Below are 120,501 nucleotides of genomic sequence, written 5' to 3'. Positions count from 1 at the left end.
TGAGGTAACGGTGATCCGCTCTCCTCAGACCCAGCCTGTGAGGTAACAGTGATCCAGTGCGGCGCTGACGGAAGGAGGCGGCTCAGGAGGGTTCGTCAGCTACAGCCAACAGAAGCGGTGGCAGAACCACAGCTCAGCCAGTACTTCCCATCAGACCAGTACATCTCATATTCACTGGAAATGTTTAGGTCCCAAATACTTTCACGCAAAGTATGGGCACCACTGAGGCAAAATAGGGCTTCCCCGCCTCTGAATTCTCCCAGTGACCTCAGCCTTGGCATGCCAGCCTCCCGGGGCCGGCGAACACAGTGGCATCACCGAACTACCAAATGTCCTGCCAAGCTCTCTAAACCAGCTGGGTCTCTCTTTAAACTTCTTGGAATCGTTCTTCTTCCTAAGGGAAAGGGTTGTGGGTGTTTTGTCCTTTGGGGTTTCTCTCTCTGTGTGTGTGTGTGTGTGTGTGTGTGTGTGTGTGTGTGTGTGTGTGTGTTGCCTTCGGTTTTTATTCTGGCATTCTTTTGTGAGCATGGAACTGATTACTAAATAGGGTCCAACAGCTTGAGCTGGGCTTCCTGTGAGAACGGGAACGGTGCTGACTTCCAGCTTTCCGTCTGATACGTTATCTGCGGCGGCCGCGGCCGGCGCTCAACTTCCCGATGGCTTCCTTCCACCTCCTGGACCGCTAGAGCCGTGCGTGTGTGCACGTGCGCACGCGGGCGGCGTCTCGGCGCGGGTCTGCCCGTGCATTTCGTGAGGGGTTTTCAGTTAGCCGTGGAGAGGCGCCTTTCCGTGGAGAGAATGCAGGTAGCCTCAGTGCAGTCGCCCGCGAAGGAGTGAGTTCTCAGGCCCCGCTCGGCTTCCAGCCTTGAAGTTGTGTTAACTCCGAGTTCTACTCGCGGCCACGCTTCCTAACGCCCCACGCTGTGTTGGTTTTGAAGCATTCCGTTTTCTTCTTTCTGACTCACATTCCGTGTGTTCTTTGTCTTCTTTCCTTACCCCCTTTTTAATGCCTACATTGTAGCCCCTTATATTTAAATTCTTCTAGAAATGGTCCTCCTTCACCAGCTCTTGTTATCCAGCTCCCATTGTCCCCAAAATAGTATTAGGATGGCGGGCTTTTTCTTAGAAAGGGATCCGGAATGTGCTTGCTTCCTGTTCTGTGAGGGGGTTGGAGGTTGGCTTCTGTCTGGATCCTCCCTCTCCCTATAGTATGGGCTGGAGTTGCTGTGCTGACAGCCATTTCTCCAGCTCTGCTCTATCTTTATCAGATTCCGTTAGATTGAAGTAGGCAGGATAATGGCAAACTTAATTCATCTGCTTTCATGTCCGAGTATGAACATTTAAAATGGACCCAGGACGGTAAACTTGCCTGTTTTCCACCAGCTTGGGCTCCCCCCTCACTCTGTGGCTTCCCCAGATCCTCCGTGAGTGGGTTTGGCGCCATCTAGTGGTGCGATGGGCGAAAGCTTCGCTGTCCCGTACCTACAACGCTTGACGAAAACCTGTTCACCCTGAACAGGCGAGCAGGGATTTAAACAAAATACTGGGAACGTTCGCAGCAGATCACTTAGTATGCCCAGAGTTCAAATTTGTTATTAACCATGCAAATGTGTGTAAGTTACAGAATCCCTGGGACCGTGCACAGCGAAGATTTATGGGTGTGTTCGCTTCACATGAGTCCTGTTGAGTTTTAAACTTTTCAGTGAGGTTTTTGTATGCTTAGTGTGGGATTCAAATGTTGGGTGTTGGTAATTTATGCTCCTGTGAAAAACAGGGGCAAATGGCTTAATTTTTCTCAGCCTCAGTTTCTCTTTTTGTTATCTGCAAAAGATAATTTCTAAGGACCTTTCCAGTCCTTAAAAAATGTCAACCACTACAAATATTGCTGTTCCGTGATTCACCCTAGTGACTGTACATACTTCAGATCCGTGATTTTTTTTTCCATCTTCCAAGAGTTTAATGTTAACAGGTGGTGTAGAAATAATACCGATAATTATCATTTTTTTAAAAAATATTTATTTATTTGAGAGAGAGATAGAGGACAAGCGGGAGGGGCAGAGGGAGAGGGAGAGAGAGAATCTAAAGCAGACTCCTTGCTGAGCAGGGAGCCCAACTTGGGGCTTGACCCCATGACCCTGAGATCATGACCTGAGCCGAAACCAAGAGTCTGATTCTTAAATGACTGAGCCACCCAAGTGCCCCATAGTTGTCTTGTCATTTACTGAGTCCTGCTATATCTCTGGTATTGTTTTAGGCATTTTACACATGTTCGCTTTGTTATTTGATCTTTCAAAAATTATGGCTGACCAAAATCTGCAAGATAAATATTATTATGCTTACTTTACAGGTTAGGAATCTAAGTCTACCCCACCCTACTCTTCATGTTTACAAATAAGGAAAGAAGAGAAAAGAGAAACAAGTGAAAAATATGGCATTGTCATTGTAATTCATCATCCCACGATTCACGGTGCAGAGCACAGTGCAATTTGCCAGGTTACAACAATAGCAAATGTATTCAGGCCACATAAGAGGAGCTATTTCTCTGTTTTTAACATACTCAGTAAGCTGCTGTCATCCGGTGATTGTTAGAGAAGTAGTTAAAAATATATACATTTTCCAAGGATTCAGGGGGAAACGCACATTTATTAAGCTCTAATATGGTGTCCATCCTCTTCCCTGTGATGTGAGCAATGAGGAGAGGTGGAGAATCAGGTCCTCAGAGGTAACTGCCACGTCCCCGCTGCTGATCCGAAGATGGCAGGTGGCCGGGGCCCATCAGCACTGTTGCAGGAACAGCTGTGGGGTGCCCCGACATGGCACAATAACAGCGGTCTATTGTTTTTGTTGATTGGTTTGTTAGAGTCTTCCTTCTGAAAGCTAGAGAGCCTTTCCCAAAGTGTGCTGCATAGGGTGTTTATACATTTTATGTGGAAAACAGAGCTTCCGGGGTCAGTAGTATGGGACCCACTGGGCTAAATAAAGTTAAATGGGTTTTTGTCTCTAGCAGAGGACTTCTTGAAGTGTTTTGTATGTCAATGTGTACTTTTTATTTAATTTATAAATTGAATGTATTTTAACATATAAAATCAAATAACCCCCACTAGGTAGAGATAAGGCAGAGAGTAATTCCTGTCCCTCTACTAGAAACCCTGTCACCTAGTCACTGTTGATTTTTGTGTGTGTAAATTTCCAAGAACATTGGGGCACCTGGGTGGCTCAGTTGGTTGAGCCTCTGACTCTTGATGTCGGCTCAGGTCTTGATCTCAGGGGCATGAGTTTAAGCCCCATGTTGGTCTCCATGCTGGGCGTGGAGCCTACTTAAAAAAAAATTTTTTTTTTTTAATTTCCAAGAACATTGTAGTAGCATCATTTTGCTTATGTGGGATAGCACATTAATTCAATGAATGTTGAAAAAAATGCTCTGTAGCTGTCACCTGGCAACCCTGAGCTGTAGTCCTACAGAGCAACTGTGAGCCCAGGAGCTGCTGCCCCCTATGGAGGCGGGGTTACACGGTCCACCTTGCAAGCTCCTCCCAGCGTCCTGCCCTTAGGTTACCCACCTAGTTCCTGTAGGCATCCGTCTTTGCTATCAACGGTTTTGATTAATGAGTGCAACTCTTGATCTCAGGGTTGTGGGTTCAAGCCCCATATTGGGTGTCAAGATTTCTTAAAAAAAAAAAAAGTCTGTTAAGGATTCCTATGGTTGCTAAACACTTTTTGGGAAATCCTATATCCTGATTCATGGAATCTTACCATTTTAATAATAACAGCTTTTCTATGTGCTGGGCACTTAACATATGCTAATTTGACTAGCCCTTCAGCAGCCCCATAACGGAAGGTGCATGCAACATCTATGATTTATAGAAGAGGAATTGAACCAAAGATTGGTTAAGCACCTTTCATCCCTAGACTACAACTTCCAGAATCTCTTAGCACCTCCTACTGTCTCCCTGCATTGGTCTCTGATACCCTGTAGGACCTCTGCTTCTTAGAACTTCAACTGATCAGGACAGAGAGTTGTTGAGCATTTCCTAGCCCACAACTTTGCCTCCTTCCACCAGCTCTCCCTTCCCACTCCCACCCCCAGCTCACTGCTCTGAGCATGACACACACAAAGAGTTTCAGTGTCAGACTCTGCAAGATGTTTCTATATTAAGATATGAAGTGAAAGAAACAAAGAGTAGACTTTCATGTACACTCCGACTTGAGTATGGGAAAAGTGCACAGAAAAGAAGACTAGAAGGAAAGATGGTGATTGTGTTAGAGTTGCAGGGTAATGGATTTTTTTTTCTTTTGTATTACTTTTCTGAAGTATGGTTCTATGCATTATTAAATGGGAGCAATTTACCTTTTTCATGCATTTATAAATGTCTTTCCAAAAACTGAAAGACATCTATCAATGCAGATGGTTACCATAGAATACCATGAAATAGTCTTTACAGTAGTTACTATTTATCGATTGATTAATAATTGCTATTTACCTTACATATAAAAGTTTGAATTCCCATAAAAACTCATCAAAGAAGCTATTATTGTGCTTTTTTGAAATTAAGGACACCAAGGTAAAGAGAAAACCAGTGATTTTTCTAAGACCACATTGCTGGAAGTAGAAGTCACTATTGTCAGGCTCACAAGACTTCAGAGTGCCGTCTCAGATAAACAGATGTCTACAATGCCTGGATTTCTGTGGGCTGTTTTCACATAAATCAGTCATTTTATCAGTCTATCATCATCATTCATCTGGTGGAAACAGTTATTATCTAAGATCCCTATTTTCATGGTACCCCCAAATTTTGTTACTGTATGAGGATCACGTGAAGAGTGGCAAACACATAATAAGGACCTACAGCTTCGACAGTGCTCCTACGTCCAGCTTCTGACATTAATTCCTTAGCAGGTGAGTTGGCCTGTCTCCAAGATGGCCCCCAATGAGCCCAGCCTCCCGGATTCATGCTCTTGTGTAGTCCCCTCCCATGTCATAGCAGAGTTGTCCTGGGAGACCAAATGAACACAGCAGAGGTGATGGTCTGTCACTTCTGAGACTGGGTCATAAAAAACATCATGGCTTCTATCTTGCTTGCTCACTCTTGGATCACTTACCTTGGGGAAAGCTAACTGCCATGTCACAAGGACATTTAAACAGTCTATGGAGAGGTCCACATGGTGAGAAACTGAGGCCTCCAGCCAACGGCTCTGTCACTGAGTGATCTTAGAAGCAGTTCCTCCAGCCTCCTCAAGCCTCCAGGTGACTCAGCCCCAGCTGATACCTTGACTGAATCGTCCTGAAAGACACTGACTCAGACCCACCCAGCAAAACCACTTCTGAATTGCTGACCCACCAAAACTGAGAAGGTAAATGTTTGTTGCTTTAATAAGTTGTCGGGTAACTTGCTACATAGTGATGAATAACTAATAGATATTTCAGTTAATGTGTTTAGTTCACAGGACCTCCAACAGAGAGGAACTGTACTTGAAGAGCTGCGCGTCAGGAGAATTAACCTGCACTGGGACCTGATTTAAATGGTGACATTCTGGATTTTGAGCTAATGCCATACAGGGGTGAGACTTTCGGGCAGCATTGGGAGGAATAAGAGTATTTTGCCTATGGGAGGAATATGATGGTTCAAAGTATGTCTACAGATTCTTCAACATTCCTTTAAAAAGGCGGAGCCTCATTCCCCTATACTTAAGGGTGGACTGGACTTAGCAACTCACTTCTAGTAAATAGATCAAGCTGAAGCGACAGTGTGACTTCAAAGACCAGCTCATAAAAGTCACTGTATCTTCCCTTTGCTCTTCCTCTCAGAGGGCCCACTCCAGGGAAAGTCGTGAGCAGTGTTATAGAGAAGGCCATGTGACACTGAGACCTTCTGCCAACAACCGTTTGAGCGAAACTTATGGGAAGTGGCTCCTCCAGCCCTGGTCAAGCCTTCGGATGACAGCAGCCCCAGCCAGCGTCCTGACTGCAACCTCACGGGAGACCCAGAACCAGTCAGCTAAGTCACTCTCAGAACCTACTCCTCAGAAACCGAGTGAGAAAATAAATGTTGCCTTAAGTTACTAAGTTTGGGGGTAATTTGTTCACAAGAGATCATTAATGTACCAGTGGTGAAAATTACCTGGTAAAATTTTCATATTTGGATTAGAAAGAAAGTTTTGAATAAATCTAAGCAAATTTTCTTCCTACTCAGGTCACGGAAATTTCAAATGCTCTGCAATTATTCTTACTCCTGGCCTTCCAACATATGCTCAAAAGTTTCTTTTGTCTCTGTTATCTAATTTTTACCCAAACTTTCTCAGTCTTTAGTAGCTCTCAAAGACCTAGAAGGAGAGAGAGACAGACCACATAAACATTGGATGGATAGAAACAATAGTATACAAAGGCAGCTGGTTTGTATATACTGTATTTCATTATATACATATACAGTTGAGGTCAAGTACAAATAATTCTAAGAATATACAGAGATACAAAACCGTCTTTAACTTTAGGTTCAAGTTAAATATTGCACCCTTGAAATTCAGCCCTGCTGTCTGGATTTTAAACTGGCTCCTCTAGCTTATTCACTTCCCATTGTCCTCAGCCCCTCCAGGGAGAAGGGCATGGAGGAGGGCCGACTGGGAGTCCAGGAGGCCTGAGTGTGGGACTGGTTCTTTCCTGATGGTGGAAGACCTCTCCCCTTGGGCCTGTTCTCTCTTCCAACCCCTCCCTGGCCCGCCCTTCCCTTCTCTCTTTCCCCCTTTCTTCTTGCCTGCACCTCAGGTTTTCAGCCCATTAGTGCTGTTGTTGTGATGCTCTATGTGTGAGACTATAGTGTGTGTGTGTGTGTGTGTGTGTGTGTGTGTGTGTGTACCCAGGAAGGGGGCAGTGACGAGGTAGTGGGGTGATATCTGCCACACAAATAGATAATTGCAATATTCTGTGATGAATGTGTTGCCTGTCAACTGTCTAAAAGGCCACCAGAAAAACTTGATTTAAGAAAGCTAAGTTTCTTAGATCTCCTGCAAGGACAGAGAACATCATCACCCAGATTGTCTCAGGCTCATCTCAGAAAAGGAAATTAGAGCAGAGTATTCATCTGGCTTCAGGGCCTGGGCTGGGCGATTTTAAGGTGAGACTTGCAAGCTGGAATCGATCGGGACTGGGCAGAGTTCTGCCTTCATAGCTTTGTCTGGATGGCTGGGCACAGACAAGGGGTTTGAGGCTACTCTTTTTTTTTTTTTTTTTTAATTTTTTTATTGTTATGTTAATCCCCATACATTACATCATTAGTTTTAGATATAGTGTTCCATGATTCATTGTTTGTGCATAACACCCAGTGCTCCATGCAGAACGTGCCCTCCTCAATACCCATCACCAGGCTAACCCATCCTCCCACCCCCCTCCCCTCTAGAACCCTCAGTTTGTTTTTCAGAGTCCATCGTCTCTCATGGTTCTTCTCCCCCTCCGATTTCCCCCCCTTCATTCTTCCCCTCCTGCTACATTCTTCTTCTTTTTTTCTTTCTTAACATATATTGCATTATTTGTTTCAGAGGTACAGATCTGAGATTCAACAGTCTTGCACAATTCACAGCGCTTACCAGAACACATACCCTCCCCAGTGTCCATCACCCAGTCACCCCATCCCTCCCACCCCACCCCCCACTCCAGCAACCCTCAGTTTGTTTCCTGAGATTAAGAATTCCTCATATCAGTGAGGTCATATGATACATGTCTTTCTCTGTTTGACTTATTTCGCTCAGCATAATACCCTCCAGTTTTGAGGCTACTCTTGATGCACAAGCTGTGAGTCTTGTAAGCAAACTGTTTAGTTGGTTCACAGCCTTTTCTTCTAGGAACTTGTATTTCCTGAAGTGACTAGCTAGGTGGTTTTTGTTTGATCCTAATATTGTGTAACACAGGTGCAGGGAACTGTTGGTGTCAGCTCTCAGGGGCTGCGAAAGGAGGGACGAATTCATTCCTTCCAGGGGACAGCTGGGAGCAAAGAGGGTGAGGTTGGGAAAGTCTTGGGCGGAGAGGAGCGACTTGAGCTAGGGATCCTAGGGATGAAAGCGTGAGTGTGGATTCTCCAGGGGTGCAAGCCAGGAAAGCATCTAGAGTGTTTCTCAAATTTTAATGTTTGTATACATCAGCTGGGATCTTGCTGCAATATGGATTCTGCTTCTGTGGCTTTGGATTCCCAGACAGGGTTGATGCTCCCCGTCTGGGGACACACCGAGGAGTTAGGCCCTAGACCCATGGAAGGATGTGGAAAACCCTCGGGGCATGAAATGGTGACGTGCATTCAGGGAACACCAGCAGGGTGTTGGCATGGGTGTGGGGGGAGGGTGGAGAGGGCTGAGGTGGGAGAGAGCACCCCGACAGGAGGCCTTGTGTGCTGGGAGAAGAGCCAGGGGCTTTGTAAGCCAGGCTGCCCAACCCCACTGCGCACTGGCCTGGGCCTGCATTAGTGGTTCTGGGTGGGTCTTGTTAACTAGTGTGTTCTAAAACCTCCAGACGTGTTTCTCATCCACAACCAGGCTGAGAACCACTTCTGTGAGCTAGGAGTGCCCCAGGAAGGTCCTTAAAGCCGGTTTGCATCTGAGGTGACCGAGAGCAGCATAGAGCTGCAGTGGGTGAAGCAGCATACGGAGAGGCCTAGTTCCCAGGGAGGGGAGCTTCGCAGATGTCCCCAAACTCTTGAATTGACGTGTATGAGGAGCTGTGCCTGGGGGAGCGAAATGGCCTGGTTTGGTGAGGAGAGAGCCCAACTTCTGGAAATCTGCTACTCTAGGCTTGAGATGTTTCCAGGGGAGCGATGGCCTAGAGCCCACTTCCAGTCTCTGGGCCTGGAGGAATGGCACAGGACTACCGATGCCAGCCAGCTGTGGACACAGAGGAGCCCCAGTGGGCACAGTGGGCGCGGGGGTGGGGTGAGCACAGTGAAAATCTGTGGAGACATTTCCCAGGTTTGCCTAAGCCTGGCCCTGACCTGGCCCTGACCGCGTCCTAACACCACCCAGCAATTCCTACTCAGATATGTTATCAGAAAAATGCCTTTGTGCAAATTAGAAATTTGGAATTTGACCTGTTGATGGTACAGATGCTTGCTTCCTAGATTTCTTCCAATTTTAAGTTTGTCTTTTTCCTAACCAATAGAGAACTATGTTTTTTGCTTTATAATTAGAAGGGGAAAGGACAAATGTGGTAATTTCATTACCCCCCAGTTATCTTGTCCTGTAAGTCCCTTACAACAAATGTCCATACCACACATTTGGTCAGTATATTACATTTTCCCCTGTGCTAGTGGCCTTCCTTGCTAGCTCTTTCCTTTCCTGACACTTTGAAACTCAAAACTCCAGTTATATCTTATTCAATTTGCCAGGGACTGTTATCATTAACCTGATTTTACAGCTGGAGACACTGTACAGATCAGAAAATTGATGCTCAGGGGGGTCAAGCAATTGGTCAAGGCAGTCAGTCCTACCAGCAAGAGAGCGCCAAGGAAGAGGGAGTAACAAAGAAGGGAAGCCATTAGCTTCCTTTATCTCCTCCTGGTCCAAGCTCACCATGCTCTCTATGGTGTTCACTTGGTCCCTGAGGACTTTCTCCTCAGTCAGTCATGGGGAACCACATTCAGCTGTTGAGAAACAGGTCCCTTCAAAACCTAAAAGCCAAGGCAGTCAGTTCTTGGTTTTTCAACTCTAAAACTCCTGTCCAGGTGCAAGGCAACATTTTTTTCTCATCCCCACGCTAGATTCCCCAGTCTGGGAGGAAGGGCATTGGTCATTAAAGGCTGCAGAGAGTCCCCTGGGCTTACCCCCCAGCCCGGTCACCCCAAGGCTGACCATGTGGTCTCCATGTGGGTGAACACTAGATATTGCAGATCCAAGAACCAACTGTAAGCCATCAAATATTTATTGAGTGTTTGCCTTATGCTGAGCACTGTTCTCGGTGGGGAGATAGAGCAGTGGACAAGATGACAAAACAAAATGCCTGTTCTCTCGGAGCTCTATATCTTGGGGATGGATGGAGCAGATAACATATACAAGTAAAATGTAATATTTGAAGATGATAAGGGCCATGGAGAAAAATGAAACATGGAAGGGGAATAGGGAATGTGTATATGTGTGTGTGTGTGGTGGGGGAAGTGTTGGGGAGGAATGTGGTGTGCAATTTTAGATAGGTTGATCAAAGGATAACTTTGATCACATGACATCTGAGCCAAGCCTGGAAGGAAGTGAGGGGAACATTGCTTATACTTCAGGGAACAGCATTCCAGTAGAAGGAACAGCGAGTGCAAAGTACCTGAGCCACCTGAGTCCTGAAATGTTGGAGGAATGGGAAGGAAATAGTAAGTCTAGAGCAGAGGGAACAAAGGAAGCCAAGTAAGGTAGTTGGGCCAGTGCTGTAGGTCCTAGAAGGCCACTGTCAATTCTCTTCTTATGACTCCCAGGCCAGACCCGCCATGCTATCATCCACCATTCTGGGACTGCCCTGCCATTTGGCTCTCCCCGTGCACACAGCCCCTTTCAATGGCCCAGGCCAGGCAGATGCCCCGGGAGTGGATGTGGAAGTTAGGGGGTTGGGCGGGGAGGCAGACCCCTCGCTGGGGGGTGGGGCATAGGTTGTGAGGGAAGCCCCCCATTTGGTCCTGTTTTCTTCTCCTGCCCTTATCTTTACCAGATTCCACATGCCATATTTTTAAGTTGTTCGAACCATCCACATTTCAACAGTTGATAGCCTGAGGTATTCCACTGTAGCATTAGCAGCTGAAGACCCATCGTGATTTCAGTCTTTTAATGCTTCTTTTTTTTTTTTAAGATTTTATTTATTTATTTGAGAGAGAGAGAATGAGAAACAGAGAGCACGAGAGGGAAGAGGGTCAGAGGGAGAAGCAGACCCCCCGCCGAGCAGGGAGCCCGATGTGGGACTCGATCCCGGGACTCCAGGATCATAACCTGAGCCGAAGGCAGTCGCTTAACCAACTGAGCCACCCAGGCGCCCCAGTCTTTTAATGCTTCTAAACATATTTAATATTCCCAAAAGATCGGCCTTCTTTTTCCCTCCACAGATAAATACTGTCTACTTTCAGTCAAGTACACATCTCTTCGGTCGTCCAACTGCTTCCACATCTGGAATGGTGTGCGTGTTGGAAGATGTAACAATTTGCTTTGAGAGCCTTCTGTTTGTTGTCTCTGCACGAGCAGATTGGTCTGAATCACTCCCTGGTTAGCAAGTTGTTAAGTTACCAGGTGTTTGAAAGACCCGCTAGCGTCCACTTGGGGGCCTCAGCTGGTTCTGTGGAGACCTGAGGGACCCGCCATGCCGACGGCTTCCTTCTCCAGAAGAGGGCAACCGAGGGCCACGCTGAGTGTGGAGCCCTCCGGGCAGGGTCTGTCTGAGGCCTCTCACAGCCGCCAAGCAGCCAGGAGGAAGCAAGGGAGCCATGTTCCCCTTTCCTTCTCCAGGCTCTCTAGTCAGATTCTAGTTCATTCTTAGTTTTGCATGTCTCTTTTCATTTCTCAGCCTCCTGTCCCAGCTCCTGGCTGTGTCTCCTCTACCTGCCCCAGACTCCTCCCAATCTCAGTCCCCCTCCCCACCCACACCTTTGCTGGTTTCCAGAGTCATCTTTTTGAAGCACCTGCTCACAAACCTTCAAGAGCCCCATAACATTATAGGTTCAAGTTTAAAGCCCTCAGCCTGGCATTCGGGCCCTGAAAACTCAAACCACAACTTGCTTCTGCAGTTTTCTCTGCCTTTTACCCCCCTCACAAAAGCCCTCCCCCCTCTCCCATGTGGAGTGAGTAGAACAGGGGAGTTTGCACGGACAGTCCAAGTTAAGGGCCTTCACCCTTCCCAGCAGCGTGACTTTGGCAAGGAGCCTGACCTCTTTGGGCCCTACTTTCTACACCTATACACGGGGCTCAGTAATGCCTTCCCCTCGGGTTGGTGTAACAAGTAAAGGACACTAAATGTGAAGTTCTTTGCATGCAGCGCCCACAAGACAAATGTCATTATTGTCCATCGTCTGTTCACTCTGAGCTTCCCTCCCTCTTTGCCATTGTCCAAATTCCCTGACCTCTTTACCTCTCAACATTCCACCCTCAGAGGTCCTGCCTCCCTTCTGCCAACCCTCCTCTCCCTCAGGGCCCCATGGTCTCTGTAACTTCCTTGGAGCGCCCCTCGTGCCCAGAGCCAGGCAACAATAAACTCTCCTCCTGAGCACTCCCTACCCAGCCAGCACGCTGCTAGGCACGGTAGGGTCCTGCAGTGAGAGGGGCAGACCAGGTCCTGGCCCTTGTGATATGTATACTCTGGTAGACAAAGGAAATGCTAAGGAAATAAAAGTGTGAGATGAATTTCAAAAAGGAGACTACACATGGCTCTGGGACCATAACTTCTATCTGGTCTGGGTTAGGACAGGGACACCAAAGGCCTTCCTGAGAGAGACGCATTTAACCTGAGGTGGAAACATGATTAAATTGGGCCAAATGGAGAGTAGAAGAATATTCCAGAAAGAGAGAACTGTGCACATCTATTCTGCTCACTTTTAAGTCTGCAGGACCAGGGACTGTATCTTATTCCCATAAAGTCTCCAACAGTACCGAGAAAACCCCTTGCCCAGAGGTATTGTTCAAAAGTAGTTTAACACAAAATACCAAGGAATGAAGAGTTTTAAAATCACCATCTTCAAAATGATGGAAAAACAAGCATTTTCTGTTCCCATGGTTTCAGTACCTTTCTTGGGTTGGTTCTTTTGAATCAGTTACCAATATTACAGTAATAAAAAAAAAAGACCTAGATCACCTGCTTTTGAGGGCCGGGGCCTCACAAGATGTTATGGTGAGTTTCTTCAGGATGGCTGTGCATCACGCCCAGGAGCGAGAGAGCGCTACCTGTGTGCGGGTGTGCAAGTCTCTTCAGCTCACACACTGAACTCCTCCCTTCAGTAGACTGTGGGATTGGATCAGGACACCCTAACAAGCAACTTCAAGACAAGAGTCTTCTCGTTTCGTTGAAATGTGAGGGTCCAACTACATTTCTTTTGATGAGAAATTTTCAGTTGCCCCTGATGCGGAGGACCACAGGGAGCTTGCCACCTTCCCCGGCTCCAGGATGGGCACCCCGGTCCCGCGTACTGCACAGGAACAAGGTCGACAGAAGAGACCCACCGTACGAAATACGAAAGTGGCAGCTCCACGCACTTCGTGCCAAGCCTGGCCATAGGGATCTTTGCCAAGGTCCCCAAAGCTGGGGCCAGTCCTCAGGCTGTGGTACACGTGGGGCTATCCCCAGTCATGTTCCTTCCACTCCCAGGGGAAGTGTCGGGGGCCCAGCTCACTGCCCCAACTGGCTCCCCCTCCAGCCTCCCTCTCAATCAATATAGCATCTCCACTGATAAACCCTTGGGGGGTTCTGGCCTCTCAAAGGCACGGATGGGGTTGACTTCATGGTCTTGTTCTCCTCTGGAGCAAGACAGCTCTGAACATGGAGGTCTGCCTGCCCTAATTTTTCAGGGGTGGCATGTGGGAAGGAAGGGATTTCCCTTTGTATCTCAAAATATCATGCCCATTTTACACTTAGCCAAATACTGTGGCCCCTTTCTTTTCAAGAGAAAGAGCGAGCTAGTAACTGATGGTTAAATATTGGTTACTGGTGATTTCATTTTAACCCTTGATCAGTTCACGCTGGGAACCAAGTACACATCATCGGTTCCATCTGTACTCAGATACAGCGGCCCCCTTTTCCGCGGTTTCAGTTACCCGCGATCAACCTCGGGCGGAAGCAGGTGCTGCTTCTTCTGATCTTAACGCTGCGTCACAAAACCTACGTCATTAACCTCACTTCAATTCATCATGATGGCGTCTTATCAACTCACCTCGTCACAAGAAGGGTGAGTGCAGTATTTTGATAAATAGATTTTGAGAGACCACTTTCACATAACTTTTATTACAGTATATTGTTATAGTTCTATTTGTTATTAGTTATTGTTGTTAATCTCTTACTGTGTCTAATGTATAAATTAAACTTTATCACGGGTATGCATGTATAGGAAAAAACATAGTATACGGAGGGTTTGGTACGATCCACGGTTTCAGGCGTCCACCGAGGGTCTCAGAACATATTCCTAGCAGATAAGGGGGGACTATAGTAAAAATCTTGAGTAAATGAACCCTTTACACCTGGGAGTCTTAGAGGACCATGAGAGAAGGAACTTAGACCTACAGGATCAAAGAGGAGAGGTTATCTTGGCAGAAGACAAAATAAAATCAAGACATGTCCCTCCATAGCCAGCTGATCCCAGGAACTGAATTCCATCAGCCAGAGCTGGACTCTTCCTCCCCAGAATGCTGAAGACAGGCTGGGAGTCAGTGGGAGGTGGGAGAGCTCCTTTAAACCCACTTGCAGCAGGCCCTTTTTTTTTTTTTTTTTTTAAGATTTTCTTTATTTGACAGAGACACAGCGAGAGAGGGAACACAAGCAGGGGGAGCGGGAGAAGCAGGCTTCCCGCGGAGCAGAGAGCCCGATGTAGGGCTCGATCCCAGGACGCTGGGATCATGACCTGAGCCGAAGGCAGACGCTTAACGGACTGAACCACCCAGGCGCCCCGCAGCAGGCCCTTTAAAGGGGCAAATGTGACTTTGTTCCTGGAGCTCGGGGCCGGGGCTGACACGGAGGACAAAGATACCAGGTAGAAATGTGGCTGGAGCTGGAAAGGTCTTAGTCAACTCCCCCAACCCTGCCTTTTTTTTTTTTTTTTTTAAGTTGGAGAGACATAAGGGGAAAAAACTACGGGTGATTCAGGAAGGTTTTTGTCTTTTTTAAGATTTATTTATTTATTTATTTGAGAGAGAGAGGCCCGAGGTGGGGCCCCAAGAAGGTTTTTAATTGCTAAAGGTGAATATGGCGAGTAGTGCCATAAAATACCCTGAATGGAAAGAACTATAGTTGCTGAACAAGAACATCAACCTGGAGCAGTGAGTTCAGGCAATTCTGAAAATGGGACCTGGGCTGGGGTCTGCAGTATGACAAAGATCTGGAAGGAAGTAAACTAACACAAGGAGTGCAAACAATGTGGTGTCTTGGGGGAAATGCAGGTCTTCTTCTTGGCTTGGGCAAATCCCTCCTTCTTAGAGTCAGTGACAAGGAAGGTCCCTGGTGGGTCAAACACCTGGCAGTTTTCCACCGGCTGAGGCTGCTCAGCATTGCTGCTTTCACGGGGACTGTTTCCTATGCCCTGTCTCTGGGGAGTGACTGTACAGTAAAGAGCAGGTACATGAACTTGATGATTTCCTTCTGATCCAACCATTGAGAAAACTGTAAAACCGGCTAACAAATCTGTTGAGGATATAAGTCTTCATCTGAATCTATGCTTAGATATTTCAGAAAATGGCGGATGAGCACAAAGATGGAAGAAGTGATGGGTTTCTAAGGACAAACAACTAGCAATGTTTTAAACCCTAGAGATTTCTGCCCAAGAGTACAAGGCACGCACGACCGAGGTTTCATTGATACTGGCCGAAAGATTGGCACGGAGTGTATTTTGTTATCAGTACTTTTCATGTTTGCCTCCTGAGCAGCCACCACGAGGGGCAGACAGACGCTCAGGGAGATGTGCTGGCTGCTTCCATCACAGAGAATGGGAGGTGGTCAGGGTGGTGCCAGGCCAGGGCACCATCTGCTGCCCGAACGCACTCCCGCTGAGCTGAGTTGGGCACAACGCCTCTCCCTTCACACCCCCCCTCCCTTCACACCCCCCCTTCACACCCCCCTCCATTCACACCCCCCTCCCTTCACACCCCCCCACAGCCCCTCTCCCCCCACACCCCCATTCTGCTAAGGAGCTGACAACCTGTGGATGCAGTGGGTCCGGAAAGGTGCTTGCATTCCAAGAACGTGAAAAATGGTGTTCTTTCAATATCAGTACTGTATTTCCACACACACTTTTGGATAGTCTCATACATTTTTATTCACCTTAAAAGATTGTTTTTTTAGTCAATAATATTCTTTTACTAAACCTTTAAAGACAACCTATTATTAAATGGTGAGTTTGGTTTCCTTTAGACAAAGATAATAGAATTCAATTACGAATTTGCCTGGTTTGAAGTATCAGGAGAGGTGGCTGTCTGAATGGATGGAGGTTAAGAACAATATCTGTCCTATCACACTCAGAGTGGAGATAAAAGGCATAATTTTGTTCACCTAATAACATTTTTTTAAAAGTACTTATACACACAATTTAAATAAACTACCTAATGTATATCATAGGCATAGGAATTACACCATTTTAAACAATACTGATTACAAAAAGATTCTCAACATCATTGGTTAATGCAAATGAAAGGTCTTCAGATTATTACAACGGTCAAGACATTTTACATCAATTTGTGCTTTTAAAACTATTGCTAGCCGCTTCTGGGAAAGGCAGAAGTAACTATATACTGTAGAAAAAAAGTTTTTGCACTTTTGATACCAATAGACATGTCAACCTCAGAAGAAGCACAACCATATTTAACAACTATTTTTCAATTTCCCTGAAACAAAAAAAAATCTATTAATGAAATACATTTCTATGGTAATTGATAACTTAAGGTTTTGACAAGTACATTGAGGACTACTTTTTCTTGATCACTCATAACAACAAATACTTGATGTCTAGAAATATATATATATATATATTTACAGAATACATATTTAAGAGAACATCTAAAGAAAATGGGACAGTTTTCACATCCATATTTAAAGTTTCTCAGAAATTCCACCAGGGTCCACATTAGTGAGCCTTCCCAATTGCCAGTCCTTCCCTAACGAAGTCCCTCCACATACGTTAATAGAAAATCTGATGGAAGAGTTATGATTCGCTCATTACAGAAATGCCTGACATTCAACCAAATTCCCTGCAAAGTGAGGATAAATATGAATATAACTTTTACAGGGAACTCAGCATTCAGTTATCCTGGCTACAGATCAATGGTAGTGACCCACGGTCTTCTCCATGAGGAGATACTATCCAGAGGAAAACAAATGTTCCATGTGGAGAAAATATGTTGTTTCATATGGATTAATTAGTAATTGGGTTGAGGTAAGCTTTATTTTTCCCAGCTGTAGTTGAAGAAGAGACGAAATATATATTTATTTGCCAAACGAGGGATCCAGTTTGACCATCAGTTCTCACAGGTGGCCCATCAGATGGGTCAGATGGATGGCATGCTAATGCTACTCCATCCAGAGAGGGCCATTGCTGGAGCCTGATCAACAGAGGAAGGCCTGCATCCAGAGGGGGGCAGAATGTGACAGGATTCTTGTTCCTGTGAATGCATCCCTTCCTGTGGGACCGGTGGGGAATCAAAAATAGGACAAATCACAGTCAGTATTTTCTCTGTGATTAGTTCTTAGGTTTTGTGTGTTTTCCGTGCCACACAGAATGCTTTCTATTTGCATTACAGTTCTGGTTCTTGGTTGGTGAGAGTTTTTTAAAAATATTCCTGCTCCAGATTGGTGGACAATTGATACAGAGGTTTTGTGATTAAACCAATAATCATAATGTTGTGTCGGGGCCGGGAAAAGAGGAGTGGAGCATTCTTGGTTGGGGCTCTAGGGAAGTCTCTGTAATGCGCTTCACTCCCATGGTTTTTCCATCTGCTGGACGGGTGTGTGATAATGCTTACCTCATATGCCCTTTGCATTGGCGGGATGAAGCGTGCGCCATGCATTTTTCTTTGGAGAAGGATTACAATTATGGCATTCAAAATCTAAGTTTATATCTAGGGGTTGTGGTAATTGCTTGTCACTCTGTAATTTCTAATAAAAGCGTTGTTTAAAACAGCAGATTGCAGAACAGAAAAAAAAAAAAATTGGGTGCAATTGCAGGGGATGAGCCTGAAAAATAGACAATTTATGAAGAGCCTGAGTGCCACCCTAGGGGGTTTGCAGTTTATTCTGTCGGACGCATCATTTTCTTAAATATGCTTGTCAGAATGCTTGTGCTGGAGGATGTTTATGTGTCGAGGGCAAGCTCGGTTACATTAAGTCCAGACTTACTTTAGGGTAGGCCTTCAACAGGCTAATATGCACAGCAATCCTCTAAGAGGGCGTTTTGTAGATTATGTCAAGTACAACGAGGTGGTAGGTATACAATGGCATGGCTCCTTCGAGTCAGTTAATTTTAATATTCTGTGTATGTTCAACATACCTGAGGTTCATTGCTTCATATCCTATGTATCTGGCACAGAGCAGGGTTCAGTCAACAAACAAAATGAGTGAAATATCTGAATAGCCCTCAAATTTCTCACCCATAAAAAGGAAACACAGTAATAACAATGTTTCAAGGGTTGAAGAGTTGGAGCATTTTGTGACAAAGACTATTTTTCTTATTAAAATCAAATTGAAACAGGGTTACAAGTGAAAAAGATAGGTGTAAAAGATGTAAGGGATTACTATCCAATTATTGTGTAACTGTGACATCTTTGCTTAACTTTGCTGAAGTTCACTTGTAAAGGGGATGATCCCACTTACCTTGAATGGCTCTTATAATCGGCCGAGCACCGTGACTGCGTGTATCATACGGTGTTGTGGTTGAGAGCAGAGGATGGGAGCCAGCCTGCCCACATTTGAATCTCAACCTCGCCCCTTACTATATGTGGGATACTTGCTATGTGTGTGATATTAGGCAATTTAATTCATTTCTTTCTGCCTCAGTTTTCCTAGAAAACAATAAGTATATTTATATACTTATATTTATATTGTGATGAGGATTACAGATAGAATAATTAATGTTAGATATTAAGGAAAGTTTTTTTTTTTTTTAAAGAGTTTATTTATTTGACAGAGAGCAGGAGAGACAGCGAGAGAGAGAGCACAAGCAGGGGGAGAGGCAGAGGGAGAAGCAGGAGAGGCAGAGGGCTCCCGCTGAACAGGGAGCCCAATGTGGGACTCGATCCCAGGACCCTGGGATCATGACCTGAGCCGAAGGCAGACGCTTAACGACTGAGCCACCCAGGCACCCCTAGATATTAAGGAAAGTTAGCTGCTCTTATTATTTCACATTTTCTATATAATAGCAGGGAAGAGCTCAGGCGTGCCCTAATTTTTTTTTTTTTTTCCCTAGGCTGCAGCTGCTTAGACCCCATTTCCTCCACCCCTCCCAAACTGAGCTCCGTTTTAAGGAATACCTTCCCCGACCAAGTTCCACAACTCTTGGGTTAGCCCCTCTGTCCTCCTCCAAACCCATTTAGTTTTATAAAAAATTCAGCAGTGCTTATTTTTTGTGTGGCTATTAATGTACAGTTACATTAATGTTCCTGGATGATTTGGATTTGGATCGCTTTCTCTCTGGATTACCTCCAGTATTTGCCCGTTCAATTGATGGTCAGCTAAAACATAGAGGAATTCTTGATATCTAGAATTTGGAAGAACATAGAAGGGCAAACTAGAAATAAGAATCCTATACCATCCTGCATCGGACAGTATGGTAAGAGAGGAGGATGAGACTGACGTGATAACCTGAGACAGTTGTCACAGGGTTTGTTAGTTACATGACATGCTGGTGTCACTTCATCACCTTAGTGACAGTTTAAAAAAAAAATAATTTAAATAGAGCACGTGCATGGTTGCCAATGTGGTATTATTTTGATTGCATCCTTTCCCGCACGTTAATGCAGTTTACCCCAAATCATTGGACTGTGTGTCTTCCTTAAATTAATGGCCAGTGAGGCATCAGTAAGTCAGCAAGAGCTTTCTTTTTTTAAAGATTTTTTTTTTTTTTTTTTTATGGGGCGCCTGGGTGGCTCAGTCGTTAAGTGTCTGCCTTCAGGTCAGGTCATGATCCCAGCATCCTGGGATAGAGCCCTGCATCGGGCTCCCTGCTCCACAGGAAGTCTGCTTCTCCCCTCTTCCACTCCCCCTGCTTGTGTTCCCTCTCTCGCTGTGTCTCTCTCTGTCAAATAAATAAATAAAACCTTTTTAAAAGAAAAAAAAGGGTTGCTTTTTTTTCCTTAAAAAAACTTTTTTTAAAATCTATTTTGAAAGAGAGAGCGCACATGCATGAGCAGGGCAGAGGGAGAGGGAGAGAGAGAATCCTCAAGCAGACTTGCTGCTGAGCGCAGAGCCCGAAGCAGGGCTGGATCCCAGGGCCTGGAGATCATGACCTGAGCCAAAATCAAGAGTCAGACACTTAACTGACTCAGCCACCCAGGTGCCCTGGCCAGCAAAGGTTTTTAAGGAAGAACCTTCCAGTAATCTCCTAAACACTTCCTGCTACTTCAGATAGTGGGACTCTGCAGGGATGCCAGCAAGGAACAGAGAAGGAACAGGGAAGACACTCTTTGATCCAGTATTAATAATGGAGTCCAAGTTTTCATATTACTTCAGATCAGCAAAATCTATAGGTAAGCAAGTTAAGGCAGACTGAACACTCATAAGTAACCTGTGTATGCTTAAACTCGCTTATGATTTGTATTTCCTTTTGAGGACAGTCCTAAAGATGAGCAAGATTTTTAAATGATTAAGATATTTACATTAGCGTGGCTCTTTCAATGACATATATATATAATCTCCAAAGGTGGAAGTTAGAGTTAAGAGTGCTTTTCATGTGAATATACTAAAACGAGGTTATCAACCATGGAGTGTTCAATATTCACACACAAAAAATATCTGGTGCATAGAATTCTTGCGCTCAGCAGATGAAGAGCAAAAGACTGCTATTATTGGTGGCTTCTTATTTACAGCCTTGTCAAAATTATGTGAAAATCTTTCTCAAGAACCAATCTAGAGAATCATCTTATGTAAAGTAGAGTGTGTGCCTAGGTCGCTCACACAGGTTAGGGCACAGCTATTTTGGTGCAGCCAGCCTAATATGTGGGGTTCCATGTAACTGGTACGCTCCCACCAGAAAGAGACGTCTTCAAGCAGATTTCTAGCAGCAAGGTTGGCATTTAAGATACATGTGACAACAAACTTCAAGGAGAGGACAAATCCACTCGTAATAAAAAGGCCATCAAGACTTAACTGTAAGAACTTCTCCAACTCAGAGAATATTTTCTTTCTACTAAGAAAACCACTTATACTCAGGTTTAATGTCCTAATTTAAGAAATGAAACCCTATGATCCAGCAATTGCCCTACTAGGTATTTACCCAAAGGATACAAAAATACAGAATCGAAGGGGTATAGTAACCCCAATGTTTATAGCAGCATTATCAACAATAGCCAAACTATGGAGAGAGCCCAAATGTCCATCGACTGATGAATGGATAAAGAAGATATATAGATATATAGATATATAGATATATAGATAGATAGATAGATATAGATAGATACAGATATATATATCTATATATATAGATATATATAAATACACACACACACACATACATACACACAATGGAATATTACTCACCCATCAAAAAGAAAGAAATCTTGCCATTTGCAATGATGTGGATGGAGCTAGAGTGTATTACACTAAGTGAAATAAGTCAGAAAGACAAATACTGTATGATCTCACTCATATGTGGAATTTAAGAAAGAAAACAGATGAACATATGGCAAAGGAGTGGGGGAAAGGAGAGGGAAACAAACCGTAAGTGACTCTTAATGGTAGAGAACAAACAGGGTTAATGGAGGGAGGGAGGTGGGGGATGGGCTAGATGCGTGATGGGGATTAAGGAGGGCATTTGTTGTGATGAGTACTGGGTGTTGTATGTTAGTGATGAATCACTGGATTCTACTCCTGAAACCAGTATTGCACTGTATGTTAACTAAAATTTAAAACAAAGAAATGGAAGACACTAAATTAATCTTTAATTTATATTCCACTTCTAGGTCTGTTTTCATTGTCCCTCTAATGCAAACTGTGTACCAAACACTACAAATCCTATATCTCATATATTGTCCACCAGACAATCTCACCAACCAAAAAGGTGATGATGGGATCTCATTTTGAAGCCAAAAGAGATAAACACATCAGTCATTTTCAGATAAGCATTAAAAATAATCCTTTAGGTTTCTCTGAAAATAGCAACATTATCTTAAGACAGAGCACAGTCACGGAGGGGATAAAGAACCCAAAACAAATGAAATCTTATACAAAACAAGAATTGAGTTTTTGTCCAGGATTACAGTGGTCCATAAATTAAAAAGACTTCTGTCAAATGTCAATTCCTAATTATATCTGTCTCCTGACCCATGACGTAGATTTAAACAGACCCATGGTTAATCTAAACAGATGCAGTGACCATACAACACCCAGTCTATTCATTTGCCTACAAAGTGGCAGAAACTCAACCTTGAATTAATAGGACTTAATTCTGCCTAAATCCCTAGTATAACTAATAAAATGCCACTTTCGATAAGATAAATGCCCAGATTTTTTTTTTAAAAACAATCCAACAATAGATCCTCTATCAAGGACAGATATCTTGCCCCTTAACAGTGTATTTATAATGAGAGCCAAAATAAAACGGTGCTTCAACCAGATTCTCATTTCCTAAATACCCCTTCAGTTCATAAGAAAAGCGTCATTCTAGATGAAAACTCCTCATTAGTCAACCTTGGTCTTATCTTAACCAGACATTCCTGCTTCGAATGAGGTCGTGAAGATACCACCCAGGTACTTGTCACGGCGTCTAGTACCCACACCTACCACTCTCTACAGGCTCACAATGCCTTTAAAAACCTTCCGTGCAACATTGAAAACCTTGTTATTTGTGTATTTGGAAGCAAGTCTGCTTATCATTCAGAAAAGTCCTTGTAACACTTCTTGTCTCTCTCCACCATCTCTCACTTTTTGAAAGACTTCAAGTAAGAGCAAGGCCTTGGCAACAAATTAATGTATCGCGTGATTCCATTTACATCTGTGCAGTGGAGTTTACCTGGTATCTTGCATATGGATCTAAAGTGTAGCCTGAGAAGCAGAACTCACCCACCCTCTTCATTATAAAAATAAAAACAGAATCTTGTATGGAATTGTCAAATCACTATGTTGTACACCTGAAACTAATATAACATCGTATGTTGACTCTACTTCAATAGTAATAAAAAAAAGTAAACACCTAGAATCTGCTAAAATCAGCATCTAATACTGACAAATGATATACATGTATCTTCATAATAATTTCACCTTGCAGGGAAAAGAAGATCCCAACAATACTGAAGTTCACTTCCTATTGCTCCTTCAGTTCTCTTATATTAATAATTTACAAATACCCTTTGTCAAATGCTTTACGTGCCAGGCTCTGGGTTCATCCAAAGATTTAAAAGATGACCAACTCATCATCTTTACAAACCAAAGCATACATGGATTAAAAATAATAAAATTGGACACAAATTCAGGTAACCATAACTAAACCCAGTGAAAAGAACATGGTCCACCTTTTGGAGGAATTGTCTAAAATGCCCCAGTCAGTGACAATTGTCCTTCTTCTCAGCAATGATACACCAGTTGCCATGATCATTCCCAGAGCTGAGAACATGCAGCTCTGCCACGTGCTCCTTCAGCAGGCCATAGAGCTCGCCTTCTCGAAACACATGGTAGTAGCGCATAAAGGCTCTGGAATCCAAAACGTTGGGCTGTTGGTCTTCGACAGAAATTGTCTCCTCTGGGTTCGAATCTGTGGAGTCAAGTGCAGAAATCCTTCTCAGGATTCTACTAGCAGAAGGGGGACCTTCTTCCACATCACCTGCATTCATGCCATTCTCACTAGTATTGGCGCCTTCCAGAAAATTCCCATCTCCATTTCTCCTAACTTCTCCTTGTTGGTCCCCACATAGATGTTTCATTGTGGCTGGTGCTCTCGGCCACTCCAGTTGCTTTTGAGACGTCTCCACAAACACATCTTCGTCTAAATTTTGCTCCCTTGTTGAAAATGGTTCTTGGGGACCTGAGTCTAAACTGGCGTGTGGGGAAGGCTGGATGGATATAGTGCTATGGGCCCAACCTTCTGTATTTTTCAAGGGTCTCACCCTTTCAATTTGTTTCCTCAGAGTTGATTCGTCCAAAGACCTAGAGAAAAACCAGGAGCGAAAAGATTTTCCTAACGTGTTAGAGAATCCATTTTCTTCCTCCCCTCCCTTAGAAATATCTGCACAACACATTCTAGCCATCAGTGGCTCATAGTCCAGGCTGTGGGATCGTTGTGAATGACACTGCTCTTGAAAACAAACAGAACAGCTACAGACAGGGCAGGGAGGATGGTAGGGATGGCTTCTTTCTGAATGTGCACACGGCTGCTTTCTCCCAGGTTGGCTGGAGTCTGCGAAAAGCCGGGAGCATAAGGCCCTGTTCCACGGAACAAGCACATCTTGCTTCTCAAAGTGCCGGTTCTTTTGTTCCATGGCCCACACATAAATCATCAGCTGGCCTCCGGGAACTAAGACCCTGGCCATTTCTTTTATTGCTCTGATTCTTCTTTGTTTTGTAGAAAAATGATGTATGACTGAAAAAGAAGAAACTAGATCTCAGTGTGTATACATATACGTAAACCGATGCACTCAGACATTAGTATATTCCATACAATAACGATGCAATTTCAACATGCAGGAAAGCCTCCTTATTTCCTACATGGCAGGATAGATGGTGGGAACAGCACAGCCTTGCTTTAGGGGAGACATAATTTTTGTCTCTGGCTCCTGTACTTTTTAGACAATTTGGGGCAATTATTTAACTTCTTTAGATTTCAGATTTCTTTGCCTATAATAAGACACTTAAATAATGTGTCCGTTCCAAATCCTCTTAATTCCCAAATCCTATGAAATTTGTTAACTAGAAGGATGATCAGTGTGAATTAATGAAATTTTCCTGGGAGCACTATGTTAGGTAAGTATTCCCTAGTAGAAAAACTATGAAATAATTCCTTGCTTTAATGAATGATTGGTACTTCTAAAGCACCAAAAGGTTAACACCACTAATCAATGTTAACAAAATTAATAAAGCAAATAGAAGTGGAGAAGAATGTTAAAGATTGTTTTTCTATTTAGATAATGCAACAAAGATAAGCCAGCCAAGCCCAAGTCCAAATAATTGCATATAATTTTTTAAAAAGTTAATATAAATATAATATTTAATATTTAATTTAATACAGAAGGTTGGGCTCATAGCACTATATCCATCCAGCCTTCCCCACATGCCAGTTTAGACTTAGGTCCCCAAGAACCATTTTCAGCAAGGGAGCAAAATTTAGACAAAGATGTGTTTGTGGAGACGTCTCAAAATTTAATATTAATATAAAGTGGTTGTGTATGTATTCTCAAAAAATCAACATATAAATCATTGTTTTACTTCTAATCCCTGCAAAGTTAAAGTGAGATTCAAGTAGGACTGCCTTTATCCAGCCTTAAGTGTGTTATTAGGCATATTTTAATCAAATAATATGTGGAAAGCGCCAGTCTATTAGTTCCGAGAGGAGTTTGATCACAGTTCTGTGTCAAGAGAAACTATCAGATCTCTTTCCACATGCAGGGGTAAGGCCCACCCCATGTCTCAGGTAGGAAATTGGTTCTAAGGGGAGTCTGGACACTACTGCTCAGGTATGAGTAGTGAGAGGAGAGATGGAGGGGAGGCTAGGACAGTTCCTATAACCCTCACCACAATCCAGCTGGTAGTGGTGTGTTAAGCAGATAAATCTCTAGTTTACCTGCCACAGAGACATAGCAAATATCTAACATGAGATTATTATGGAGATAAAGCTGTCAAAGGAAGATCATTCAACAGGCACATTTGGTCTTGTTCCCAATCAGGTTTTTGTTCCTATCAGCAGCACACACACCCTGGTGTCTCTTGCCCCGCCATGCAGCAGTGTGAGAAGCCAGAGAGGTATGATGAGGCTAAAATGGGTTTGAAGAACAGGAGCCCCATGTATTTTATCCTAGATCTGTTAGTAACTCACCTTGTGATCTTTGACCAATCACTTGACTTCACGTGGCCTCAGACTATTCCCCACTCCTATCCCCATAGGGCCCTTTATAATGGTCCATTTGAAAGCTTACATGTCTAGAGACAGAGTCTTGAGCTAAAAGGAGGCACAGAGGTCAGGAGGACAAAGACTTAAGATGATGCTAATGTTCATATCTAGGACTATTCATGGTTGTTCATATCTCCCATGACTTGCACCTAATTCACGCCAGAACTTCTGTGGGTGTATCTTGCAAATATGGTCAATCCTTATTATCTGTGAATACTGTATTTGCAAATTTTGCTACTTGCCAAAATATATTTGTACCCCCCCCAAAATAGCACTCTCCGTGTTTTTGTTGTCATTTGTTGACATGCACATGGTGGCAAAAAACTCCCATCATGCATGTTCCCAGCTGAGATCGAACCAGGTGACCCCTGCTTCCTTGGTTTGGCTTACCTCCTGTCAACAAGTGTCCTTTCATGGTCTATTTAGTGCCACGTTTTTTGCATTTTGTGCTTTTCGTGTGTGATTTTGCTGTTTAAAATGATCCCTGAGCATAGCGCCCAAGGGTTCCTAAGCGTAAGAAGGCTGGGCTATGTCTCAGAGAGAAAATAGATGTGTTACAGAAGCTTCGTTTGGGCTATTGGCATGAGCTCAAAATAAGTTTTCTTTAGGGGCACCTGAGTGGCTCAGTCAGTTGAGCATCTGACTCTTGATTTCTGCTCAGGTCATGATCTCGGGATTGTGGGATGGAGCCCTGCCTCAGGCTCTGTGCTGGGCCTGGAGTTTGCCTGGGATTCTCTCTCTCCCTCTGTCCCTCCCCCTCTCCCCCACGCTCTGAAAAAAAAAAAAATACATAAAAATTAAAAAATAAGTTGTCTTTAAACAGAGACACGGGCGCCCGGGTGGCTCAGATGGTTAAGCGTCTGCCTTTGGCTCAGGTCATGATCCCAGGATCCTGGGATCGAGTCCCGCTTTGGGCTCTCTGCTCCGCGGGAAGCCTACTTCTTCCTCTGCTTCTCTCTCTCTCTCTCTCTCTCTCTCTGTCTGTCTCTCATGAATAAATAAAATCTTTAAAAAAAAATAAATAGAAACACATGTAAAACAAGGCTGTGTATTAGCCAGTTGACAAAAACGCTGCAACCAGAGGCTCAGGGAAACCTAGTCCTGTAGTTCCCCTGGGAGCAATGGCTCCGTATTCACTAATGAAGTGTTCAAGAGACTTAATACAGTATAATTACTGTGAATAATGAGAGTTGACTATGTTCCTTTTGGGGGGCCAAAAAGGAAAAAAGCATCATTAAAACCAGACTAATACAATAATCTCTTTTTAGCAGATTCATAAGTCTTCAACATTCCAGGATTCTGGGCTTCAAAAGAAGTCTTTTTTAAAAGGAGGAAAGTCTTTATATGTATTTGTTAAACATTTGTTCTGTGATGATTCATTTTTAATAGCATAATATCACCCAAGAAATATCTCAATCTTTTATATTGCTGCTGCTGTTTTTTTTTTTTTTTTAAGATTTTATTTATTTATGTGCGAGAGAGAGCACTAGCAGGGGGAAAGGAAGAGGGCCAGGCAGACTCCTCACTGAGCAGGGAGCCCGCCAGGAGGCTAGATCCCAGGACCCCAAGGTCATGACCTGAGCTAACGTCAGACGCTTAGCCAACTGAGCCACCCAGGCACCCCTGTATTGTTTTATGTTTATATTTAACATGTAATACTAAGTAACCTTTAGGCCATATTTTTTGGGAAAAGTTTACAAATGAAGATTTCTTCATTATATAAAAAATGTATTTTAAAACATTCTAAATGGAGCCAAAATGGGATACGAAGATACATTTACATGAATTATCAATGTCAGGAAACTATATTGAATCTTTAAAGGATAAAAAAAAAATCCCCTTTTGTTTAAAAATCATAATCACAACCTAAAGGCAAAAATAGTACAATATAGGGATTCTATAGCAATGTATTCCTACTGAGACCCCAGAAAATAGGGAGGTTGAATTCAATTACTGGATTCTAGAACTAGATGGGAAGTTACACAAGATCTTTTTTTTTTTTTTAAGATTTTATTTATTTATTTGACAGAGAGAGACACAGCAAGAGAGGGAACACAAGCAGGGGGAGTGGGAGAGGGAGAAGCAGGCTTCCCGCAGAGCAGGGAGCCCGATGTGGGGCTCGATCCCAGGACCCTGGGATCATGACCTGAGCCGAAGGCAGACACTTAATGACTGAGCCCCCCAGGCGCCCCATCACAAGATCATCTTTAAAGTCCTGCTATATCTTGATATTTTATGATATATTGTTATGTAACTTTTCCAGTGTATAGGTCTCAAATCTCTATCTAAAAGCATTCAGAATCCATAGGTTTAGCATAAAGCAGAGCATTCCAACCTCAGCACTCCTGATATTTCGGACTAGATAATTCTTTGTTGTAGGGGGCCACCCACTAGGTGATAGTCGGTTGTACATTCACACATCCAGTTCAGCCAGCTGAAAATGTCTCCGGACAAGGACAAGTGTCCCCTAAGGCTGGCGGGGGCAACAACATAAACCCAAGCTGAGAACCATTGGCATAAAATAAATAGTTGATTGGCACTGTTTTAATATATTGCTAAATTTTCATAGAACTGTCAAGCTATTCCAAAAGTAAGTGGAAAGAGTGTTTCTTTTTCCAATCTGCCAGCAAAACATAATGAATGTATCATTAGGTATGATGCTTACCTTTCAAAGTATTATTATTAAGAGACATGGAAAAGCAAAAACTATATATTTCTTCATGTGAAGATTAGCAAAAAGTGTCAACATACAGATTTCTAAACAGGGAAGTAAATATAAATGGACCTAGGAGAGACAGACTATCAGAATTTTTCATAATATGGTTCTAAATGTGAAACCTAGCTGAAATGACCACATCACATTAATTTATAGTTACAGTTCCTAAAAATACACGGTGTGTTTCCACCTAAGGAAGCATTTTTCTTCAGAAGATGGCAACCAGGTGTGTTGCATTTCTTCTGCCGACAAGGCGTGAGACTTCTGTTGAAAGCCGAGAGAGACTTAGAGCATTTCCCAGGCGCAGGAAAGCCGGGCAGTCTCCCCCTGCCCCCAGTGGTGCCCCAGAGGCACAGCCTGGACGTGGGGAGCCTTGCAGACTCTAAAACTGATGTCAACGAACAAAAAGAGCAAAGAATACACTTCTCTGACCTCTCCGCGATTTCTCGTTCTTTCGGTAGAATGACCAACCCCGAAACTTTCTTTCCACTCAAGATTCAAAGCATTGTAATGAGTTGCTTGGTGTAACAGGAATCCCTCCTCTTCATGTTGAGGCCCCAAATGGACTTAACAGTTTCGACTGCAAATAAGTGGGGCTGTCGTAGAGCAGGTTTCCGTGGCAACCGTCTCCTGCCAGTCCCAAGGACTTTCACGGCTGTGGCATCGGGCCTACATCCCCTCGCTAAGCAGAGATATAGTCCCCATCTAAGGTCAAACAGATCGAGTCCTCATTTCCTTCAGGAGAGAGCAAATAGTCTTACTCTGTATTTTTATCTGACAATCAGTTTTGTATCTAGTCAATTTTATGTAGGATCCCCTTGCTTTGACGAAGCTCACTGGAGTCAAATAGATTAATCTTTTAAGTGTATTGGAGCAAATGATTTGCTGTGCAGAAGATTTTCCTCTTTGCGGAAAATTGCTGCAAGATTCCCTAGCGTATTTAAATAGGACTAACGGACTCGGTTTCAGAATTACGTGCATTGCGTAAGAGAGCCTTACCTGTGTCTATTTCAGGCATGGGGTTTTGTTTTTCTTTTCATTTGTGGCCTGTGTGTTTGTATGGGCACACTTGCTGGGAAAATAGCAACATAATCCCTAGACTTCAGAACAATCTTTGGCATTAAGAGAGCTGAGTGGCATGGCATTATAAAAACAACGCAGTCTGGGACCAGGTGGGGCCATCTTCCCTGGTGCCTTATGCATCAGTGAGCTGTAGGCTGCATGACACAGCCTGCCAGGTGACATTCAGTGCATCAGTTTTATAATGTCCTGCTAATAAAGGAACACTCGCCACCTAAAGCAAGTAATATGACTTCTAAAGTTCTACTTCACATTGGAAAAATCTGGCTTCATTTCAATATAACCAAGTAGAAAATATTCCAATGAGTAAAATTCCCTTAATGCTTTCTTACTCATAAGTAAAAGAACTGGGAATGAGTCATCGGAGAGAATACAATACCAACTGGAAGGCTTGACTAGTTATCACAATCCCAGGTACCACCACCAAGTACCTTTGAGATTAGTTCAGTAATCCAGTTGAAATATTTTTAATAAAAATTAGATCACATGAATCACATAGACATTTCTACAAAGAATGCACGTTGAGTTGTGAGAAGGGCCTCCACCATGTAATGTCATTCTCAAGGTGAAGAGCGAATGTGTGGCCAGAGGCTGCCTTACCTCCTATGGAGATGATAGCATCCAAGCCCTGGTCCCTAAAGGGGAGCTGAAGGTTGTCACATACCATGACTTCACATCCTCTGCTCCGGGCAATCTCTACCAACGGCCCACAGTAGTCACAGCCCAGGGTATACACCTGGCTGTTCACTTTAAGATACTTTCCAGTCCCACAACCTGTAAGAGAAAAACCTGTGTTACGCGCCGTCCTTTCTGGGAAAGTAGAACGCACAGTTTTTCTTATAACAAGCAATAGAAATAACTTTGTATTAACGAACTGAGACCAATGACAGCATGGCATGAAGGTATTCACAAAAGCCAAAGAAAAACCTCCAGAGGGCACTTACAGATTTTCACTTATAGGAGGAGAGGGAGAGGGATCGGGAAAAAGAAATTATATTTATCAAACATTTAATGAGGTCATGCCTGTAGGGGTGAGCACGCAAGCACCACCAGAGACTGTTAGCTGGCTCACGGCAGGAGAGGGGGGTTTCCTAGACCCCAGGAGTGATGCTCAGTCCTTTATAAAAGCTACCTTCACATACATATTTCATTATGCGAAGGTCTGTATGTGATGGCATTTATTCTCATATTATCTCTCCAGACATTTTTTAAAAGATTTTATTTATTTATTTGACAAGGAGAGAGAGAGCACAAGCAGGGGGAGTGGCCAGGCAGAGGCAGAGGGAGAAGCAGGCTCCCCGCAGAGCAGGGAGCCCAATGTAGGACTCGATCCCAGGACCCTGAGATCATGACCTGAGCCAAAGGCAGACACTTAACTGACTGAGCCACCAGGCGCCCCTCTCCCCAGACATTCTTACCACTCACTGGCTGTGTGAAACAAACTACTGCCCACCATTTTTCATTGGATATAAATAAATGAATGTATACAATAAAACATGCTTTTCAAAAATGTTGAATTTGAATGAAAAGGGAATTTCGGTATCTTTTCATCCAATCTATTGTCAGTTCTAGGTTTTAAATGATCTCTGTTGACTCAGTATGCAACTCTTCGAATTACTTTTTTCTTAAACAGACCATTTTTGACATTCATTTTCTGGTGGCAGAGACCCAAAGAATTCAATATTTACACAACCCAAAGATCTAGATCAATCGGATCTGATACTACAATGAAGAAGGAAGTAATAGGAGTGAGTAACCATCTTGAAACAAAGCCTTCTAGGATCTGGTACCTAGTATTATATTTGCACAGACATAGCAGCTAATTCCTTTTCCAGAAATATTTAAAGATATCATTAGAGCTGATATTTGTGCCTACTGGCATTAGCTCTAGATTTTTCTCCCTGAAAAAAAAATCTACCACTAATCAAGGACGTTTAGTTGGTTGCTTCGGAAATACGTCACAATGTTCTAATAACTCCCTCTTGATAGGCCATTCAAAATTATATGAGACACTAAAAGCATAATTAAAGTTCATCGATGCCAGCTGAGACAGTGGCGAGCCTGTGAATAAAAAAATAAGATTTCCAGTGTGATTATTTCAATGTAAATGATTGGGGTCTTAGAAATATTTTAGATCTCACAGCCATGGTTCCCAAGAATGCTTACGAGAAAAAGAAACCAATATTTGAGGGGAGTTATGGGGAAAATAGGAATCACAAAGTATTTAAAAATGGCAGTCCTGAGTATTTCAAAGATGATGGTCATAGTTGAAGAAAAAATAGTCTTGCAAATCCACTTGCTTTTTTAATTTTAATTGGCTCAGGGGATACATTTAAAAAAATGGAAAATTACCATAGAGAGACGAATAAGAACAGGTTCGTCATAGACTGCTGGTTATCGGTGGGGGGCGGGGGGTGGTGAAACAGGCAAAGGGGATCCAGAGCACACTTATCGTGATGAGCACTGAGCAATGTACAGAATGGTTGAATCACTACATTGTGCACCTGAAACTAATATAACACTGTCCATTAATGATGCTGGAATTTAAAAAGTAAAAAACAAGAAAGAAGAACAGGTTTGTGGACCATTCGAGCTAGAGGGAGGTGTTCAGAGGGCATCTGGCAGTACTGAAACCACTCGGGCCTTTTCAAATCTCAGCATCTCCTGAAAGGCTTCCAAGGCCCATGGCACCCTTGATTTATCCCATATTCATTATTTTTAAGCTTTTATTTATTTGTCAGAGAGAGAGCACAAGCAGGGGGAGGGGCAGAGGGAGAGGGAGAAGCAGACTCCCTGCTGAGCAGGGAGCTGGACATGGGGCTCAATCCCAGGACACTGAGATCCTGACCTGAGCCGGAGGCAGACGCTTAACCGACTGAGCCACCCAGGTGCGTCCCAATCCCATATTCATTTCTGATGACATTCAGTTTCAAGGATAGTGGTGGATCTCCCAAGTATGATGCCATTATTTATTTTCCAACTGCATACACTGAGATGCTAAAGAGGGGCAGATTCTATCCTAATGAGATGGGGAACACTGCCAAGCCTAGTGACCCCATTATCTTAAATGTGCAAGAAGCCTATCAGAACATTTTTGATATTGCAGCAAGCTCCAGCACACAACACTCATGCTGCTTTACAAAATCTCATTAAAGGATAACCTCTCGTAGTACTGAAGTGAGCAAACAGAAAGTGCCTGTAGGCTTCCATTCCCTCTTTTTTCCATTCTGCACCACACTCAGAGAAGAAAATAGATACTTGCCCCAATTCCACAAAATGTTTTGGTGCATGGTGGGCAAATGTTTGCTAGAAATAATTAATCTGTTTCCCCTTAAGTTTGTAGGAATTACATTTTTTAAATTAAGTTTTTGTTTTGTTGCTAAGACCGTTATCTGAAAGAGAATTCTCTTTTCCCATGGGAAAGAGAAGACTGTATAGCCTATTTATTTCCCATTTTATATACATTTCTTGAAACCAGAGATGAAGGGATATGTTTTATTCTGTAGGCATATTATGTGCCTACCACAAAGCAGAGGTTCTACATTTCCATTGACTCAGTGCAGGAATGGTAAATAGAGAATGACTTAGCAAATCAAATCTGACCACAGAGACTGGGAATAAGTACATACAGTGAAGAGGCAAAGGGAATCTTAATTATTGCAAAGTTCATTTTTATTATGTACACAAAAATGCAATTTTCAATACTACTGGGACAGACGGTTGTCTCTGATGTCGGGTAAAAAGGTAACCTTGCCCAAAAAGAATCGGGCTCTGGTCTTTTTCCTGCTTTCTAAACTAATCTAAATAAAGCTCTCAAACCCCAGAACACCCTCCATGCCGCATCTAATGTCCTTAGTGACAAGCCCATTTTAGGTAACGGCATTGCCATGACTGCACAGAGCCTAGCCTTTCCTGAGAGACTTGGGATTTCTGCTGTCTTTGAATCATGCAAGTTCTTTTCACTTAGGCTATAGTTCCTGCTCACTTAATTCTTGATACCTGCCCTGAAGACTTAGTTGTCATCAGGAACCCTTCACCCACACCTCAGCAAATCAGCTCAGCTGGGGAATGGGGTGAGGTGGTTAATAAAATTTTAATCAAATGAAAGTTGCACCACTTAAATAGTGAAAACAGCCTAGGAAATTACTGTATGGGCAACTGGAACCCGATTACCTCCAGATGTTTATTACTTATGCAAAGTTTTACTCATAATTAACTATAAATTGCTAATCTAATAACTAGTCAAGTTGCCAACATAACAATTGATTTTAGCGAAGTGGAAAAACTGGAAAGAAAAAATATTTCCTTTTGGAGATAGTCGTATTATCCTACTTTTTTTTTTTTTTTTAAGATTTTATTTATTTATTTGTTGGAGAGAGAGAGCACAAGCAGGGGAAGCTGCAGGCAGAGGGAGAAGAAGGATCCCCACTGAGCAGGGAGCCCGATGTGGGGCTCCATCCCAGGACCTTGGGATCATGACCTGAGCCGAAGGCAGCTGCTTAACTGACTGAGCCACCCAGGCATCCCTATCCTACTTTCTTTTCTTCTAATCTCCTTGGGCTTCTTTCTTTTCTTTTCATTTATTTTTTCTTTAACTTCATTTTTATTTTAAAATCTATCTCTAAGGATGCCTGGGTGGCTTAGTCAGTTGAGCATCCAACTCTTGGTTTCAGCTCAGCTCATGATCTCAGGGGATCGAGCCCCCCATTGGGCTCCATGCTGGGCTTGGAGTCTGCTTGGGATTCTATCTCTGCCCTTCTCCCTGCTCTCAATCTCTTTCTCCCTATACTGTCTCTCTCTCTAAAATAAATAAAATATTTTTAAAAACCCTATCTCTCATTGTGTAATCAAAATAGTACCATTCATTTATTGAGTAGTTAAAAAAATGTAAAAGCACAAAATTCGAAAGATACAAATGGGTAAAAAAAAATATTTACTAGATAAAGCTATGGAGTTGCACAGGGGCATCTAAAGAATATTATTTGCACCATAATTTGTAGGAGCGAGATAGAGCAGACAAAATGTATCTGTTAATAGGGTGCTATTATCAGAGAATGCCATGCAGGTTTTAATGTGAGGCAGCTGTGTAAGTACAAACATGGGATGATCACAATATATGAAAGGAAACAAAAGCTAGGTTTGTATAACATACCACCATTTGTGTAATCAAAAAAGGACAATCCACCCATATGCACACATATGTAAATGCTTATACTTGAAATATCTCAAGATTATACAAAAAGCTCATTGCCTCTGGCATGGGTTACTTGGTGCCGCAGGACGGGGATGGCATATTTTTCACTGTATACCCTTTGGTACCTTTGTTACTGAGCCACGTAAGTACATCAGCCAGCAAAACAATTTTAAGCAAGTGGTACTCCTCCTTTTTTTTATTTTTTGTTCGTATCCTTTCCTCATTTTTTTTTTTTTGAAATTTTGGTCCTATTGTTTTGTACTGACTTTAAAGAATACCCTGTAGATTCACTAAATTATCCAGTTTTCTATCAGATAAATTGCAGATATTTTTAACTTAATTTTTGTTTTTTGACTTCATTTATATATGTCTAGATTTTTGCCTTGTAGAACTTTTAACTTTTTACATGGCCAAAGATATCCATATAGTCGATCTTCTTTACTCACAGGTTCCATATTTGCACGTTCACCTATGTGATAAAATCTGTGACCCCCAAGTCAATACTCAAGCACTTGCACGGTGGTTCACTGACAAGCTTGTTTATAGAGCAGCAAAAATTTGGAAAAATTTGAGTTGCCTGAAGTGTCTGGCCAGTGTCTTGTTTTGATTCTCATCCTACCAACAAGTGCTCTTCCTGTGGTCTATTTAGTGCCACATTTTTGTGCTTTGTTCCAGTGACTTCATGGTTTAGGATGGTCCCTGAGCATAGAGTTAAAGTGCTGTGAAGGGTTCCTAAGCCCAAGATGGCTATGACGAGCCTTATGACGAAATATATGTGTTCAGTAAATTATGTTCAGGCATGAGTTATATAGTGTGTTGGCCTTGAGTTTAATGTTAAAGAATCCATACTATATTGTCATAATGTGTCTTCAAATACACAGAAGCATGAAACAAGGTTGGGTATTGATCAGTTGACCAAAATGTTGTGACCAGAGGCTCACAGGAACCTGATCCTACATTTCCCCTCGGGGCAGTAATTCAGTATTCACGAAGTCAGTGTTCATGGCAATTTTATCAACTTAACGTAGGTACTGTAAATAATGACAACTGTATTGTCTTTTATGATTTCTGACTTTCCTTGGTGTTACACATAGAAGGGGCTTTTGCCTCTGAGGATATTTTTAACAATAATCTAGTTGTCAATCATCTAGTCCTTTAACCAATTTAATTTTCTCATATTTATATCTTTGCTTCATTTGGAATTTTGGGGTAAGGTATGAGAAAGTAGCATATAATTATACTTATAATTATACATATAATTAGCATATAGTAGCATATAATATACTTATAAGTATACATATAATTATATCCCAAAGCCACTTATGGAATGGTTCCTTTTCTTCCTAACTGATTTTAAGATTCTGGCACTTTGCTGACATCAAGGGTGGTAAGAGTTCCAAACTCACTGTATCTTCTGAAACCACAGTTAATTTTTAAAAGTTGACATGATAGAGGTAGTTTTCAAAGTCTCTCCGTTTCTATATGGCGTGCACCCCTTTCCCAGATTCCACCCTGCTCATACCACCTTTAATATGCTAAAAGCCATGGATACAGGTCTGTTTCTCTTACTAATATTTAGAGTAAACGTTTAGAGTAAATGTCAAATCAGATGGAATTGGTAACTGCAGATTTATGACTCTCCTGGGCACAGTCTGCACGCGGTTGCTGGAAAGCAGTTTTAGGTGGGCATGCCTCAAGTGGGAATCCTACCATGTCTTAAACCTTAGTCTTAGATCTGCTGGGTTGTGGTTTACCACTTCTTGATTCAGAAAGATACTGAGCCAAAGTCCTCCAGGCAAATCAGTGATTACGAAGATATGATCTAATTAAAGGAAGGCTCTAATAATGAAAGACCTATGGAATAGTTAAGGGAAAAGGATCTATGAGACTAATAAGAGGTTACGGGACCTCTTGTGTAATCCCACAATTCTGGCTCTTCTGTGGAAGGCAAGAGAGCCAGTCAAGGTGAGCCACCAAATGTTATTTACAAATGTGAATGTTTCCAAGTTTTAAATGGTCAATTTCACCCGCAGTCATTTCAGTCATGATTTATTCATTCAATGCCAGGTCGATTTTGTTGGAGGACATGCGCAGAGGCTCTCGAAAAGGTCACCATTGTGTGAATGTAGATTTCAAAAAGTTTCCTACTTTCTGACTTGATGAATTTCTGCTATAAGGTTGAATAGTCTAGGTACTGGCAGGCCAAGGACACAATTTCAGACTTCTGGTCAGAACAGAAATGTGAGATGCATCTGAAAAGGAAAGGCACAAGAGAATATATTTCAGACTACGGGGCACAAGCCCGGGTTACCTATGTCAGCAATGAGGCTGCCGGGCTTCTGCTCCTGGAGGAACTGGCGGACGCGAGGCCAGGCTTTGCTCTGCAGGTCACTGAAGTAAGGTGCCGTGCTCTCATACACATCATGCACGTGTTGCTTCTCCAGCTGGGCAGCTTCATGATCCATCCTGGGAATGGGGCCACCCCAAGAAATGCAGGTCAGAGTACGCACCAGAGATAACTGATGGAGGATGCGGATTTCCTAAAATCGGGGACCTACAACCGTCAAGGTTGTACTGTCCTTACACTCTCTTTTGCACTGCGAAGGACAAAACCTGCAGTGTGACCCCACCATAATTGTCCAAAGGCTAGCAAATGCATAGTTTTTACCTGCAGATCTTTGGAAAATAATGGTTTGGAAATGAGCCAGCCACCCTACGTTCCTGTGCAAGATCAATTCTTCATTTTGGAAGCATATATAAAAGGCTTACCAAATGGTTCATTCTGGATAAAATTATCTAATGCTAAATACGTTTTTAAAATTTTATAACAGGTAGCTCATCACTCCAATCCAATCACAAAGCCCTATTGAATCTACCTTTTTTTTTTTTTTTTTTTTTTACAGGTCTTTGAAATTTATTGTAGTCACATAGGGAAAAAGTCAAGTTTAATGTTTTTGGATTCCAACCATTTCTCTATTTCCATACTAATTCTGCTTTAGAAAAGGTGCTCATCTCCTGCCTGAATTACTTCCAGTCTGTTAACAGGTTTTTTGTTTGTTTTTGTCTTTTGCCCCTCTCAACCCCTTTCCTTCACTTATGCCACAACTATTTTTCTAAAACATAAATCCAGTTGTGTTGCTTTCCATCTCAGACTTCTTCAGAGGCATTTTATACCTTGTTCAATCAAGTTCAGGTGTCTTAGTGGGGCTTCCAAGGCTCTTTCTGATCTGGCCTTAACTTACCTCTTGAAGCCATTTCTCACCACCCTTCCCCAGCATCAGATGAGCTGTATTACTCAGTGAACCATGGTTTCTCAGATGCGACACATTCTCTCCCTGATCCAGGGGCCTGAACAGATGCTGTGCTTTACCTGGCTAACTTCCATTCATTGTTGACACGCTCATCACCTCTTCCAGAAAAGCCTTGTCTGACCTTTCATGCAGGATTAGGCAATCAGGAGTGGAAAAATGTAAGAGCAGTCTTAGAGGCCTCTGCTGTGTTGGGTTTAATCTTTTAATTATTCTCTTGAGGCATGTGAGTGAAGAGTATCCCAGGGAAGTGGCCAGGGGCTCAGCTTGTGGCTTTTTACCAATCAATATCAAGGTATTTTCAATCATTTGAGAGCCCTACTGGTGCGCATCAGCTAGTTTGGTGCTGCCCTTTGTACGCCTGTGCATCCCATGCATACCTCTACACATACAAAGGGCTATAATAGTTTATTTGATATTTTCCTCTAGTGCTGGCTGGAAAATCCTAGAGGTCAAGGGCTTGTCTTATTTAACGCTGAATCCCCTGGAGTTTGCACACAGCAGACCGTCAATAAAGGAACAAACAAACATAACCGGAATGGAATCTAACCATGACCACAGAAGGTGGCATTGGCTTTGGGAGAAGAGGGAGTGACCATGGGGCATGTGGGAAGAAAGGAACCTACACTCACAAGCTTGCAGATGAGAGAGCGACAGGAGAAGGGCCCAGTCTCTAGACGGCCCCTGCATCCCGCTCCCCACCCTCCATCCTCTTACACCCCCACCCTGGGAAGTAGGAAGCACTTGAATAAGATGGTGTCTCATTAGGAACTACAAAGTACCTTCCCTTCTTACTCCCCTTTGCATTTAAGAAATATCTTGTGGAGAGATACTTTGAGACTACATAAATATCCTGTTTTTCAGAGTCTCATCAGCCAGTTTCAGCGTCCTACCCATGGGTGATTCTTGCCCAAAACAGTTAGTACCATAATCATCACCAAATGATGATATTCTAATTCCATCATTCCTTCTATTGCAAGGAAGAGCTTCTCAGGATTTACTCTTAAGAAAACAAATTAGCAGTAGACTCTCCTTAATTACCATGGACCTGCCCACAGCCCCTGCAAAAAAATCTGGCAAACTCCTAACACAGTACAAATCTCATCTGTGAGGTCTGACAAAACTTCCACCCAAACTGAAACAGCTTATGTTGCACCCTCAACTGGAATTTACAAAGTAAACAGATGGCTGCCTGTAACTTCCTACACACCAGAAAAGCCCAAACGCCCAGTGCTTTTCTTTTTAATCAAAATCTCCGTAGACTTAAGTCTCTTTAACACTTTTTCCCCCTCAAGGAATCAAATCAGGCAATGCAATTTTGAGGAACCCTAGAACAAATACATTTTACTTTCTTGTACTTGCACATGTCAAGTGGCAATCAGCATAAACTCGATTATCTTCAATCTGGCTCCAACTACAAGCTCAGAATTTGTAGTATCTGAACAGTACCCCTTGCAGACCTTCCTCTAAGTCCTCTCCCAAATTGCTTGGCCTCTACTGTAAACAAAGACCTATTTTAAAGTGTGTGAACAACAGAAATCCACTTTGTTTTTATTGCATTTTAAGTTAAGATTATATACTGCAGAATAAAGAGCTGACTGTGAACCTGATTTGTAGAGTTGGGGCTCTCCGATGTGACATTTTTTTTTTTTTTTAAAGATTTTATTTATTTATTTGACAGAGACAGACACAGTGAGAGAGGGAGCACAAGCAGTGGGAGTGAGAGAGGGAGAAGCAGGCTTCCTGCGGAGCATGGAGCCTGATGTGGGGCTCGATCCCAGGACCCTGGGATCATGACCTGAGCTGAAGGCAGACGCTTAACGACTGAGCCACCCAGGCGCCCCTCCGATGTGACATTTTTAACACTGGAGTTAAATTTCCTGCAATATTTTCCAGATGAATGTTATACATATAGGTAAATTCCTTGTGAATTAGGTAATGTGATTAACCTAGTGAGATTAGTACTAAAATAAGAGCACAGGGTTCAAGGTGAGGCTAGGGAGATGGGGTTTGGTTTAGCCAGACTTCTTAACCTGTGTGCTGTCAAATTCTAGGCCCTTGTAGCTAGCTGATGCCTTGTTGGTGAGTCATGAGAGAAGGTAAAATAATCTGGAAGGTAAGGAGAAGTCAGAAGAAGTAGTGCACTGAAAATTCAAAGAACTAATTTGGGTTTTACTTTAAGTGCAATTGAAAGTAGAAAGTAGTTTTCAGTTGGTAGATGGGTTGGGGGGGTGGGTAACATGATTGGACTTACAATTTTAAAAGATCGCCCTAGGCATATCTAATTCTTTTTTTTTTTTTTTTTTTAAGATTTTATTTATTTATTTGACAGAGAGAGAGAGCACAAGCAGGGGGAGTGGGAGAGGGAGAAGCAGGCTTCCCGCCGAGCAGGGAGCCCGATGCGGGGCTCGATCCCAGGACCCTGGGATCATGACCTGAGCTGAAGGCAGACGCTTAACGACTGAGCCACCCAGGCGCCCCTAATTCTAATTAGACTAGAATAGCTATTGTTTTTATTTGTCCCACCAAGTTCACCATCCCTCTTGTTCCGATAATTTGTATCTTGTCCTCCCTGGAGGGGCATGTGACCCAGGCCTGGCCAATCATGGTATCGTATTCCGGATACAATCATTGGTCCAAGGTGGGCAGGTGATACCAGGTGAGCCAATTAGAGTCCTTCCTGGAGAGATCTCTGTGTGGAACTAAAGAACCAGTGGCCTTGGGGCACCTGGGCGACTCCATCGGTTAAGCATCCAGCTCTTGATTTCAGCTCAGGTCATGATCTCAGGGTCTGGAGATCGAGCCCCCAGTGTGAAGCCTACTTAAGATTCTCTCTCTGGGGCACCTGGGTGGCTTAGTCGTTAAGCATCTGCCTTCAGCTCAGGTCATGATCCCAGGGTCCTGGGATCGAGCCCCGCATCAGGCTTCCTGCTCGGTGGGAAGCCTGCTTCTCCCTCTCCCACTCCCCCTGCTTGTGTTCCCTCTCTCGCTGTCTCTGTCAAATAAATAAAATCTTTAAAAAAGAAAGCTTCTCTCTCTTTCTCTGCCCCTCCCTGCTCCACCTCACTCACACACACACACACTCTCTCTCTCTCTCAAAATAAATAAATAAAAATTTTTTAAAAATTAAAAAAAAAAAAGAACCAGTGGTCTTGTCCCTGGCATCACAGAGCTAGAGAGATGTGAAGGTCAGGCTGCCAGTGACTATGTTTCCCCCACATGGAAAAGAGCTGTCTTCAGGTAGAAGAGAATGACGTCAGGCAAAGCAAACAGATGAGAGACAACCGCAGAGAGAAGAAACATGGGAAGCATAACGTCCTGGTTCTACTCCCTGAGACTTTGGTTCTTGCAGTTCTGGGGGCTACTCCTTATCCTACCCACCTCGGAGTCCGTCAGTTCCCCTTTGTACTTACACTTGTTGGGTTTCTGACCTGACCGCCACAAGAGTCCTCTCTAATCCAGCCTTACTTCTTATACTAAGAACTTTGGGTTTTGTTCTATGGCTAGCCTATATTCCTTGGAAAATGGAAGCGAGGAGAGAAAGTGATAGGAAACTAACAGGAGAGGTCAGTGGCTTGATGTGTTTCCCAGGGAGAGAGGAACAAAAAGAAGGATATCAGCAATTCTTCTAGCAACTGGGTCCTCAGTAAGAAGTCACAAATACTTGGTTGTCCTGTTCTGAGCATGTGATTAGGATAACACTTCTCCACCCAACTTCATTCAGGCAAAGCCTGGATTGTGACCATTAAATAAGATCAGAAAAGACGGGAATTATGTCTGGGCAGAAGCTTTAGGAGCCAGCATGTAGCTCCAGCACTGTTTTCCATGTCTCTGCAAAATCATGGAAGCAGCAGCGTAGCTCCCTGATGCACAGACAGCATGGGGGGTTTAAGCCAAAAGGAATAAACAGCTCACCTGAGAAATGTGGAATAGGTAATGAAAAAGTAAAAACTATCAGTTATATTCTATTGGAAGCTACCCTGTTACTATGTGAGTGTGTCTAAATTTTTTCCTTCATAAATATTAACATTATCCTTTTTACTACAGATGTAACAAAATTGGGGAGAAAACTGAATACAGTACTGTATCCCATCTTTTAAAACTTAATATTGTGAGCCAAGAAGTGACTCTTGCCTGTGGTTTTCTCCAAACTTCTCAAATACATGTAATTTCCTTCATCCCTAAATTCCACAGGACCTGAAATGTTTCATAGTCTACAAAGTATTATAATAACTTAAGTAATTCTACCAGATTCTGAACTCTGAAGAAGCAACATTCAATATACATCTTTGGTGAGCCCATGGTATCTAGCACTGGTCTTAAACAGGTCTAACCATGTTTAATGAATAAATGAAAAATGAAACTCCAGGCAAATAAACCATATTTTTAAATTATTTTAGTTTTAACAGTTTAGGTATAACTGATGTATAACAAACTGCACATTTGTAATGTGCGCAATTTGATAAGGTTTATACATATGCACGTGGGGAACCACAAGACAATTAAAGAATGTAGCCATCACCTGCGAAGTTTCCTTATGTCCCTCTGTGAGCCATCCCTCTCACCTTGCAGTCTTTCTTAATGCTGTGTTTCTGGACAAAGAAACAGGGATAGATGGGTGCACGCTGAGACATGCCCAACACCCACAATTTCAAATGCAACTTTGAAATTTGGAATGAGTATAAAAAAATGAATTACTTTTAATGATCATTGTAAAACTATGCCTACCACACACATGTATAAATAGTAAAAACATTCAGAGGAGCTGAAAAGGTTTCCCAAGAAAAGATTTTCCTAGTATCTCATCAAGGAGATGAGACACTGAACTTGACCCACAGAGAACACAGAGAACTCTGAGAGGCCTTGTTTTGTCCCCTGGAGTGGCTCCTTGTCCCCAGGGAGAAGTCACCATAGCTGCATATTCTCAGGACAGTTCCTTTCATAACCAGTCCTAGAAAGGCAGCTCAGAAACTGGGATAATAGGCTCGAAGCTCATGGCCCAGTCACCAGGAGGGATTTGTCTTTTGTTTGTGATGGGAACTTCTGTTATATTTTATCCTGAGTTTCTTTCTGCACCATTATTCTCTCTACAGTCAGTCCTCCCCGTTTTGGCTCAATGGAAAACATACTCATTTGTTTTCTTATTTAATTCTGTCTCCAGGTACCTACCTACCAATGACATTTCTAAATTAAACTCTCTTGCTATGAGGTAAAACAATAGAGCTTTTAGAGGGAAAAAGACAGCTTCTATATAACCTTGAGGTTGGTTAGGATTTCTTCAACAGGTCCTAGAAAGAACTAACCATAAAAGGGCAAATAAGTAAATTAGACTATATTAAAATTAAGACATCACAGGGCACCTGGGTGGCTCAGTCGGTTAAGCATCTGACTTGTGGTTTTGGCTTAGGTCATGATGTCAGGGTCACGAGATCGAGCCCTGCATCAGGCTCTGTGCTGGGTGTAGATCCTGCTTAAGATTCTCTCTCTCCCTCTCCCTCTACCCCTCCCGTCACCTCCCTCCCCCACCCCCCCTGCTTACACTCCTCTCTCTCTCATTCTCTCAAATAAATACATAAATAAAATCTTTAAAAATAAAAAAATTAAATTAAGACATCAGTAGGAGAGTGAAAATTCAACCCATAGGATGTAAAAAGATAGTCACAGTACATACATCTGACTAAGGGTTTGTATCCAGAATATAAAGAATTCTTCTATATCATTAAGCAAGAGACAAATAACCCAATATAAAAATGGGCAAAAAACCCACAGAACTTCACCGTGGGCAGGAGATGAACAGGAAACACATGAAAAGGTGCCCATCTTCATTCATATCAGGCAACTGCAGATTAAAACCACAGTGTGATGCCACCACCCACGTGAGAGAACAGCTAACAGGAAAAAGACAGAAGATACCAGGTGTTGGTGAGAACATGGAGCTGCCAGAATTAGAATATGCTGCTAGTAGAAGTGTAAATTGCATCAGCCTGTTTGGAAGACTTTTGGCAAGTGACAACTAAAGCCAAACATATGCATATCCTGTGGCCCAGAAATTCTGCTCTTTATGTATGTGTATATGTATCCAAAAGAAATGCTCACATAAATTCACCAAAAGACAGTCTAGAATTTCCACAGTAGCATTCTGCAAAACAGCACAAACCTGGAAGCCATGCATTATGTCTGTCATCAATAGAAGAATCAAAGAAATTGCCGTGGATTCATACAACGAAATACTGTAGAGTAATAAGAATCAAAAGTCGGCGACTATATGCAATGAGATGGCTCAGTCTCCTAAATATAATGTGAAAAGAGAAAGACACAAAAGAATACAGAGTATAGGATTCCATTTATGTAAAGTGCAAAAACAGGTAAATCTATGCCATTAGAAGTGGAATCATGGCTACCTCGGGGTGTAGGAATTGCAAAGGAGCGGGGGGGGCCACTGTCCTGGGGTGTGGGTAATATTCTATTTCTTTTTTTTTTTTTTTAAAGATTTTATTTATTTGACAGAGAGAGACACAGCGAGAGAGGGAACACAAGCGGGGGAGTGGGAAAGGGAGAAGCAGGCTTCCCGCGGAGCAGGGAGCCCGATGTGGGGCTCGATCCCAGGACCCTGGGACCATGACCTGAGCCGAAGGCAGACGCTTAACGACTGAGCCACCCAGGCGCCCCGGTAATATTCTATTTCTTGATCTGGGTTCTGGTTACACAACTGTGCTTATTTTGTGAAAATTCATCTAAGTGTACACATATATACTTCCCTATATATTTCAATGTAAGAAAATCCTTTCACTTTCAGACAATTGTCTTACTATGAACTTTAAAGGATTTTTAAAACTCAAAGCTGAGCAGAATATCCTTTCTCAGCCATGTCCTGCCATTGCCAGGATGAATGAATGTCATTCATTTAGTGCCTTCTAGGGGACACCTAGAAACTGGAGATCACTAGGGTCAAAGATGAGTTAGGGTACCATGTTGATGCAATATTCCCATGAAATTAGATTATGTAATAATATATACAGAAACTGTTGAGAGAGTTTTTAGCTCAGATGAAATTTAACTGAGGATTTCCTCTCCTCTTTTTTCTTGGAATAGAACTATAAGACTTTTTAAAGAACATAAAAACGACCTGAACAAATAGAGATAAACCCAATGCTTGGGATGTGGACCCAACCACTGTGACTTCAACAACCACACACTTGACAATTCTGATTCACAAATAACCCTTAAGGACATGGTCTAGGGAAATTAACTGAGGATTTCTTACTAATTTAAATAAGATAATGTCTCATGCCAGATTATCCAGTAACCAGTGAAGAATAAAGTCCATTTGCTCTCAGTAAAGATGTCCTATCAGGGCAGTGTCTAATTGGTCTGCTGCAAGAAAAGAAACTCATTTTACCGACCCTAGATTCATGTGTTTATTAAATACTGAATAGCTTTACCTAAATATCCAATGTGAAATTAAGGATGAATTATGTTAGCTCCGGCCTCCAAGTAGCACAGCTACAATGATATATGAGGATTATGGATCTCAGTAAATGGATGGGAACAGAAATTATGTAAAGAATCCAGGAGAGATGCTGCCTTATCCTTAGCTTTCTAACAGCATGTGGATCCAATTCTTACCATCATTCTCTCACTACCTCGTTGTTCTATCGTTACTGTTACTCATTAAGACAATTCTCAGACACTTCAGTGCCTTGTTAGAAATGATTGGACAAAATGAAATTTCCTGATTTATTACTGCTAGGTTGATCAGCTGGAATGTTTAGTCAGCTGTTTATGTGGCTCTCTACAAGAGCACTTACTGGAAAAACCTGCTGAGTTTATGGGAGAATAAAAACTTTCGGAATGATTTCACGATATTTATAAGCCATAGAACCAAGGAAACAGCAATTTGGAGCCTAATTAATAGGGCAGTTAATCACCTGAACAACACAGATGTAATAGAAGAAACAGGGCTCCCCAAAAAACAAAGAAGGAGCCAAAAATATGTGCCAATACAGTTTTTCTTTTCTTTTTAAGATTTACTTAATTATTTGAGAGAGAGAGAGACAGCAGGGGGAGGAGCAGAGGGAGAGGGACAAGCAGACTCCACGCTGAGCATGGAGCCTGACGCAGGGCTCGATCTCATGACCCTGCGATCATGACCTGAGCTGAAATCAAGAGTCAGATGCTTAACCGACTGAGCCACCTAGGTGTCCCTACAGTTTTTCTTTTTAAAGGTGTAAAATGGAATGATAAAGAAAAGGGGAAAGGCACTAGGGGAAGAGAAAAGGAGAAGAAAAAGGAAAACAAATATATATTGAATGATTATCACGTGCTTCTTATATGTCAATGCAAAAGAAGCAAGACATGGGAAGTGGGAAAAGTAGATAAAGATCTAAGAGTCCCAATTTCATAGGGATAAAAATAAGAAAGAAGAGATAAAATATATAATTTTATGTTTTTATTAATTTTATATCTATTCCAATTAGGGCTCAGAACTAGATATTTACATTCTAATTTCATTGTTCATAGAATGTACTACTATTAATCAATCATTAATGGAAATCAGACTCTAACAACTTGTAACTACAAGAGAGATTCGCTTGAACTTTTGTATTAAAAAATTAAAATTCAAAATAATGCCAAAAAGCCTAAAAACTCTTGCTCTAGAAGTCTAGAATTGTAGTATGCTGGAGTTTAATGTATTATGTTCATTTCCAGTGAAATTGGAAATTGTTAAAAAGGAAATTGTCTGTGAGCCCTGCTTGTATGTAAAATAGCACATCTCCAAATGAATGCATGAGAAATTGGGATCATCACCTTAGAACTCAATTAAATTGCATTTATAAGAAGTATCTATTCAAAGACTGACCAAAGCTGGGTAAGCCACTGTGTTTCTTAAAGCCCTTTGGGGGCGCCTGGGTGGCGCAGTCGGTTAAGCAACCAAATCTTGGTTTTGGCTCAGGTTGTGATCTCAGGGTTGTGATCTCAGGGTCATGAGATCGAGTCCCACATTTGGCTCTGCACTCAGTGCAGAATCTGCTTGAGATTCTCTCTCTCTCTCTGCCCTCCTGCTTGTGCTCGTGCTCTCTCTCTCTCTCAAATAAATAAATCTTTTTTTTTTTTTTTTAAGCCCTATTAACCTGCCTTTCAGGGAGAGTAGCAAACTTAGAAATTCTATCACAGCTAAGGCATAGAAATCAAATAAATCACTTCAGGTCACCCGATGTGTTTGAAGATCTGACTGCTACAAAAGGAAGGGAAGGAGAGAGGGAGGGAGAAAAGACACTAATGTGTGGACCCCAAAGCATGAAGGCATGAAGGTATTGCTGGGGGTAATTTCTGGTTCATATCTGTTTGTTTGTTTTAAACCATAAGACTTTAGTTTGAAAGAGAAGAGGGTCTGCCAAAGGTAGTTGTGAAAAAATTATTTTGGAAACCTGAGATTCTGCAAAATATCTGATCTCTCCCCAAGCCTAAGGCCATACACTTATGACCATTATCTGTATTCCCAGACATTTTAGAAATTAAATACTATTTATTTATTTATTTGCGAGAGAGCGTGTGCGTGTGGGGGACGGGGAGGGAAAGAGAGAATCCCAAGCAGACTCCCTCCTCAGCATGGAGCCCCACATGGGGCTTGATCCCAGGTCCCTGACATCGTGACCTCAGCTGAAATCATGAGTCAGATGCTTAAATGACTGCGCCACCCAAGCGCCCCAGAGATTAAATACTTTTTTAAAATTTCTGCTTATCCGCTCTTCGTTTGAGGAACTGCCCCTGTCTCAGACTCCAAGTGATGCTGGGGCCTGCTAGTCACGTAGGCCAAGGGGTGGGCACATGATCCAATCGAGGACAGTCTCTCTCCCCTGGGAAACTGGTAAGAGGTAGTTGGAACCCAGTCACTAATGGCACAACCCTAAAGGAAAGATCCCCAGGTTTCTTCCAAGTGTTGCCTTTCCTGAGGTTTGGTTCATAGCTCTTCTGTCAGCTCCTTAGTACACTCCCAACAACTCCGTCCTTCATGCCCGACGAAGAGTCTGTTTTGATGTTTGCTGCCAACGGACTTTATTACAGACTTGGATGGGTCTTCGCAACCACGGCACTCACCTCAGGGGGTGCCACGGTGGACGAGTCGCACTGTGGCTGCCACAGTTCCCCAACAGGACTTGCCACAAATAGACGAAAGGACCCTCGTTGGAGCCCAGTGGCACTAGAGCATGCTGGGATGGCAGCATCATGTGGGAACCAGCGCTAGCCTAAGAGATCAGAGTTGTGGTACTTCCACCGCCATCTTTGCTGTCTCTCCGCCTTTCTTTTTGCACTGCCACAACCTAGTATCTGAGCTGCTTCTGCAGCCTTCCAGTCTCTCTGTCCCCCTTGCCTTCCTCCCACTCCCCACATCTCATATCCGTAAGGCCAGGAGTTTGCACCACCCCTCCTCCTTTAATCATGGCTTGCTGGAGACATTGTACATTTCCGTGGTAAAAAGTGACTGCAGGGACCACACAGTATACGTGTTACTCCTGGCTTGAAGGCTGCAACTTGTCATTTTCCCTCCAGGAACCCAAGAAAAGCAATTTAGAATCTCTGTTTCATGTCAATTCTGGATAATTTTCCAGATAATGGATAAGGGCCATTTAATAGGGTTGAAAGCCCTTCAGGGGTCTCTATTCTCTGCGGGAAGAAGCTTGTACTCCTCGGCCTGGCATTCAAAGCCCTCCACAACCTGGTCCCAGTCTGTCTTCCCAGACTTCTATCCTGGAGCCACCATATCTCAAATTCTCAGCTTCCACCTGAAGACCTCTCCTCACCCTTCCCTGAGTGGGTCTCGTACAGCTCCTCATTCAGGGCTTCACTAAAGCCAATGGACTGTCCTCTGTCACCTGAAATGCTCTATCACCTTCCCCTTCCAAAATCTCACCTGGCCTTCGAAGTCTAGCAAGCTTTGTCCTCCTCCATAAAGACTTCACGGAGAGCCATAGATATCAACCAGCCTTCCCACTCTTTCTGTGTTCGGCATATTTATTATTTCTATCACTCTTGGGACATTTCTCCTGATCCCATCTTGAATTCTCAACTTTGTATATGTGCCTAATGAGACTAGAAGCTCCTGGAGGGCAGGAACTGGACTAGGACCTTTCTTTGTCTTAGGATAGTGCTGAACACAGAGCAGTCACTCAATATTTAACCATAGAACCAAGGCATCAATGAGCCCTTTCCTTAGCTCCTTCTGCAGGACAACAGAACTTTACTCCAGACAAACTGGTCCTCAAGTCTTTGGTCAGAAATCATAAATGCCCTGCTGGGGACCAACAGGAAACAGGGCTAGGACTGAGCTTTTTCCCAGTTGTGTTTTCTATTTCATGATTTCCTGCCCTGGCAGAGGCTGTTTCACACATGGACCCTAGGCATGCAGAAGTCATATTTTTGTAACTAAAAGCAAATATAAGCATTGTAAATTGTTCTCCCATTATAAATGCCACAGAAGACACAATATTAAAAAAGAGAACATAAAACTCTGCTTTAAGTTTTAAAGACCTACTCAAATTGCAATTCTAACATAACAATACAAGTTGGTCATGATAGTTCAAAGACTTAATTATAAAATACCTAGGTTTTTGGTTTTTTTGCCTTTTAATCTATGATCCTTCAAACTTAACATCTACATATTATTTTCAAGTCCAGATGATACTGCAAACTTTTGTAGGATAACAGCTATCATTTAACAATGCTCTTTACTAGAAAAGCATTTTGTTCTCTAAAAAATACTAAGTACATTCTTGTAATTTTCACTTACCCTATACAACTATTTTCAAATTCTTTTTACTGCCTTGTACAAAAATAAACTCCAACTTACTTTATATCACATTATCATAATTTAAAATTACAGCAATTGGGACTAATGAGGTTTGCTCAGTGCCCCAACACCCTCATGTTATTTGAATTGCTGTAAGAGTTATAAAGGTACTAACCTGAGTCATCTTGTGATTACAGGAAAATTACTTCTTGCCTTTGTGAAGCGTGGCAGTTTCTACTCTCAGAGAGTGACAGTTTTGGCTCATGACTTTGTCAGTGTGTAACGTAAATGAAAAGCAGTCGAGTGAAATCAAACAGCGAGGTCCTTCACGCGATGAAGCACTTTGCATGAGTCTCTGAAGGGAACACAGGCTCTATTCGGAAAAACACAAATACTGAATGTCATTTTACAAAATACAAATATTGAACCAGAGACAGCCCAGGTTGACCTCTTGACCCATGCATAAATTACCCAGAGAAGAAGGGATTAGAAAGAACTGGGACTATGTGGACAATGCCAGAACTGTAAGGTGTTTCTGAATTAATTCCTAAGCTTTCTTTTTTTTTTTTTCCAAAGATTTTATTTTTATATTTGACAGAGAGAGCGAGAGAGGGAACACAAGCAGGGGGAGTGGGAGAGGGAGAAACAGGCTTCCTGCGGAGCAGGGAGCCCAACGCGGGGCTCGATCCCAGGACCCCCGGATCATGACCTGAACCAAAGGCAGACGCTTAACGACTGAGCCACCCAGGTGCCCCTAATTCCTAAGCTTTCTATAAAATATACAGTACTTTCTCCCAAAATTACATTGAATGATCTCATCTTGTTCGTAGAAAGATTACAAGCATTGAGAGTCAACTCTGAATCCCATGGCCTAAGGAAATGTATACTATTTAAGACAATGTTACCAAACTGCATTAAATCATTCCAGTACAATTTAACTACTCAGTATTTGCACATCACTTTGAGAAGTACTCCTACTTATTCTTCATTGTTCACATTTTCTTTTCTCATCATACAGTGGGTCTGTCAGGAAACCCATCAGAAGACTCTTAGTTACTTTAAAAAAAAAAAAAAAAAGATGGGCCTTGCATGCCAAAAAGCACTTTGTAATGTAGAAGTCTTGGGGTATAAAATGAGGTCTGGAGGGATGCCTGGTGTGGTAGGAAAAGCCAATTCTGTAATACACTGGGACCTGATTCCTTCTCTGTAAATGAAGCAAATGGACCTTAATCTAGATCACAGTTCTCAACCATGTTCCCCAGTCTTCATTTTCTTTGTATGTACACCTCACTGCCAAAATATAGACAGTGATTCTCAGGATGGTGGGGCGGCATGCATGTGGCTTCCCCCAACTTCCCCCTGTGCTCCACACCACCCCAGTCTTGGTCCCTATCTAAGAATCACTGATCTGGGGGTGCTTTGGAAAGCTTTATTTTGGGTCCTCAGAATATGCCTATACATTTAAACCTCAGTCATCTCTCAATCGTATGAGGTATATGATCTGCACCACTGAGAGCCCCAAGGGGTGACTTTTTAGGAAAAACATTTAAGAAGGGTCTTGAAAGAGCTATTTGTCAAAGGATCTCATCTTTACTCATGCAATTTTAGAGCCTGCCTTTATCATAAAGGAGATGATGTTTGTTTACTGAACCCTCACGCTAGCCCCGAAAAGAAATGCTCTCTACTTGGATCCACGCTTGCATGCCCTGACCTAGGCACTCAAAGGAGTGCCAACTTGGCTATGTACCTTTCCTTCAGGTGTTAGTGCCTAAATGTATTAACCTTCTCCAGTATGCCCCTGAAGATGAGTCCGTAATAGCAGCCAATGAAAGGAATCGTAGAGAGTGCTGAAGGCATCTGTGAGCTACTTGGATGGGAGCAGGGGTGGGGAAGCTTTTCTGTACGCCAAAATCATACCTTCAACACCTATACATATAATTGACTTTCCTTATGTTTACTAACTTATGATCCAAATTTGTCCCCATTGAAAATGTGTGAATCATTTTATCTTCTCCAAGAAACTGTTGGGCAAAGACAAAAGAGGATAGTATCTATCCTTTAAAATTGTTGAATTCAGATGAGTCCTTTTACCATATTAGCCCTATATCTCTGGAATAGTTAGTAGTAAAAAATGTATTTTCTGCACAGCAAAGAAAACAGTCAACAAAACTAAAAGGCAACCTATGGAATGGGAGGAGATATTTGCAAATGGCATATCCAATAAAGAGTTAGTATCCAAAATATATGAAGAACTTACACAACTCAACACCCCAGAAACAAATAGTCCAATTAAAAATGGGCTAAAGACATGAACAGACACTTCTCCAAAGAAGACACACAGATAGCCAACAGACACATGAAAAGATGCTCAACGTCCACTCATCATCAGGGAAATGCAAATCAAAACTACAATGAGCTATCACCTCACACCTGTCAGAATGGCTAAAATCAACAACACAGGAAACAACAGGTGTTGAGGATGATGTGGAGAAGAAGGAACCTTCTTACACTGTTGGTGGGAATCCAAACTGGTGCAGCCACTATGGAAAAGAGTAGGGAGGTTCCTCAAAAAGCGAAAAATAGAGCTACCCTGTGTTCCAATAATCGCACTACTGGCTATTTACAAAAAACAAAAACAAAACAAAAAACCAAAAAAAAACACACTAATTCAAAGGGATACATGCACCCCAATGTTTATAACAGCATTACCTACAATAGCCAAGATATGGAAGCCACCCAAGTGTCCACTGATTAATGAATGGATAAAGAAGAGGTGGTATATATATATATATATATATATATATATATATATATATATATAAAAGGAATATTATTCAGCCGTAAAAAAAAATGAAACCTTACCATTTGCAACAACATGGATGGAGTTAGAGAGTATAATGCCAAGTGCAGTAAGTCAGTCAGAGAAAGACACCATATGATTTCACTCATATGTAGAATTTAAGAAACAAAACAAATGAGCAAAGGGGGAAAAAGAGAGAGAGACAAACCAAGAAACAGACTCTTAACTATAGAGAACAAACTGATGGTTACCAGAGGGGAGGTGGGTAGGGAGGTAAGTTAAATAGGTGACAGGGATTAAGGAGTGCACTTGTCGTGATCAGCAGCGGGTGATATATGGAATTCTTGAATCACTATATTGTACACCTGAAATTAATGTAACACTGTATGATAACTATACTGGAATTAAATTAAAAAAGTCTCCTTTGGCAATAGTGTAGGCTTATATTGCCCGGCCAGGTTCACAATGAAGACAGAGAAAGAACCCAGTTAAATATTTTAGGTATGATATTAAGCATGTAAGGCCAAACATAAGGGATATTAAGGAGAAAGGATCAGATTAATAGGACTGGGGAACTGATGAAGAGCACGCTGAAGAGGAAGCAGTAATAATAATAATGCTGACATTGTAAGGTGTACCACCACCATCTGAAAACCAAGTGGGAGAGACAATGAAAGGCAAACAAAATGAAACTTTGGTAATGACTATATATAAACCGATGAACCATTGTTTGGAATACATGTGAATATATCAAAGAAGGTTACTTAAGATTTATGCGTCTGCAGGAAATAGGATATAAGAAGGACTGGATGTTGGTAACTGACTCTGAACTGCCATGATCAGTAACAGGTTATATTTCATGTACTGGCATGGGCTGTTTGTACATATCCCTTACGTTCTCTGATTGCAGCATTTTCCAGGTAGGAACAATGTAGCTTATGATGGCTGCATTTCTGCTGGGTATTGCAATTTACACAGTGCTCAATAAAGGTCTATTGTATAAATATGTGTAGAAAGGAATAGAAGAATAAAAAAGATGGCCCTTTAGATGGTGCTAAGGTCCACCATCAGAGGGAATAATCAGAGGGAGGGTGCTGGATATATTGTTTCCATCGTGTTTGGAAGACAACAAAGTAAGATGGATATGAAGCTTCAGGGCATCGGCTGGACTAAAGATCATTTAAAAATCATTATCCCACATCTTGGCAGTTAGGGCCATGGGAGTGGATTAAATCAAAAGAAATTATGCAGAGTTAAGAAAAGGAATGAGGTTAGAACACCAAGGAGCCCTAATATTTAACCCTCATACATGTTAGTATCAGAGGGAAGCCTAGCCATGTGCTGCGTTATAGCTCTACCATAATTAAATTTAATGCAAGAAACACTGACTGCGTCCCTACTAGGCAACAGTTGTTTTGGTAGCTATGAGAGGAGCAGAAAATGGGTGGTCCTTCCTCTCAAGAAGCTACGGGCTGCTACAAGAGTAACACAGAACAAACCCTGAATGACAGTAGTAGGAAGCAAGCACATGATTTATTGATAAAAAATATAGACAACGAGCAATATTAGCTTCTATAATTTGGAGTGACACTTTGAGTATTATTCCCTCTACATAATGAGGCAAGTGAAACAGGATGCTCTTCTAATTAATATTCCCTACCCTACACAGAAAAGCCCTTAATGATACACCAGAGAGATCACAGAAGAAATGGTAGAAAAAGGAACACTGGCATTTCTAATGAAAATCTCGTGAGCAGAACAAACTCAGGGCCTCCAAGCTACATAATATGTAGCACTGGGAGAATATGACCCTCTCTCTAATCCCAGCAGGGTCCAAAGGTCACCCCAGAGTCAATGCACATTGAAAGAAAGCAGACAACCTGAGGGAAATACATCTTAGGAGAAAGACCAAATATTCCCAAGAATACTTTGTTTTCCTTGAAAATTTTCAAAGATTACATGTCGAAATTGATTCCATTTAGGAGCAGGATACTATCTCCAAAATCTCAGTGAAGGAAATGAAGGTTCTCCTCTCATCCGGGTGAGGAGAGTGAGTGTACGAGGGGGAGGGTGGTAACAGGAGGAGATACGAAATAGGAACGAAGACCTCACAGCACAATATTGATGATGAGATCTGTTATCGAAGGCCGCTCCTCCACAGGCAATGAATGACTAGACCAGATTCATGAAACTCTATTATAGTTCCTTTTGATTTTGTAGATCAGAGGCTGCTGGGAAGTCAAATATGAGTATGAAGAAAAATGAACCTGCAGCACCCTGCTTCCTCCAGGCATTTGCTCCTGGTGTCAATTCGACAAAACCAGCTCTGGTCTGTGTTAAGATAAAGGTAATAGGATCTCCAGAATGGCAGCTTGGAAGAAGTTTGTTTTGATGTTCCAGAAGGGCAACACCAGGGAGAAGCAGAACCTGACCCATCTTCTTTCCTCTTAGGAAAGAAGGTTTCAGCAGGTCAGGTGCTGAGGAATCCCACACTCATCTTACTGTCCAACGATTGTTCAAGAAGGAGTTTTACATGAGGACTATGGTTGTCAATATAAAACAAGACATGATTTTCTAAGAATGGAATAAGGGGATAAACGTGAAGATGTATTATGTATTTATAAAATGTGTTTATAATACAATTGATCCAAAGGAGGTATTCTTGAGGTTGTTGTGAAAAAAAAATCTGATTATTTGAGATTCAGCAAGAGAGTCACATGCATACAAAGTATAGTTAAGATCCGGACGGTCAAGCATGTTTTCCTATAGACTTCACCTGCATCTCTCCTCTTACGTGCCTCCCACTCTTTCCCCACTGCCTCAACTAGGAGTTCCCACTCATGGATTTCACAGACCTGCCCCCAAATCTCAGAAGGACATCTGGAGAACCAGAGAGGCCAGCTGGTTCTTTACTTGAAGGCTAGGACGGACACACACGCACACACACACATGCACACTTTTAAAGCCTATAATTTACTGTCACCATAATTGCATAGATGAATGGATAATTTACCCCCACAAAAGTTGGGAGGCCCATAATTTTGAACCCAAAGAAGTCCTTTAAAATTGAATAATATTTAGCTTTGTGAAAAACTGACTAAACCTCCTTTAATTTTCTCATTCCATTATATTGATCACAAACCAACACTGAAATACAAAACTGAGTTTTGGGGACCAGATTAATATGATGGTTTCCAGACCCACCAGTCCCCCAGGCTTCACAGCTCTGCGCCCTAAGATTCATTCTCAACAGCATGGTCAAGGTCATGTCTCACTCCTCTTCAGACTTAAAGAGCAAGTCCAAATACCTCAGTATGTCACATAAAGTCCTCTGTGATGTGACCCCAGCCCACCCTCCAGCATTTCCCACTATGATGTTCCACTCGAAGTAGCCAGTCAGCAAACTGCTTGTTACCATAAAGACTTGGCACCAGAACTTAAATCAATGATGGCTTCTTTCATTGAGAAACTCTTGCTGGGATGAAGGATAAAGGAATCGGTGTAGATACTTAGCTGATTTGCGGTCAAGGACAAACTCCTTTGCTCGTGTCACCGCTCTACATGTATGACTTGAGTTTCTCTGAATGCTTTAGACATTTGATGTCTTCATGCTTTTTGCTCATCTGTTCCTTCTGCCTAGAACTACCTTGCTCCCCTAGACTACCTGAGAGACACAACTATCTTGGAAGGGTCAGCTTGTGCCATATTCTCTATGAAGGCTCTCCTGTCCCCCAGCTAGACTCACCACCCGGTGCTCCCTCATGCCTCCCCTGCATTACACGGATACACATCAGCACCAGCACCGTGGGGGCCACTGTTTGGTCTGTCCTGGCTACTTCACGTGGTGTTAATGAAACAAATACATGGAATCTCACACAACATTGCTTTGGACCAAGAAACTTACCTTACAGAGAAAGAAGTAATAAATAATGTCCTATCACTGATCTTACCATGGACCCAATCACCTAGAAATCTTGGGCCTTTTCTAATGGTAGAATGGCCTAAGAAAGACTCAGTTAAGGTCCACATGGGAAACAATATCTTCTGACCTCAAGATGGGGCTTGTATATATGATTCTGATCTGTGTGATATGTGATATCCTTTTTTCCCTATAGGTCTTGGGTCTGGGAAACATGAGGTAGGAGGGAAGGGAGAATTTAGAGCAATGCCACTAATAATTACATCTAATTATTTTTTTAATATTTTCTCTCTGTTGTTATGGCTCTGGGTTTGCGGGTTTAGAGGTCCTCACACTCCAGGAATTACTATTATTACTATGGCCGTGGAGGCTCATGTGGCAGGAGGCCCCTACATCGGTGGTGGTGGGTCCTGGTCAGAAGCCATGGATCACATGGAACTGAAAAAACATTCCTGTACTCATTTGTTTATGTTTATTTCCTCCAACTTGACTTTCGGCTCTATATGGACAAGGACCATCCCCACCTCATCTCTTTATCCATAATACCTCTTACTGTATCTGGCAGATTTGGTGGTGATGGACAATTGCCAAATGAAGGAATGAAGGCTCCCAAGTAACTAGAAGCATCAGTTAAAAAGCTCTTGTTGGATTCACAACTTTTAAAAGGAAAGAGGCAAATAATAAGTCATAAATTAAAAATATTTTTTATTTTTAGTTGTGATTAAAACACATAAAATAAAATGTATCATCTTAACCATTTGTAAGTGTACAACTCAGTAGTGTTAAGTACCTTTACATTGTTCTGCAACAGATTTCCAGAACGTTTTCATCCTCCAAAACTGAAACTCTATGCTTATGAAATAATAACTCCTCATTTCCCCTTTCCCCAATCCCTAGCAACCACCCTTCCTTCTAAGGGTTTGACTACTTTACATACTTCATGTAAGTGGGTTCATACAGTATTTGTCTTGTGACTGGCTTATTTCACTTAGCATAATGCCCTTAAGTTTCATCCATGGATTTCCTTCCTTTCTCGGGCTGAACAATATTGCACTGTATGTACATATCACAGTGTTTATCCATTCATCTGTCGATGGACATTTGAGTAACTTCCACCTTTTGGCTATTGTGAACAATACTGCTAGAACATGGGTATGCAACAAGCTCTTCAAGATTCTGCTTTCCATTCTTTTGGGTAAATACCCAGAAATGGGGTTGCTGGATCATATGGCAGTTCTATTTTTAATTTTTTGAGGATCCTCCATACTGTTTTCCAGAGTGGCTGCATCATTTTATATTCATGCTGATGGTGTACAAGGGTGCCACACCCTCCCAATGTGTTATTTTCCGTTCTTTTTTTTTTTTTTTTATCCATCCTAATGGGTGTGAGGTGCTATCTCATTGTTTTTATTTACATTTCTCTAGTAATTAATGATACTGAGCCTCTTTCATATGCATGTTGGCCATTTTTATGTCATCTCTGGACAAATACTTATACGAGTCCCTTGCCCATTTTTATTTTTTTATTTATTTTATTTTTTTATTTTTTATTTTATCCCTTGCCCATTTTCAAGTCAGGTAATTTAGCTTGTTCTTTTTTTTCTTTCTTTCTTCTTTGTTGTTGTTGAGTTGTAGGAGCTCTTTATATATTCTGGATATAAACCTCTTATCAGATATATACTTTTAAATAGTATCTTCCATTCTGTAGGTTGCCTTTTCACTCTGTTGATTGTGTCTTTTGATGCAGAAAAGATTGTGTCTTTTATTAAGTTTGATGTAGTCCCAGGTAAGTTCTAAATTTTATCCTGGGGTCTACATATATTCAACAGTTACATATTCAACAAAATAGTTGATATCCATATGAAGTAAATTGTTTGGGTGGGGTGTGGAATATTCTGATTCCCATGGGCTCATAGAAGTACATCTGCTAACCTATTTGCATTTGTTATCATATACTCCTTCCTCCTGGAAAAAAGACAAGGGATGAACTATCCATACTTACCTATAAAGCAAACCCACCAGCTATATGCTGATAGCTCAACAGCTTCTTTCTTGCAACTCTCTCCCCTCTCTTGCCAACCATCAATTTTCCCTTTGCTATTAAATCTTTCCCATTAATATAAAAATATGCTTCAATATCTTAAAACAACAACAACAACAACAAAACCCTCCCAGGCATGACCACAGATCACTGTCCAGTTTAAGCCCTAATTTCCCTGCTTCCTTTTATGGCAAAATTCTTCAAAAACGCTGTGTCTACTTGTTGGCTTCCCTCTTATTGCCCAATTTCCCAGCGTCATGCTGATCATAAAACACCATAAAACATAAAACAACCCTAGACCACAATGCTGGACCCAGCAAATGGAGTAGTCAGGGGAGCTACTTTCAGGGGAAAAAAAAAAGCTTTGCTACTGTTGTCTCCCTTTTTTTTCCTTTAAATTCAATTAGCCAACATATAGGACATCATTAGTTTCAGATGTAGAGTTCAGTAACTCATCAGTTGCGTATAACACCCAGTGCTCATTACATCACGTGCCCTCCTTTATGCCCATCACCCAGTTACCCCATCGCCCCCACCTCCCCTCCAACAACCCTGTTTGTTTCCTATTGTTAAGAGTCTTTCATGGTTTTTCTCCCCCTTTTATGCAAGAAAAAGGTAAAATGCTTTTGTTTTCCCAATAATGCATCCGAGGGCCATTTCCTTTCCACCAACCTCGAGTCACTGCTTTGAGTGCAGACTGCGACACTCTGCGTTGTGTCGCCCACAGCCTTCGCAGAACTGTCATGTGGAACAGGTCGGATGTGCAGGTGATGTGATGTCCCTGCAGGCCTATTCTGTGGCACTCATACTTCTACGGCTCTTGTTCTCCGACTCGCTTTGTTCATAAACACCCTGATTTCTGAAGCGAAGATTCCCTGTCCAGTATAAGAGCAGGGTCCATATTGCATTGCAGTCGGGAAGTTCTCATCTCCGGCTTGGGCCTGCTGCCATAGGGAAGCCGGCGCCAGGAAAGGTGGAGCGTGGTGGTATCGCTTTGGGACCTCCTCCCTTACTCCCAGGGCCAGCTTGCTTCAAACCTTCCAGTGCTGGAGTGGTTGGACGGGTGGCTGGCAAGGCGATGTCCGGGAGCCAAAAGAGTCCCTTTTTGACGGGAACTGGTGTGAGCTGATGGTGATCTCTGGACATGGAGGGAACCGAAGGCTGCTTCTCTATTTCATGGAGCATTTGGTGGCCCCTGTGGAACACTTTCATTGGTTCTCTGTAGACCCTCATCGCTGTAGACCTCTGACCTATCGTTTCCTGACAGGAGCGCACTGCCCCGCTGACAGCTTATGATGCTTCTCAGCAGCTGGTCACCTGCTCTACGCCTCCTGCATTTTCACCCGCCATCTTGTCGGCCCTCTGGTTGAGACTGTGTTCAGCAGCTAAGCCAAAGCCATCTGTCTTGTGTGGCCCACATCTGGTCTGAGGAAAACACCTTTGATCCATCCTCAGTGAGAGTGCTGGTATTTCCCGAACAATACCCCCTGCTCAGCTGCCATGGGCTGCTTCTACCAACCTTTCTATTTCTCAGGCATATGCTTGACCCCAGACTGCTGTGCTCTAAACTGCAGGGGCCACAGCTCGAGCTTTCTGTGTGGCCCCCTTGAAGCCCTGCCACTTGACTTGAGGATGGGAGAAACATCTCCCTCTCTTCTCCCAAGATGTTGTGTGTGTGTGTGTGTGTGTGTGAGAGAGAGAGAGAGAGAGAGAGGGGAGGAGGAGGAGGAGGAGGGAGAACATGGAAAGGAGGCATCCACAGTAGGCCAAAAAATTCTCTCTAAATAAATCCTCACCCCAGTGTCTCAGTTCTTCAACATGGGGTGGCCTAAGGGTCACAAAACCAGATTTCATAGTATTCAGCCTTAAAAAGGAAGGAAATTCGGACATATGCTATAACACAGATGAACCTCGAAGACATGCTTGTGAAACAGCCAGACAGAAAAGGACAAATATTATATGACCCACTTATCTGAGGTCCCCAGAGTAGTCAAGTCCAGAGAGACAGACAGCAGAATGGTGGCTGCCAGGGGTTGGGGGGCAGGGGCAGGGGCAGTGGACTTACTGTTTAATGGGTACAGAGTTTCAACTCAGGGAGATGGAAAGAATTCCAGAGATTGGTTGCACAACAATGCAAATGTACTGAATGCCACAGAACTGTACACTCAAAAAGGGTTAAAATGGTAAATTTTATGTTATATACATTTCAGTGCAATTTTTTAAGAACAACAGATTTCAACCACTTCTGCAAGTTCTGCTTGAGTATTCTAGCAAGGAGTGCCACAACCTGAGAGTACCTGCCCCTGCTGGGAACATCTTTGGGCCCATTGTTAAGTCAGTGTCCCTCCATACCCTTCTCCGAGCTGCTCTGTGTGGTGATGTGGGGGCTCTGCAAACAGCGTGTCTTCCTTGTCAAGGGGCTCTGCAGACAGGGTACACTAAAGGGAGGCTGGCAGGTGGAGTGGGGAGAGGGGACCAGCTTCTTTGGGTTGCTTCCTGTTCCTGCCTGAGTTACTCAACTCCATGGGTCCCCTCTGACTTCCCACGGTCTGGCCCTGGCTCTGGGGCCCTCCTCCAAGCTGCTGGGTTCTAAAGAGCCCAACTCCTTCTCTTTGTTCCCCCAACACACGGGGGGTGGGGGAAGGGAGGGGGGCAATTACCGTTGCTTTTGCTGTCCGGCCTTATTTAACCCCACTTTGCATTTAAAGCTCTCTGATACCTGTTTAACCAAATCCCTCTATCAAATTCCCTCTATTAACATAACTAGGGTGGTTTCCGTTTTTCTGACCTGGCACTGAGTGATACTGCTGTTTTTTTGCACTCGTATGCAAAAAGCAAAAGCAAGAAAATTCCATTTCCGCGTCCTGCTAGAGTTGTTTATTACCGTCGTCCCCCAACTAGTTTGTAAATACCATGGACTCAGGTGTTTGGGGTTCACTGACGTAGACACACAGTACTTTGAACACTGCCAGGCAGATGGCAGGTGCCCAATCATCATGGGATAAATGAGGAGGAAATATTTCATGTCAACATAAAACACAAAAGAATTTTGGTCATGAAAACAGGCTTCTAATATATAAACGTTATAACCACATGCCAATTTTCGGGGGAAAATAAGTAGTTGATCTCTACAAAACTCTCTGAAATTCTTAACAATATCCTTTTTCTGCTTTTGTTCCTCCCCATTGTCTTGTTTAGTAATTTCATAAGTGGGGGTCTCTCCAATTTTTTTTCTTGTACGTTAGGGCATGTTATCCATGAGATAGTCATTCAGTATGATATGGTGATTTAGAATAAGAAACATATATTTGGTCTTTGACCACTGTTCCTGGTACATAGCTCCTAAAACCCTTAACTTTATTATAAAGGGCCCTAGGGACATCTTTTGTTTTAATATTTAGGTTTTTTCCTAGCTATTCCTGAAGTAGCTTCAGAGCATAAAGGTTATTAATAAATAACAAGCCTCTTTCACCCATACCTGAGTTTATGTTAATGAGGTGACCTTTGGAAAGCTCCTAAGGATGGGCTGGTTGCCAGGGAATTAGAGGGTTGGACCTATAGGCCCATCCCCCAGACCTCCAGGAAAGTGAGAGGGAATGGAGGTTAAATTCAAACATCAGTGGCCAATGATTTAATCAATTGTGCCTCCATAAAAACCCAAAGGATGAGGTTTAGTGAGCTTCCACGTGTTGGACAAGAATGCATTCATGTCAGCCGGGTGATGCACCTCAAACTCTAAGGGGACAGAAGCTTGGAGCCTTAGGTCTTGGGAACACCTGATGGATGGCCGGTCAGAAGCACAGGAGACAAGCTGGACCTGTAATTGGCGTCTGAAGTGTGGGGGGGGGGGCAGCCTTGTGGGGCTGAACCCTTAATCTGTGGGATCAGAGGCCATCTCCAGGTAGACAGTGTTGGAATTGAGTTAAATTGTAGGGCACCGGACTGCTGTCCCAGAATCATGTGACATGCAAGAATCTCCACACAGCTGGTGAGCTGTGTACTGAGAGTAGAGAAGCCTCCCAGGAGGGTGTCTTTCCTCTCCATTCACTCAGTCACTAAAATACACAGCTTGAAACCTGAAACACAAATGCGTGAAACCTCACAAATAAAACTTGAAGAGCAGAACTCGGAGCATTTCGGTGTGATGAAGAATACTGTGTGGGGAGAACACCCAGGCCCAGCTCTGTCACTGGTGCATGACCCTGGGCAAGTCATTTAGCTTCTCCAGGTCTGCGTTAGTTCCTCTCAGATATAGAGTGCCCTTCCTCTTTTAAGACTCTGATTTTCTTTTTTCTTTTCTTTTTCTTTTTTTTTAAAAGATTTTATTTATTTGACAGAGAGAGACACAGTGAGAGAGGGAACACAAGCGGGGGGAGTGGGAGAGGGAGAAGCAGGCTTCCCGCGGAGCAGGGAGCCAGATGCGGGGCTCGATCCCAGGACCCTGGGATCATGACCTGAGCCGAAGGTGGACACTTAACTGACTGAGCCACCCAGGTGCCCCGAGACTCTGGTTTTCACATAGAAATGTGCTTTACCATCCCCCAAGGGCAACATAACAGTCAAGCACTGACAGCCTGTGTCAGACTTGAACTTCCTCTTCTCTCAGTCCCCACACACATTACCCCGCACGGTCTGAGCCTGGATGGGCCCGCAGTGACGGACAGTAAGCCGTCGAATAAAAAGCTCTGTGCCAATTCCTACTTCGTGTTCCAAATGAGGTTATCGTTTTCTGTGGCGAGTACCTTCTAAGCTTGGCTGGATATTTTTAAGATCTGAATCTGGGGGGTAGCATTAATACTGACAGCTACGTTCAATGTCTAGCACATTGGAATACATCGCAAAGCTCGAAAAAGACTAGGTCGGGGCAGCCAACTCTTCTAGTTCAGTGACACGTAAAGGTTTCAGAAGGCGCCAGGCAGGATGCACGGTCCTGGGGAAGGAGCCCTGCAGCCACGGCAGAGCCACGAGGGAGCTTTGGGATGATGGTACTGTGCTAAGTGCAGCGAACTGCCGTCCGCACGCTCTCTGGAGTGTCATGGTGAGTGAGAATGTGGCACAGTATAAAAATCAATCAAATAATACTTTAGAAATAAAAAGTGAGGACAGATTACAAACAGGATTACATAAAAAATAGATCTCAGAGCCTAAAGTTCAAGGACAGCGAAAGAACAGACTAGTCTGCTTACTGATAACTGATGTCTACAAAAGTTAACAGTACATTTGTTTTTTGGTGTTTTCATTCAATTTTATTCACAGACGTAAAATATAGTGTGTGTGTATATATATATCTCCACATACATATCCACATATGTATACGTATGCACACACTCACAAAGTATATATAGGTAAGAAAACCAAGTAGTACTGGAATTATCACCAGGAAAGAACTAAAGGTAAGGGAGTCTTGGTATCAGTAAAGGAGCCTAGGATCTCAAATAATTTTCTATAGAGAGAGAGAGCCCAGATGGAAATCCAGCTATAATCCAGAGGGGAGGGACTTTGGTTTTCCAGACACAGGAGCATGCATCCACGCTGACCCTCTGGGACACTGGTCAGGCAGGGCCAGCACAATTAGTAAAGGGCATGACATATACCCATCATGCCTCCGCTCTTCTAGTAATTAACAGGCATTGTTAAATTGGAAACTGCACTTCTGGGGTCCCCCGTGAGCCCTGGGGTCAAGCTTTCTGGGCTGCCTGTCCTCACCATCCTGAGGACTGATCCCTCTCAGAGGGCGCAGCTGAACATCAAGTCAACATGCGACCCTCAGTTCACGCCTCGAAATGTCACTGTCTAAGATTCCTCTTAACCTGATTGTATTCCATAAAAATTGAGACCTCAGAGTAGAGAACACGAAGAGGTTTTGGTAGTTAATTAGAAGCTGTAGTAGCTCTCTATGACAAATAAATCAGAAATTGATAAATGATTAATGCTTATGAAAGGAAAATTCCAAAGAGCAAGCCTGTGGTTTTCTAGATTAAAGGAACAGAAATCAGGAAAGTCTGCCCATTGTGGTCCCCTTCCCACCCTCATCTTCATCAAATAGGCAGCCTCCCAGGACAGTCACATATCTCTGCAGACCTTTATGGTCTCTTAGTGTGTGTATGTCTCTTGTGATTTGGGGGAGCATCTCATTTAAAATAGAAATTCATCTTTATCCCCCTTTTTAGAAGCTGTATTACAAGGTCCTTCTGCCTATACAATGACTTGTCACAATGCTTCAAAACAAATTCAAAACATGTTCAGCACTTCGTGCCAGTTATTACTTTGATATTGACATTCACTATTTGGAGTTAAGACGGTGTTCTAAAAACGTATTTAATACTCTGCTGGCATTCTAAGTGGATTAGTGATTGTAATTCTCCTAGGAGAGTGACAGCTTCCATACTTAATTAACAAGAAAAGTTGAAAACTCAGGAGGCTTTGCCTTCCTTGGAAATAACTGATGATTAAGGGCAGCTTTCATTAGAAAGGAATATGCTTAGGTATTGTGCATTAGTGAAGAAAAGTTTAAAATAATCTACATGGGTCAAATGCTAAGAGGAGAAAGTCATTTTAATGTCAGTTCTACCACAAGAAAAACCTCTGCGGTGAGCAAGTCATCATCCTTGTCTCCATGACCTCACTGTGGTGAGCTTCAGTCTGTGTGCAGGTGGTAGGGAGAGCAGGAGTCGAGAACGTGACTTTGAAGCCCCAAGGTCCTGAGGTCAGGACTTCGCTCTGCCACGGCCCCTTCCCATTGCGGATTACATTTGTTCCTGAGACTTTGGGTGGTTTTTTACATATGCTTTTGTCCAACATACTAGCATTTAATTTAACTGATCAAAGATTTCAGGGCACTGCACATATCTTTAGATGCTCATTTCAGAGAGAAAACAAATGTAGGAAATGATTTACCCAGAACCCTAGAGTGAACCAGTGTTTGAACATGGAACCCACAGAACATGCCTCCTTCTCAATCCAATTTTTCAGGTACTGTAAAAAAGTTTATTTTCATGCTACCTAGAATTGTACAACTTAAACCTCCCGTACTGCTGGAGTATCGACCATTGGTGTTTGTACTGATGAGGAGAGTTACGTGATCCTAAAATGCCTTTATATCGTATGAGGATTATATTCTCGTAACATAAAATCGACAGGGACACTGTAAAATGGAAACAAGGTAATGAACATACTGTGACCTCTATTTCTTGTTCCTGCGATCTGGGGAAATGAAGCTTTTAGCCCTCCACCATGGACCTCCCCACTGTGCCCAACTTCTGAACAAACAGGCTCAGCTCATCTCTGCAGGCTGACTCCCCTGATTGAATGCCCCAGAAGCCAGGGTCACTCTGAGCTACCCCATTTTGTTCCTACTCTGGGACGGTGCTGGATGGGATTAGCACATGCCATCCATCTCCTGTATGAGTCTGAGAAGTCCTATGCCAAATAAATATGTACTGAACTCCAATTTAGACCAATTTTATTAAAAACCTGTATCACATAATTTAACATTAGAAATAGCCCAGGTTGATCAGGTATTATTTATTTTAATGACTTTTATGGAAATCTTTCTAACATAACACACATACTTTTGATGTCTTTCTAAATAGCCTATAAATGTCCTATTTTTAAATTGGTAACATAGGAGCTAAGTCTGACAAAGTATGAGAGAAGAGTGATGCTGTCTGGGGCTTAATAGAGAGTCTGCATCTACACCAGGTGGCATGAGGTTTTGAGTACTTCTTCACTGTTTGTGCTGTCGGCACTTTTCACTCTGTCTTTTACTCGGCCTAACAGAAATCAGGCAACTAAATCTCTTGAAATCCTACCTAACATAGGAAGAAAAGACTTCTGGGTCATCAGAGGGGTCAGCTTTGGATAAATCAATTTGGTGACATCTGTACTGACCGCTCTCATGCTTTCTGGGTTCTGAGTCGTGAGCTGGATGCTGGAAAAGGCTGGCAGCCCCTGTGACCTCCTGCCAAGTCCCTGGGTCCTGGCCTTCCGATTGGCAGCCTTTTGCTTTGTAACCCGAGCTCCCTGACACCATCTGCTTGCTGTGTTCACTTCAATGCTAGTTCCGTCTCCTTTATACTGAGCTCCTAAGAGCTTGGATCTTGTAGTTCCTTCCACGGTCTGCAGCAACCCATACCTGCTCAATACTGATGACAACTGACGCAGTGGTAGGGTTGGAATGTCTGCATCACATGCACAGGCTTTCCATCCTCAGTGCCACAATTACGAAAGCTGTGCAGACGTACGAAACAGGCCAGCTAAAAGAATGGTCTAATTTGCAGGCAGCTTGCATTGTCTTTTGTAAGAGTATGTTTGACATTTTAAGCTTTGCTGTGGCAGTAAATTGTACTCCTTCTAGCAGGAGGAGTTATTAAGTCTGTGCCCAGAATAAACCAGACTGTTTTGGAAAGTTTAATTTTTTTCAGTTTTCATACCCCTTTTATAACTGTGTTTGTCTCTTCAGAGATAAGCCTGTAAGGAGACACAGCCTATTATTTCTAATTTCAAGTTATAAATACCATTCTTTAACCTTCACAGGGTTGCATCATAATCTCCTTAAAAAAATAAATATAAGAGTTCTGATTCTAAATTAAAAATTAAAAATAAATAAGACCAAAGATTTAACCTGAAGCGTCTATGGCTGATGGAGGTATTTCCTGGCAATGGCCATCCAGTCCTTAATGGAATCTAGGCTGCCATCTTCATGGCCTGAATGTTTGTGTCTCCCCCAAAATTCATATGTTGAAGCTCTAACTCCCAATGTGGTTGTGTCTGAAGCTGGGGCTTATAAGGAGGTAACTAAGGTCAAATTAAGTCATAAGGGTGGGGCCCTTATAATGTCCTTAGAAGAAAAGACACAGGGAGGCAGCTGTCACGCTCAGTAGAGCGTGCATCTCCTAAGCTTGGGTGTGGAGCCTACTTAAAAAAACAAATCCAAGCAAGGACACCGGGGAACTCTCTCTCCGTGTGCCCACAGAGGAAAGGTCATGTGAGGACCCAGCAAGAAGGTGGCCGTCTGCAAGCCAGGAAGAGGGCTCTTCCCAGAAACCAGATTGGCTGGCACCTTCGTCTGGGACTTCCAGCCTCCAGAACTGTGAAAAAATAAACATCTACAGTTTAAGCCACCCAGTCTGTGCTATTCTGTTCTGGTCGTCCATCCTGAGACGCCGTCTATTTCGTAACACGCACAATTATTGTGCCAAGAAAGTTGTTGATACACCATCAATTGTAAGATGCACCCCAATTCCTGTGACGTTAAAACATGAAATGTTAAAAAAAAAAAAGTTGAAATTCGGTATTTTAGAAAAACAGTTTTTAAAGAACACAAATCATGAAGATGACAGTAACGACTTTAAGTTTTTTAACACAGCTTTTTCCTGAGAAAGGCCAATAGTCTGCTTTAGTCATCTGATCTCTGTTTTATGGCCTCCTAAACTGTTAGAAAATGAGATGCTGCAGAGCTCATGCATGAGAAAACTAGAGCCAAAAATGGGCAAAGAGATATAAAACCAAAGCTTAAAGTTGTATCGTTTGCATTGGGAACCTAATTTGATTTCCCCAGAACGCCTGAGATGTTGACAAAACAGTGCCCCATCAGGCTAACTCTGCTCCTCCTTCACTAAGAAAAGGCAAATTTCTTCAGTTTCCCTCCTTGCCACCCCCACGTCTCCTACCTCCCTTTTCCTCCCTGGGATTGTCAGATGCCTCTCAAAGACTAGCATCTCTCTGTTGATCTCATCTCTCCTGGCCTCTGGCCAATCCTTTCTCTCCATCTGCAGCTTCTCCCCCAGTGCCCACTTCTCTTCTGAAACAGGAACAGAAAACCACACACCAGTACAAGCCATTCCCAGGCCCCGCACCTGCCCGCAAGCTTTAGATTCCCTTTTCTAAGGGGTCCGCAAGCCTTGCCTACTTTCTTGTCCTTCAGCCCCCTCTCAACCCACCGCAGTGTGAATGCTCTAGAACGCCACTCTATCTCAACAGACCCTCTGGTTTTCCTGCCGCAGGCTTCAAACACTCGGTTCTATGGCAACATCACGGTTTTGAGGAAAACTGTGGTTAAATTGCCCAGGATGGCCATTCTGCTGGCACCCCTGGGACTGACATGGGCTTTCTGAAGCTGTTGGCCATCCAGCAAGCAGGGAGCCTCACCCAGCTAATGTGCTGCCCAAATGAAGGTCTCCCGATGCTGAGCAAGGCACAAGAGGAGGTGGATGCGGGGCATAAGGGCCGGCAGGGAATAGCATCGTGCTGAGGTGGGGCCGATGTCAGCTGAGTGTGGAAAGAGGTTTAAGTTCTATGTCATAGTAGGTGCAAACTAATGCCCTTGGTGTCACTTATAAATACCTGACAGCCAATTGGTAAAGAAAAGAAAACTATGTCAGCTTCTTAAGGACTAAGGACTAGAATCCACATGTACTGATTCTATAAGCCCACAGGCCCAGAAAACCCAGCAAAAGGTCTAGTTTAGATTAACGGATCCAGGAAAACAGGAGTTACTCAGTCCCAGCTTTGTCTAAAGGAGCTGTTGCACAGAGTATTCAATAACCTGGAGAAATGCTTTAGTGATCACTACCTACAATAAAAATTCCCGTGTAGCCACTTCGGAAAACAGTGTGGAGGTGCCTCAAAAAATTAAAAATAGAGCTACCCTATGACCCAGCAATTGCACTCCTGGGTATTTAGCCCAAAGACACAGATGTAGTGAAAAGAAGGGCCATATGCACCCCAATGTTCATAGCAGCAATGTCCGCAATAGCCAGACTGTGGAAAGAGCCGAGATGCCCTTCAACAGATGAATGGATAAAGAAGATGTGGTCCATATATACAATGGAATATTACTCAGCCATCAGAAAGGATGAATACCCAACTTTTACATCAACATGGATGAGACTGGAGATTATGCTAAGTGAGATAAGTCAAGCAGAGAAGGTCAATTATCATATGGTTTCACTTATTTGTGGAACATAAGGAATAGCATGGAGGACATTAGGAGAAGGAAGGGAAAAATGAAGGGGGGGAAATCGGAGGGAGAGATGAACCATGAGAGACTATGGACTCTGAGAAACAAACTGAGGGTTTCAGAGGGGAGGGAGGTGGGAGGATGGGTTAGCCTGGTGATGGGTATTAAAGAGGGCACGTACTGCATGGAGCACTGGGTGTTATACGAAAACAATGAATGGTGGATCACCACATCAAAAACTAATGATGTATTGTATGCTGACTAACATAACATAATAAAATAAAATTTAAAAAATAAAAATTTTCCATGTCAAGACAGAACATAGTTCTTCCTCCATTGTTTTACTGGCCAAGTGTTCTTTGATGTCCTGTTTTCATGGATGAATCATAATACCCAGAGCACTGGGAATCATTCAAAACACCAAACTGTGTGGTTAAAAGTTTACAAGCTGACAGTTGAGTCAACAGGGCATACCTTGCCTACAGCACAGAGAGCTGATCTGCTTTTAGCTGCACAAGCGGTGGGATTTCTAGTAGTTTCTGCTTTTCGAAGATTCACAATCATTGTAAAGTGGTATGCTACACATAAAACCATCAATTCTATGCCAGGCTATACCATCTCAATGAGAATTAAAAGCTTCTGGATGCACATACTGCAAATACATTTCAAAAGGCTCAAATTTTCAGGAGTAGGACAGATTATCAGACAAAAGATCATAAATTACTTTGGGAAAAAAAAAAACCAACACAAAAACCTAAAAACATCCAGCTCAACATTCTGCTTGCAGGTTTCTACATATACTGCATACATCTGGGTGTTCCTGTGTATCTATGTAGCTTTTTTAAGGTGTATGGTCTAGCCCACTTCGCCATAGTCGTTCCTCTGCAGGAACGACAGCATTCCTTGCTGGGAAAACAAGGAGCTCGGTCTGCATTTCTGCCCACTTGATGCAAAGGCTCAAGAGCTTCCCGCAGAGGAGAGCCAGCGTGGAGAATCCCAGCAGTGTCTGCAGTGGGAAAAGTTGACGGCTGACAGTTGGCGGGACCTGGGGAATGGCTGGGCCGCTTCTGGTTTCAGGTGTATCAGTGGATTCCGTGGGCCCAGACCCAAGTCTTTAACCAATATGGGAAGGAAGTAGTTTGCTCAGAAGTCTGATTGCATGCATCTTCCTCAGCTGCTAAGAGCTTGGGTGAACAGTCTGGTGCAGTGTAGCTGGTTAGATGTTTCTGCTGGGAAGAAAGGGCAGAACCGCTCTCATTTATTCCCTTCATTGACTTGGAGCCATGTTCCCTGCACTCAACATGCCACCCCCCGGATCCCTGCAGGTAACATTTTCTCCATCTTCTACACTAGCACCAAGTGAAGGGTGTCTTCATTTTTTAAGACACATTTTATGTAATTTTTAACTAACATCTTGCATTGTTGTAGAACATTGGTTAAAACTGATGAACCAATATTGATATATGATTCTTAACAAATGTCCATAGTTTATATTAGGGCTCACTCTTTGTATTGTACTGTTCTGTGGGTTTTGCCAAATACAAGATGTCTCGTGTCCATAATCACAGTATCATTCAGAATAGTTTCACTGCCCTGGAAGTCTCCTGTCCTCCATAATTGATCTTCCCTTCCCCACCCCCTGCCAAAAATCCCTGGCCATCACTGGCCTTTTTACTGTCTCGGTCCAGACTCATATACTACTCTTTCCAGAATGTCCTATATTTGGAATTATACAATATTTTGCCTTTTCAGACTGGTTTCTTTTACTGAGCAATATTTATTCAAGATTCCTTCATGTCTTTTCATGGCTTAATAGATATTTTCATCATTCAATATCATTCTATTGTATGGATATACCACAGATTATCTATTCACCTACTGAAGGACATGTTGGTTATTTGCAATCTGGGGGTGTTTACATTATAACATGTGTGTGCAGGTTTTCATGTGGACTCGCCTGTTAGTATTTCAGTCCTTACTGATACAGGTGCAATCTGGTGAGAACAGACTTGTGGGCACTGCTCATTCTGGAAAGCTGTAAGATAGTCACTTTGGGTCCATTTTTCTCAAAGCTCCTTAGTACCTGCTGGGCTCTTGGCTACCATTTCTGATTGGCAGATTAACCCCTGCAGATGTATTTTTTGAAGCTTGGCTCTTACTGATAACCAAAAGTTTGTCAAGTTCCCTCAAGGCTGCAGTTACAGATGAATTGGTTTCTTTATTGACTCCAGAGAGGGCTGACATCTGCCACAGAGACTTCTGAGAGGGACATATGGCACTTCCTTGTTTGTTCCCGACATGTCAACATTACTTTCCAGGTCTATAGACCCCCGGTGGAAATGAAAGTGCTTAAAATTTCAGATGAAGAGTTATACTTTGATGCTCCCATTTCCATGAAGGGATTATCAAAGCTGAGATCAGACGTACCAATGTTCTTGACATTGACTTTCTCATATCTACTTCTACGGCCAAAAGAAGAACATTTTTCTCAGTATCTGGAAGGTCCACATTCCCCTGTAGCCTGTCTCCTTTCTTCTCAGCTTCCAAACCAACAAATGGCAGTTGGTTCTGCGGCCTGTTTCCAGGAAGTTCATGGTCCCCTGTGTTACAAAGATGTTCTAGGTCACGTGGAGCCTCCTGTTATTCAGACTCATGCTGTTGATTTCCTGGTTCCTTATGCTGCTGAAGGCCATCCACTTGACTCAGATTCTGATGTTCTAAATGCCAGCCCTTTTCACTTAGAAACATCCGTGGTCAATGCATCATGGTAGCAGAGACAGAAAAACTAGCTTCCTTTCTTGTGTGCAGATGGAATTTGAACCCCTGGGTGTTTTTTCAGCAGATTATCTGTAACAACGGATTTTTCTGATAAATTCTGTAGAGGCATCACTGGACTCCAGTCTGACAGAGTACTGTACTGAAGAAGTATGACCAGAAAGATCCTGTAAAGGAAAAGAATGTTCTTTTTCCCTCCATTTTTAATTTCTTCACTTAAAAATCAATATTGTGGGTATACGCCCAAAAGAATGGCAAGGAAGGGCTCACAGAGATGTTTGCACACCCACGCTCATAGCAGTATTATTCACACTAGCCAAAGGTGGAAGCAACTCAAGTGTCCATCTACAAATGAATAAACAAAATTTGGAAATACATACAGTGGAAAAATGGAAAAATATTCATCATTAAAAAGAAAGGAAACTCTGATACAAGCTACAGCATGGATAAAACCTGAGAACATTATGCTAAGTGAAATAAGCCAGTCACAAAAGGACAGATTGTTTATTACTCCACTAATGTAACATACCTACAGTAGGCAAATTCAGACACAGGAAGTAAAATGGTGGTTGCCAGGAGTGAAGGGGAGAGGTGAACGGGGACTTACTGTTTAATAGGTTCAGTTTCCGCAAGGCAAGACGATAAAAATTCTGGAGATGAATGATAGTTGCGCAACAATATGAATATACTTAATGCTACTGAACTATACACTTCAAATGGTTTAAATCTAAGTTTTATGTTATGAATATACTTACTGTAATTTTTAAGAAATCAATATTGCAGTTAATGCAATAATGTTATACAACCAGCATCTTCATCTTGGGTGACCATAAATCCTGGTTTGTTGGCCTTGGTCCCCATTTCTGCTTCTTTTCCCAGGGCAATCATTAATAGTGCCCCTTTCACTCTTAGAAGTGTCCCAGATTGAACAACACATCATCTAGTCACCCTAGATCTGTTTCATAATTGCATAAATCATTGCATTGACATTTTCATTTGCAGATGTCTTAACATTCCAAATGTGCCTGCATTTTCTCAAGTACTCTAATTATAAATTCAATGTCCTATAGAACGTTAAGGGTTCTGATCTTTTTTTAAAAAACTTAAAACGACACCCATTTATTAGCTCATAGTTCTGTAGGTCCGAGGTTTGGAACAACACAGCTGAATTTCTTGCTCAGGATATGACAGAGCTGAAATCAAGATAGTGGCCAGGCTGAACTGTCATCCAGGGGCTCTGGGGAAAAATCTACTTCCAAACCTATTTTGGGAATTGAATTCAATTTCTTGTAGTCATTGGATGGAAGTCCCTGATAGGACTGAGGTCCCCCTTTCCTTGCTGCCACCCTTAACATTTTCTAAAGCTAACAGACTACTTTGTGAATGTTGACTAAAGAACCAAAAGCAGTCCTCTTTTCTTACAAACTCATTATTTCTTTAAACACTAAAACCCTCTAACTTGTGACAAGCTTACTTCAGTATCTGTAGGTTAAAGGGAGAAGATAAAAGGCCCAGTCTGGGACAGTTGACATTTTTTTTTTTTTTTTTTGGCCTCTCTTGGCTGCCTTTTTATTGTTTTGCTGTTGTTAAAAATATCAGTAGATATTCTTAGAAATCAGAAATATGTCTATGTTTCAATTAACTCTGCCTTTCACCTTACCATGAGAAAATGAGAAAACCACTATTCTCCATACTGACTCTAAGAGGACCATTTTACCCACCATAACCCTTTATTACTGTCTCCCCCAGAGTATCAGTCTCTTAAAGGCAGAGGCATCTATCTTTAGCACCCAGCACCAATCCTGGTACAAAAGAGGTTCTTAACAGCCACATCTTGAGTCAGTGACTAACCAATCATTCGATGATGTTCAAATACTAGTCTTGCTTGATTGTCCTCAAATTTTGCTTTAAAAAATAAACCAAAAAAAGCATGTTTTCTCTACCCACCTCCCGCTTCAATTTAGCCCATCAATGATCTAACCAGAGAGTGAGTTCAGATTTGGATGTTCTTCTACTTTTTTTTTTTTAATATTTTATTTATTTGACAGACAGAGACATAGAGAGAGGGAACACAAGCAGGGGGAGTGGGAGAGGGAGAAGCAGGCTTCCCGCTGAGCAGGGAGCCTGATACGGGGCTGGATCCCAGGACCCTGGGATCATGACCTGAGCCGAAGGCAGACGCTTAACAACTGAGCCACCCAGGCACCCCTGGATGTTCTTCTATTTTTAAGAACTACTTTTACTTGGAAAATAGGAAGATTTTGATTTTCAATCCATAAAAGGAGTTGTGTCCTACAACGTAATCTGCAGCTAAGCTCCATATAGCCGAAGATAAGAACTCATCCCCCTTATAACCCGGTGGGAGGGAAATCCAGGTTTTTCTCTTGAATGTTTACTCAAATATGAATGAAAGAGAAAAACTGTGGGAAGGGGGAATCAGAGATCCTAATGTGTTACTATAACATGGATTAATACTACTTACTTTCCCATACAATTAATCAAGTCATAGTGTAATATTAGATTCAAACAGTTCCGTCCTGAGAATACAGGGTAAGTGGGGCTTAGGTGGGGGCTCAGGATGGAAGACAGTGGATTTGTCTTGAAGCTGTATTTACAGAGCAAAAGCACTGTGTTTAGTTTGGGTGGCTTGGGGTTGGACAGGCTAAATTCTTGTTGTCACCATTGGACTTGAAAGAACACATTCATATTATAGTGCGGTTTACCCCAGGCAGCATTTGTAAATCTGCATTTAAATGCTTTCATCACCTACCAGAGAAGATATCTGAATGGAATATTGCCTTTTGAGACATAAAAATCAATTAAAAATAGATATGTATCATAGACTGACCAATTCACTAAGTTACTCCATTTGTTTCAGTTACTCTGCTCTCATTTTCTAGATCCAAATATCAGAGGCAAACATAAAATTACTTCGTTCAATAATCAAGATTTGTTCCTAGATGCGCTAATGGAATTTCTGACTGCCGATAAACAATAATTTATTACTTAGCGATAGTAGAGATTCAATCATATTTACTTTAATGGTTTGCAAAAACAGAATCTGACAAGCACCAGGGTATGAAATAAGTGATTAGAGTCAATACTCTTATTTTAATCTCCAATTAACAGGTCATTTCTATCTTTGTAATCCTTAAAAAAAAAAAAGAAAAAAAGCACCATTCAAGTTATAGGTTAAAGAAAGGTTCGGTAGAAACACAGATACATAGATAATTCATCTAATGAAAGACCCAGCCTGCCAGGAGCTATTTCTCTTATCAGACACGGCATTCTTCCTTTGTACTGCTATGCATTAACCGTAGGCTATCTGGGACTTTGGTGGGGAGAATTTTTTTAGAAATCAATTCTCCCGGTATTTGACTTTGATTACTAAACCGAAAGAAAGGAAAATTATTTCACTTTCAAACAGAACCACGTGCAGAGGCAGGCGCTTGGTAATTTTTAGCTATTTATTTGCTTGATGCTTTTTCCAGCAATTTCGACTGTAATGACTATAATATCCATCTGTTTGAAATGGAAATTGGTTAAGCCACTGGATCCTTTTTGGATTCTTACAATAGATCATCTACCTGCTTTGAATGAAATGTGCTAGCTAAGGCTCTGAGGAAATAACGTTTTAGATATATGTAAGACGTTTTAGATATATGCTAGCTAAGGCTCTGAGGAAATAATGTTTTAGATATATGCAACGTTTTAGATATATGTCACTCCGCGTTCGTGTTCATTCCCGTCTCCTACAAGGGTGCATTCTTCCGGGAGGCTGGGAAGGGGTAAACTACATTTCCCAGAGTTCCGTGCAGTTAGGGTTCTGGGCACATATCGGGTTGCTAGTTTGTTTTTGTTGTTGGTAGTTGTGTTCAGTCACTGGCTTCCCGGGTGGAGTGTAGCAGCTTCTCTCGTCACTGTGCTCTTGATTGTCAGCAGTTCCGGTGGTGGCCCTGATTCCCAGACCCCACACGGTGGCAATGATGGCAGCAGCCCCCCGGGGGGCCCAGTTCAGCAGTGCTGCCTGGGTGTCACCCCTAGAGCTCAGCCTGGATCCTCGTCTCTCCTTTCAGTGGCAACCTTTCCTTCCAGCCTTCTTGTGAGTACCTAACTCCCATGTGAAACCCCGGTCGGCTTCCAGTAGCTAGGATAGTTTCTATTATCTGCAGCCTCCCTGGTCCAGGGAAGAAGGCAGAGATGAGGACACTCAGTGCACAAGGCAGCAGGTCTGCCTGGGGAGAACTGCAAGAAGGAAAAAGTTTGTGTCCATCTGACACCTACAGTTAACCATGAAGAACAGGAAGAAGGTCAAGGGCCATACGATCCAGAACTACCCAAATGAGGTCAACACTGTGGGGCCTGAGGTTAAAGCCAGAGCATAATTATAAAGGCTGAGAAATAATTATGGGGGCCCCTAGAGAGAGAAAAAAAAAAACATTAAGGAAAAAATGACAAAGAGGGGAGAGAAGAAGGAAAAAGAAGGGAACAGGGAATAAGAGCGAATAAAACCATGCATATGGTGGAGAGAATCAGATGCCAAATTCTTCACTGAGCTTGCCTGGATGGTGCTGGGGAGCAATGCCCCAAGGAGGCATGCTGCTCCCTGCCGCCACCCGGAGGCCCATGTCACAGCTTCTCAGAGCTAGGCTCAGGCTTCTCACATCCAGACTCAGGAGGCCTTTCCACGGGTGAAATGCAAGCGCGTCAGTCCCGACAGCTCTTGAATAGATATATAGATTCAAACTGGATCAATATACCTATTTGTATATTTCCAGTTCTCCTGTATACATATATAGGACAAATAAGTTTGTATTTATGTATATAGGATGGCGGGAAATATGTAAAATACGTATATTAAACACAAAATCTGTTAGATTTTTTAAAAAGGAAATTAATCCCAATGGTTTTAAAGTCGGACACAGTAATGCAAAGAGCTGACGAACTAGTCAATTAGGTTTAGGTTCTGATCAGCTTAAAAAAATGACTGTAAATATTCTTTTGATAATTCAATAGAGTAGTCTGAAAGCCTAAGGTAAGAGGTTTACACAAAACAATTAAGAGTTCTACTGAGACTGTAATCCTTGATAGAAAAGAAAATGTGTCTCACAGCAGAGGCCTACTGTTCCAGCCTCATTCACAACATTGCCCCTTCGTCAAAGATACCTGTGCTCTCCTGGGCCCGCCCCTACAGTACCTGAGCGTGCAGAGTCCCCCTACAGTACCTGAGCGTGCAGAGTCCCCCTACGGTACCTGAGCGCGCAGAGTCCCCCTACAGTATACCTACACGTGCGGAGTCTCTGCAGGGGCTGTTCCTTACATATTAAAGGCTCTTCCTTCCCCCAAGAAAGGACCTTCCTTCACAACCCCAACATCCTGCCGGAAGCAAGCATTCCTGACATCCCTCCCATCCTAGGTCAAATTCCCTGTTTCTGCCCTTGACATTTTCCCTGCCTCGCACTGAGCGCAAGTGTAATTACAGGTTTACGTATGTCTTACCAGCAGACCTGTGCTCCACGGGAGGTTAGGTCTGAGTCTCTTGCTCTTGCATTCTGAAGGCTTAGCGTGGAGCCTTAGGTGCCCAGGCAATGCTGAACGAGTGAAAAGCTGAGGGAACGTTATTGCTGCCTCATCCCCAAAGTCCAAGTACCCCACTGCAAAATACGTAACTACCCCTCGGGAAACTAGGATTATTATCATTTTATGAGGGCCATACTTCTAATGGCATTAACAGAAACGAGCCAATGACATGTTTAAATTCTATTTCAGAATTTCACTTGGTCATCTCTCCCTCCCCTTAACTATCTCATCATTATTTCCAAAAACCACCACAGGTAACTTCTTTAACCCTAGATAAGCCAAAGGCCTGTCTCAGGTGCAGGACATGCAGATTTGACGGTGCACCTCTAGCTCCCAGAGCACGCGAACTCCTAGGAGTCCAGTGTATACCACAGTGTATACTATGAGAGCATACTAAGTATACCAGGACAGGAGAATTGACCGGAATATTCAGTGCCACGGTCAATTACACAGCAACCCCTCCAGCGCCCCCAGGAGACGACATTGAACTCAACACATTTCTCCTTGTAAGACTGCTCACAATGTGCTGACTGCATACTCAGGATTATATACAAATTATTTTATTTGCTTCTCACAGCCACGTCGGGAAGTCTCATGATGGCCATTTCACAGATGAGGAAATGGCTCAGAGATGGGATTCACTCCAGGGGATCCAATGCAGACTTTAAATTCCTTCTTGAGTGGTTACAAGTTTGCCTGGATGGGAAGTAAATACCCAAAGTGAATGATGTCAACTCCTTCTGGATACCTCTCAGCTAGGGGCTCTATGCTACGTATTCTCTTATGACATCAAGAGAAGAAGAAAATCACAAAAGCTGAAGGACATGCAGTTGGCCATTTAGCACCGCGATGCTGGCAGACCTTCCAGGGACCAAACTATACCAGAATCAGGCTCCATTTTTATTCCTTCAGTCTGTTCTTATTTTTTTTTTTTTTTTAAGATTGATTGATTGGTTGATTGATTGATTTAGAGAGACTGTGAGTCAGGGGAGGGGCAGAGGGAGAGAATGTTCAAGCGGACTCCCTGCTGGGTGTGGAGCCCTATCCGGGGCTCGATCTCATAACCTTGAGATCATGACCTGAACGGAAACTAGGAGTCGGCAGCTTACCCGACTGAGCCACCCATGTGCCCCCAGTCTGTTCTTAAATAAACCCCCAGCATCTTAATACTTTCATGCCAGTCTTCTCAGAGCACTTCCTCATTTACATACAAGTAGAAAGGTAAGATTGCCCAGACCAGTGCTCACAGCCTCATCTCAACAATGCATTATATACACCAAGAGCTAAATCACAATGAGAGCTTGACTCAATTCCTATTTAAAATACACAGTAGGACATCACCATGCAGTAAACACAAAGACTTAGTTGCATGTTTTTCTCAACATTAAGGTCCTGTATATGCCCAAACGGGCTGGTCCTTTGCGCCTTCTTCAAAGCAGTGATAGAGCCTTCATCATAATGTGTTTCAAACTTTGGATACTAGTTCTCTAAAGGTGCATAAGAATTATTTACAGTGACATGCCTATAAGTATTCACATGCCCACCTGCCAGAAATACTATAAGCATTAATACCTTCTTTAGAGTCCTCTGAATCCCCAGTAAGATTTGGCTTTAGAAAACCCACATAAACATAGACCTAAGATTTACTGGGAAAGCACCTCGGCCTCTCCCACTTGCAAACAGAATTAACCATGCATAGTATGTTCAATTTCATATCCTGCCGGTAAGTAAAATTTTATTAAAACCTTGAACTGCCTTGGTGATTTGGATATATTAAAACACACACACACACAAAAGGACAAATTATTTCCGAAGAACATCACTACAGCAATTGAACCTTTCTAGAGATAGACTTTCTTTTGAATTAAAAGAAGAGCCTATGGAGAGCTCCCTTCTCAAGTCTGACCAAACGCATTAATAAAGCAGTAGCCTCTGGAGCGGATTCCTTAGTGAGGAGATGCTTTCCAACTTGTCAAGGGTCCCCTTTAGAAGAAGTTATCTGCACTCAGTGGCCATCAGGGAGTCATTTTCATTCCTCGTAAATGATCCTCCCCTCTGAGCTCCTCTAAAGATCCTTCACCAGCATTGGAGAGTCCTTTACACTGCATTTTCCGTCAGGCATCAAGGACAGAAAAACCTACAGTCCTCCCTTCTCTAAACTTCAGACCAAATTAACCATTCATTAGCCGGTAATGTCAAGGATTCTATAGGCTAATGAGTCACGTGACTGATACTACATTTAACCACTGGAAGGCGTTAAATGCCAATTGTTGCCTGTAATACTGCTAATAACCTAAACCTCAAAACGATATAGATACTTTCTAGCTCTTTGCCCACACGAAATGTTCAATATACATTTAAAATTCATGCATACCAACCGATATAAAGCTTTGCACGCGGATGTTTACAGCCTTACCCTCTTTCTACATAAAGCGTTTGTCTGCTTACGATACTTACCACAAAGAACTCAGGTAATACCATGAGATACACCTACGGCAAATATTACGCAAATCCTACCGTCTCGTTTTGAAATTCCTTCTTAAACTGGTATTTTTGTCGTCAGCTTTGGCTATTGCAGTAAGTTCTTTCAGATCACCTAAAAAATATTCTGACAAACTTTCTGGTTTTAAGTTCTTAGTTCACTGCCTCCTGCTAGTTAAAAATCAGTTCCCAGTGGTAGCTTCTAAAGGGAGAGATACACGTGTATTCCATGAAAATACAAATTCATTTTCACCTTTAAGACACTAAACATGTCCCCTGCAGCTCTTGAGTTCTGATTTACCCGGTGTTAACATCTGAAGCACCTCCCGCAATCCCCTACGGCGAGGCAGGCTCGCCCGTTCAGATCACGTCTAAGTTTTCAAGGTAAACAGGTCACTCTCGGCGACTGGAAGGACAGAGGAAGAGCACGAACTCACCTAGGCGGTCAGACCCCGGGCGCGGGGACCCGAGCGCGCGAAGCGACCTGTCGCGCCCCCTCCTCCCGGTGTGCTGGGGGAAGGCGGGCGCAGGACCGGCAGAACTAGGGTGGCAAAGAGGCTCGCCGCCGCTCCCCTCTGCAGACCATTGTCAGCACCACGGTCGCCGGCGCTTTCCGCACGGTATGGGGGCGGGAGACTCTACGGAACCGAATAGTTGCAAGGCTCTCCCGGAGCCGGGGGAGAGAAAGCCGCTTTTGCATCAGAGCCGGGGGCCGTACCTGGTGCAACTTCCACCCCTTGACCTATTTTAGAGTGCGAGAGCGAAAGCAATCGCGAAAAACAGACGGAGCGCGCGCGGGGGAGCGGGGCGCCGGGACGCGCGTGCCCGAGCGGGAGAAGTTACGGCGAGGGCGCCGGAGGCCTCCCGGGCCGCGGCTCGGCGGGCAGACCTCGGGGCCGGCCCCCTCCGCCCGCTCCTCCCGCCGCGGCCCGGGGCCAGGTGTCGCCCGCCCTCCTCCGCGCGCGCTCCGCGCGGGAAGCGCCGTTCCCGGGGCTCAGGGGCCTTCGGGCGGGCGGCGCGACAGCAGCTGGGTGACCGCCGGCGGCCCCGGGCGCGCGATTCCCCGCCCCCACCGCCATCCCCGCCTCCCCGACCCGCCCTCACCTCTCCGGAGGCGGCGCTTGGGCTCCGGCAGTCAGGGGCTCGAGGCCCGCGGCGCCTCCAGGCCCGGAGGGCTGACGGCCTCAGAGGGGCGGCGGGCGCGGCGCGGAGCGGGGAGAGTGTCGCCTCCCCGGCCCGGTGCCCTGGGAACGCCCCGCCCGAACGTGCTCGGGAAGTGAGGCTCTGCGGCTCGCGCCCGGCCTGGGGATGGGGGTGACCTTCCTGCCTTCTTCCCAGGCTCTTCTCATGCGTCTTTCCCGGCGTGGCCCGTCCTGTGTGGGAGAGGACACCGCTGGGGCGAGTGCACCTGGCCGGCCGGGAGCACAGCAACGCAGTACCTGGGGTGACAACAACGTGACGCTTTAGCGCGTCTTTTCTCGCTGGATTCTTGCAACCCCCTACTTCCACGGGGATGAGCCCCCTGGGTTTATGGGATAATCGAAAATCAAAGGGATTAAGTCCAAGGTGCCAATGCCAGAGTTTCCAGGTCTTTTCACTGAAACAGGGTGCTTAACCTGTTAAGAGTTTTGCAAAACTAGCCCCCATCAAAATAGCATCTATCAGAAGGAGGGATGGAACTTAGGTTAGAAGTTTGTGCTAAAATCGGACACATTGCCTCCCCGCCCCCCCCCCCCCACCCACCCTCTTGCTTCTGTAACAATAGGGTTTAACTACTTTCTGCCAGGTCCTTAGCGTGATAATCATCAACCCCTATTGTAGACAACTCACTAATCATCAGAGGCCTGTGTACTTTAAAAAAAAATGCACGTGCCCAGTAATTGCTCTGTTGCCCTGTGTGTATGAATTTGATGTTCCTGATGCCAAGCAGGAGGGAGGGAACTTCATGTTGAGCTGTTTTCCAGGCGTGGTTTTTTGTGGGGACCCTACTATAGGGCTCGCATAGACACTGGTGTATTTAAGATGCTACTAGGAAGGCGGGTGAAGATCAGCATACATAGTTTGTGATTCTGAAATAATTTGCTAGCGCAACAGTATATTGGGGTAGGGAAGGGAACCTTTGCTTGGGCATCTTTATCACCATGCCCAGGATAATCAAATTGACATTTCCTTTTTCTATGGAACTCTGCCTTTTGCATTTAAAAGGGGAAACAAAAAATCATGAGCCTGATTTTACATGTTCTTCTTGAGCTGGTTGCCAGCCCACTGAAGTGCCACTGCTCATTTTTCTTTCTATTCAATGGAGCTACAAATGCAGTCTGTCCTTGGGTGCAAGATATATACTGGATACTGTGATGTTCCTTGCCATTTTCTAACAGTGTAGCAGGCAACAAGGTGTACCTCAATTAGTGTAGTGACTTGCACATAATAGATGCCTAATAAATATTTGTCAAGTGAATGGGGTCTCAACAGACTGTGATAAATACAAAAGTGGGCTGTTTTAAATTCTTCAGGAAAGCATGAGGGAAATCAGTTATAGGTGATGTGGTCAGGGAAGGCATCCTGGAAGTGGTGACAGGTGCAGGATCTTGATACGGAGAATCGGCGAAGGAATGGAAGTAAGAAAGTCTGTTTACTATGTTTTTGAGATATGGCAGAGACAGAGGTTCTTAACATTTTGTAGGTGCATATAAAAATCTGAGAGAAGCTTTGGAACTCTCCTATATAAAAAGCAAATGTAAAAAGATTTGCATACATTTTCTGGGATTTCACGGACTGGCTTAAAGCAGATCTGTGGAATCCCTAGAGGTCTGTAGACTTGAGTTACCATTTCCTTGTTTGGAGGCAGGGAGGAAAATAGAAGAGATTATTCTGTTTGAGGCCATCATAGGAGGCATTTCCATGGCCACCAACAGCATTTGGGTACTGACTAGGGAAGTAGAAAGAGAAGTGTGCTATAAAGGAAATTTGTACAATAGAGAAGTATGGCACTCCCTCTCTTGAAGCTAGGACATAGCATTTGTATTCTTTTTGTACCTGAGAATTTCACTTTCATCTCTCAGCAAAAAGATAAATGAAAATATGACTGTCAAACACTGGCAATTGCCGATGCTGGGTGGGTACACGGAGGGGGAGGATGGGCAGGGTATTGCATTATCTCATTTGTGATGTTGGACATTTTTCATGAAAAAAATTTTAATTAATTTTTACTGTCCAGTAGACATAACCAATTCTCTGACATTTCTTAATTTGGCTTGTTAAAATAGAAATTTTGGGGCGCCTGGGTGGCTCAGTTGGTTAAGCGACTGCCTTCGGCTCAGGTCATGATCCTGGAGTCCTGGGATCAAGTCCCGCATCGGGCTCCCTGCTCAGCAAGGAGTCTGCTTCTCCCTCTAACCCTCCCCCCTCTCATGCTATCTCATTCTCTCTCTCTCAAATAAATAAAATCTTTTAAAAAATAAAATAAAATAGAAATTTTGTATTAACAATTTTTTTAAAGAAATAATACAAGCATGCCAGTGGTGCCAAACATAAGATTCCCGTAGTCTCACCTTATCCACATTTTCACTTTCCGTGGTCTCAGTTACCTGGCCATCAATTAGTCCAGAAGCAGGTGCTCCTCCTTCTGACGCATCAGAACATCAGTGGTCACCTGACCATGCTTCAGGGCGCTGGGGTCATTCCGCACACCTCCTTACCTCTCCTCGCCATTTTATCATCTCACATCATCATCATAAGAAGGGTGAGTGCTGAACAATCAAATATCTTGAGAGACAGACACTACTTTCACATAACTTCTATTACAGTATAGTGTTATAATTGTTCCAATCTCTTACTGTGCCCAACTCATAAATTAAACTTTACCAGAGGCACGTGTATATAAGAAAAAATATAGTATACGTAGGGTTCTGTACTATCCTCAGTTTCAGGCATCCACTGGGGGTCTTGGAAGGTATCCCCTGTTGAGAAGGGGGATGCCTGTATTATTAATAAGTAGAGTCTATATAGAAAGCAGGTATTCTCTTTTTTTTATTTCATTTTATTTTATTTTATTATGTTATGTTAATCACCATACATTATCTCATTAGTTTTTGATGTAGTGTTCCATGATTCATTGTTTGCGTATAACACCCAGTGCTCCATGCAGAACGTGCCCTCTTTAATACCCATCACCAGGCTAATCCATCCCCCCATCCCCTCCCCTCTAAAACCCTCAGTTTGTTTTTCAGAGTCTATAGTCTCTCATGGTTCGTCTCCCCCTCTGATTCCCCCCACTTCATTTTTCCCTTCCTACTATCTTCTTCTTCTTTTTTTTTTTAAATATATATATAGATTATTTGTTTCAGAGGTACAGGTCTGTGATTCATCAGTCTTACACAATTCACAGCGCTCACCAAAGCACATACCCTCCCCAATGTCTATCACCCAGCCACCCCATCCCTCCCACCTCCCACCACTCCAACAACCCTCAGTTTGTTTCCTGAGATTATTCTCTTATAGTTAATCATGAACTGTGTTGGTGATGGTCTCAACAGAAGTTAGACCACTGTGGAACATTTAACAAGTATTCTGTTTCTTTCTAAACATATACTTAACTGTATTGTATATTGCTTAGTTAACTAAATTACTTTATTATATATATATATTTATATATCATATTTTATATCTTATATGTATTATATAGAGAGTGATTATATATAATGTAAATATAGAAAATATGTTCTATCAAAAATGTAGCATGAATATATACATATGTATAATATTGTCTTATGTATTATTATGTCCTATGTTTTATTATCATATACGATTATTATTACGTAGCTTAGCTCAGTTCCTTTATTAATTAACTCTGGGTCTGGCGTGTGCCTCTTGAGAGGCAGGTGGCAGCCCGGGTTCTCTGAGTATCTGCCCTGTGCCCTTCGGAGAAAGGCAGTGACGGTGGCTCTTCACACACAGGAACCACACTTACTATCACATGACTAACCCAACAAAGGATTCGTGTCCGTCTAAAGGAGCTGTCTAGTTTGTCCTGTGGCCTATAAGGTGATGGCTGGGAGCGGGCCACCAGACAGATACGTGCTGAAGAGGATGAGACCTGATGAGAGCTTTGCCTGAGTGTCTCAGAGGCAAGGCCTGGATTTGAACCCAGGCAGCGAGGACTCCAGAGCCCGTGTTCTTAACCACTCTGTTCACTGCCCCAAGAGAGGCAAAGACGGAGTTAAACTGAGCCAAACACATGACCGAGTCACACTGGGTCAGCAGTGGGTGCCTTGACAACTGGGGACCTCCGCTCTACCCTCCCTGGGGTGCGTTTCCTCCTAGACCTTCCAGGACCTTCTGAGTTGCTTGTGGCTGTGGAGAGCACGGCTTGTTCTTCCTTACTTTCTCATGTCGCTTCATAATAAGTAAGTAATATCCACGTAGAGAACCTGTTTCTCTCCTTTATGACCTGAGTGGGCACAACTGCGTGACGGCGTCCCGGCCATGGGCAGCACGGCCATGACAGAAAGGGGGAGCTGTTCGCGGTGCCGTTTTTTTAGTGGTCTTCTTTCCTCCTAATAAAACCAGATGATTCCTTCTTAGAGATGTTATTTGAAATCAGATTTCTGCAAATCAAATCGTATTTTTTAACCGAAAAATTTTTTGGTAAAGTAAATCTTTTTCCACAAAAAATCACACTTGTTTTCTCTGAGCTATTATGAAAACTGTATCCAGAATTTAGCCGTTATTATTTTTCACCATTGATTTAATGGACACATGGGAGGAAATGTAATCAATAAATACTAAAACCAAATTATTTCATGTCCCTTCTGCTTGAGATCCAATACCAGCCCTCCACTGCTTTCTAAATACCACAAATAGGCCACAGTGCCCCTCACAGCCTGGCCCCGACCTACCTCTCTGGAGAGTTCTCCAGCTTATTTAGCCTCAATTCCACACCCGTAGTTTCTTAAGTTATGGCATTAATGTACAAATTCATGTCAGCTGTTTTCCTAGAGCTTGTGACTATTTATTTATTTGGTTCTCATTGCCTGTCACAGTTCTTACTTGGCATTTAGTTAGAGCTTAATGCATATATTTGAATCAGTTAATTTGCATACATTGCGATAAGCCTCAAACTATGTTGCATGATACTTACATAACTGTTTTATTCATTTCAACTTTGGCTATCTACTACATGAAAAGCCCTCATCTGAGTACTGGCTATTAACCACTTCGGTGCTTATCTATTATTACTATAATGGGGACTTTAAAAAAACATCGTTGTGTTCTTCCCTTCATTTCTCCTCCTTTCAAAGTCATTCCGTATTTTTGAGTGATTTTAACTAGTTTAGCATGATAATACCTTGGTGCATAAGAAAACAGGACCTCTCAACACGTGGAATTGTAAACAGAGGTGAGGTGAGCCACTGGATTACAGGAGGAAATTGTACTGTGCTCCCAGAATGATCACCGGAGGAGACTGGAGAGAAAACCGTCTGACAACAGGGATAGAAAAGGCTTTGTGACCTCATTGGTTTCAAAGGATTCCCCATAATAAACCAGTCAGACTGGCCTGGGGATCAAGGAGCTCACTGCTGTTGATACTATAAATCAGCACATCCTAGGAATGGAAGCGCTAACCAGAAGCTGTCTTTGGCATTTGGGGCGAGCATGCCCAGGGGTCAGTATGCCCTCCACTCAGTCCTAAACCCTGCACTTCCCCAGCCACTCTGGTGCCAACAGAATCTGGGGCTCCTGCCTTTACCCAAAGAACTGGTATTCTCCAGACCCATGAAGTTTTCAAGTCCTCCTTAGGGTAAACAGTGAATTTCCCAGCATGGAGGATAAGACAGTTTCTTCTCTGATAGGGTTTTATGGGTTTTCTGTCTTCCTGAACTATGTAAAAAATAGCCCTGCCAAAAATTGCAATACTTCTCAAGCACCTGTCCTTGGTTTTCTGCTTTTCTCTCTTCATCATCTTTCCCTGGACAGCTTCATCCACCTTTATAACTGCCAGCAGAATTTCTGTATAGATGAATAAAAAATCTGTGCCTCGAAGCTGGTCTTCTTATAAACCTCCAGATCCACATTGCTGACATTCTGCTTGACATCTCTCTCAGAGTGACCTCAGTGCATTTGAATCTGAGATCCTATGCCCTATTGATCTAACCCAGTGACTCTTTTCTTTCTCCTAGGAACCCCTGGCATGCCTGGCACATCCTTAAGCTCTCTGCTTCTCCTTGTCCTTCTCATCCCATTGCCAGCCACCACTGGCCAATGTTATCTCTGTAATACTTTTACTTATCCACTTCTCGCCCTTCTTGTTGTTGCTGCCGTAGATGTTTATGTCCTATTACTTCTCACCTAGATGATGATAGTAATTGTTGGATCTGGTCTCCTGACTTTCAAGGCCATCTCTTCCTCAAAACCTTTTAGCTTATATCTGGAATTAATCTCTCTGTCCCGAGCATTTATCAGTCTTTATGTATACCCCAGGTACAACAATCATCACTAACTTTTGTAAAAAGTACTTGTTCATTCATTTATTTATTCAACGAGTATTCATTGAACATTTATTATGTGCCAGGTACTGTGCTAGGAAAGCAATGGTGAGCAAAATGGATAAAATACCTACCCCCATGGAACTTACGGTCTAGTGGGATGGCTGCCATTAATCAAATAATTACAGACATCACAAAGAAAATGTGTAATTCGCCGGGCGCCTGGGTGGCTCAGTCGTTAAGCGTCTGCCTTCAGCTCAGGTCATGGTCCCAGGGTCCTGGGATCGAGTCCCACATCGGGCTCCCTGCTCAGCAGGGAGTCTGCTTCTCCCTCTCCCACTCCCCCTGCTTGTGCTCTCTCTCCCTGTCAAATAAATAGGTAAAAAATCTTTAAAAAAAAAATGTGTAGTTCCCAACTGAAACAAGTCCCTGGAAGGAAGATTACAGAATGTCATCAAAACTCATGTGTCCCATCTGTCGCTAAAGGGAACACAGCAGCTGAATTTATCCTGTGCCCTCAGAGGCTAGCCCGGAGCTGAGACTATGGAGGTGTTTAATAAGTTTTTGCTGAAGGAACAGATCCATCTCCTTCTGATGTATAAGTGCGTGACACTTTCTGTGTTGCACGGTGTTGGTTAAAATACCCAGCAGGTGCTTCCTTGGATGCTGATCTCAATTTGTTTTTGTTTCCATGATCACAGACCCAAGGGTCATCTATCTCCAAATGCACCCTGTTTCTCTGCCGGCGTGACAACATGTAAATTCTTGTGCTTCTAGCAGTGTTATCAAGAACATTCTTTGCTGTTCTTACTCTCACTCATAATATGCTGTTCTTACCAGCACAAGCCCATGGTCCTTCTGCCTTATAGTGCATAATGTTTGTGGAGGATGTAAGACAACATTGTATCTTTTGCATCAGGGGGCACCCGTGTCATCCTCCACTATCCTTTGTGTCATTTTTCTACTTCGTCCCCATCTCTGGAGTGGTTTGGGTATTCCATCTGCATCCTTTTTCTAATTTCTGCCTTGTTGCTCTTTCATAAGCTTCTGTTTGTAATTTTTGTAATCTTGTAATTTTTGGAGTCAGCTTTTAGCTGGAACAGTGAGTGACACATGTCTCCTGGTCTGTTTCTCTCTCTCTCTCTCTCTCGCTGTGCTGTTATGTAATTTTTTGCAAGAAGCACTCTCAGACACAGAATCTCAGGTATGATTTTTTTTTTTTTTGGTATGTGTTGTTTGTTTTTGACTTGGAGTGGAGAGGGAATGGGAAAGATGACCTTTTTTGTCATGGTAGGGAAAGAAAGACTATAAAAAATAAATTCCAAGAACAGAGAACGTGTTATAAAAAAAAAAAAAAAAAAGGAATATCTAGCATGTAGAAAAAATACAGAGCCATGATTTTGAAGACAGTTTAGTGACCTGGAAATACAATATAATGTTAAATGAAAAAGCATTTTGGTCACTTTTGTAAATATTGTAGATTTACATATATGTATGGGGAAAATACTGGACCATGTATACTGAAATGTTAATAGTGATTTCCTCTGGATGATGGAATTTTCATTTTTAAATTCTTCTATATATTTTTTAAGATTTTATTTATTTATTTGAGAGGGGAAGTGCACAAGCAGGGGGAAGAGTGTGTGGCAGAGGAGGAAGGAGAAGCAGACTCCCTGCTGAGCGGGGAGCCTGATGTGGGACTTGATCCCAGGACCCTGGGATCACCACCTGAGCCAAAGGCAAATGCTTAACCAACAGAGCCACCCAGGCGCCCCTCTTCTATACATCTTTTTTTTTAAAGAGAAAGGGATTACATGTAGTTTCAGAGCAAAACATATTCCTGTTTGTAGCCACTACTCTTGTCCTCATGGATTTTATTGATATTATATCCCTGCTGTTACCAATCAAGTGTGTGAGAAGCAGTATCAACACGTGGAAAGCTGTCTTGTTCCTTTTTTTAAATATTATTTTAAATTCTCGAGTGCAGTAATGCAAGTTAAGTCTACTTGTTTTAAAGATAGCATTCACAATTACCACAGCATTCGCTTACCCAAAAGCTACTCATGGTACCATCAAAGACACAGATATGTGCCCCCATCTTGTACTGTAGCTCAGTTACTTGTCCTGTTACATCCTGTTTGTCAGATAAGGTGAAATGTCGGCTCCCCGGCTAAGTATCTTGATTGCATCTACCTATTGGTAATGGTAATCTTGAGTTCATATGGAAGTCAGTTCTAGGAAAAATGGTGTATGTGTGTATCTGTGCCCTTTGGTGTGTGTGTGTGTGTTCCTGGGGATTTGGTAGTCTGGGGAAAATGAAAGGTGACTTTTAATGTGGTTGTTTTTATTTTTCTTTAATGATATTTTTGGAACCTTTGGGGGTACTACTTTGGAAAAAAAATTAGAATAAATTAGCATTTAAGATTAGGCACTGATATATGTTACCAGAAGTTAACTTACTGTAAAATAGTTTCATAAAACTATGCAATAAGAAAATTTTTTAGAAAATTAATTGCAGTTGTCAAAGTACAACTATTATCTTCCGAGAAGAAGCAAGACAATAAATACCATGCTACCACAATCCTAGTGAAAAACCAGAGTTCTTTAACCCTGATCTGAGTGAAGGTCTCTGAATCTGAGATTACACCTGAAAAGTAAGAGTTAAGTTACAGGATCACTGAGGGTCCTGCACCAGTCTTAAAACAGAAAGCATTGTTTGGAGTGCCTGGGTGGCTCAGTCGTTAAGCGTCTGCCTTTGGCTCAGGTCATGATCCCAGGGTCCTGGGATGGAGCCCCGCATCAGGCTCCCTGCTCGGCGGGGAGTTTGCTTCTCCCTCTCCTACCCCCGCCCCTTGTGTTCCCTCTCTAGCTCTCTCTCTCTCTGTCAAATAAATAAATAAAATCTTAAAAAAAAAAAGCATTTTTTTAAAAAGATTTATTTATTTATTTGAGAGAGAGAGAGTGTGAGAGCAGGGGAGGGGTAGAGGGAGAGAATCCCAAGCAGACTCCCACTGAGCACAGAGCCCAGCGCCAGGCTCCATCTCATGAGCCATGAGATCAGGACCTGAGCTGAATCCAAGAGTTGGATGCTCAACAGACTGAGCCACCCAGGCCCCCCAAAACAGAAAGCACTTTTGTTTGGATCTAGTAAGTTTTAAATTAAGAAGGGATTTGGTTCTTCTTTATCTTACTCATTTATGATCAAGTCAGTTCTAAGAACAATGGAAAAGTAGATTGAGGAGGACAAATTTGAGCAGGAGGTTCCTGTTTTCCAAGCTGGATTTCAAAGGCTCGGAAGTGGAGTTAACAGCTGGTAGTAGCCTCTATTTAACTTATGTGAAGAATTTCTGAAGAACTTGCTGTGTGGAAGAGGAAAGAGACAAATTCTGTGAGGCTCCAGAGGGCAGACTTGGGCCAGCCAAAGTGAATTATAGGGAAGAATGAGGAAGATATTTCTAAAGTTTGAACTGCCTGAAAGCAGGGCTCCTTCAAGAATTACACTTCTTGGGATGCCTGGGTGGCTCAGTCGGCAGTCAGCATCTGCCTTTGGCTCAGGTCATGATCTCAGGGTCTGGTCCTGGGATCGAGTCCCACATCCGGCTCCTTGCTCATCGGGGAGTCTGCTTCTCCATCTGCCTGCCACTTCCCCTGCTTGTGCTCTCTCTCTCTCTCTCTCTCTCTCTCTGACAAATAAATAAATAAAATATTTTTTATAAAAAAAAGAGTTACACTTCTTTGTCACTGGACAGGCAGACAAGGAGGCCAGCTCACTTACTGCTCATGTTTGCAGAGGAAATCCACACATCAGAGAGCACGCCATGCCTCAGAGATTCCTCAAAATCCTCTCCAGAGCTGGGATTCTTTGATGTGCTGTTGACAAAGGGTATTAAGCAGTGATGGAACACAAAGTCTGTTCAGGTGTTTGGACAAAGAGCAACCCAGCCTTTGCAAGTCTAATTTCTCCTCCCTCCTCCAGATGGTTTCATCTTCTGTATTATGAGACTGACACTGGTTTTGTCTGGAAACAGCAGTCCAGCCAAGATATAAAAGAACATGGAAAGGGGTCCCAAAGATGGGTTTCAGCCCATTGTTAAGAACTTGGCTGAGACCAGAGCAGGGAATATGCTTTAGCAACCACAAAGCACCTTTGTACGGGTAATCAGGGAAAACCACGCCCTTGGTTTGGCATAAGACTGTGCTCACAGTGCTGAGCTGGAATTTGTACCTCGTTTTTCTCATTTAACATGAAAGAAGAAAAGGAAATAAAATAGGCAAATGAAGATAATCAGTAGGAAGGTGATTAAAAGCATTAAAAAAATCCAACTGAGCAATCCAAATAATCACAAGAAGCCCAATAAGGATATTTGGGTTTGGGGGGTTTTGTTTTGTTTTGTTTTGTGTTGCCTAAAAGCAAAATTAAATAGCCATCACCCAATAAGAATAACACACCAAGAGAAAATGTCTTTCTAAGGGGAAGATTGCAGGTGAAATGGCCCAGTGGTTACGTCACTGCCAAGGGGCAGACAGGTAGGAGAGCCCTCTGCCCGTGCGTTTTCTATTACTGCAGGAGAAAACATGCCTATCATTTCCAACAGTGGCTCTTTCATTCCCCAAGGCAAAAGCTTGTCCACACTAACCGTTCTGGCCACATACACGCAAATGTAATGTAATATAGGTAGGCTTCCCGCATGAGCTCGATTCTTTCTGATCAGAAATCAAATTAGTCGAACCTGAAGAGGACAATGTAAGAGAAATGTCAAGCACAATTTTCTGTGTCCAAACTGAATACATGTTAAATGAATCCTCTTCACACGAGAGTTAACTTGACTGAAGAAATGTTCATCGGAAAGAGAAAGCCATCTTGCATGGAAATAAAAATGAACTTTTTTTCAAAAATTCAATCTATACTTAAATTCGTAAATTATAGTATATGTATAAATTAGATGTATTAAAGCCCCAGCTTTGAAGCAAATCTGAAATGGCTTGGAGTTCTAGAGCTCTGTATCTCCGATTGTCATGTTCAACTGTTAGTGAAAGTTGACGTTAGAGATTATTTGGAATTATTCCAGCATGTATTGATTCAGGCTCCAGGTGCATATTAGAGAAAGAAGGAGGAAAACAAGGATTTGAAATCATATTTTAGCTCTTTACCACCAAGCTATTACTAAAAGAGAAAAAAAAAAGTCTCAAAGCAAACAAAACCAAACAAAATTATTTGCTTCTTAGGAGATTAATCTTTAATGTTGCTGGCCAATTATACTAACATAAGAATAAAGCAAAGAGTTTCCCTAGGGAAGTCTCCCTGTCTTTATGAGAAAATAACATAAAAGAATCCCATCATGTTAATAAAGCAATTATGTGTGCATACCAAGTTTAAAAGATGTAAGGGCTTTTTTTTTTTTTTTTTTAAAGATTTTATTTATTTATTTGAGAGAGAGAGAATGAGAGAGGGGAGGGTCAGAGGGAGAGGCAGACTCCCTGCCGAGCAGGGAGCCCGATGCGGGACTCGATCCCGGGACTCCAGGATCATGACCTGAGCCGAAGGCAGTCGCTTAACCAACTGAGCCACCCAGGCGCCCAGGGCTTTTTGAGATAATAGAGAGCATGTGAAAGAAACCAATGTTTAAAAATATCTGAAAATTTAGAATTATATGAAAAACAAAATAAAATCCATAACTGCACCAGTTAAAGACATCATTATTTTTTTTTAAGATTTTATTTATTTATTTGACAGAGAAAGAGAGCATAAGCAGGGGAGAGGCAGAGGGAGACGGAGAAGCAGGCTCCCCACTCAGTGCACGCTTGTGCTTTCTCCCTCTTTCTCTTTCTAAAACAAACAAACAAAAAATCACCATGACGGCTATGTGAACTGCATCTTCCCTCAGAGAACAAATACTACTCTCTGGTTAACATCTTCCATTTTCTTTTTCACAGCTCTGAGTTTTAAAGGGCCAATACATTTGTCTCTGTGTTTGGGGAGTAGGATACGCCTACCTTCCAATTATATATGGAAACCCAGTGAACACTATATCTGGGGTTTCTTTATAGTAATATGACATGAATCATAAACTGAAATCATGTAAGGGATTGCTCTGTATTTTGGCACTTACCATACCTTACATTGTGTTATTGCTCTCATTATAGGTAAGTCCTGATCCCTGCCTGAATTGCCAACCCCTTCAGTAGATTATATCATTTCTTGCATTTCAGAATCTAGCACTTCATCTTGCACAATAGTTATTCAACATTTGCTTGCGATATGCATGACGGTGAATCTGTTGAGTGTATCAGTTCTTTAATACTAAATACTTAAATGCTAAACAGTAGTCCCCTTACATGAATTAGGCTTTATAGATAATCTTGAGTCTAGCAGAGATAATGCTTAGTGATCGACAAACCAGCTCCATTTACCTGCTCGGCACATGGGGAGATTGCACAGCCCAGCCTCCTTTTCTGTTAAATGGGACCATGTTCCTGTGACTTAATTCTGGCCAAAAGAATGTGCACAGAAGTGACGGATGCCTTTGCAGTGTTGGTCCTTACTCCCTACAACCTCCTCTGTGACATGACCTCTCTCTCTGTCTCTCTCTCTCTCTCACATACACACACACGTACACACATGCACACACACAGAATTCGTATGGAAAACAGAACTCTTAGAATCATAGGCCCGTGAATCTCCATGTGAATACTAAACTTGACTGTGAGACTTGGGGGTTGTTTGTTACGGCATCCGATAGCCTAGCGTGTTGATTGTGTACTGGGGTTCGGTGATGCACTATGCCGGGATGTTTTCTCTTCCCTTTGCTCCTACTCTTTCTTCTACCTGATGTTCCCTGGATCCATGTCCTTACCTATTAAAACCCTACACATGACTCAGCACAAATGTCCCTTGTTTGAAGCTTTGTTTCCTATCAGAGGCAGAATAGTCTTGCTAAACGGTCACAGAGCTTTGTTACCTTACTGTACGTTCCTAGCTGAGTGATGGTCGCCATTGTATCCCTAGTGCTTTGCCCAGTGGTTGGCCTTTATTAGCACCCAGTAATACATGTCAACAAATGGATGGATGGATGGACAGGTGGATGGATGGATGGACGGACAGATGGATGGATGGATGGATGAGTGGGTTTCATTTCTTCCACAGGTTTGATAAATTCCTTGTGTGTAGGATCATGGCTCCTTTATCTTTATACTTCTCAGTGACAGGCATAGAACCTAGCACATGGGAGTCCCTTAAAAAATGTTTGGGGAGTGGCTAATGTGACATTGACAATGATAGAGGTGCGATATTTTTTTCCTAGACTAGGTGTTCAATGGAGTTTTAGAATTCTTCAAATATTTAGTAACTTTCACAGATGGGAAATTTATCACTAAATTTGACCCCAATTCCTCCAGTTCCAATTTCAATTCTTCCATGATTCTCAGTTACCCTATACTCACAGCACTTTTGAGCAGGAGGAAGTTCAGTTTTCATAAGCTATTTCTGTCTGATTGATGTATTTACAGAAGAGATGGCAATGATTCAACTGCTCTAAATCAATACGGCTGCATGATTTCAGGAAAGACAAGATTTTTAGAGTCTTCTATCATATAGTCCTTTTCCTGTGTGGTTTCTGTAATTGATCACAGATTCATGCTTGTATGGAGGTGGAAAAATGGGGATATAATTATTGGGGGAGAAATTAGGAAGGTGGCAGTAGGAGATGCTGCTTCTATTACTGAAGGCTCAGTAGTTAGCCCTGTAAATAGAAAAGAGAATACAAAGTATTTTCCGAATATAAAATCAAGAAATATGTATCTTGTAAGTAAGTAAGGTGGTGAAAATTACATGAAATTAATTCTGAAAAGTATAGCCATTATCCAAAATATAAACACGATCTGATTCCAGGAAACGCAACTAAGCCTTGAAAATGCCCCCCATGGCTGTGTTGAACAGCCCCAAATTATGCCCTGAAATATGAAAATATGTATCTATTGCCAAATATTATAAGGACAGCAAAATAAGCTTTTCCATTTTCATGGCACAAATAATATCCAACTATATTTTGGTAAAAATTTACAATAAGGAAGATGTACAGGGGGGGAAAAAGGGCCCTTTTCACAACCTCCTTCTCACCTCATACATTCTTCTTCCCAGAAGTAACCTTTGGTAAGGGTGCATGTTGTCCCTCTGGACTTCTGAACGGTCACCAATGCACACGTTTGCCTATGCAGAGGTGACAGGTGTGACAGGGAACAGTTCTTCCCTAAATGTCGTCTGCCTGCATGTATCATTCTGCAACTCGTTTTATCTATTCCACCACTGTGTCTTGAAAACTCTTCGCAATCCGTACACATAGCTTTGCCTCGTTCTTTTTAACTGCCGCTGTGGCGTCCATCATGTGGATTTGCAATATTTTATTTAACCATCTCTCTATTGATAGAGATTTACATTATCTCTGCCCTCATCATGATGAACTGCCATAATGAAAAAAATCATTGCATTTGTCTGTTTGTTTGTGTGCGTGTATGAGTGTCCCTGCAGATTGGAAAGTGAACAGTGGAGTATCTGTATAAATATCAAAGGATATTTAGAGTATATTTAAAATTTTGGTGAATGTTCCTCAGTGCCCTTCCACAAAAATCCCACCTATGTATTGTCCCAATTACAGTGTATGAGAGTACTCCCTTGTCAATTCTGGACATTAAAAGTCTTTATAATTTTTTTTTGCCAATTTTCTAGATTTAAAAACAACCCTCATTGTTCCTTCCATTTGCATTCCTCTAATTGTTAAGGAGGTTGAACAGCTTTTGCCATCTATAGTTCTTTTGTGAGTTACTTAACTCATTTCACTTTCTCTGATTTCACTGGGTTGGGTTTTTTTTTCTTATTGATTTGAAAGAGACTTTATAAATTCTAGATAATCCTTTGTTTGCTATAAATGTTGCAAATATTTTCTCCCAGTCAGTTACAAGTCTTTTTAATTTTGTTTGTGTATCTTTGGTCATATAACAGCTTTAAATTTTTAGGTAAATTTTTTTTTGAGCAATGGCTTCTGGGATTTGCATTTTGCTTATAAAACCTTTCTCCTTCCCATGATTATAAAAATACTTGCCTGTATGTTCTTATTTTGTTATTGTTGTTGTTGTTGCTGCTGTTAGGGTTCAAGATAAGGATTATGGTCAACACAGCGGAGGGAATGCCTCACTGACTGGCCATCCCACCCTGCTTCTAGACTTCCATATAACTAGGGTTTGGGGATGTGAGTCTAGTTCTACCAATAAGAGGTACTTACAAAAGACTTGTATTTGAACTGAGTTATTTAGAGAGAGAGGAGAAAAACAGTGCATGGGCGTATCTTTACAGGCTTGGATCCTGGTGGAGGCAGCAAATTCTGGAAGCAGCAGTGATGGTGGCTACTCCTAATTTGACAGATGGATTCCTGTTTCGGCAGCTTGCTGAGATGGCAAAGGGGTATGGTTCTGAGCAACAGCTGTGGTCTCGCTTCCTGATTCTGTAGCCTCTTCTTGCAGTTCACGCATCAGTTCCCTTGGCTGTTTAGTTCTGTGATGTGGCTTTGGTAGGCATTCCTGGAAATGCAGCCTGGAATCTTTTTCTTCACTTACTCACTACAACATTTTGTGAACTCTACATCCTCCTTATTAAATTCCTTAAAAAAAAAAAAAGATTTATTTATTTATTTTAAAGAGAGAGAATCCCCTTACATAAAATCTTAAAAAGAAAAGAACTATATTTTCCAAAACAACAACAACAAATAATGAGAGGAATGGCATTATTTTACATTTTTTAAAAGATTTATTTATTTATTTTTAGAGAGAGGGAGAGAGGGAGCTGGGGGGAGGGGCAGAGAGAGAGGGAGAGAGAGAGAATCCTGAGCAGACTCCCCACTGAGCACTGAGTCCAACTCAGAGCTTGATCTCACAACCCTGAGATCATGACCTGAGCTGAAATCAAGAGTCAGATGCTTAACCAACTGAGCCACCCAAGTGCCCCAATATTTTACAGTTTTGAAAATCTCTTTAATATCTGGCTTAATAAAAAAGAGTAGGTTTCCTATATCTGCTTCTTCATCCAATCTGCTGTGATAATGCTGTCTACATTGAAATGTGTGAAAAAAAAATGGCCTCACACAGATATGTGCTTGGGAAAGGAAACTGTTTTAATAACATTTTCAGGTACGTGTGGATATTTTTCTTTGATAATACACCACAACTTGATATAGAGTAGTTTCATGAGGTTAGTAAAAATGTGGAATCTGAAATCTTATCAATGAAATTTTTATAGTCTAATTCATTAAAATCCATTGATCTGCCTTGCACTTTTAATATATTTTTACCCATACATTTTGCAACACGATACATAGGTCATTTGGCAAGTATTACTGAGTTATGTTGACCATCCAAATATTAATAGATTTCTTAAGCAAAATTTAAAAATTCTACTCATTAATATCACCACCAATCTCATCAGAAAAGTTGTCAAGTATTGGAAGGCTGACAAAGTAATGCATAGTGAATACACGTTCTCCAAAATTTTAATTTTCACTTAAGAACTTAAATTTTATCATGAGCAATAAACACTGTCAGTTGTTTTCTTTGAAGCAATAGGTCTACTTCATTCCATTTTCAAGAAAATGTTTGCCAAATACCCAAGTCTGAATAACCATAGTTTTCTATAATTTGTTCTTTCAAGTAAAAATAGTGCTCCATGGGGCACCTGGGTGGCTCAGTCAGTTAAGGGTCACCCTTCAGCTCAGGTCATGATTCCAGGGTCCTGGGATTGAGCCCCACATTAGGCTCCCTGCTCAGTGGGGAGCCTGCTTCTCCCTCTCCCCTTGCTCCTCCCCCCTGCTCGTTCTCTCTCTCTCTCCAATAAGTAAATAAAATCTTAAAAAAACATAGTGCTCCATGAACAAAGTAGATGAGTTATTTAAAAAAAAAGAAAAACTTTGAGTTAATAGAGCTTTTTGGAGTTCAGAATCAAAGATAAGGAATTGTAGATCTGAACTACACATACTTCGTTACTGATACCTACATGTCTTTTCAGGGATTCTCTTGATGGGCTGAATAATCAGTTTATTTGACAAGTATATACTGAGCACCTGCCATGTGCCAGACACTGTCGTTCTTGGTCCCAACTATAACAAAACAAAGCCTTAGATTTTAATGAGGTGAGGCAGATTATAAACATGTAAACAGATAAATATAGTCCCAAATATGAGGAAAACTGAAGCACAATGCAGACATAAAAAATGACAGAGGTGTGATCGAGGGGATAGGGTGAAGTGGGAGAGGTGTGGATGGAGGGTGAGGGGCAGTGCTATTTCACTAGGGTACTCAGGGGAGGCTGCCTTGGCCTTCGGCTAGAGATCTGTATGAAGTATGGCAGCAAGCAAGGTAAGTATCTACGGGCTACTCTGGGCACAGTGGACAGCAGGTGGTCTAGAAGCAGGTATGTTCTAGCGTGTTTGAGGACCTGTGAGGCCAGAGTTGCTACATCAGAAAGAGCAAGGAAGAGCATGGAAGGAGAGCTTGCTGCCAGATCAAGTCTCGGAAGGACTTGGGATCCCATTCAAGCATTGGCACACCATTTTGTGATAGTATTGAGCAGGGTTGTGGCATGATAAGGTTTATGATTAACAGAATTACTCTGGCTTTTGAGTGGTGAAATAAGGGAGTGTACTGGGTCATGGGGCCTGGGGCTCAGTATCCCTACCTCTTTTTAGAGAACCTCCCTATCCTGCAGAGACGAGAAAGCTGAAAACCACATCCCCCATGATAGAGGTTCTGCCCATCAGGTGCATTTGCATGAGATTTAGTAAGGGAAAGGCCATGAGCCATTTGGTTTTTCTGTTTTCTGCTGGAAAGTATCATTGCCAGGAGAAGTGACTTCTGATCACGGTGGTGTTTTGTTTGTGGCAAAGCAGCATAGCACTGGATGTGTGTGCTTGCCAGTTGAGAGATTGTAGAAGTGGTAACAGCTCCCTTGGTGGCCTGGTTCTACAATGGATCATCAAAGTTTTCATTGGGGGCTCAAACTGGCATTTGCTTCTTCGGTCCTCCTACTGATTCTACAAGCCATTAAAATGGCTTCTAGTAAATTTCTTTCTGCTACACTCACAAGATTAGATTCTGGTCTCTGCCCCAGTAGAGGGAGCCAAGGTGGAGACTGGAAGCCTAATTAGGAGGCTATTTATTCTTGCAAAGAGAGATGATGGCGGGATGCTGCAGGTGATAGTGGTGAGAAGTGTTTAATTCAGAATACATTGTAGAGGTGGAGCCCACAGGATTTTGATGGATTGGATGCTCAGTGAAAGAGATTGAGGATTGTCAAGGATGATTACAAGGCTTCTGAACCTGGGCAACTGAATTAACTGTGGTACCATTTTCTAAGATGGCAAATTTTGGGGGTAGGCCAGGTTTGAAGAGAAAAAAAATACGGAATTTAATTATGGGCAAGTAGGAGATGCCTGTTAGATATTCACATGGATATATGGTATAGACAGGTGAACACGAGAGATCAAAGTTTGTGGGAAAGGCTAAAACTGGAATTTATAAATGTGGGAGTCTTCAGTACGCAAATACTATGGATGAGATTGCCTGTAGAGGAAGTGTGGGGAGAAGAGAAGAAAAGAGGGGGGGTAGGGAGGGGAGTATGTAACAAAATGGAACGCTAGACATTTGAAAGAGGAAGAGGGTTGAGCAAAGAGACAGAGAAAAGCAGCAGGTGAGGTAGGCAGTGTCCATGCTCTCCAGCCGAAGACACCAGGAACATGCCCATAGGTGAACGAAGCTGAGTTTATTACCTGTTGCAGCAAAGGGCAAACACACCCCTTGGGGAACCATGGACATCTCAACAGGAGTGTTAGAATGACTCTCTTATAAGATCTGGGCTTGTGTCAGGTGACTTTGGGAAGTGAAGCAGGGCTTTTTGGTTTAGATTAGCTGCTGTCAGGAAGGGAGAATTCTATGATTGGATTTCTGAACAGATCTCTGGGGAAGAAGGGGAGAGTAGAGCCAGGCCAAGACTGTAATTGATACGGAGGCTGCGGTCCCTTGGATTAGCCAGGATAGGGGATGTTTGGGATTTTGTAGGTTTGGACAACATTCACACGTAGGACTCTGTTAAGACCGCATTATGAAGCAGTTTTGTTTTTTTGTTTGGATGCCTAGTGGTCACAGAGTGACCTTGTCTGAGGCTGATGTTCTATGAAACGGTTCATGTTCACGGGGAGAACACCAGGGCCCAGCTGTGAACGCAGGGCCAGCTCCTAAAGTGCAGCAAGGCCTGACTGGCCGCCTCAGGCTAGCTCCCAGACGCCAGGAGCAGCTTTCCTCTTTCTCAGAGGAAAACCAGGAGAGTATGGTGTCGTCAAAGCCAAGAGATCAAGATGATTCAAGAAGGGAAGAGCAACAATTCTTTAAAACATGGCCAAGAGGTCTGGTTAGATGGAATTAGGAAGTTCCTGTCAGGCTTGGCAATATTGAGTTTTTTGGAGACTTTGACAAGAATGTGGAAAGTTAACTGAATTAAGACTTAAAAAAAAAAAAATCTGAGTTCTAGTTTCAGCTATTATTTTAAAACTAGCTATTTGACCTTGGACAAGTCAATTTACTTTTCTGAATTTCAGCTTTCTGTTTGTAGGATGAAGAGGTTGACTTGATGGTGACTAATCCCTAGGGACGACAGTGTGGCATGGAGTCTTCATTTACTGTAGAACAGTGGTTCTCAAACTTGAGCATGAATCAGAATCACCTGGAGGGCATGTTGTTTGGTTGGGGTTTTTAAAAATTTTTTGTTTTGTATTGTATTGTATTGTATTGTATTGTATTGTATTGTATTGTATTGTATTTTAGAGAGAGAAAGAGAGAACGCATGCAGGTGGGGGGAGAGGCAGAAGGAGAGGAAGAGAGAGAATCTCAACCCTACTCCAAGCTGAGCACTGAGCCCAATGTGGGGTCAGTCTCACAACCCTGAGATCATGACCTGAGCCAAAATCAGGGGTCGGACCCTTAACTGACTGAGCCACCCAGGCGCCCTTGGAGGGCTTGTTAAAGTACAGGTTGCTGGGTCCCACCCCCGGAGTTTTGATTCAGCAGGTCTGAGGGGGGTGCTGAAAGTTTGCATTTCTAGCAAGTTCCCATACAAGGCTACTGCTGCAGCGGTGGGCCCAGGGGCCACACTAGTTAGTGACCCACTGGTATTGACAGAAGAGAAATGGACTCTGTGATCACACAGATCTGGTATCAAACCCTGGCTCTACTTCCTACGTCTGATGTCTTGAGGAAGTCACCAAAACTCTTGGAGTCTCAATTGCCCCGACTCTGTGAATTTCCAAAGTTGCTGCTCCCCACCCCTTGGCCTTGGCAGCCTCTGTTTCCACTCCACACCCCCTTTGAGGCAAGACTTAACAGTTCTCTACAAAGCAAATTCAAGGTCAATTTTATTAAAATAGGGTTGTTTTTTTTTTAAGAGGGGAGTAGAAATGGAGGAAACGGTTTACGATGTGATCATTTAGCAAGTAAGTTACCATCTTAAAATCCTACACACATTCGTTTTCCATCCTGATACGTCTCCTCAGCCACCAGCCTCTTGGTTTCCTCTGCTTCATCCTTGGATGGGCGCTCATGCAGCCTTTTCTTTTCCTTCTCCTCCACTTTTCTTATCCTTCCTATCTTTCTCTGTTTTTCTTAAGCAGAGCACTTTTGCTTTAGCATCTTCACTATATACTGTAGTATTTCCACTGCATCTCAAGATCAGCCAACATTGGACTCTCAGGTGAGCAGAATTTACACCAAGTAACACTCAAGGGGTTTAAAAGGACACAAACATTTAGCTTGCATCCTCTAACAGGGTAGTAAGACCATCTACCTTTATGGGTGTTTGGAGGAGTAAACGAGATATGAAATGTCATGTGCCTAGCCTGGTGCCTGAAATACAGTATAAAAATCCGTTTTTACTCCTCCCTACTCCCAGATCTCCAATTTGTGATTTATGATTTTAGCTTTTTCTGTTCTAAGAACAGTCTTAGAAAATATCTAATTCACAGTTGGCTAGCATTCCCAAATAAGCAGTCTTACTCTCCCTGGTGTTCTTTGCCCTCTCGACACGGTTGATAAGGACTCACAAGTGGGTTCTAATTACTTACACTGGTTGCCTTGGGAGCCAAGCATCAGGGAACGGGCTGATGGATCAAAGTACAGTAAAGACTATCTAAGAGGCTCTTTTGATATATTTTCATTTCCAACTCACTGTCCTTATCAGTCAGTTCCTACCCAGTAGCTAGAAGATTGAAAAGCTTAAACTTAATGTTCTAGCTTAAATTCAATGTTCCAAGAGTCTTCTAACCTGACAGCAGTAAAATATTTAAGTCTATTAGTCTTTTGGTTCCAGGAATTTCACAGAGATGCTTTTGTCAGATGATTTCCAGCAAGGACATATTAAAATGCATTTGTCTCATCTGTTTGTGAAGACTTTGACTTGGAAACAGTTTGTTGGAGGGATTCGACTGTAGGGTCAGATGCTTCTTTTAAGCCCTCATCAGCCAGCTCTTCGTTTAGGACATTTGAAGCATGCACTTACCAACAGAGATAGGAGGTAACTATTGATTCAAGATATTGACAGTACTTGGCAGGACTCGGTATGTACAACCCAGACACCGAAATGGATTTTTAAATTAACCTTGCTACTCAATTTTCTCTTAAGCTCCCAGATCTGGGAAAATACTCCATTAACAATCCAATGCTGAGATAATTTTTAAAAGCTGCACCTACTTATGAGGGTTCCAACCTGGAACTTTTGGCTTGCTAAGTCATATTCAGCTCCCACCCTGCATATCTCTGCCACCCTCAATTATCCCAAATACCGTTCCCTTCCTTGCACTTCAGATCTGTCCCCCACATTCTCTTTGGAGATGGAGGCCTCTCTGCCTTTTTCATTTTTCTAGTCTCTTGAATGCACACATAGGGACTTACATATGGTAGAAAGAACTCAATAAATATTCAAGCATAAAGAAGAAATCAAATACTTACGAGATCCAGAATTTGAAGCCCACTGAAGTTATTTACAACTTTGAAATAAGATTCTTGCATTTATGTCTTAACATCTCAGAAAGCAAGCCGAAGATTTTATGTAAGAATACTCAAGCCACCCCTCCCCTGCGATCTTCCAAATTGTCACAGGAAGCATGGAGTCCTCAGAGACTGCCTTAATCTATCGAAATGTGGCCCTACATTCAGAGTTACATATTCTAGTTCCTAAACATCACCTTTTCAAATTTAGCACATCCCTCTCTTAAGTCCAGGGTCCACACATTTGGAACCAAGGGACATCATCTGTTGGCCTTTTCTTAAGTAAGGAAACTCTCAGTCCAGTCAACCTGCTCCTTGGGCCATCAACCCAACTCCACATGTATAATAGACCCACAGGGATACATCTGTGTGTGAGCCATAGAATCAGGATCATCAAGAGACATAAAACTTCTAGGACATTACCCTGCAATCCCTTTTCCTTCAAGGGCTGGATTACGCGAGGCATAATTTTAGCTACATAAATCAGTAGTTATGATGGCTAAGAAATCCTCTTATCTGAGTTCTTTTCCTTTATTTCCTTCCTTCCTTCCTTCCTTCCTTCCTTCCTTCCTTCCTTCCTTCCTTCCTTCCTTCCTCCTTCCTCCTTCCTCCTTCCTCCTTCCTAAATCTGTAAAAAGGAACAAATAAGACTGTATTACTATGCTGTGCCAGGAGCTGTGTACATTCAGCAGGGTCGTATCTCTCTCGTTATTTTAATTCAGTTTTTTCATTAGCAAATGACATAATAATATTCCTGGTTGATTCCTCTGCCCAAGGTCTCTATTAAGTTAATAGAAGAGATTAAATCAAGGTAACTGAAAAGATTTGTAATACCTTTAATGCAATCACTCATTTCTAAATCGAATTACAGTGACAAGCCTAGGGCTTGAGTCATCTCCCTTCTCTGATAGGGGAGTTTTATACTTGGCAGGATGCACATCTGATATATCAGTAGTGTTTTCAGGCTTTGACTTTGGTAAAATAGCCTCTGTGAAAGCAGATCCACTGCCTACAGGTGTGCATAAGCAGTAACTACTACAGAGATAATGGAGGACATTTGGGGGAGCCTTTCCTTCCCTTTCCTCATACTCTTTGTAAACTGATAGGCAGATATACATTGGTAAAGAGAGTCCCAGCTGATACATGAAAAATTCCACACAAATGACCAGCCCATCCAAGCTAGAAGGAACATCAAGGAAAGGAAGACCTGTGTTTGGGTGCCTGGGTGGCTCAGTTGGTTAAGCGACTGCCTTCGGCTCAGGTCATGATCCTGGAGTCCCGGGATCGAGTCCCACATTGGGCTCCCTGCTCAGCAGGGAGTCTGCTTCTCCCTCTGACCCTCCCCCGCCTCATGTGCTCTCTCTCTCTCAAATAAATAAATAAAATCTTTAAAAAAAAAAAAAAGGAAGACCTGTGTTTGGGAGAGATGAGATTGGAGGAAATAGGGAAGGACTGCCCCTCTGGGGAGGAATATGCAGGGACCCCAAGCAGGAGAGCCTCCCCCAATGGATAGCCTCCTGTCCACAACTTCTTTTTTATTTTTTTTTAATCTTTCTATCCTTTGGAACTCACTTTGCATAGGGATGCAACTAGATATGGAAGTCCATACTCATTCGTACATCAGTGGGACTTACTCTAAGCATTTTAATTTCTCAATATACTGGAAAATTGGAGGCAGGGAGGGGTTGTGGAAGGGAGTATAAAAGCATTATATTTCTCATCTTTCACATAGATACCAAATTTTTCATCTAGGAAATCAGTAAGTTATGAAATTATGTGAAATTATGAAATTAGCCACCAGAAGCACTGCCAGATAGAAGCTGGCAAAGGGGGGAAGGGACTAGGTGGGGAGAATCTAACTTTCCAATTTAAAAGCTTCTAAATAATTTTAGAAGGTCACTCTCATCAATAACAGCTTAAATAAACTGCAGTACATCTACACCATGAAATATTATGCGGCCATTGGAAAGGGCAAGGTAAGGAAGACCTGTCTCTTCTGATGAGGAATGATTCCAGGAGGTAGAGCTGATGACCAAAATAGTTCCAGTACAATGTAGATAATATGATCTTATTTATGTAAGGGGGAAAAAATCATATGCTGAGCAACCTTTCTTCTAGGTTTGCCAAGATGTTCTTGGTTTGCTTTTTCTCTAAGTGTAATTACTACTTGTGCCTCTTCTGCATTTGAAAGTGTCCCTGGGTGACTCAGTCCGTTAAGCGTCTGCCTTCAGCTCAGGTCATGGTCCTGGGATAGAGCCCCGCATCGGGCCTCCTGCTCAGTGGGGAGCCTGCTTCTCCCTCTCCCTCTGCCGCTTCCCCTGCTTGTGCTCACTCTCTCTCTCTCTGTCAGATAAATAAATAAAATCTTTAAAAAAAAAAAAAATGAAAGTGTCCCAGTTCAAACAGTCAATTCTGTGCTGCCCTCCCCTGCCTGTGTTTGCATTAAGTGTAGAAAGCAGTGTGTGAGGGTGCACTCGAAACTGTGCATTGGAGAAGGCCGAGGGGAGAAGTTTTCTTCTTTACTGACTATATTTCCAAATCATATTTTACAGCAAGCATGTATTATTTTGTTTTGGTTTGGTTTTGGAATTTTTTTAGAGAGGGGTTAACAAATAATTCAGAAATACATTCTCCTCATAAGAATTCAAATAATGCATGTAAAACAACATTGATCATCTCTCTCCATCCAGCTTCTCCTCCTGAGGTAGAATCAATCTATCACCTCATAAACAAATGCTGTTTTTTTTTTTTTTTTTTGAGTAAATGGGATCAATGTGCACAGAGACTTAACTTTATATCTTAGAGAACTATGTCTGCACACACCATCGTTTGCTTTTTAACTGTTACATAGCATCATAGTGCAGTGAGCTTAATTTTGACCCCCCAAAATTGATGTGGAAGTCCTAATCCCCATACCTCAGAATATCACTGTATTTGGAGATAGAGCCTTTAAAGAGGTAATTGAGTTAAAATGAGGTCATTAGGGTGGGTGTCTATATAAGCAGACCAACACAGGGGCAAGACATATGGAGGAGACAGCCATTGTGAGGGAAGGAAGGAGGCTTGAGAAGTTACCCCAGCTGACATCTTGAGCTTGGACTTCCAACCTCTAGAGCTGTGAGAAAAGTGTCTGTTGTTGAAGTCGTGCAGGACTCAGATCCAGGCATGTAGTTACAGCAGCCTGAGCAAACTAATACACATAGTAACAAAGTACTCTAAGTTATCTAACTGTTGCCTTGTTGGAGATTTAGGGTTTTTTTCCTTTCTCCCCCCCCCTTTTTTTGTTTGGCTCTTACAAATAATACTGCAGTGAGACTTCTTGTACATTTTCTTTGTGCACAGTTTTAAGACTTTCTCTTTGTGCACATGTGTGAGAATTTCTCTTTGATACATATCAAGGAGAGGAATTATTCGTCTTTTAACATTTTTTAAATCCTGCTAAGTGGCCCACAAAAAAAATGTCTGTAATAATTTTTCTTCCACCAATACTATAAGAGAGAATTTATATCTTCACATTCTCCACCATGTATGATATTATCCATTTTTTAAAGTTGCCAAATTTGGAGGAGAAAAAATTCAAATTTGGTATATATTTTATTATATAAATTTTCCCTAAATGATGATTATTGATTTTTTTTTTTTAACACAGTGAGTTTTGTATTTTTAAAAAAAATCATAGCCTGTCTGCAAGGATTGTCAGAGAGGGTTGGGATGTGCTGCAGGGTCCTGAATGCCAGTCATAAGACTTCTGGACATGAGGATAGGTGATTGTGCAGTGCATTGCTTGGTGCATGTGGGAGACAGGATGTGGCTGACTGGCCTGGGAGGTTCTTTTTGCTGTTCCCCAACCATTACCTTGGTATTTGCCCCAACGCTCCCTCCAGCTCTCCCATCAACCACCTCAAGGAGCATTTCAATCCACCTGCCACTGCAGTGCTTTCTTACTTATATGATCTTTCAGTCAAATATCCCATCTCCTTTTAGGAGTTTTTCATAATTTCTGTTCAACTGAGAGCATACCAACTTGTTTTCTGGACACATTTAAAAAGTACACATGTATACACACATACACACTTACTTCAATATGCCATCTTTCTCTAATCTGCCTACAGTGCAACCTCATTAGGAGTGTATTTGAGATGGACTGAAGACAGATATTGATTTCAATAATTTCAGGAATTGATGGGGCGCTGGGGGGCTTAGTTGGTTAAGCATCTGCTTTCAGCTCAGGTCATGATTTCAGGGTCCTCAAGGTCATGATCATCTCATGATCGAGCCCCACATCGTACTCCCTGCTCAGCGAGTAGGCTGCTTCTCTCTCTTCCTCTGCTGGTCCCCTTGCTTGTGCTCTCTCTCTCTAATAAATAAATAAAATTTTAATTAATTAATTAATTTTAGGAGTTGAAAACCAAATGGCCTCCAGAATGAGCCCCTCGTTGTGCTCAGTGTGGATTGAATAGTCTAAGATGTGTATTTTTTGGTACAATATGGCCCCTGAATGCAAGCCAACCACTTCATCGGATGCTTAACAGAAGGAAGAACAGTCTGTTCCAATGACAGAGGGATAGCAGTGCCGGGCTTACCGAAACACCATAGGCTGGTCTTCAGTGTAGTATCTTCCTACAGAATGCGTGGTGGCAATTTTGGCTATAGGATATTTTACCTTGCAGGTTAACTTTTGAACCCACTGCTAACACGGAAGGTATAACTCCGTTGTGTTAACGTGATCACTTGTGACTTTTAAAAATAATAAAGTATTTTAGAAGAACATCTAGTTGAGATCGACTGGAGGTAAATATTGACTTGAAGGGCAAGATGTATAAAGGAATGAGATAGTAAGGGATTTGGGAGCATGGAAATGATGGGATGGAGAGCAGTGGCAGGTGGAGAACACTGACCACACTCAGGGGAGTGGAAGGTGATGTTTCTACCCAGAGCCTCACTGGAGCCCATAGAACATGAGCTGGGGTAACCCACCACTCAGGAATTGACCAAGTAGGACTTTAGGGCTATTACAATCTTTGAAATTATATTTATTGAGAAGTATAGTCTAGGTTCCAACAACAATCTTTATTTAGTCAGAGTATTGGCTAATTATTTGTGTTTTTGTTTCCAGATTCCTGCCAACAATTTAATATTGATTTTTGCCATCTGTTACTTAGTGTGTCTCTCAGATTTGTTTCAACCAAATAATTGCTAAAAATGAACTTATCCAAATCTCAGATTAAAATGTGAAACAGGGCAGAACAAAGATGAGAATTGCATGGTGCTTTGCAGGAAGGCACTTCACCCCCTGTAGTTTATAATCCTTACAATTTTGGAGATAAAAAGCATTTTTCAGAATATCTAATGCAACACTCATATTGACCTGATAAGTGGGTTCAAGGACATACAATTCATTTTTCATTTATTTAAGATGTGTGTGTGTGTGTGTGTGTGCTGTTTAATCTATTATGTGAACTCACTGTTAGTGGAAGAGCCCAGATTCTTCCCTGACTCCAAGATCAGTGCTCTTTTTCACGGATTCCTTTGATAATGAATCATGAATCATCACTGTTTGAGTACAGATATTTACGCAGCTCTTAGAGCCCCTACATTACTTTCATCTAAACCTGCAAGGATATCATGGATTATTCTATAACATACTTTGTTGATATTAACATAAAGTTAACTATAGCAGAATTCTAAACCAGATCCTCAAGATTCCTGGACCCTGGTTATTTGATCAAATACTAATCTCCTTACTGCTGTGAAGAGATTTTGCAGATACAATTAAAGTGCTGTATCAGTTGACCTTAAGAAAGGCAGATTGTCCTGGTGTGTCTGACCTAAGCACATGAACCCCTGGTCAGAGAAGAAAGGAAAGAGATGTGCTTTGGCTGGCCTAAAAGAAAGCAAGCATCCATTCTGTGAACTGTCTAGGGGGTGCCATGTGGAAGGAATGTGAAAGGGACCTCTGGGAGCTCAGAGCAACTCCCGCTCAACAACCAGCAAGGAAGTGGAGACATAGCTTTTCTTTTTTTTAAAAAGATTTTATTTTATTTATTTATTTGAGAGAGAGGGGGAGAGAGAGAGAGCATGAGGGGGAGCAGCAGAGGGAGAGGGAGAAGCAGATTCCCCACTGAGCAGGGAGCCCAATGTGGGGCTCGATACCAGGACCCTGGGATCACGACCTGAGCCAAAGGCAGATGCTTAACCGACTGAGCCACTCAGGCATCCCAATGTTCAAATATCTTAATTTGGCTTGGGAGGACTGGCAGCCTGTGACCCCAGCCTGTATTTCCAGCATTGTCCCGTCATTTTCCCACATCCAACTTGGCTCATTCCTGTAGACCAAGTCACATTAGTTCAGGTTTCTTTGACTTTGCATGTGTTTCATTTTTTGAGATACACTCCGCTATCTCTCCTGTGATGAGTCCCTGTACCACAGGCAGACATGCTTGCTGTGCTCTTTAAACTCTCATTGTACTTTGTAGAGCCTCAGATCCCACATCATATTATGTGATAATCACAGTTCGCCTCCTCCTATGGGATTGTGAGCTACTTGAGAAAAGGGACTATTTTTATTCATCATATTTTATGACAGAAGTGAGGCTCAGGCTTAATTTTCTGAGCTCTCTGGCTGTATTACTATTTTCTTTATAAAAATTGGGGCAATATTAGCCTGTCTCTAAACTTCTACATTTTTTTTCCTTTGGATTAAAGTTTCAATTTTTTTTTATTGTGACCAATCAGGGGAAGCAGGGGAAGTAGAGAAGTGGAAAGAGGAATATTGAGGCAATCGTAAGGAATGAAAACGAGGGAAGGAGCAATGTGTGAAGCAAAACTTCTGAACTTGAAAATCTAGCTACTTCTGCAAATCTCCTATGTGAATATTGTTCTCTTTTTCATACACCAACACTGTAGCCTATTTTCCTTTGGTTTCACCCTTCGCAGGGGCCATTCATAACTTTTACTTCATTTTAAACTGAACCCACCCTCACTGCTCCACATACAGCCACCAACTATGATCATTTCACATATTCTATTTTTTTTAATAGAATGCTTTTTTAAAGATTTTCTTTATTTGAGAGAGAGAGTGAGTGAGCGAGTGAGAGAGCATGAGGGGGGGGGCAGAGGGAGAGGGAGAAGCAGCCTCGACATGGGGCTCGATCCCAGGACCCCGGGGTCATGACCTGAGCCGATGGCAGATGCGTTTAATCGACTGAGCCAGCCAGGCACCCTGATCCTTTCACGTATTCTAAGTAAGAATCAGTACTCCTGGTATCCGTATTGGAGTCCAGTGAACAGTGTCAAACAAACTGAAAAGGCACACTGTTAAAATTGTCCTCTTCCTGCTCTGTTTTTTCTACTTTGTGGACTGATTTTAAATACTTCTATCTAATGTAGAAACTGATGGTGCTTCATAAGTATCTTCCCTCTCTTTGCCCTCCACCCATTGCTTCTTCTTTTGGATGATCTTTTGGATTAACAAATATCCCTCTACATGTCTACAGCTTCTCTTGCAGTTGGGTTGGGCGTGGGTCTGCCAGTTAGAATCTGGAGAAAAGTGAAGCAAATCACTTGAAGTCCTGGCCCGTGAAAGATCCCACACACCTCTTTCACCTGTTCTTGCCCTACTATGGTGACCTTGAAGGTCCCATACACCAGATGGCACCATCTCAAAGTGAGGAGAGCCAACTGGTTTACCTCACTTTGTGTGAAACTGCTATTCTATTAAAGCCACTCGAGTTTCAGGGTTTAGTTGTTCATGTGGCAGAGCCAAGCCATTACCTAGCTTAGTCTGCTAAACATTTAAAACTTGAAAATCCATAAAAATTCACTGGCGGCAAATATGTAACTGAAAATAAAAGATGGATTTGGAAGAAGTCATTCAAGAAACTGCATTTTTTTTTCAAGTGAAGCTTTGTTGTTAAAATTTAAATGCTAAACAAATGCTATAGACGCACAAGATTATAATTAAAGGAATTGGAAGGAAATACAGTTCCCACGCACAGATATAATTTTATCCAAGAACTAGGTTGTACCCCTTCCAGTATTCTTTCAGAACTCTTAATTATAGAGATTACTAGCTCAAGGAACAGGAGGTTAAACATCTGCTTCCTAAAATGAAGCCAAAAGCTTGAAACAAATAGGCTGAATCATACTGAAATTAAAGAATGAGAGGCTAAAATTAAATATCTCCACCAGCAGCTTATACTTGTATTGAGATAATCCTGTATCAAGGGCTCAATGGAAGGGGGGCGGTTAGGTAGTGAGGGCATCGAGACAAAGGTCTTCTCATGTGGCTGCCATTTTAGTTGAGCGGTGAGACCCAGAGAGGTGAACTGTGTAATAACGTTAGAACATCCCTAGTTGGCGCTCTTTCACCATTCCCAGCAGAATACAGGTTAGCGGGATTGGGGTGGGGGTGGGGGGTGACCAGGAGGCAGGCAGGATGGAGCTGTGCCATCTCTGGAACAGAGAAGAGACTGGATAGATGCGACTCCATCAGGCCTCATGGTGGTGTCCATTGTTTAGTCCTTTGTCATAAAAACACAAGAGTCTAAGATTCATTCTTCAGGTAGAACTGAATCCCCACCTTCCTTTTTAATTATATATTAAATATATCTATTAGAGTTTCATTTTAAAGCTTATTTTATTTAAATATTAGATGTTTTTAAATGACAGAAATTATACGTGGTTGTATAACATGTCTGTTCTATGTTTTTTGGTATGTGATGGTCAGTCAGGTGTGGTCACAAGAGGGGACACAGGACAGGCTCAGGGAAACAAAGTTTCTTATTCTCATAGGTCTTAGAAACAAGAAGCGGCTGCCCCCCCAGCAGGGCCACATGGGGAAGCCTCCTGGGAGTTAGGAGCCAGAAAGCAGGAGCAAAGGGAAAACCAAAGCCAGAGCCTGTACTGGGCATTTTTCAGGAAAGGCAAGGCAGGGCATGGGAAACAGGTTAGGACTGACTAGTTTCAATACTTTCTGAGGGCTCTAAACTATAGGGATGGTCCCTAGATGCCTGGCTTGAGGTGATTAAGGCAGAGGAATATTGCCTCCTGGTGTACAGGGACCAGAGAAAGGAGATATGACTCTGGATTGATTAGTTTGCCCACCAAAAGCTCATTTCCTGCTGAGCCTTTTACCATCCCTAAGGATTGGCTAGCCCAGGGAGGGGAGATCTCCCCTCAGCCAGAAAGGCTTTTAAGGTGTCGAACATAATACATAGAAAAATTTAAAATATAAATAATAGAAAGTCAAACAATATAGAAGCATAAAAATGAAACATTAACAATCTCACCCATACCCTCCCCCAAGTCCCTTATACAACTCCACCTTATCTGAAGTAAAGTTAGCACTTTGGTGTGAAAAATCCATTTTTCTCTAGGCAAACATATGCAAACAAACATGTTGACTCAAATGTAGGAGATATTTTTAATAAACATGGAATCACACCCTGTTATACATCTCTCTGCCTCTTATGCTCTCACTTGCCTATATTTGTTCCACACTAATAATTGCAGATGTAACTCATTACATTAATTTTTATGAATCTGATAGGTGATAATGGCTTAATTTTTTTCATTATCTCATCTTTATTTTTTATTTTAATTCCAATATAGTTAACATACAGTGTAATATTAGTTTCAGATGTACAATATAGTGATTCAACACTTCCATACAACACCCGTTGCTCATCCTAAGTGCCCTCCTTAATCCCCATCACCTTTTTCACCCATCCCCCCACCCACCTCCCCTCTGGTAACCATCAGTTTGTTCTCTATAGCTAAGAGTCCGTTCCTTGGTTTGCCTCTCTTTCTCTTTTTTTTCCTCCTTTGCTCCTTTGTTTTGTTTCTTAAATTCCACATATGAGTGGAATCATATGGTATCTTTCTCTCACTGACTTATTTCACTTAGCATTATACTCTCTAGATTCATCCATGGCATTGCAAATGGCACGATTTCTTTCTCTTTTATGGCTGCAATAATATTCCTTTATATCCTTTATATATATATATATATATCCTATATATATGTTATATATATATATTTAGGATAAATATAGGATGGAGATATATATATATATATATATATATTTTTTTTTTTTTTTTTTTTTTTTTTAGGATATATATCACCTCTTCTTTATCCATTCCTAGACCTACTTTGTTGAGGGCTCTTATCATGAATAGATACTGCACTTTGTCAAATGCTTTTTCTGTGTCTATTGAAATGATCAGATGGCTTTTAGGTTTCATTATTTTTCTAGTTTATATATTTTTTTGACTACTGATAACACTGAGCATCATAGATGAAAAGCTTCATTGTTGAATTATATAAGAATACTAAAAACCATATTTTTCTCTTGGTCTCTTCTGAAGGTTTTATCCCCTGAGGAAGTTGGTTGAGTTACTGCACGCCACACATAAGTGCAGATCCTTGCTCTTTTTCTCACATGTCTGCATTATACATCTTCTGTCTCCCTGGAATAAGATGAAATAGAACTCTGGCCACTTCCAAATTCCTTTGCTTTGATTCAGGCTGCATAGAGGAGATTGTTACAATTCTATTTGTTATTATCTCATCTTAGGGGATAATGAAAAGAAAATAGCTGTCAACCACTTCCTTCTGAATGTTGTAATTTATTTTCTTTGAGGAATTAATATTACATTGAATACACTTAGCCTTTGGATATACTTTGGCTTAAAGGCATTTTGTGCTGTCACTGAGACCTAATGACACCACTCTTCTGTGGTTTGGGTATGGTTAAACCTTGTCTTGCTAAACAGCAGGAATCAAAGAATAATAATAATGAAGCCCTGGTTTCTCTGGGTAAGCCTAAGGTAAATAAACCTAGGACAGCTAAACCCTGACTTTTGATAGAATGGCCTCGGGGGGGGGGGGGGGGCATATTGGTGAGGTGGCAGTGGCCTTAGCTTAATAGCTAGGAGCAGCACCCCAGATCAGTATAAGGGGATGATGCTGAAGTGGTTGTATTAGAGTTCTCCAGAGAAACAGAATCAATAGGATCGATCAATCAATTGATCTACCATCTATCTATCCAGATATTACTTTTAAGGAATTAGCTCATGTGACTGGGGAGCTGACAGGTCTCACACTTGTATGGCAAATCAGCAGTCTAGAAACTCGTGTCAGAATAGATTTGCAGTCTTGAGTCTGAAGGCTAGAAACTTGGGCAGAATTTGTATGTTGCGATCAGGAGGCAGAATTCCTTCTTTTCCAGGGAACTTCAGTCTTAGCTCTTAAGGCCTTCAATGGTTTTGATGCGGCCCACCCACATTACAGAGAGTAATCTGTTTTACTTAAAGTTAATTGATTGTAAATATTAATCACGGCTAAAAATACCATTACAGTAACATCTGGACTAGGGTTTGACCAAACAACTGGGCACCATATTTTGCCAAGTGGACACACAAAATTAACCATCACAGTGGTGTATATTTTATTTGCTTCTGATGAATTTAAATGATACAACTGCTATTTGTTTCTCTATGGAACAAGAAATTTAAAGTGGAGCCTGGCTATAGTCAAGCTATAGTCCAAAAGCTAATGTCCCATTCATTTCTAGCATTATCTAGCTCCATGAAAAAACAAATGCAGTGACCATGAGCATATCCTGCTTTAGGAAAAGGGTAGGAAAATAAGTAGAGAATGCGTGATTTTCCTATTCTCCAATGTACTTTGTTTTCATCCTTTGTCCGTTTACCCCAATAAATTGACCTCTTTTCCTTTTAAAATAACTCATATTAAGAGTGCTCAAGTGAAATGGAATTGATCTTTTCTTTGGCACAGTTTTTCCAGTTAATGGGATAAGACATTCTGGAACATACAGATACATTTTACATAAAATTTGCACCTGAGTTGTTGGCCTTAGCATCTATTGATCAAATTTTTGGAGAATTCTAAAATCTCCACTTCTACTCACTTGTATATTTTAAAAATAATTTATCAAGGTGAAATCACATAAGATAAAATTAATCACTTTAAAGTGGACAATTCATTGGCATTTAGTAGACTCACAGTGTCGGGCAAGCACCATTTTCTGTCTGTTCTGTTCCAAAACATTTCGATCATTCCAAAGTAAAACCCTAACCCATTAAGCCATCTTTCCATCTAGCCTTTGACACCACTAATCTGTGTTCTGTGGCTACAGATTGATTTATTATGCATATTTCTTATCAGTGGAATCATGCCATATGTGACATTTTGTGTCTGGCTTCTTTCACCTCGCATAATGTTTGGAGGTTCATTCAGATTGTAGCATACATCAGTACTTGGTTCCTTTCAATAGCCAAATAATAGCCCATTCAATGTCTATACCACAATTTGTTTACCTCTTTGTTGATGGACATTTGGGTTGTTTCCACCTTCCGGTTATTCTAAATAGTGCTGTTACAAACACATGAGTGCATGTTCTTGTTTGAGCACTTGTTTTCAACTCTTTGAGGGTCATATGGTGATTCTATGTTGAACTCCTTGAGAAATTGTCAAACTGTTATCCACGGTAGCTGCACCATTTTACGTTTTCATCAGCAACATACAAAAGTTCCAGTTTCTCACATGTGTGCTAACACTTATCTTTTGTTTTGTTTTTAAATTTTATTGTATTCCAGACATCCTATTGGGTGTGAAGTGGTACCTTATTGTGGTTTTGATTTGTATATCCTCAATGACTAATGATGTTGTATATCTTTTCATGGGCATTTGTAAAGTCTTAATATTTTCATTTCATCCTGCCTCTTAGGTACATGGCAGAGTTTCTCATCTGATGGAGCATAGCATAGTCACAGATATGCTAAATTATTGACATCCTTAGCCTGTACCAGGGGAGATGTAAGTGGCCAGAGTCCATGGGATCATTCATCTCAGGCTGTGAGCAGGATCCTCCACTTTCTCCACTGGGCCATATAGTTTTATCATTTTTTATGTGTGCCAATAAATGAACAATTTTGGGAATACTGGTTTAAGGGGGTGTAGAAAACCATAAGCATCTTGATCTGTCTTAGTTAATGGAATAACAAATCGACTCAGAGATGTTTTATAGAACTGGAATTTAATTTTTTCAGAAATCATAACACAAGATTTTCTATAATGGCTCAGTGAGAATAGACATCCTTAGACCACGTTCCTAAAAAGGGCATTGTGTTAATGTAACTAGAATAGAAAAGTCTAGTGATATAGCAATCATGATAAATCTTCTAACTTTGGGAATTTGAATCTTCAAAATGGCATATAATATAGGAATACTTAAAACACTAAAATGCAGGGGTGCCTGGGTGGCTCAGTCGGTTAAGCGTCTGCCTTCGGCTCAGGTCATGATCCCAGGGTCCTGGGATCGAGCCCCACATCGGGCTCCCTGCTCGGTGGGAAGCCTGCTTCTCCCTCTCCCACTCCCCCCTGCTTGTGTTCCCTCTCTCGCTGTGTCTCTCTCTGTCAAATAAATAAATAAAATCTTAAAAAACAAACAAACAAACAAAAAACACTAAAATACAAAGCACTATGTATTTATTTTATATCATGACTTATGAGAGACAGATATTTTGGATAAAAATCCCAATTCTAGGCAATGTGAGGATCATCTGTCTAAGGTTAACGTTAGGCATGGTTAATGCCAATACTTTGATAGCTTAACTTATCAGATATTCCATATAAGTGGTGCCAAATTAATAGTGATATAGATCGGACCAATCGTGGCTGGGACCCAGGGATAAGGATAACCACAAGGATGGGTTAGGGGGTTGGGCATTATCTGATAAGCAGGAAATCCAAAGAAGTACCAGGAGATAGGCAACTGGTATCAGGGAGGACTGGCAGAAAAGAGGAAGCATTAGTTCATGAAAAAGACTGAGGATGCCAGAAAGCAGTCAAAGTAAAACCTTGGGACATCCCAACAACCATCTTTCTCATTGTATCTTCACATGTGGAAAGCATAGAGAGAGATCCCATGTTTCCCCTTCTTTTTGTAAGGGCATTAATCCCATTGTGAGGGCCTGTCATTACCTAATCTAACACCAATCACCTCCCAAAGGCCTCACCTCCAAATACGATAACATTGGGGGTTATAATTTCAACATATGAATTCAACATATGAACACAAACATCAGTCCATAATAGGCAGTGACCCCCCCCCCCCATCACTGGTCCCTAAGTGACCATAGGATAAACTGAAGTACTGGGTTGATGCTGAGCCAATAAGTTAATGTCTTTAAATGGAATTGGGAATCATAACTCAAATGAACTTGCAATCTCATACCCTATTTAGAGTTATGTACAAGAGCATTTAGTTGCATTTTGAAATCCTTGTAAAGCTTCCTCCGACAGGGACTAGATGTCATCATGTTGGATTTCTGGGCAATAAATGAAAGATGTGATACTGGATGCTCTTGGTGATGGAGAAAGCTTTGAGACAGGCCACCCCAAGTCAGGGTCTCCAGCTCAGTTCAGTCCTGGAGGACAAACAGAAAGCGTTGATAAGTATTAGATTTTGTGGCTCCAGGGAAACCTCATTCGAACAAGATTCAGACACTCACATCAAGGGTCCTGTTGACCAAGTCAACCCATCATTAATACCCAGAATCTGGGTATTAATCCACAGCTCTTTTCCCCACCCAGGATGTTTCTATGCTCAGAGAAAATAGAAAATGTAGCTCTTTTATGCAGTTATATCGGATTAAAATGAACCTCAAAGACAACCTATGGCCAATGAAATCTAGAACATAAAGACTAGTAGTATGTCAGCCAGACAGTCAGCAAGCTGATGCAAACCGCACTCCATATGCAGACGTTCAGTCCTTATTGACAGCCTTCTTCTCTCAACCCTGGCATGGAGCCCCTCACAATTCAGAGCCCAGGGGAATGGAAAGTTTTTAGCTCTGGTACCTTTCCCTCCCGCCCCCCGCAAAAAATAACATGTATTTTTCTGGGCAAAGAGTCAGTGTGAATTGCAACCAGGAAGGGAAATGTATTGGATAAAATATACTTCAGATAAATATTTTCTAATGATCTACAGGGTGAATGGTGCTATGGAATGTTTGCAGGTCATTAGAAAACGGCTGGCCATCTGCCCTCCCTTGTGACAGATTGTGACACAGAAAAACCTCCCTCAGAAGTGGATGTGTCATCATGGCATCCTGAACACGACCTTGCATTTCCTAACAATGCCGTTTTCCAGAAGAAATTAAGTTATTTCATTTCTTAGCTAAGTGATAGCATGCATGAATATGGTATAAAACCTGGCTTCTGGAGACGACACACAAATAAGTAGTAAATCCTCTTGCGAAACTGATACTAGAATATTATTACATAATTTAATAGCCTTTAGTCCTCAAATCAAATCTCATAAGAACCAGTTTCTAGAAGGAAACCTAGCAAAGAGAAAGGGAAGAAAACAAAAACAGCAATGTCAACAGCAAAAAACTTGTATGTAGCATCATTTTGTGCTATCATGAGAATATTTCTTTAGAAAATAAATATCTCATCAGGGTGGCAGAAACAATTTTGCAAGTTTGCTATAAACACTTTTTTAAGTTTCTACAAATAATTGTTCTATAAATAATTTCTACAAAATTAACACTGTTCTGTAATGCAGCTTTCCTAATGAGGGCCAGTTTTATTTCAGAAATTATTAAAAATATTTTTTTCTTTTTGTATTCATGCCCCTGGGTTAGTTATTATGTATCTAATAAGGTGAAGATGGAGTCTTTACCTAAGAAATTATTTGGGATCATTTAAGCCTCAAAGTTTATTTTTTGTCAGTTTGACTATTGATCACATTAATCACAATAGTGACCACATTAACCATTTCATTGCCAAATTTCTTCTTCACGCTATTTTTTTTGTGTGTGTGTCAGTGTGGGCATGGTATTTGTGTGGTTTGTTTGTGGTATATGCGTGGTGTGTTGGTATATGTGAGATGTATGTGTAGTGTGTTTTTATTTTAAGTGTGGTGTATGTGTGCATGAAATATATGCGTGGTGTAGTGTGTAATGTGTGTGTGGAATATGTATGGTGTGTTATATGCACGGTTGTGTGTGCTTTATATGTGCTGTGTCTGCTTGATATTTCTGTTGTGTGTGTGGTCATGTTGCTGTGTATGTGGTACACATGTGAATAGTTTATTGTTGTATGAGTGTAAGGTGTGGATTTGTGTGCATGCTATGTGTGGGGAATGTGTGGTGGGTGTGTTGGCAATATATCTGGTGTGGGTGTGGTATATATGTGTGGTGTATGTAGGGTGTGTGGTGTATGTATCTGTTTGTGTGCATGAGGTGTGTGTGGTGTGCGTGAGGTGCGTGTGAGTTGTGCGTGAGGTGCGTGTGTGGTGGGCGTGAGGTGCGTGTGAGGTGTGCGTGAGGTGTGTGTG

At 42.2% G+C, this 120,501-nt stretch overlaps 1 protein-coding gene across 3 annotated transcripts; it reads right to left on the bottom strand.

Moving 5' to 3' along the window:
- Positions 1-21,713: 21,713 nt before the first annotated feature.
- TRMT9B (tRNA methyltransferase 9B (putative)) lies at positions 21,714-81,987 on the bottom strand. Of its 3 annotated transcripts, none has more exons than XM_032413500.1 (5): positions 81,681-81,987; positions 50,196-50,393; positions 37,236-37,390; positions 30,331-30,504; positions 21,714-24,410 (listed from the first exon to the last, which is right to left on the bottom strand). In XM_032413500.1, the coding sequence occupies exons 3-5, from the start codon at positions 37,387-37,389 to the stop codon at positions 23,377-23,379; spliced, it is 1,362 nt and encodes a 453-aa protein (XP_032269391.1). In that variant the 5' UTR covers position 37,390; positions 50,196-50,393; positions 81,681-81,987; the 3' UTR covers positions 21,714-23,376. The 3 variants fall into 3 exon arrangements, with proteins under 3 accessions (XP_032269391.1, XP_032269390.1, XP_032269392.1); XM_032413499.1 differs by lacking the exon at positions 81,681-81,987 and adding an exon at positions 81,014-81,422; XM_032413501.1 differs by lacking the exons at positions 37,236-37,390; positions 50,196-50,393; positions 81,681-81,987 and having other exon boundaries at positions 30,395-30,484.
- Between the last annotated feature and the right edge of the window lie 38,514 nt (positions 81,988-120,501).

The sequence above is a fragment of the Phoca vitulina genome, unplaced genomic scaffold, assembly GCF_004348235.1.
Source record: "Phoca vitulina isolate PV1807 unplaced genomic scaffold, GSC_HSeal_1.0 scaffold15, whole genome shotgun sequence".
In the NCBI taxonomy this organism is placed as follows: domain Eukaryota; kingdom Metazoa; phylum Chordata; class Mammalia; order Carnivora; family Phocidae; genus Phoca; species Phoca vitulina.
The sequence above is the reverse complement of the archived record's forward strand: the minus strand, read 5'-3'. Positions and strand labels throughout refer to the sequence as shown.

Excerpts from the sequence above, each read along its gene's own strand:
- TRMT9B (XM_032413500.1), bottom strand. The coding sequence starts at position 37,389 with ATGGATCATGAAGCTGCCCAGCTGGAGAAGCAACACGTGCATGATGTG. Across the intron at positions 30,505-37,235 it reads CAGCCTCATTGCTGACATAG|GTTGTGGGACTGGAAAGTAT; the intron begins GTAACCCGGGCT and ends TTTCTCTTACAG. Across the intron at positions 24,411-30,330 it reads TGCTATCATCTCCATAGGAG|TCATACATCATTTTTCTACA; the intron begins GTAAGGCAGCCT and ends CTTCTTTTTCAG.